This window comes from Scomber japonicus, chromosome 11 (assembly GCF_027409825.1).
Source record: "Scomber japonicus isolate fScoJap1 chromosome 11, fScoJap1.pri, whole genome shotgun sequence".
Lineage (NCBI taxonomy): Eukaryota > Metazoa > Chordata > Actinopteri > Scombriformes > Scombridae > Scomber > Scomber japonicus.
The window spans coordinates 27,006,138-27,150,316 of record NC_070588.1 but is presented as its reverse complement, the minus strand read 5'-3'; the positions used below and the strand labels follow the sequence as shown (position 1 = coordinate 27,150,316).

General features: G+C 39.6%; 9 protein-coding genes across 14 annotated transcripts in view; 2 read left to right on the top strand and 7 right to left on the bottom strand.

Annotated features, from left to right (window-relative positions):
• Positions 1-10,004, bottom strand: part of xpo4 (exportin 4) — a 64,386-nt gene extending 54,382 nt beyond the window's left edge. Inside the window, exons 1-4 of the mRNA XM_053328898.1 lie at positions 9,915-10,004; positions 4,824-4,929; positions 2,297-2,438; positions 1,602-1,740 (exon numbers count right to left, since the gene is read on the bottom strand). Of these exons, the coding sequence (XP_053184873.1) occupies positions 1,602-1,740; positions 2,297-2,438; positions 4,824-4,929; positions 9,915-10,004 (477 nt within the window). The remainder of the gene's footprint in view (positions 1-1,601; positions 1,741-2,296; positions 2,439-4,823; positions 4,930-9,914) is intronic.
• Positions 10,005-15,383: 5,379 nt separating this feature from the next.
• On the bottom strand, positions 15,384-34,420 carry lats2 (large tumor suppressor kinase 2). Its single transcript, XM_053328843.1, has 8 exons — positions 33,804-34,420; positions 22,814-22,946; positions 21,044-22,635; positions 19,336-19,563; positions 18,895-19,249; positions 18,459-18,641; positions 17,649-17,755; positions 15,384-16,962 (listed from the first exon to the last, which is right to left on the bottom strand). The coding sequence occupies exons 1-8, from the start codon at positions 34,167-34,169 to the stop codon at positions 16,405-16,407; spliced, it is 3,522 nt and encodes a 1,173-aa protein (XP_053184818.1). The 5' UTR covers positions 34,170-34,420; the 3' UTR covers positions 15,384-16,404.
• Positions 34,421-50,502: 16,082 nt separating this feature from the next.
• On the bottom strand, positions 50,503-56,655 carry ska3 (spindle and kinetochore associated complex subunit 3). The gene is made up of 11 exons (XM_053328899.1): positions 56,541-56,655; positions 56,376-56,437; positions 55,237-55,408; positions 54,556-54,985; positions 54,341-54,393; positions 53,891-54,090; positions 53,546-53,746; positions 52,558-52,740; positions 52,087-52,166; positions 51,415-51,554; positions 50,503-50,799 (listed from the first exon to the last, which is right to left on the bottom strand). The coding sequence occupies exons 1-11, from the start codon at positions 56,653-56,655 to the stop codon at positions 50,654-50,656; spliced, it is 1,782 nt and encodes a 593-aa protein (XP_053184874.1). The 3' UTR covers positions 50,503-50,653.
• Positions 56,656-81,144: 24,489 nt separating this feature from the next.
• On the top strand, positions 81,145-83,559 carry LOC128368074 (cytochrome c oxidase copper chaperone). 2 transcript variants are annotated; one of them, XM_053328810.1, is made up of 4 exons: positions 81,145-81,218; positions 81,961-82,091; positions 82,175-82,284; positions 83,345-83,559. In XM_053328810.1, the coding sequence occupies exons 2-3, from the start codon at positions 81,973-81,975 to the stop codon at positions 82,257-82,259; spliced, it is 204 nt and encodes a 67-aa protein (XP_053184785.1). In that variant the 5' UTR covers positions 81,145-81,218; positions 81,961-81,972; the 3' UTR covers positions 82,260-82,284; positions 83,345-83,559. The 2 variants fall into 2 exon arrangements, with proteins under 2 accessions (XP_053184785.1, XP_053184786.1); XM_053328811.1 differs by having other exon boundaries at positions 81,206-81,227.
• A 2,389-nt stretch (positions 83,560-85,948) lies between these two features.
• On the top strand, positions 85,949-91,894 carry popdc2 (popeye domain containing 2). Its single transcript, XM_053328693.1, has 3 exons — positions 85,949-86,442; positions 89,180-89,288; positions 91,343-91,894. Exons 1-3 carry the CDS (start codon positions 85,949-85,951, stop codon positions 91,880-91,882), a joined length of 1,143 nt encoding a protein of 380 aa, XP_053184668.1. The 3' UTR covers positions 91,883-91,894.
• Positions 91,895-97,598: 5,704 nt separating this feature from the next.
• Positions 97,599-111,869, bottom strand: pla1a (phospholipase A1 member A). Of its 2 annotated transcripts, none has more exons than XM_053328577.1 (11): positions 111,285-111,869; positions 110,282-110,498; positions 108,445-108,622; positions 107,076-107,184; positions 105,515-105,616; positions 104,353-104,445; positions 103,439-103,621; positions 101,471-101,560; positions 100,502-100,607; positions 99,311-99,466; positions 97,599-98,120 (listed from the first exon to the last, which is right to left on the bottom strand). In XM_053328577.1, exons 1-11 carry the CDS (start codon positions 111,349-111,351, stop codon positions 98,030-98,032), a joined length of 1,392 nt encoding a protein of 463 aa, XP_053184552.1. In that variant the 5' UTR covers positions 111,352-111,869; the 3' UTR covers positions 97,599-98,029. The 2 variants fall into 2 exon arrangements, with proteins under 2 accessions (XP_053184552.1, XP_053184553.1); XM_053328578.1 differs by having other exon boundaries at positions 103,439-103,603; positions 111,285-111,868.
• Positions 111,870-112,956: 1,087 nt separating this feature from the next.
• On the bottom strand, positions 112,957-115,088 carry hsd3b1 (hydroxy-delta-5-steroid dehydrogenase, 3 beta- and steroid delta-isomerase 1). The gene is made up of 3 exons (XM_053328296.1): positions 114,938-115,088; positions 114,460-114,624; positions 112,957-113,759 (listed from the first exon to the last, which is right to left on the bottom strand). The coding sequence occupies exons 1-3, from the start codon at positions 115,086-115,088 to the stop codon at positions 112,957-112,959; spliced, it is 1,119 nt and encodes a 372-aa protein (XP_053184271.1).
• A 1,524-nt stretch (positions 115,089-116,612) lies between these two features.
• On the bottom strand, positions 116,613-125,943 carry si:rp71-68n21.9 (kelch-like protein 9). The gene is made up of 11 exons (XM_053328007.1): positions 125,360-125,943; positions 123,693-123,746; positions 122,912-123,051; positions 122,469-122,647; positions 121,875-122,007; positions 121,461-121,657; positions 121,135-121,210; positions 120,364-120,921; positions 119,783-119,962; positions 119,445-119,558; positions 116,613-117,931 (listed from the first exon to the last, which is right to left on the bottom strand). The coding sequence occupies exons 2-11, from the start codon at positions 123,695-123,697 to the stop codon at positions 117,435-117,437; spliced, it is 2,079 nt and encodes a 692-aa protein (XP_053183982.1). The 5' UTR covers positions 123,698-123,746; positions 125,360-125,943; the 3' UTR covers positions 116,613-117,434.
• A 137-nt stretch (positions 125,944-126,080) lies between these two features.
• On the bottom strand, positions 126,081-139,062 carry hao2 (hydroxyacid oxidase 2 (long chain)). 4 transcript variants are annotated; one of them, XM_053328009.1, is made up of 9 exons: positions 138,968-139,062; positions 137,000-137,058; positions 133,017-133,169; positions 130,469-130,620; positions 129,921-130,210; positions 129,212-129,433; positions 128,023-128,181; positions 126,722-126,791; positions 126,081-126,596 (listed from the first exon to the last, which is right to left on the bottom strand). In XM_053328009.1, the coding sequence occupies exons 2-9, from the start codon at positions 137,014-137,016 to the stop codon at positions 126,541-126,543; spliced, it is 1,119 nt and encodes a 372-aa protein (XP_053183984.1). In that variant the 5' UTR covers positions 137,017-137,058; positions 138,968-139,062; the 3' UTR covers positions 126,081-126,540. The 4 variants fall into 4 exon arrangements, with proteins under 4 accessions (XP_053183984.1, XP_053183986.1, XP_053183985.1 ...); XM_053328011.1 differs by having other exon boundaries at positions 129,927-130,210; XM_053328010.1 differs by lacking the exon at positions 138,968-139,062 and having other exon boundaries at positions 137,000-137,077.
• Between the last annotated feature and the right edge of the window lie 5,117 nt (positions 139,063-144,179).

Sequence of the window (144,179 nt, the reverse complement as noted above, 5' to 3'; positions counted from 1 at the left end):
CTGGTTTGAGGTTTGGTTTGGGCAACAACCTAATGAAGTAGTGCCACCTACTGGATAAAGAAGAGAATTCCAATTTGTGTTATAATACAGGGGCAATATATTAATATATCAACATCATAATATGAGGCTAGATATCATCTTTTGGATTTTGGATATTATAATATCATGATGTCATAAGTGCTGTCTTTCCCTGGTTTTAAAGGATGCATTAAAGTAAAATGATGAAACTTTCTGAACTCACTAAAATGTTCTAACTCTCTAGTCTTCTGTCTTCTTAGTCATTATATCCTTATTACTGACGATTACTTATCAAAAATGTTATTGTGTAAATATGTTTGTGAAAGCACTGATAGTCATCCCTATAATATTATCCATATTATATGTTGATATTGAGGTATTTGGTCAAAAATAGTGATGTTTGATAGTGTGCATATCGCCTGGACCTACTTCATGTATATTCAGACTCACAGTTCACATCACCAGCTACTAAAAATATGTTATGCACTTTAACTCAATGTACTGAACACACAAAACTGATTTGAGTGCATCAGTATAGAAAAGAGCTGTGTTATACTTGATGCTTATTTGATATTTTCACACTGAGTTCTCTGTAATCTGAGCCAGACTCCAGAGCACAAATATGATAAAGACAGTAAAAGCTTTAACACTGTTTTTCATCAAGCATCATGCATCTCATGGTTTAAAAGTGTCTGGCATACACTGTACAGGCTCTGCCATTTATTTGCAACTGTCTGAGAAGAAGCCTGAGTAGACAATTTACTGTAATAGGGACAAACTGCATTTTTAATTTTAATATTGTTTATCATTTATTATTAGCTTACTTTTATTCTGCTTTTATCCTTATATGTTATGTTTGTGGGCACATCCTGTGTATGCTGCATACTTTGTAAATAAAACAGATTCAGATTCTAATTTTTTTTTTTTCTTTGTAATTTGTTCTTTCATCATTTTTATTCCTTTTCTTTGTGTTTTTTTGGTCTATACTTGTTCTGTCTTACTATAAATGTGTCAATCAATTGTGAAGCAGTGCTATATAAATGAAGTTTGATTAAGTGATCAATTAAAGTGTCACACTTCTAATAGTAATCTAATTGTATCACTCTCCACCTCTTTGAAGCTAAACTTACACGTGTGTTTGACACAACAGCAAACACTGATTATGGAAAGTAGAAAATAAATCTTATTTACTTCCTGATAATCTCACTATTCAGTCTGTATCACAAGACACACACCTTTTTTCAATCAATGTTATTATGTATCAATTAAAGGAATGCATGCAGGGATTTTAGCAACAGTGGATGTCAATTCATAGAGTGATGATTTCCTTTTGCAAAAGCTGGTTTGTTGAAGGTTATTTTGAATGCAAACACTCGAGTGATCATTGTGAAGTCAAAACTGAACAAACTGTCATTTGATTGTGTTGCCTTTTCATCTTAATGTAAGAACTACATATACAAAGATCCTGTGCTTTGACACTGTGGTCGATACTTTGATGATATAATATTTATTTACTGTAACTAACAATTAAAGGAAATGAAGACTAAAAAGCTACTACTAGAATTCAGATGTGACTTTCTCACCACTGTGGGGTTCCCGCTGCTGAGGAGCTGTCCCACCTCCAGAAAGATGCTTTTACAGTTGATGGATTTATCTAGAGAGCCCCGCTTCACGATGACCGCCACGGCCAACAGGATCTGCTCGCGGACATACTTCTGCAGGCTGGTGGAAACACAGGTTTGTCATTTAAAAATCCGATGCTTACAGCTGAGTGCAAAAGATATGAGCTTTGGATTCCTACTCAAGGACTCTGAATGCTGGCCAACACAGAGACTGAGAGCAGTAAGAAAAACAAAGTGAAATAGGAGTGTTGTGTCTGAGGGTGCGATCGCAGCTGCAGGGTGTTATCCTTGGCTTGTATCGCGTGGCAGAGGTCACTTTATTGCGTTTTTGTGTGTTTTGTTCACGCTGTAATCAAAAAGAAGTAAACAGAAATCCTTCCAGCTCGCCTGTTGAACGCAGTTTTTGTAACCTGTCGTTGCAGCGGGTCAGAGACTTTGGCTTTCTGTTACTTATAAAACCCACCACAGATCAGTGTGTGCTCTTCTTCTCTGCTGTTTATACCAGTAGACACATGAAGAAACAGCATAATGTGTAACATAGGAGAAGGATCTATTGATGCTCCTGTGAATCCAGCCACTCATACAGGTCATACATAATTAAATTAATACCTGTGTAAAGACTCACACAGGCTTTATTATCATTCATTCTTTCTTACTTTGGTCTCTGTAAGACGTAAGTGAGGAGGAATGCCCGAAGTGACTCGATGCTGGTCTTCTCCAACAAGATCCACTCCCGCACCACGGCCTCCATGATGGCTGTGGCTGCCTGGAACAGCACATAGTCCACCTTACTGGTCTCTGGAGAGGGAGAGGGAGAGGAGGAACATTAATGGAATAGTACAAAACTGTTCAAAAAGTTACCACAATGCAAAAGTGATCATTGGGGTGAGGATTCAGTTTAGTTTGTCTCGCTTGTCTACCAACATTCTCTTCATCTTATGTTTTTTTTCAAACAAAGTGAAGACTTGCTTAACTAACAGGATGTGTAAAAGCTCAATTTCTTGGCATATCAGTTGTAACAAGAAGGATGTGTTGCTGAGGTTTAAATATATTCCAGTTGTGGGCAAACAGTGAAGGAGCCGGGATCTTTTCAGTCCAGGCTCCTCAGACGTGGAAGTTGCTGCCTGAGCATCTCTGGCAAGCAAAATCTCTTCTAAAAGACTCACTTTATATACTGGTCTTATAGTTTTACTGAATGTATTCTTCATCCCCATCCCTTCTATATCCCCTCTTCTTTATTCTATATTTTATCTGTTTTATGGTCTTAATCTGCTTGTTTTGTCCTTGTCATAACTGTAACTTTTGCTCTTTCTATGTTTTATTATATGGAAAGCACTTTGCAATATTGTTTTGAAAAATGAAAAACAAAAAGAAATACAATTTTTATTATAAAATTTATAAAAGGGCCAAATCTGGCAAGTATTTTCCTCTTTTTAGATGACGTCAAATCATTTATGTTCCGCTTAAAATCTGCAGTAGATAACAATGTAAACACAAGGCTCATGCACATCCAAATATAAATCACCTCATAACAATAACTGTTATCTAATCGTTAACTAATGAGGTGTATTACACAGGTACATCACATCATTGGGACTATCCAACCAGAATAGATTTGTGTCAATAACAGCACATCAGCTGATATCACTTAAAGGGAATTATGACATCTTCCTTCAGATACTACACAAAAAAAAGGATGTATAAATAAAGTTTATTTTTAAATTAATTCAAAGTAATAATAAAAAAGAACATTAAAAATATGATTTCACATGCACAATGCCCCCCCCCCCTCCCAATAAACAGTGTCGAAATTTTTAAAAAGCCTGGACCATATTTGAACCTAGTTCTCTCACCACTAATGTTCTAACAATGTTCTTTTCTTCAGGACCTTTTAGGCACACGCACAAAATCACAACATTACGCAAAATCAAAAAGTGCCACTGTGAAATCCTAGAGAGAAATAAAATACTGCATCTGAGCTGTAATTAATGTAATTACATAGCGCATCCACAGTAAACATTTCAGCTACATTATTCAGTAGTCCACGCAGAGCAGATACGCTTCTATTTTAATCAGTGCAGCTGCCTGAGAAGCCCTCACATCAGCTCGCTGGCATTTCACTAATGCTTTACACACATAACCGTGACCTGACGGAGCACATCTTTACACCTCTAGTCTTTTTACTTCAGTTTAAGCACAAAAGTTCAGTCATTGTGTGTTGAGCTCTGAGTACTGCCAAAACAGCCAGAGAGCTGCTCTGTACTGTAAACTGAGACTGAAAGCATCCTGTGAAGAACGATGGAAGAATCCATTCATGTGATTGACAGTGTTGTTAAGGTATTCACATGATAGTTTTTAATAATCTGAATATGGCAATGTATTTATTTGTATATATAAATCACTGCTGAGGACTTATAATATTATTTTTTATTAAATCATTATTTAAATTTTAATATCTCACACTGCACTGTTTATCTGTCTTACTCTACTTTAACATTTCCAATTTAACACTTTAAATATATCTAAATATTTTTTTTCCCCATGTGTTGCTTTTGTATCCTGTCTTGACTTTATGTTTCATGTAAAGCACTCTGAGTATCTTATGTTGAAATGTGCTATACAAATACATTTGCCTCGCCTTGTGTCTGTCAGTTTGTGTTTTACATGAAAAAACAAACGGCATTAAATGAAAGCCTCAAAACATGCTTCAGCTTGGAGTTACAAGAGTGATGCACAAGCAGTGTTTCTTTGGCCAGTTTAGACGATTGCACTGGTTCAAATAGAAATGTATCTGATCTAGTATCTGCTATGATAGACTGACATAGCAGTTAAGAGGACTGTTATGTCAATTCACCTCAACTTAGTACTAGAAGCCTAATGAATATTAACATCTAATATTAGATTGTACACTGTCCATCTCCACTCCTAGAGTACAGACAATAACCAACAACCCACATGAAACATATATTCTGTCTGTACTCTTAACAGGAGAATGATTATGATCAGTGTCTGAAGCCTAGATTGGATAGAAACACTAGCAGGGAATGGAAGAAAAAAAAAGAAGACATTTTCTCTCATTGAAAAACTGCAAATGTGTCCCTGGGCAAACCTAATCTCTGCAGCTGCCAATTGGTTAAATCAAGGTTACAAAATGTTGAACAGGCTAAATATGCCAGTTGTTACCCAAGATGTGCTTGCAGATGGCAAAAGGGGATTTGGACTTCCTGAAGGAGAGGAATACGTGTTCAGCATGCTGCCTCTGTTCTGTGCTGACCATGGACGGCGGTGCCTGGAAAACAAACACACAAATATTACCATTTATACACAAGGATTTACAAAATACTGGAGGGCCAAAACTTCTGGATTCAAATTCAAGTTTGTATTTGTGATTTTAGAGATTTTCTGTGTTGGAATAGGCTACTTCAGTCACATGTTACCTCAGTGCTTTGAAATGTACAAACATATAATGAGAACGGTGTATGTATAAGGCATAGGTTTAGATTTTTTACATATGAAAAGGAAGTAATGCAAATTCATTTTTAATTTTTTCTTAATTTATTTTTTATTGACATTTAGAGTCAGACATTCCCAGCATATACATCGTGTGAGCATACTTCTTACATCTGTCGTCTGTCTTCAATGCGGAAATAATGCAAAAATCAAAAACTAACAACCATAATAACAACAACAACTAAATTAAATAAAAAACTCTGTACCGGTAGGGAGTGATCTTTCTCATACATTATAGCCACTGGTTTGTGAAAATAAAATCTAGCCTATGGGGCGTGACATATTTGACCCAGTTTTCCCAGTATGATGCAAATTCATTTTTACTCCTTATCTTTCCATTTCAAGAAATCTAAACAATACTGCTGCTGAACTGACACCAAAACATCCTGAGCACTGATTGGTAAATTGAAAGATCATGCAGCTGAATCACACGGGGAAAAAGGAGGATAAGTAACACTACGAGTGGTTTGCTAAAATTAGAGTGTGTACAGTATGTACAGTGAGTGTGCAGTGAACATTCAGTCAGAGGATAGAGTTCATTAAACCTGATAGGATCATCACTATCACGCACTGGGATGTTGTTTGTGCTTCACGGATGAAATACGAACAAGACGGTTAATGACAGGAACGCCTGGATAACGAGAGGCATTACGTATCCAAATATCCTACGAATAAAAAGTGGCGAAGCTCGACACGCACTCGCTGACTTTTATTGAGGAGTGTCGCCATGATACGGCTCAGCAGGAAAGTCACATTCCAGGCCTAATTGCAGTAAAAGCAGCTCTGCGGCTGAGAGCAGAGGAGGGAAGAAAGACCCTTCTATCTGAGAGGGCACGCACCCCCCCCCCAGACACACACACACACACACACACACACTACCATGATGGAGATGGCAGCCACACAACACACCAAGACCGGGTCATACTAGAATATCAGCCTGCAGGATTCAGATGTGAATAACAAATAACATTCAATGACAATGGCAATTATTTTCATATTAACAGTGTTTTGGGGGGGGGGGGGGGGGGCAGTTTATATAATGTGAAATTATATAATGTGAAATTAGACATTTTAAGTGCCGAACCCAGAAATAATGGTCTTCTATCTCTGTCTCTATGGAGAATTTATTAGCCCCGCTTATTACTGCTCAGGTTCAGTCTCATCACTCATATCTGACCCAGTGACAATATTCAGGTAAATTCACCACACACACACACACACACACACACACACACACACACACACACACACACACACACACACACACACACACACACACACACACACACACACACACACACACACACACACACACACACACACACACACACACACACACACACACACACACACACACACACACACACACACACACACACACACACACACACACACATTCTGCTTTTTGTGATTTTTTAAATGTATAAACTGTGATGATGTCTGATATTGTTGATAAACATGAATCAAAGTTCAAAAACTTGAGATGAATGTATCTAGAAATGCATTGTGAAAGTCAAAAGTCAGGGCTTCAGCATGCCCTAAATGCACCGTTTGCAACCTTTTTTTCTACCTTGCCAACAAGCTGATGTCAGCTCATCATGTAAACAGTTGTCATTTCTGTAGTCTTGGTTGTTCAGGTTGTTTTCCATGTGTTGTTTGTGTTGTACACTCTCATATTTCAGATTTCAGCTTAACCACGTATAGATGTATTTGAGAAGTCAACATTTTGAATAAGAAATAGGGATGGGAAATGACAAGATTTGATTGATATCAAGGTCATCATCGATTCCGCTTATCGATATGATTTATTCTCTCTGTGGAAAAAAGTTGGCCTACACAGGTTTTCATAAGTAGATAGATGGTCTGCAGCCAAAAGTGAACTGAATTAATTCATTTGAAAGCATCTTACAGTCTCCTGTCTGTATGAGAAGGGGGGGGGTTGTTCAGCCGGTCTCATTTTTTACTGCTGGAGTTCACTGCTCTGCTCTGCTAACGTTAACAATAGCTGACCACATAGAAAGTTCACAGTTAGTTATTTAGTCATTAAATCAAAACATGCTTGCAACCACTGCAGTTTGTGAAGATAAACGTAAAGATAGCTGAAGATAGCTTTAGTGTGTCGCACTGTGTAGACAGTCTGAAGGTGCACTGACCTCACAGATCAGTCCTCATTCTCCTTTCTGTTAACACCACACACCATCGATAAACTCGGAGGCATACAATTCCTGAGGTTTGGACAATTTGGAACCGGTTCTAAACAGGACCAAGTTCTCAATTCCCATCCCATCATAAAAAGCATCAAAATACCACTACTATAGTTTGTTTCACCAAGCAGCTTCTGGAAGCTGACCAATCAGAACAGAGTGGGCTCATTGAAGGTCCTTAAAGAGACAGGGGCTAAAACGGCGTGTTTCAGAAAGAGACTGACCTGAGGGTCTGCATAGAGAGCAGAAATGAGATAAATAAAAAGTTCTTTAGCTGTTAATCATGCAAAAATATGCCAGTAAAGCCCTAGAATTAAAATATAGACCTGAAACTGAACTGCTCTTCAGCCAAAAGCACAGCTCTGTGTCTGCTGGATGAGTTTATATGCTAATATGTTCATCATAACAAATTAACAGCTTGCTGCATTATCACCAACTGGGAAGAAAATTAATTAATCCTGGTTTAAGTAAAGGCTTAAATTAGGATTATTAATTCAGTCATTAACTGCCAACAGGAACAAGTATACACATGCAACAAGTAATGAGAAGAGAAAAACAGAAAGAAGCCACAAGATGATGAGATATCTTTGAGTGTGTGATGAATCCAGATGAACTCATCACTTCTACAGGCTACAATGCAACTGTATTATGATGGTGTACATACATCAACCCATTTGGAGATGATCATGAATTATCTATGAATTGTGAGTGTTGGTCTTTTCAGTATTACATCAGCACGATGTAATTGTCAGACTGTGAGCTGTAATAATCTCTGACTGAAACCTGCAGTACAGCTCTGTTACTACTTTTGGATAACTTGTTTTTTCACAGCACACACTCAACACACTTCCTAAAACTAATGTGGTGTAAACAACAGCCTTGCAGTATCTTACTTGTAGCGATGATTAGTCAATCAATAGAAAATGAATGGGCAACTATCTCAGTCATGGTTTTGGTCATTTTAAGTAAAAATAAACATTTGCTGGTTCCTGCTTCTCAAATATGGGATGATGCTTTTGTTTGTTGTACATTTGAAACTGAATATCTGTGAGAGAGTCTGTGACTGTTTGCCATTTTCTGACTTTTTACAGACAAAAGATTTCATTGATGTCCAGAATGAATACAGGCAATGGAACATACGATGGAAATAATCAGTAGGACTGGTTATCGTTAAAAGAATTATGATACCACTACTACTCCAAGTGCCCTTAAAGTGATACGGACCAGTTGAGTACTTCATTCAATACCCATCATGTGAACAGAAGCATTACATTGCATAATATTCCACCACTCCTCCACATCTAAATGATTTGATTTTTACACAAATGCATTTTGAAAGTCTTCAAATTATTAAGACTTTCAGATGTCTCATTAAATCAAAGAGCACTTGTGTTGATTATTTGTATGGACTTGCTCACAGCCAGTCTTATTTTCTAGCTCTGGGTGCAAAAAGGATTGATTGCAGGAATCGTATGACAGTAGACGTTTCGATACTAATAGGTATCAGTTAATTTCGGTCAATACCTTAAAAAGGTATTCAGTACTGATACCCACCCTAATAATCAGTAGATTAATTGGCAGTGAAAATAATAATTCAATTGCAACCCCAGTTAGTATGACTTCATGTTCATTTTAGAGGCTGTGGCTTATGTTGCTGTTCAACTGCATCACATTATAACAGTTACATCAATGAGGGTAGATTAAATATTAGAAACACGCCTCAGTGTAATGTAATACTATTCAACAGGACTTACACTCCATAGTATAACTACCTTTTAAAGTTTTTTTGTAGTGATAACCTGGATACCTGCAACAACATCCATTCAGAAGCTTGCTAACCAACATGTGTCCAGTCTGTACAGTACAGCACCTGTTGTGTCAGCAAAGAAGGGAACTCTGTCCACTATGTTTAGCTTCACTGTTAAACCATAATAATGGAAAGCAACATGGCAGAGAGTATGAGCAGGCTGTAGCTAACACATGAGTCCAGTACTAGAGTCATGACATGCACATGGTGGAGGAGCCACAGGGACAAACAGCAGATAGAAGCGAGTGTTTGGGGTGTTATAAGATAAGATAGAGCTTCAGTCAGAGTGAATAAACAGCGTATAAAGCAACAGAGCAGAGATAGTAGTACTGTTTACACGCGCTAATTCAAGTTAACGTGACGTCGGCGGCTGAACGTGCACAGACACGAGCCGCAGCCGTTACAGCAGCCTCGTTAGAAAGAGTGTGAAGCGCGAGACCTTGTATCAGGCCGCTAGTTCATGAGAGGAGGCACGTAAACAAAGCGAGGCTGACATGTTAGGGTGAGAGGAGGCTGACATGTTAGGCTGAGAGGAGGCTGACATGTTAGGGGTGATAGGAGGCTTTCTACGGGATGGAGAGACACAGGGCGCTGCGCCACGCATCGCTCACAGACAGCGTCTCTGGTAAAACCCCAACACATCAAACTACTAAACCAGCCAGAGTCTCCAGACTGCCAAACTCCAGTCGAGACACAGGTACGGTACATTTACCGACACCGCCGTGGCTAGAAAAAAAACGTTGAATTTCTCACCATTAAAACTTTGGCAGCGCTTTCCAGCTGTGCGATCACTTCTGGTGCACCGACCGCCGCCATCATCGTCCCTCTCCAATGACGCGCCATGCGCTCTGCATTATGGGACAGCGCTGCGACCCGCGGGGTTTACATCTGAGTGGTATCTATCGTTCCACATGCTTCATTAGCTCATATTATACCACCTAATATACATGTATTATACATGTATTATAATCAACACAAGTATTAGTGTAATATTATTATGTATTATAATATAATTATTAATAGAATTGTTATACATGGATTTATTAATAGTATTATATACATAATGTAATCAATACAATTATTATACATGGTTGTATTGCAATATCATGCATAATAATATAATTATTCGTATAATATAATTGTTATATATAATGTACTGCAGTATGTATTATATACTGTATTGTATATATATAATATGAATGTATAACAATAATAATTATGCATCCACAGTGGAGGCAGGCATCAGACCTAAATATTACATAATATTCACTGTTCTGTCAGACTTGTGTTTGAACTTCTGCTCACTTCAGCAAACTCCTAAAATATGAAACATAACACAAAAACAGCAACAGGACATTTCTAGTTAAGAACCACAGAATAACTTAGAGTTACAGTACATTTCTGTTTGTGTGTATATGGCCATACAGAAAACTTTTTTCCAATTATTCCTATATGTGGAACAAGTAACACAGGGAAATGTAAGTGAAGTGGAGATGGGAAACTACAAATCAAATGTCACGAAAAGGATTTACAAAAGCAGTGTAAATCACTGATTCCCCACTAGGGGTACTTGTACTCCAGGAAAAGATTCTGCTGGGTGTGTGGAAGGATTGAGTGGTAGTGTGAGTAATTTAATCAAAGTTAATACTAATATGTAGTATATAGTATAACACCTGAACACTATGAAATATGTATAGTATGAAAAATAGTGAGGAAATAAAAGCAGAGAAGAAAAGTAATAGAGTAATAAAAGTAATAGATGACTGGTTAACATAGCAAAATGGTTGAAATACTGTATGGATGTATGAATACTGTAACTATATGAAGTAGTGAAAAAAAGATAAATAAATGTAATGGATAAATGATTTAAATAGATAACAGTATGTTCTTAGCTAATTGGTAAATGATTGAAATAATAATGGATAAACAGTTGTTATAGTTAACTTTAAAGTAATGGTTGGATGCTTGAATTAGTCAAAAATAATGAATCAATGGTTGAAATGTCAAAGTAGTAGTAAGCAAACTCAACTAAACTGACCTAAACATAGACATTTTAATTGCACTAACATATCCACTTTCACATGCTTCATAGTTTGATAACATCCAGTTGAAGATATGTTCAAATGAACACATTGGTGTTGATGAAGTGGTATTTGAGTTCATCTGGCAGGGTTATGGGGGAAAGTCTGACAAACATGTTGTGAACATTTACTCTACTACTGTATAAGTATAGTTTTGAAGTACTTGAGTATTTACAAATTGATCTTTTGCTGTCTTTTAAACTTATTGTCTAAAACTTTAACAATTTATGAATTTTTCAAAATCTAATTTCCCACATTTAACAATACATTTAAGCACACCAGTGTTGAAGATTTTTTTTAGGTTTGCTCAATATTATTTAAAAAATCAAAACATAAATTAATCTTTATACATCTGGAATTATGTTCTTAAATTCTAATTTACTATGTACTTTTTTATTTAAAAGATGCAATAGTTTACATTACTTACTTTCTATGTACAGAATATAAACATAGCACACAAAGTAAGGACATTAGTGTCTGGTAGAGTGTTTCTTTGTTGTAACAATGCTTCTTGGCAATAAATCTTCTACCGTTAGAAAGCCGGTTTATTTCCCGTTTAAATGTAGCCACATTTCTAAGGAACATGTATTTGTGGGATGAGCAGCAGAGCTGAGTATGTGGGGTGTGCTCATGAAAAATTTGCCAAATCTTCTCTGCCAATGCCAAACAGCTGCTATTAATTCTTGTTTTGAGCTTCTGGTGCCCCAGACGCTGCCAATCAGGTACCAGTCTGGCACCCGTGAGCAGGTCAGTTGGTGTCTGTTACCCAAATATCTGATTTGATTAGATAGAGAAATTCAAATGCAATATGTGACCTTAATCTCAAGCTTTGGCAGGCCTAAAAATATGTTATAAATGATAATAAAACAATGACATCCTCTTCAGTTCATGCTTCAAATGTTACTGAAATAAAGCAAACGAGTCAAAGTTGGTTAATTTAATTTATACATACATTTTACACACAAACACCGTGACAGCATTTATACAAATTCTCAGTTCATACATAAATGTAAAAAAAGAGATAGCTGTCCACATTACATCATCTATAATACTGCGTAGACGTGGATGTTTGAACTTTAGCACGGGGGGGAGGGGGGGAGAGGGAGTTGAAAAAAAAAGATACAAAAAAATATGTATATCTGTATAAATATAAATTCAAGAGTAACAGAATTGTATCATACATTAAGGAGACAAGAAGAAGCTCCTTGGAGTAAAAATACAAAAATGAAAAGAATACACGAGCAAAGTCTCGTGAAGAAAAATCAGATGGGAGGACATCAAGTCAAAGATTGTCAGTCATCACTCCAATTAAAAAACAAACAAACAGAAAAAAAGAAAAAACACATCCAGGAAACACCTCACACACTTTGTGGCACTCACACACTCTGCAGAGAACTGCGACTCTCATTATAAAGCTTTTTTTTTTTTTTGCTTTTTTTTCTTCTTTTTAAAGGAGCAGTCCGTCCTGGTCGATGTGAATTGGCAATGCAATGGAGAAGAGGTGTTAGAAAAGTGGAAGGACGTCTTTTTTTTTAAAAAGATGTCTGGACCGGCTGACAGAAAAGTGGATGGGGATGAATGACAGAGCGACACCAGCCTGACTTAGCTAACGCAGATATGATGCCCTCGAGCAAGGCACTGGGCAGACTGGTTTAACTGAGCAGATCACAGGCATCACTGGCTGTGTTTACATACACAACGCTGGGTTTAGTCCAGTTTGTTGGCAAATAGCAAAATGGCAGATAAAAGTAGAGTCCTACCGATATATCTGGTAGCCGATATTATTGGCTGATATTGACCTTTCACAGATATATCAGTGTTGGTATGTGATTTTTTACTTCTTTTTAAAAATAAGTTATACAGGCAGCATTTAAGTATATTTGATCCATGTTGTTTTATTTGATTTCTTTTATTCATAATTAATTCTAATTATTTAATTCCCAGAGAAGTTTACTGTTTTAGTGCACTGCCATTTTACACAATAAACTTTATTGTTAAACTGTAAAATATCATTACATTTGAGGGATCATTGTAAAAAAAATTTATATTTATATATTCTGTACATATAATATTATCAGCCAATATGTCTATAAAGGAATTTTTTACCCTCTAATATCGGCCCCAAAAATCCAGTATCGGTCGGGCCCGGAAAAAAAAAGATTAATTTCACTTTTTTTTTTTTTGGTATCCATGAGATAAATCTGTCAATCTATGATAGGACATTTAAAATATAAATAATAATAAATGATCCGCTTCAACCTAATAATACCACATTCAAGCATGAGATACATTCCCATACAGAACGATAGTGACTGAAATAGTGCCTCCAACCTTGAGGGGAAAATCCATCTGGAGTCATCACATCCCCTCAATCTCTGACTCATCTACTGAAATTCCTGACTGTAATAATGTGAAGCTTGTCGGTGCATGTAAACACAGCCGGCGTGCTCTGTCAGCTTCCCTACACCGAGACTCAGAAAATACAACAGAGGTCTGTGAAGAAGAGAGGAGATAGAAGAAGATTGTGCTGCTCACCTTAGAACACAAGGCACATTTACAGTAAAAAAAAAAAACAACAACAAACTTTCAATAAATTGTCAAGCAAAAAAACAACAAAAAAACAACTTCTGTAACAAATCTGATCCACACATTATCATCCAGCCAGTTATGCATGAGAAGAAGAAAAGGCCTTCTGTAGCATTCCCAGTCTGATTCAGAATACTGTTGGAAGAGTTTGGTTTATAAAGTGACCAAACCGCTTAGTGAGACACAGTTTGCTGATTGTCAATAAGCGAGAAGATACTGAATGATGGTGCTGAGAGCTCCGACACAGAGCATGGCACGGGGGGTGGGGGAGGGGGGAGGTGGGGTGAGGGAGGGGTCTGTTGTAAAAGAACAGAGTTAAAAACAACACTCAAACTTGTGGTCGTTTCGGATAAATAAAAAGAAAGAAAAAAAAATGTACCAAACACAAACTCTTTGTTTTTTTTTTGTAAAATAGAGAAAGCTATTCGTTCTTTTTTTTTTTTCTCCTCAAACTACATTTCCTGAAACCAACCTGCCTGCCTGCCTGGCTCCTCTCCTGCGTCTAACCCCCCCCCCCCCCCCTTGTCTAACTCCCTTCTACCTCTCCTCTTTTCTACCTTTACAGCCCTCCTCCTCCATCCTGCGTTCAGGACCAGCCTGGCCGCAGCTAGAGAAGAAGAGTCTGCCAAAACACTGATCATCATCATCATCATCATCATCGTCGTCGTCTTCGTCATCTCTGTCGGCCCGTGACGACTTCACCCATACCCCCCCCTCCCCCCAACATTCGACAAAAAAAAAGGCACACAGCTCATTACTTTCAAAACAAAACAAAACAAACCCAAACACACTGGGCAATGAAGCTTCTTTAAGCCGCGATTGAAACACATGTCATAACAATCATAATAATAATGTAAATAATATTAAACACAATAATAAGCAGCATGTTGTAACTGAAAAGAGAAAAATATATATATATATATATAAACCAATATATTTGTACATGGCATGTTTCAGTACTACACGTTCAAAAAAAAAAAAAAAAAAAAGGATATTAAGTGTTTAGAAAACTATATATAATGTATTTTTTTTAAATCGTATTGCACTTAGTCATACTATCACATGTTTGGCTGTTGTGAGAACGTGTTGCTTTGTGTTTTTTTTATGACGAGCCTCCGGGAAAAAAAGAGAGAGAGAGAGAAATAGAGCGAGAGAGAGAGAGAAGGAGAGAGGAGGCTGGTTTAGTTACAATGCAACTGTGGGGCTGATCTTTGCAGGATAGCTGTGAAACTGTGCATCTTAGTGATCGTGTGTGTGTGTGTGTGTGTTATAGCGTCAATTCTCAGTCAGGAACCAACTCAGCCCTAATTTAAGCTATCAGAGGGGTTAAGGCTGGTCTTGAGGTGGGCTCAGAGGTTTTTATTCATAGAACAAACACAAGAACGTTTTTTTCCCCCTCGATGCAACTCAGTTGCTGCACTTCAGGCTCAGGGTGATATTCCTGGTTTTAATACATACTGCAGTGTTTCAGTCTTGAATTGGGCCTAAAACAGACACACACACCATTTGTGTCTTTGAAATGATCAGTGTGTAGAATCAGTATTTTATCAACATATTTGTAGCAGCAGCCTCTTGAGTGAAGATTTAAAACATTATGGCACAAAATCTAAATAAAAGGAGGCTGCTGTGAGTGTAGAAGATAAACCAATAGAAAATATTTTGTTGTGTCCATTCCAATTTTTTGAACTTTAATCTGCTGAAAATGCAGAAGATTGAAAATATATAGAAATGAACATATTTTAAAAAGGAATGCTTTCAGGGACACTTAACAGCTGTTTCTAAACCTTTGAGCCCAAAAACATCACTGAAATCTACCTGCAGATACCCACACCTTTCTTATAACCCCATGAGCCGTTACTGAGTAAATGTGTGTGAATGTGTGCATGTGCATGCATGTGTGTGTGTGTTTCTTTTTTCTTTTTTTTTGTAGCTTATTTTGCAGCAGCTGTGAAAGAGGCGTGTTGCTGATTCAGTCTCTGTCTCCTGCGCTCACAGATACGCTCCCATATCGCAGTGTAAAGCAGCTCCTGCGTCAGTCTCCTGTAAGACCGAGGGTGGAAGGAATGGGATACGAAGAAGAAACCGCTTTGGGAGGAACCAGAGGCAGTCCTCGAGTCTCAAAAAAAAAAAATCTTTGTTCGAACTTCCTCTGTGATCCAAACGTCCTCACGTTCCCGAAAGATTTTAACAATCTCCTTTCAGCCTGTGCAGTTTTTAGTTTTTTTTAAAGTCTCGCTCCTCCTAACCTCCTAACCTCCTAACCGTGTCCGTTTCACCCTCGATGCAGCCGCTCACGCACACAAGTGTTGTTTCTTGGTCCCAGGTGAGGGGGAGACTAGTGTTTGAAGTCATTGTGGACGCACAGTAGATTCCACAAGGGGGCGACGTTTATCTGTCCTGCTCCTGCAAACTTAACTATCACGCTCTGTGATATCACGCACACGCCAGATGCTGCGTAAACACACACACACACACACACACGCACCTGTGTGTCACGCACACCTCTACACACACACACACAAACAGAAGAAGAAGAGTCGTGAGCTGACAAGGATCGGTTTTGACGGTCTGCATCTCTAGACGTAGACCGGCTCGCACCCCTCCCCTTGCTCTCCCTCCTCTTCGTCATCTTCCTCCTCTTCCTCCTCCTCTTCCTGTTCGTCCTCCTCGTCCGGGCCCGTGCAGCTGGCTCCGGAGACGCTGGGAGGCCCCTCGCTGGCCTCCATAGGTTTCGGGTAGCGGAAGGGACACCCGTGGTCGTCGAAGAACCGGCGGAAGGTGAACTCGTAGAAGGCGTGCTCCGGGTGCTTCCCGTGGGGGGAGCAGAGCGCGTCCAGGGCCCGGGTGCTGTCCCCGCTGTCGCTCCACGCCCCGGGGCCGCCCTCCTCCTCCACGGGGTCGAAGTTGGACGTGTCCATGGGGTGGGCGATTTTAGGTCGGTAGGGGGCCGGTTGCTGCCGCAGGTTGCTGGAGAAGTCCATCTGGGTGAAGAAGGGGTGGGCTTTGATCTCACCAGCGCCGTTGGCTCCCAGACGGTCCTCCGCAGAACAGCAGAGGCGGGCGATGATGTCCACGGCCTCGGGGCTCAGTTTGACCTGCACAGGCACCTGTAGTGTGCTCTCCCAGTTAATGACCTGAGGAGGAGGAGGAGGAGGAAGAGACACAGAGGAGGAGAGTTAAAAGCTTAACTGTCTATATGTGTAGACACTACTGAGGGAAGGAGGGAAAAGTGCACTTCTTTGTTATTTGGGTGAAAGGTCACATAGAGATCATTTATTGGACAACGTTTTGGTAGCTTGTCATCAGGCCAGGTTCCTGTAAGTCTAGCTCAGTACAGTACAACGTCTACACAGGATTAAACTATTACAGTGATTCACTGAAAAGCCAGGCCAGTCAACTATTTGGATGATTGATTAATCATCAGGGTCATTTATCAAAGAAAATGCCAGAAACTCTGTTTTATATAATTATAGATTGAGTATCTGAGCTTTGGACTTTGGACAAGAAATTGTGATGAGATTTTTAAAACACATTTCTAACACTTTATGACCAAATGATTTATGACTAATTTATGACTAATGGACCAATAACACTTAACTTGTAAAGTATACTGGCAGACTGAATGAAAATAAGTGTTCATTTCAGTCCTGATAAGTACACACTGTTTGCTATAATTCAGATGATGGGAAGAGGGAAGATATTATCTCTGTTATTTATTTCTGTTCTTCTCATTGCCCTTCTGAGATAAAACTGACCCGAGTACACATCCATTCATTCATTTATTGGTCAATGTGTTTTCTTTTTCTTCTTCTTCACTGACCTTAATCTGGGTCTCGGTGGGAGTGGGGGCCAGGAAGGGTGGCTGTCCCACCAGCATTTCAAACAGGATCACTCCCACGCTCCACCAGTCGCACAGCTGGGTGTAACCTGCACACCAGACACAAACGTCACATGGATAAGTGATCTGACTCCAGAGACAAACAAACAGTACTCTAAGTATTATTTATGAAGTTCATATTTTGTATTGTGTCAACTCTGTAGTCCTGCACGTTAGATTTGAAATAAAACAATGACTGTTAGTGAAGTTGCTGACTCTCAGCTTTGAGGGTTCATATCACTGTGTTAACCCTAAATACTCAACATCAGCACTTAAACCCTCACAGTCACTGTTTCATTTCAAACTGTCTGTGCTGGTTAAAGAGCCAATGCAACAAAAAAAGATTGGTCACCATCAAAACACTTATGGACTCTACTGCATGTACAAAAAATGCAGTATGGCTAAGTTTTCTAGAGAATAGCAATATCCATTTTTATGCATGTTTTAGTTTCCAGTTATATTCCTTATGAAAGGAAACTTTGAATATTAGTGATGCAAAACATAATGTTGTAAGATACAAGTCAACTGGACCAAGTTTCAAATAAAATAGCACAGATTTGGCTCTTTAACATAGAAGAAAACTAGAGCCTGACCAATATATGAGCCAGCCCATATCAGCAGATATTAACCTATCACTGCAGAGCTGCTGTCAGTATCTGTGAATATGTTTTTTTTTAATCATTTTTATCATATAAGCAGCATTGTATGTATATTTGAGAAATGTGTCTTTGGTAGTATCTTCTTCTCACACACCTTTGCGGAGCAGCACCTCAGGTGCGATGTAGTTGGGTGTTCCCACCAGAGAGTGAGCCAGGCAGCGCTGGTGCTGCCGGTTGGCGTGCGACTCTAGCGTCATCAGCCGGTCGCCGCAGCGACAGTTAGACACGTCATCCCAGAAGTCACTGGGCTCCATGCTGTCCTGTCTGATGTGACTCCCTGGAGGACAGGAGGGGGGGAACAAGAAAACACACAGTGAGACTCTGCCTGCACCAGCTGAGAGGAGCGATCACAATCACATGTTCAATTCATTTTTGTCTTTTTTTAAATTAGTTTAGTAAGGTTCATTTTTACTACAGATGAGTAATAAGTATGTATGTGAAATAAGTGAAATGTGTATATGTAGATAAATACATACACACATATAACCCAGCCCAACATGCAACAGCAATAACTGATCAGAAATGTTCACCTTTCTGGTAATACTTGGAGTTGTGTGTCCAGCGGAAACCCGTGCACAGGCCGAAGTCCGTCAGCTTGATGTGTCCGTCCAGGTCGATGAGGATGTTGTCGGGCTTGATGTCGCGGTGGATGAAGCCCATCTTGTGGACGCTCTCAATGGCCAGCGTCAGCTCCGCCACGTAGAAGCGTGCCAGAGGTTCAGGGAAGACGCCCATTCGGATGAGGAGGCTCATCATGTCTCCTCCTGGGATGTAGTCCATGACGAAGTAGAGGCTGTCTCGGTCCTGGAAGGAGTAGTAGAGACGCACCACCCACTCGTTGTCTGCCTCTGCCAGGATGTCACGCTCTGCTTTCACGTGGGCCACCTGCACCAAAGACAGTCCTCATTTGAACACATCGTGGATATAAATAACAGCAATAATACCAATGAATGAAGTTCCAAAAAAATCACCTGGTTGCGGTTGAGGACGTCTTTCTTGCGTAGTGTTTTCATGGCATAAAGAGCACCAGTGTCCACCTTACGTGTCAAGCACACCTCACCAAAGGCTCCTATGCCTAGTGTCTTGATTTTGACAAACATGGACTTGTCCATTTTGGCACGGCGTAGCCTGTTGTAGTTCGATTCTTTCTGGTTCAGCATCTTCCTCATCTGTTCCTGCTCTGCTTCCGACAGACCCGCCTACGCAGGAAGGAAAGTGACAAAAGAGATGATGAGGAGGATAAAACAATTAGATGACTGAGCAAACCTTTAGGCGGTTTTCGTAATGCGTTTTTTAAAACGTTCATTTTTTAGTTAATAAGTTGAACCCAGCTGACCCTATTGTCAAAATTGACAGTCTGTCATCTAACTGTCTGAGGCTGAGTGGTATTTTTCCCCTCCTCTCAAAATGCCTTTCAAATCATTTTTAAAAGTAGGTCAAAAGGGGCAGAGGCCAAAGTCATGATTCACAAAAAGCTCATGCAAAGGCAAGTGTGAACTCACTGACTTCTCATTCCTAGACAAAGGTCTCGCTGTTTAAAATAAACCCCTGAGGGAGAATTCTCTGGATGATAACCTCTTGACCATCACGGCTCTGTGTAACCTAGTTTCATTTACATTCTTTTCAATTATTTGGAATTGAGTACAAGAAGTGTACCGGTGGTTTTAACAGCTGTTAATACAACATATTTACAGATTGCTCAACCACTTTCAAAACATGCTGTGTTACTTCCCTGACTGATTTCCAAACTAAAAGGCAGCTTCTATGAAAATGATAACTTCCAGAGACTTAAAGCCTGCGTGAGACAGTTAAATCTTCACATGGGTACACCTTTCTGCCAGCATTTCATTACTAAAAATGTCCTCAATTTATTAAAGCAGTGCAGGATGTTGGAACACGGATGGTTGTGAACTCTGCTTAGACTCAACATAGCACGAACGAATGACTGCTTCTATTAACATAAGAAGCTGTTGCTGCTTGTAAAAGGAGCACTGCCTAAATAAGGGGGGGTCAAACTCATTTTAGTTCAACGGCCACATACAGACAATTTTAAGTGCGCCAGACCAGTAAAACCACTGCACAATAACATACAGATAATATATAATATACATATCATCTATTATTGTATTATTTTGCACAGAAGCTACTGATTGACAACATTCTACACAATGTTTAATATTGGAATGACTTTTCTGCAATTTTCATAGTCTAATGGCCATGTTTTTTTTATTATGATGGATTTAAGAAAGGTTCAAGTCTCTTCAAGTTTTATTGAAATGTATAAAACTGAGTCTGCCTGGCATCAAAATCAGTCTGAAAACAAATGGTGTCTTTTGTTAAATGGTTTGCAGTAATGTCATGTATACATCATTTGTAGTCAATGGGATAAAACACTCTGACTTCTCCTTTAATTCCTATATGCAAAAGCTTTCCAGAGAAGCATAAGGTAATCATAAGTGTTTCTATAGTCAGTACTTTGCAGACCTTTAGTTAATGCTACTTTAGACTTACTGAGCATGCAGAGGTTATATGGCTTGCTGACAGTCACTCAAGATGCTCATTATAAGCCTTGCATGTTCTTTTTCAACCCTTCCATTTCACTTAACCTCAAGTTTGATGGTTTCTGCTTGGAGTTCAGCTGACTTGAATTTGTAACACAGAGCTGAGGTGTGGTCTTACCTTGGACATCTCTTGTTCCAGCTGAAACCTGCGGTTCAGTTTCTGCTGGTGGGTCTTCATCACGTTCTCTATGTGCTGCTCCATGTAGAATTTGAAAGCGAAAGGCGAGTAGGTCTTGATGCGGGATTCCCTCTTCTCCTCGTCGCGTCCGTTCTTTCTCACGGGGACAGGCGACGTCTGGATCTGCTTCTTGTCCTTCACCGTTTTCTCTCCTTTCCCCATCTTGGTCTTTTCTTTGACTTGATGGTTCTCCTCGCCCTTTCCGCTGCCTCCGCTGCCGCTGCGTGTGCTTCTGGAGGCAGAGCTGCTGTGGTCCTGACCTCCGCACATGGCCCCAGCTCCCTCCAGGGCCCCTGTGTCTCCAGGCGCCCCGGACATGAACAGATTTTTGGGGTAAGGTGGTGGCGGGCAGCGTAGGTCCTGAGCAGGCTCAAGGGTGTAGGTCTCCTCTGGCATATAGGCCAGAGGTTCCGCTGTGTCCGGGCCCTGGGCGGTCATCCAGCCGGGGTGGCATGGCCCCACAGCCGTCTTGGGCTCTGGCCTCATCACACGGATACTCTTGACCGGCTGTTGGATGGGCGGGGACGTCACAGCTGTGATGGTGTTTGGAGGGCCCAGGGAGGGATCCTGTTTCCCGGACGTAGGGGGTGCTGCCAACGTAGGCCGAACACCGCCAGGCCCTGCAGAGCGACTGTTGAAGGAGTTGGTTCTGCTGGGGACACGCACCTCACCCCTAAATGGGCCCTGGGGTTGGGGTTGCCTGGCTGGAGGGGCTCCTTCAGGGCCTGCAGGCCCTGCCCAGTGGTGCTCATACAGGTCCAGGTTGAGGCTGGCCCTAGATGGTGTCATCAAGCCCTGGGGAAGATCAGAGAAGTCTGGGCCCATGTTTGTGACCCCACCTGGAGAACGGGATATCATGTGGACCTGGTGGGAGGTGGGGCTGGCCTGGCGTGGGTGGGAGTGAGGGGGCAGGTACAGGTTGGCAGGATATCCTGCCCCTCCTGGCCCGTTCTGGCCCATGGGCCCTTTACCCTGCATGTTGACATAGTTGTCTTGGGGCGCCATGGGGGGCGGTGCCATCTTGTTCTGGAAGGAGGCGGTTCTCTTGACCCCGTAGCCTGAAGGCTCCATCATGTGAGGCCTGGCATGGCCATAGTCATAATGGGGGCCAGGCACAGGACCCCCTTGTGGCTGTTGCTGGAGCTGCAATGGCTGGCCGGGGACGTTGTAGCTCATCATGGGCCCGTGCTGCTCCATACTGCCAGGATAGCCCTTCTGCTGGGCCCCTGGAGGGTACATGGTGTTGGCTGGGTTGCTCTGGTTGGCCATCACCTGTGGATATGTGCCCATACTGGGAGGTCGACTCATTGGGTTTCCCATGGCAGGGCCCTGTGATGCTCCAGACGGGGCCATCATGTAGTTCATAACAGGAGGAGCACTCATGTAGGATCTGGCCATTTCACCCTCTGGGCCGTAGCCAACGCCCTCATACAGAGGGGCCCCCATTTGGTGGTACGGGGGCATGACACCTGCTTCCCCTGAAGCCTCCAGCGCAGGCCGGTGGTCCATTGAGTTTGGCATGCCAGCTTTTCCTGAAACACAACAAATAAGACCACTTGATTTACTGAGGAAATACTGCAGGGCTAGTTTTAAAGGTCAGTTCCCCTTAATAAAAACAAGGGTGTGTGATCGTGCCAGGGAGCAATAAGTACCATCTTTCTTTCACCAACAAGCCGAGTCAGTTTACTAGTAGAGGATGCAGTCACGTACCTGGTGAAGTCTGTTTGATGACACGGACGATGAGCTCGTTGCGAGGGTCGAGGTAACCCATTTTACTGATGTACTCCAAGGCCGCCTCGATGTTCCTGCTTCCTGTCTGCTTCAGCGCACGCACAGCCATCTCCTGTAGCGCAAAAACACAAAAACAATATTTAAAAAAAAAAAAAGGTTTTGGACACATTTTTCTTGAAACGTCCTTTTTTTATTCGCCGATCAAAAGTTAAAAGTCTCAAACACGGGTAGCTCTACAAATTGCTGAAATTTTTGAATAAAAATCAATAACTGTTGATCAAAGAATATGTGAACAACATTGTGTATTAAGAATCAGAACAGACATTCAATGCCAGCTTTGGATAATCTGTGTGCGCACGCACACACACACACACACACACACACACACACACACACACACACACACAATTACTGCAGGTATTAGCAATTAATCATACATACAGGTCCATGCATGCCTCTAACACATAAGCACTAATTAGGTTAATCGGCCATTAAGGGGTCCACCCAACACACCCAGCATTCAAAACGCACACACACACACACACACAATTGGCCCAGTAGGTGCCCAAACACCTGCATCCTCTCCACTTGGGGTCACATATGAGTGACTTCCTGCGCCTGTCACAACAACAACAACACCATCCACCACACAAAAAACCCCATAACCAGCTCAGACAGCAGGACTGAGTCAAACCACTGTTGGAAATGTTTACAGTAAGTTAAAGATTAGGAGGAACTCTTATGTAGGTCACTGGGAAAATACTTGTTAAAAAGCGGAAAAGAAATTGATAATGAGTCAGCGTTCAAAGAAAACTGAGTCAGTGAAATTTGCTTTACGGCCTCATGATCGTTTGTAATGGCTGCAATTATTTCATGAGAGTGATTCAGTCGTGGGAGCCTCACAGCAGGGTGTGGTCCTGTGTGGACTTCAGTGACACTGACAGACAATGAGTAAACGCTCCCCTTAATATACTGCTGTTATAAGTACGTCACTACTTTTTATTTTCTATAGCATGCTTTAATATTTTACATTTTTAATACATTGTTCTACTTTTTCTATTATCATACACTCAAAATGTGCTTGAGATTGGTAATCTACCACATTCACAATCTGTCACACAGTAAATGTCTCATTTTGCTCATGAAATTCAAAGCAAACACTGATCATTCTCGAGAAGGTCAGAAAATTAAAAAGGCAGAAGACGAGCGATAATCACACACGGACCTTAAGAAAAGGATCATGAGAATTTGGCAGAGTACTGAATCAAAAAGATTCCTGTTCAGCTGCCAACTCCCAAATCTTGGATACGGGAATTTCCTGTCATGACTAAAGCACCACCCAAATATTTAATATCTGGCTGATTTAGTTGCAAAATAAATTTTAACAAATACATCCTAATGTGTGTTTTAGTTTAATTAAAGTTTACTGTGCAAGTAAAGATCTATTGCATTTTCTTTTATGCTTTTTTTTTTTTAATTTGCTTGTTTGTCGTTTGGCTGGTTTCACCCTCCTCAATCATAGGCACAGGTGTGGCATGTGGAGCTCATCCCAGGCCTGCACACAGAGTCCAGCTCCAACAGGTGGGTCACTGGAAAAGTCCAGAGGTATGTAGGTCACCTATGTGAAAAATGCTGGTTAACCACTTTGGTATTTTTCTATTCATCAGCTGCTGTGCGTTTCACAAATGAAGAGTTAAGACAGCAGCAGCAAAAATGGAGGAAGAGAAGAAGGAAGAAGGAAACACGCAAGGCATTCCTTCAAGTTCTTTTTACGGCCTTTTATTAAACAATGCTTATCATTCCTCTTGGGCTCCTCTGGTATAACGTAAAGCCGGAGATCTTAAAAGCTTTAGATTTCAATGAGGGACTAGTTTAAACATCTTCAGATGCCTTGACGCACACATCACTGGCAGCTAATAATAACTAAAAAAAAAGGCAAACCGACAGATTCATGGACGTAAGTCAAGATAAACCGCCTGTTAGCAGAATAATTACTACAGTTGAGAACACTGCTGAGGTCTAATAGGGAATCATAGTAGAATGGCACAAGTAGTAACCTGTAACAACATGCTTCATCAGTTTCAGTTTATTCTGCATGTCTTCTCATGGAGCAGGAATTTATGGGCTTTTATGTAATACAGATTTATAGGAGAATCCCTTCCAGTATTAGATTTAACTCCTGAATATTAGGTGTAAGTAGATGTAGACATCTAGCTGACTTGACGCTGTCTGCAAATTCGCATTCCTTTAAAGTGATGTTTGGAGGGGAGGGAAGGGGATGGGAGGGGAGGGAAGGGGATGGGAGAGGAGGGTGGGGGTGTCTCTGTCTGACTGCCCCGACTTCCTGTCTTCTTCACAATAAGCAAACATGTAAACAAACAAACAGGACAGCAAAGAGTGGATGACAAAAAAAAAGTGTCTTTTCCTCCGCCGACCAGCCGAGCAGACCCACACCTACATGAGGAAATCCCCTCGAATGGCATATGACCTCACTGCAAAGACATTTCAACTCAGACCTCACCCCCCCAGCCATTCACACACCCCTGCTGGCCACGAGCTGTAACATCATAGACACGAATCAGAGTCTTCTGGCACATATTTGCACTACGCTGTCATGCAAAAGTGCAGTTTTATATTTGGAGGTGTTTAGTCTGTAGTGTGACTTAATCTTCAGCAGCATAATCACATATTTGTGGTTTTACATGATGAATAAAAAGGAGACTTCCTTTTATAGCATATTATAATTTATGGACTGCTCTTATCAGCGCTTCCTAAAAAGACAATCAAACACCTGCAGCACATTCAGACTGCTGCTCCCAGAGCCAGAACCAGGAAAACTGAGTACATTACTCAAGTCAAGTCAGGTCAGGTTTATTTTTATGCCCTCAATATCACAAATTTGCCTCAAGGGAGGGGGGCTTTACAAATCTGTACAGCAACACAACATCCTGTATCCTCACACTCTTGATTCAATAAAATAAATCAAAAAGACTTTAAGTGGGACGAAATGGGAGAAACGTCAAGCAGAAACAAACAGATAGACTTTGCAATAGATGCCGTTTGTACTCCTGTTCTTAAATCTTTACGACAGCCTCAAGATAATTTTAGAATAGATTTTTAAGAGCTTATAAATCACTTAACAGCCTGGGGCCAAAACATAAGTGTGATACGCTTGAAGAATATAAACCTAGTGGGTCCCCTTAGATCTTTAGAAAGCTGGAAGTGCCTCAAGTCAGAAGCAAACAAGCTGCTTTTAGCTGTCATGCTGCACACAGATGTAAGAAAATGTCTTAAATGCATTCCTTTAGATGTTTCTTCTGCTTTTGATGAAACTGATTACATTTTTTCTTCTTTATTTTGCTTTTAGGTAATGGTTCTTATCGTTTTATTTTCCCTATAAATCATCTGTGTGTCCTAATTTAGGCGGTGATTCAAATTCGTGGTCAGTGTTGACATAAGAGTGTGTCATTGTAGCAGCAACTGCAATGAGGACATTAAAAGGTGAGGTTTTCTGATGTTACATAACACAAAGGAGTATAATGTTATCTAATAACAGAAGCATCAAAAATATGTCTTTGACTTTAGAGTGACCTTCTGACCTTCTAGGTTTGCTTCTGATTATACACAATAGTGTTTTCTTCACTGGCCCTGGCCACAAGTTCCCGCTTGGCCAATAGACTTTACATTGTGATGACCTCTTGGCCAATAGACTTTACATTATGATGACCTCTTGGCCAATAGACTTTACATTATGATGACCTCTTGGCCCATAGACTTTACATTGTGGTGACCTCTTGGCCCATAGATTTTACATTGGGATGATCCATTAGCCAATAGACTTTACATTGTGGTGACCTCTTGGCCAATAGACTTTACATTGTGATGACCTCTTGGCCCACAGACTTTTCTTTGTGGTGACCTCTTGGCCCATAGACTTTTCTTTGTGATGACCTCTTGGCCCATAGACTTTTCTTTGTGATGACCTCTTGGCCCATAGACTTTTCTTTGTGATGACCTCTTGGCCCATAGACTTTTCTTTGTGATGACCTCTTGGCCCATAGACTTTTCTTTGTGATGACCTCTTGGCCCATAGACTTTACATTGGGAGGATCTATTAGCCATTAGACTTCACATTGTGATGACCTCTTGGCCCATAGACTTTACATTGCAATGATCTCTTGGCCTATAGACTTTACATTGGGAAAACACTGATTTTTAAATCGTTTTTCTTGGCGCAAAGAAAGCTTTACAAATATAAAAGCTCCATGGATAAAATACTTATAATAGAAAGAGTCATAATTGCTGCCAAGTCTGCTGTCAACTGTTTTACAGAGGTGTCTTTTACAATGGCGGTCTATGGGAGAAATGGTTTTTGCACCGTAGGTGGCTTTTTAGCTGCAATACAAAGAGTGACCACCAGGGAAAATTGGCTGATAGGCTGATATCCAGCTATTATAATACATCCATGAGTTGAAGATAATTTTATTCCTCTGCAGCCATTTTGTGCCCCTTCAGGCCCTCCAGACTGCCCACCTTTGTGTAATGGGAGGAAACCAAGTCTAACGTAAATGTTTCGTAAGTAGGATCAGGCAGCAGCTGTGGGCACAGTCATCTATCAAAGCCAGGAAATGCCAAGGCCACACACTTTCTATGTTGTCTATAGTGTGTGTGTGTGTGTGTATGTCTGCGTGTGTGTCCATCACAGTGCTTTTATATAGGTGTAAATATGCTGCAAATCACACAAAACACATTTAAACCCCCCTCCCAGAGTAAATACAATCCTCCTTATCTGTTAGTTCATGCACACACACATATCTCCACATCCCAAAGCACAAGACTGACCATCCACACACACACACACACACCACTGTTTATACTCTGTTTCCTGTGTGTGCTCGTATGTGTGTGTGTGTGTTGCATTCCTGTGTAGCCAGCGCCGCCCAGTAATGTCACATTATGTCCTCCTCTCACTCAGTACTTCTACCTCGTTCGTTTCCCTCCAGCTCTCTCTTTCAAGTTCAAATCTGCTTTAATGGTGCAACTATAATCCGTACACCAGTATCACCAATTAGTATATTGACTAACATATGTGAGTAGAGTTAAGCAGCATCCATTTATTTAGGTCTCTTTCAGCATTTATTAGATAGTTTAATGTACTGAAATGAGGAGGTAGGAAGATGGATGATGACTTGTATCAAATAAACATGACGAAACGAGAGTTAGAGTGTGTTTAACTATCACATCAATCAATCTGAATGTGTTACATAACCATGATGTTCTTTTAATTGCATTCTTGGATGTATAAGAGTCTCCCTCTGTGAGTTAAAAGAGCTTTCTGAGTGATAATGTCGAGAAACATAAAGGAGAAGAGTTTCCTGCCTCTGCTGTCATGAGCTTCTTCGACAGCAAATCTGAAAATATTTGGATTAAAAACATATTTGCAAATGTATAAGATGTAGTTAAAGAGTTTTATTGAACTATCAAAACATAGAAAACATAGTAATACGTGTTTGTCTCTTAGATTGTGTGTGTGTGTGTGTGTGTGTGTGTGTCGGGTGGAGGCGGGCCTGGTGACCTTGCTGTCATGGCGACAGATGTTCCTTGCGCACATTCCACAGGCCCAGGAAGCAGGAATTCAAGCTATTTGCAATCTGGATAGTCTCTCTCCCATCTCTCTCTCTCTCTCTTTCTCTCTCTCTCTCTGTCGAAAATATCCAGGCCACATTTGCACCCTTGTCATAATGGTCGTGGGCCGCAAGCCGCCGACTTCTCCCAAACACATAATCACGGGCCTACAAACTCAACTCACAAACTGACAGTGAAAGTGACAAAACGAGCAAAAACACACACATGCACTCAGCTCATGAGAAGTTTTAAGCTAAGGTTCTTTTTTTAAATATATATTAGTTGTATCTTTGACCTAATTTTGAAACACATTCCAGTGTGGGACCCTGCAAATCAAAGCCAGATGGATGGATGGACATGCCAGGAGGGACATCCATGCATCATCCCCACACACACACACACACACACACACACACACACACACACACACACACACACACAGGGTCATAAAAACTAGCAACCAGTTTTTTCCCCTCCTCTTCCTCCTCCTCTGTGGCTGTAACATGCTAAACACTAAATTCAGACCAAACAAGTGCATGACAGAGCTTAAGCGAGGTTACTCACTTGCAAATTATTACAGTGTGATTTGAGGGAAAGCCTCGTACATACAAACCGTGAAAACACACACACACACACACACATACTAAAAACGCTTCCAAGTCACGTCCTGTTGGCTTCATCATTGCATAAACACTGCCGCGTTCGCTTGCCCAAAATCTCCCCCGGCAGGCTTTCATATTGCTCTGCGTGCACCGGATTCCTGCCCGGGCCGCAATTTGTCCCGTAACATACAGTGGAAGGCCTGTGGGGGATTGGCTGAGAAATTTGGGGAGGGGGGGAAGTGGGGGATTGAGGTGAGGTGGGGCAACTCTCCTTCTCTTCACTTCCTTTCTTTTCCCCCTGTCATTTCGATGCGTGGCATGCCACCCCCGCCCTCGCTCCCCCTCCAAAACATTTCCTCCCTTAAAAAAAAAAAAAGAAGAAGAAGTGATTATGTAACGAGCCACAGCGCTCCGCAATTTGCAGCTGGAGAGGACGAAAGAGGAGAAGGAGGAGGAAGAGGAGGGAGGAGGGAGGGGGGGAGGGAGGGAGGAGGAGGAAGACGACGAGGCGAGCTGATAAGAAGGAGGAGAAGAAGACGACGAAGGGGAGAAAAAAAAACTGGTTCTTTGTTCTGAGAGGTCAGATTGAAATGTCAAGGCATTCGGGAATAACAGTCAACTAAATTTCCTTCTTTAAAGCAGGCTGGAATGTCATTTCAGAGCACTTGAAATACAGAAATACAACCTAAACCTTAAGTATTTCTTATTGGAGACAGCTTAAATCTTTAAGTAATGTGAAAAACCAGTAGAAACATGAGGTTATTAAGTCTGATTTAGTAAAGCAGACGTTAAATCAGATGTTCACTTTTTTCTTACACCCACTACAACTATGTCTACCTTTTGGCTACGGGTCAGTGACTAATACCGTTGGCAAGATGAGCAATTCAAAAATATCTTTAAAAAAATATGCCTTACAAAGCAGCATCAGGTTTGTTAATATGTACATGTTATATTTATGTTAGTTTTATGTCATTTGAAATGACATTTGCACCAGTTTTTACCCAAAGTAAGATATAATAATCCTGAAAATGTCTAATGGTGTTACTTCATTTGATTTAATTTAATATTTGGAACAATTGTATTCCATTAGCTTTATTTAATATAAAAGTTATAATGTAAGATCATGCCAAACTAGTTGATATGGTGTTTTGAGAATTTACTGTTTTAAAGCAAGTTGAATTATTTGATACAAAGTTTTTATGGTTACACCACTTAGACATCTTTGCCATAATCCTCTAATATATTCTCTCAAAATGGATTAAAAGCAGAAATGCTGGGTCCACAGAAAAAGAATGTGTGTGTTATTCAAATGTTTATTTTCACATTTTAACCCTTTAAATTTGACTAAACCACATGTCACTGACGTGAAATCCTCTGAACTCACCCATATTCTCTCATACATATTGATGAAGTTTTTATTGATTTTTAACAAAAAATATGAAACTGTGTCCTGTGCTCCTACATGGTGACATTTATTCTGGTCTAATGTGATTTAAACAAGACAACATCAAATATTGGATGATGTATTACTCCCATTTATATTGGTGTGTTAACAGTGAATTTACTTCAGTGAGTATTGATTGTCATCATTTGTTAAATCTAATTCATATAAATCAGCCTAAGCAATTATTATAAAGTGTGAATCCCTATTAATAATCACACACACACACACACACACACACACACACACACACACACACACACACACACACACACACACACACACACACACACACACACACACACACACACACACACACACACACACACACACACACACACACACACACACACACGGACAGGGACAGGGATTGAGCAGTGTGACAGACGGTGCAGACAGAGGAGGAGGACAGGCGACAGTCTGGGTGGTGACACGACTGCAGCAGCAAGCAGCAGAAGGAACTGGTCCACCCTGCTGCCATTGAATGTTGGCTTCCTGTTTGTACTGACTGAGCCAGCGCTGGTTTTGGTCCATTCACAATGGCGGCAGGCGCAGGCAGCAATGGAGGTCAAACTAGCCGGCGAAGTAGGCTGAGGAAATGGCTTCTATTGTGGGGCCTGCGAGGGTCACAGGAGGAGCATCAGCGTGCAAAAAATGGACGTTTAGGCTCTCTTGACTAAAAAAAATAGACAAAATAAAACAAACCTAGAGTTGTTTTTAAAGCAAAAAACATGTAAGGTTGTGTTTAAATCACTCGCTGGCCTACGTGTCGGGAGCAATTTGGGGTTTTGGCTTCCTGTCTAAGGACACGTCAACACTTGGAATCAAGGAGCTGAGGATGGAACCGTGTTATATTGATCATTATATCGTTATTTTGCTCTTCTCAACATGAATCCAGACAGTGGAGCAGCTGTTTGGACTCCACTGCTTCAACGTGCAGCCGATCGGCAATCAGTTTCTAGATGAGATTCAGAAATATGCTGATCAGACTCAGACCTTGGAATGTGTAACCTGCCTCTGCTCATGTGTTCCTAGGCAAAAAGCTGCATCATGTCCAAGGAAGAAACAAGACAAACAGCAAAGAGCTTGACAAACAGCGTGCTCTGTTAGGCTCCATGAGCTGAAATCAATTTGGCTTGGCTCCACAGTCTCTTTCCTTCTCTTTCTCTCTCTCTCTTTCTCTTTCTCTGGAGGATTTCTTCATAGCTCTGCTGTTGCTGCTGTTGCTGCTGTTGCTGCTGCTCATGAGCTCGAGAGCAGAGCATTCTTCACATGCCGAGCTCCATCACAGGCCTCGTCCTCGGGCCTGTTAACCACTGCTGTACCAAAATCATAAGCTGAGCCCCTTAAAAAACGGAGGGATTTCCCTGAACGCCTTTCAATAGCTCAAAAACAGAAAGACTGAATATTAGTGAAAAGAGGATAGGAGGAATGAGCCTGTATGTTTGTTTACTGTCAGTTTCTGATTTATATTTATTGGCTTTTTAAAATGTTGTTTATATTACTCTTAAGATGAATTGATTGAGGTTTCAGATTGAACTTTTTTCTCCTGTCCCAGAATAAACCCCTATGTGGTGTCTAAGCCTACAAACTGGATTTTTTTTTTGGGTTCATATTTGATCTTCTAAACACTACATTATGACTTATAACTGCTATTGTCAACACAAGCTCCCTCTCTTCACCCACAGCTCGCTAACAGGTGCAATAAAATATGTTTGTGGTTTGATGTCCACTCGCCAAAAAGTGTAGTGACCCCTGATTAACAGCATCCACATGACCGTTACTCAGTGATTTCTGGAGGCTGAACGTTGTGGTGTGAAACGGGCCCATCCTCCCCTCCGCTTCCTCCTCGCTCTTTTTTAACCTCTGCAGTTGTTTGACGGACTGCGCTCGCATTCCTCAAAGCGGGAGCAGAGGGGAGTTAAAAAAAACAAAAAAAAAAAACAGGCCCGGTTAGGAAATCCACCTAATATTTCAACATTTCCACGCTCAGGCCTGGTGTTACGTAACGTTCAGCACTGTACGCTTGGCAAAGGGAAGGGCTTATACTGTGTTGCATCTGAGAGCAGCGTATGGCACTTCACTTTGACTGCCTACTTTTTTTTAAAATTCCTGACTAAAGGGGGCAGAGCGGATACACTCGCATGGAAGGGAAGTGGCTTTCAAACAGTAATGGAGCAACAACTCAGTCAGACACACACACACACACACACACACACACACACACACACACACACAGAATTCCAGGAGAAATTGATGACAATAGTAAATCAACATAATCAGCTGTGACTCCCATTGAAATGCTCCTAATTTGTGTTTGTACTGACAGGTCAGTAAATCCATTCCAGATATAGAAAAGATTAAAAAGTGGGTTTTGAGGCCAACTGAGCGGTCTGAAACTAGATTCAGATGCTTTTTTTTTTTTTAAGTGTACAATCATGAACACTTTAGTTTAATTTACTCTTCAGTATTTCAGATTTATCGACATAAAGATTTGACTTTTTATTGCATTTTTTTAACAATATTTTCTTTTATTAGTCTAATTTAAAAGGTCTTTCCAGATCACATAACCAGATTGTTTTTGTTTGTTTAGTTTTTTTTGGATATTTTTTGCTATTTTTATTGGCCAGTCAGCAGCAGAGAGGACGACAGGAAACGAAGGGAGAGAGAAATGTAACAAAGGTCCCTTGCTCGACTCCAACCAAGAACGTTGCGGATATGTGGCATATTAGGCACCGCCCCCCCACCCCCACCCCCACCCCCTTTGTGTTATTATGCTATTATTTTATCATTATATCAGTGGTAGAAAATGATTCTTCAAATGACAAAAATATCATTTATCGCAAATATTTCTGAAGCAATAAATACTCCAATAATTCTTCATGGCACCACTCAGCTACGAGGCCGTTCCACCAGATTCTTTTTGTGGCAAATCCAGTGAAACAAATACCTGAAAATTCCGGGTAAAATCATCCCAGCGGAGAAAAATCATGTGTTTGGTCAAATAGATGACCAAATATGACCAAAAAACAGGCTCACTTTTCATTGTATTTTTCACAATATTTTCTTTTTTTAGTCCAATTTACTGTTCATGGAAAAAGTGTTTCTAGTAAAAATAACCAGATTGTTTTTGTGGAGAATTCCATGAAACAAATCGTCCCAGTGGGGGGGAGGAAAAAAAACTGACCACAGACGAGATTTGCAACTAGAGATATGAATGGGATAGTTGGGTTTACACCAAGCACAATGGAACACATGCACATACACTCTCTGTCTCTCTCTCTCTCTCTGTGTGTCTCACCTGATCACAGCCGGCGTTGACCAGCTCCTGCAGCATCTGTCTGTTAACCTCTCCGGCGCCGGCTGGGTGTCCCGACCCCGAGGACGGTCCCGACTCGTTGGCGAAGGGCATGAGCGACTTTCGGATCTCTCGCAGGGCATTCTGATAGTTGTTGAACTTCTGCGGGGGCCGGAGCTGCTGCTGCCTGCTGGCCGTGTCTTTCCCGCCCTTGCAGTCGGCCCCTCTGCTGCCCTCGGATCGGGAGCTGCCTCCGTGCAGGGCCTGGCTCACCAGCTTGGCCGGCTGCTTGAGACCCTCCTTGATCTCCTGGAGCCTCTGCCGTGTGTTGCCCACGTACGGGGCGGCCGGGAAAGTCTTTGGCCTCATGGCCTCAGTGCCCAGGGCAGGCACCTACTCGAAAAAGGGGAAATACACACACACACACACGAACACCCACACACACAATCTGGCACTCACACCCCTTCAAAATAAAAAAAAGATCCCTCCTAAAGCTGGCTGACCTAAATAGATAATGTCTCCAGCAGCAGATTGGAGGGACAGATTTGGTGGGAGTCCTCCTCTGTGTCCCTTGTTTTGTTTTCCACTTCTCTTTGTGTTTTTTACTCCCGCTGCTGATGCTGCTGGTGCTGGTGGTGGTGGTGGGGGGGGAAGTTTGGAGGAATGAAGGTGAAAGCGGGGTACTACAGGCGTTCCATGGTGTGGCTTTCAAGGCTCGGGTTCCAGCTTATTCCAGGAAATGCAGCCGGTCACGAGGGTACCGCCGAGCCAAACCATGATGCTGCAAATCTGTGCCTGCAAGAGAGGAGAGGAGGGGAGGGGGGGGATGGAGTTAGAGGGTGGAGGCTGTGGTCATGCATAGTGTCATAAGTTTGGTTTTTCCTTTTTCTTTTGTAGAATCAAAAGAAAGTGTCGGACAATTTACAGTCAGCATAATAACAAGTGTTGCTTTTAGCTAGAATGATAAAAATGTAGAAGTGGAGCAGAAATAGAAAGGGTACTGTAAGAGGGGGAAAATACATCTAGCAATATTTCTTTGAATGAGAAAGTGTGTCCAAACTTATGACTGATGCATACTGTATATTGATTGTCTGATACATTTCTGCTCTAATAAAAAAGGTAAGAACTGAAAGGTAACTCATCTCAGATAGGTATTAATTATAAATACTAACACAACAGGCATATGAGGCTTATAATAGTATGTAAACATCATAATTAATAGAGATTTTGAACTAACCCTGTCATAATTGGTATACAATGATCTTCAAATGACAATAATATTGTTTAACGTGATAGTTTCATCAAATAAAAAGGTAGTTATTGTGACAGGCCTAGTTTGAAGTGATGCTTGCCATCTTTAAATGTAGCTAACAAGCATTACAAGCAGCAGAAGAGACTACAAAAACTAACTTTTCCCTCCAGGAATGTTTTACTGTATAATCGGGTTAGAGGTGGATGACATCATCAGCTGTTACTATGTATCAATAAGAATATCAACACAGGCCTGATATCAGAATGACCCTAATTTGAAGAAAAATAATGATAATAATAATGATAATAAACTTTATTTATAGATCACCTTTCATACAAGGGATGTAGCTCAATGTGAATAACTAAAATATATAAAACAGCAAATGAATCAACAGAGTGTTCCATCATTTTGGAGCATATTTAAAGAATGCTGAGCTATCTATTTTCTTGTTTTGTGTGTATTGTGTGTATTGTGTGTATTGTGTGTATTGTGTGTATTTAAAAACCCAGCAGGAGACGATGTGAGAGTAGATATCCCAAACATCACGTGGGAGCAGATTGGGACAGGTATGAACTGGAAGTCAAGATTCTGTATCAGTTCCAGTAGTAACTTATTCATAATTCAGGAATGTTAAAGGGCCATAAAACTCCACCTACACCCCCTCTAAACTGCCCCCCACCAGCACCTCCCAGCACCCTATGGATGCATATCTGTGGTTGCACAAGTCACTGCATACTTCTCCTCAGCGGTCATTGGTAAACACCCCTGCTAGAGCGTTGGGGGGGGGGGGGGGTCAGAACGAGTCGGCGGCCCCTCCCTCCCTCCCTCCCTCTCTCCCTGCCCGTGATGCTCGCCTGCGATCAAACGTTTGACGCTCTTATCTGGACGAACATACTCCGCATTCTGCCACGGCGGCGTTACTCCTCCGGGGCAACATTTTTTGGGATGAGGTGCGGAGTAATAAATGCACGTGTTCCTTGTCGAGATGCTTCACGTGAGGACAGATGAGAAACATGACTGACATCAGGGGAGGAGGGTGGGGTGTTAGGAGACGCGAGGTGTTTGGGAGAGGATTCTCGATGCACGAAAGACATTGGCGGTAAACACCTACGGTCCTCTCTGAGAGCTGTGCTTGGCTAAAATTGGGAATCCAATGCAGTCTCCCACAGGAATGTACTCATGTCTGGGTGGAAAAGAACACCGTGCTTGGACACTCGAGTTCTCCACTGACATAGATCCTTTTAGAGGTAGACTAAGAGTAACTCCCTCATTCAGTCAGTCACTACTCCCTACAACTGTTTACTCTATAAATGCACAAGGAACTGAGCTTTGGGACACCTGTGACTAAACATCATTTGACGTCATCGTTAACAGATGTGGCGTTGCGTGACTACATGCTACAGCTAGTTTAGTATACTTTGATGTGGGATACAGTACAGTGCAAAAAGGTTTAGATTCTTATACATCAGAGAGAAATCCAAACATCCAACTAGAGTCATAAAGAACATAAAGATGTTCATCAACAAGAAGAACAAGGAGTCCTGCAGCAGATGTTACAGCCCTGATCTATCATCAAGGAGTCAGTCTGGGATTACATGAAGACACAGAAGCAGCTGAGACCCAGAATTCCACAGAAGAACAACTGTGGAAACTTCTCCAAGACACAGGAACAACCCAGCTACAGACCTGATGCTGTTTACTTTGCATTAACTGAAAAATAAAAACTATTCGTGGTTTTAGTTTTTGAAAGCATCCTTCCTTTAATTTGAGTGCCTAAACCTTTGCACAGTACTGTATATTAACTATTTTCTCTTTACCTAAAATATATACTAGAGCCCGACCGATACTGGATTTGTGGGGCTGATGCTGCTAACGATATTAAGGAGTATTGATATATTGGCCAATAATATTAGAATATATAGATAAACACACATTGTAAAACTCTATGAATAAAAAAACAAAAACAAAAAACAACATAGAGTAAATTGTGGTTTGATGGATTTGGTCACAATATAAAATACACAAATACAGGTATTAAATTAATCTGAACATGCTTGTCAAACTGAGACTTATCTCATATCATTGTACTTATTATTATTATTATTGTTACTATTAGGACAATACATCGCATTATTGAAATGTTATTATTGAATATTTGCATCTTTAACCTGGTAGCATAACACACACGGTTAAAAGGAGATGAAATGTGTCACTTTTGAGTATTAATTGTTGTGTTTCTTGTTTTTTTTGGTTGACAGATGACTCTAAAGATGAAGGCAGACTGGTTTCATGTCAAATATCCTCCTGGGCTTATAGAAGGGCTGGCTGGGTGTTGTCTGCTCTCCAGATGCCAATCTGGTTTGTTATTTACCAACATCGGAACACTTCCAGACACAATCGCTCACTGGCAGGTTTTGACTTGGTTGTGGTTGGAAAAACTTGTCTGCTATTCCGACAATTTTGTTAAGCAATCAAAATGTAATTGTCCTGGGTCTGATTGGCAGGTGGGTCAGTGAATTCACAAACCGCTACCAATCTGATTATGTGATCGATTCATTGTTATTGTGAGACGTGAAAGTGATGCATCAGTCAAAGTCGATCGAAGTCGCCAAGTATGTTATCTTCTGTATCACTAAACCCCCACACGTAAACCATCTTCTATAGTGTGTATAGTCAGTTTAAACTATAACTACATAAATAAACAGTAACTATAGAAAGCACCGCAAAAAATCACCTCAGTTATCCACCAAGGTTTGACATGAAATATGTGTGATGTGTTCTGTTATACACCTGAACTAACCCCTAAACCTGAACAACTAGTGTTTCCTGTCAAATATTTCAAAGGAAATTCAAAACCTACCTATTCATTCTGACTTTTCATTAAGTATGATTTATAGTCTTATTATCATTGTATATTTTATCATAGAGCCTAAATCTGTTCTTTGTTTGTTGTTCCTTCATCATTTTTCTTGTCACTTGTTCTGTCTTATTATCAGCTTGTCAATCAACATGTGAAGCACTTTGAACTACATTCACCTGTATGAAAGGTACTATGTACTATAAGGTTTGATTGATTGATAGATTGATATGGTATAGAGCAGACAATGAGGAGCCGTTGAATAGAGAAGTTAACATTTGCATTTTGGTGAGAAACACTCAACTGAGGTAACTAATGCTGATGAGGATAGAGATTACACTGTGTAGACAGATGATAAAACATTGCAGCTGTTGTCTGAACAATCAATCAATATATACTCCCACTCTGAAACTCTATAAAATATTCATTCATGTCTCCATAGAGAATACCTACTTTATAAATTATGTGTGTGTGTGTGTGTGTGTGTGTGTGTGTGTATATGTGTTCCATGGATAGAAAAGCAGACTGTGTGTCTCACCGCTGCCAGCCGGCACATTTTCAACACTATCATTTATCACATTTCAGTGGAATAGCATTGTGATGATATAACCATATTGTGTTATTGTTTTCCAATATTTGTGTGGAAACCAGCAGTTTAGTCCAAACTGACGACTCCAAGAAAACTTTGATTAAAACGGATCGAGTGACTCATTCAAGAGTTTTTGTTTGCCACATGAGAAAATGTTGCTTTTGCATAACGCCTCGCATAGACAAACTCATTTTCTCCTCCTTATTTTTCTTTACATACATCATACTGTGATATAAATATGTGTGACCAATCTTAATATCTAGATACCGATCTCAACCACATCACCCAGAGCTACTTTTCCATCAGATGAGCATGAGCGGGATCATGGCATTCACACCAGAGTGGCCAAACATAAGAAAGCCCTTGAACTCTCCACCCAAACCCACCACCGCCACCACCTCCTCCTCCTCTTCCTCTTCTCTGTCTGTCTCCATCCCTTTGGGGCCATTTCTGAGAAGGACACAGCCCTCACTGTTTGTACAGATAAAACTTTTGCCTGGACAAAAACATGTTTGTTGTTCTTGTTTTTTTTCCTTCTTCTCAGATTGGTGGGTGGTGGGTGGGTGGGGCAGCGAGACGAAATAGGGTGTCAAGCTGCGTAAATGTTGCCCCATCTCTGGGATCTCTCGCCTCCATTCCTGCGATGCTTTAGGCGCCACGTCCAACCAGCGAGCATTCCATTCCACAAGTAACTACAAGTAAACTCATACCACCGTTTGAATCATGGGACAGTCTATGCTGACCAAAAATAACCCCCCCCCCACCACCACCACCACCTACCACCAACACCACCCCACCCCACCTCTCCTAAAAAAAGTATATGACATGTTCTCTGTCTGGGAATAGGAATTAGGAGTGTGCAGGGGAGGTTGATGCTTCAACAATTACCAATAAAAGGTGTAAATTTGGCGCTCTGTTGCTAACCACGACCACAAATACCTCCATGCTGACACCTAACCTCCATCAATACATACCTGAACATGTCCTCTGCTTTAACCTGACCCTGAATTTTAACCTCTGACCCTGGACTGGCCAACACTCAAGACAAATCTCACAAAATATGTACACAACTGCAAATATTTCCACCCTGTTGTATCATTTAGTTTAATACCTTTGATCCCATTTCCATGTTGAAGCCAAATTGAGGTTCTGCAGTTCTGCTAATGACCACTAGATGGAAGAAAACACCAAACGCACTACAGTTCCCGACACCCCTTAGCTAGAAAAAGTTCAATCTAATGTGAGCTTGGTGAATAAGCACACGTGGACCCAAAAGTTATACCATGTATGTGTGTAGAAGGAGGTTGTTTTATTGTAGGTGTCAGAACAACTACTGATGGACAGGTCTCTCTTCTATCGCCACAGAAATCAGAAAGCGTTTTAAGACATGCTCGGCACCAATATCTGGTGGACATGCTCAATCTCAACCTTGTTGGATAACTATGATGGAATCTGTAGTCTAGTGTCACTCCTGTGTTTGTGGAAATTACTGGGAAGGTGAGAAAGACAGGATATCAGAGATGGCAACTGCATCGCCGGTTTAGCCTATTGGAGTGACAGATGATGGAGTGAGCGGTCATCCACCAACTGGAAGATTGACGGTTAGATTCCCGGCTCCTCCAGTCCACATGTCAATGTGTCCTTGGGCAAGATACTTAACCCCAAAATTGCTCCTGTTGCTGTGTCAACAATGTGTGAATGGTTAGTCTCCCTCCTGATGAGCAGGTTGAAACCCCTGTCATCAATGTATGAATGTGTGTGAATGGTTGAATGCGACATGTAGTGTAAAAGTGCTTTGAGTGGTCGAAAAGACTAGAAAAGCGCTATGTAAGTACAGTCCATTTACCATTTACCAAATGTCATGTGTGTACAAAGAGAAACAGTGAAGGGAAAGTTACAGCACTGAGTGTTTGACAGTAAGAGAGAAATCTAAGCTTGAAAGTGAAAAGGAAAGCTTGAGTGGTATGTAAGATGATTTCAATGTCTTTCAGTTTGTGATATGTGTAGAAAACTTGTAGAAACTGTGATCACAATGGAGGTTAACAGAGATGTCAAGTTCAAAATTAAAAACTTGTAGGCCTTTAAAGGGCCACCACCATCCTGATCTACAGTAACACACACATGCAATTTTAACCAAGCACAAACACTAGAACCAGAGAATTTACAACCAGTGGCTGCCTCATCCTAAAGCCTCTTCACTATTTTGCCACCCAGGATGTAGTTTTATTCTCAGTAGTGAGGCCTGCTTACCTGCTTCTGTACAATAAAGCACACAACAAAGCCTAAATGGACACAGCCAACATCTGTTTGTAGTCCGGTGGTGATTTCCCACATCCCTGTGGTTCTTCCCTGACAGATGCCTCCGCGCTGCCTGACAGAATTCAATCCAGCTGTGGACCTATACCTGACGACACACTGTTGCACCCACACAGCCACATAAGAATAAAGGGCCTAATTGTTGCAACAACAACAAAAAAGTGACCCCCCGCCGCCTTGGGGAACAAACGGGCAGGAACATAAAGTGTCTAAATAAAACTTGTGTTGTGTTGTGAATGGGTTTGCATAACTGGGACCTGCGGTTGTGCATGTAGAGGAGGGGATTTCCTCCTGCCAGGTGATTTCTTTACAAATCAAACACCTGAACTGATAAGACTAACAACCACTGGTACTTTAATGTAGTGAAAGCATGTGTCAGACAAAAAGTGTGTGTGTATGTGTGCGTGTGTGGAGTAGTAGTGGCACACCTGAATGAAACACATGGTTGCATCAGAGCCAAACTATGCAGGCCTTCAGCCTTACAATAGAGCCAAAATGGCAAATTCTAAACAAATCACTTTGCATTCATTCTGGGCAGTTATTCCTTATTTTGTACTCTTTTTTTGGATCCCAACAGACTGATGCTATTTCCACCTTTTGTTGTCTAAGGAGAAGTAAAAAACAACAACAATCCAATAACTTTGATGTTAATTGTGAGACCTTTGTGTGTCTTTACAGTGTGTTTTCAGCATATATCACAGCTATGTAGTTATTACAGAGCAGTGCATGCAGTCATTCTCTAGAAATGCCATTACAACATTGAAATTAACACTAATACTAACTTCTATATCCCCTTTATTGTAACTCAGTGGCCCCCAACATGGAGTTAGTGGTCCTTAGAGATCCCTGAGGGGGGTCCCGAGCAAAAACATCTCCAGCATAACTGCAATTATTTGAAATTAGCACAGGGAGATCAAGTATTAAAAAGGGACTATTTTGATTAGAAGTTTAACCAAAGTTTAACAAAATCGCGACAGTGTAGTTTCCATTCTCTGCCTGGGGCCCCCGGCCATGAAAAAGTTTGGAAACCCCTGTTCTAACGTCCTGTGGCCTTCTCAATGCATCCCAAGCAGGGGGCTTTGGGAAGGGGAGGAGGTGGGGGCTTACAGCAGCAACACAACCTTTCTATGCAAGGAAGAATTGACCATTGAAATGTTTAAAAAACGGTTTTAACACACACACCCGAAACGGAACTTTCCCCTCAGCAACAAGTCGTGGAAATAAGTTCCACCACCGCTCCCCTCCCCAAAAAAAGGAACTCTCAACTTACCATGTGAGAGAAGTAGCAAGAATAACTCAGGCTGGAAGAGTAAATCCCGTCAAGCGACAACTTTTAAAGTCCGTTTTAGCGGCAGTGGAGCGCGTTAATGGAGCTCAGGAGCTCAGTGTTAGACGGAGGAACTGGGTAAATATGATGAAATGAGCCTCCATTTTCTCCCCAGCCTCCAGGCAGACTCAGAAATGCAGCACAAAGTTGGACACTCGCTGCATTGTTAACATTCCTCAGGTCACGTGACGGACCGACGCACGTCAGCACGAGGCAAAGATCGTCTATCGCGAACAAGATTCACTCCACTGCTTTTTTTGGTTTGAGTGGAGAGGTAGATTTTGATTTGTGGTAGTAAAAAAAACCTAACTGGACAGTTAGTCATGTTGAAATTGATACCAGCACACAGGATTCGTAGATGATAAGCTACGTCGAGTGTGTCTATGGGGACGAGTTTTAAATATCTTTAAAATAAAATAAAATGTAATGTCAAACCTTTAAAATTCAGTGAATTATTGTTGTTGCGTAGGAACTTAAACTGTCTTAAGGTCGCTTAAATGATGAGCATTTCCACAGCATGCACTTCTCAAATTATTTCAATATGAAAACTGACTTATAGCCAAAAGGGACACTAAAAAAGTAGTTTTTTAAAAAAGTTGTCCACCTTTTCATTAAACGTAACTGGAAAAGAGTAAAATGTATAATCAGGACATAACTTACATTTACAAGAGGAAGCCCTGATTATAACACTCAAACCAAAAGTTGGAGTTTTTTGCAACTCTTCGAATAATTCTAATTAGCCTACATGTTTTTCAATGGTTTTCTTGATGATACCACTGGGAGGCGCCAAAGTTCGCAAATGACAAATGCTACACATAGGGGATTTAAATAGGAACAAGAGTGAGACTTCTTACTTTTCTCTACTCTTTGACCGCACATATTCTAGGCGGGGCTTCCTCCAATGCATTTCTCTCTTATAAATGAAAAAAATATCAGGGTATTACTCAGTCACTCCTCTCCAGTCCTGGACAGAATCTTTACAGATGAGCAATGAAAGCAAAGTATGAATCAGAGTAAAGGCAAATAAATGCCTTTACTCTATTATCACTACTCAAGTTGTCAAGTACACAGTCAAAACAAGGGACAACAAACAGACACACACACACACACACACACACACACACACACACACACACACACACAAGGAAACTTAAATACCTGTATGCAAAGTATTAAGGAAGCATCAAAAGACTGTTGCATTTCCCAAACTTTAATTTTTCAGTCACATAGGCAATAATGAAGACAAACTGAACAAAACAAATTGAAACCTTTATACATCATGGAAGCACATGCACACAGAACAATGAAAACATGACAAAAAAGAAGTGTACGTGGAGGTGTGACACATATCAGTTGGCTAGGCAACAAAAACCCATGGATCCATTGACCAGTTAAAGCTGAACCTAGAAGCTTATCAGATGTTTATAAAAAGTGAACCATCAATCGTCTTTTTGTGTAAACATCATCAGCTTCATTGTATTTTAGCTACACAATACAGATCCATACAGGACCAGCATTCATTTCTATTCTTAACACAGATAACTGACAGCTTTTACTTGGAATCCTTTCCTTCAGTACACAGGAAGTGTTGTGTTTAATGTTTTCAGAATCAGCATCAGTTCCTAGGAAAACACTGGTCCCACCTCCAAACTGGGGTTTAAAGCAGAAACTCAGCAGACTAAAAGGTTGGGGGGTTAGGGTGGTAGGTTTATGGTTATAGGGTAAGTGGTAAGGGTGGCAGGGTTATAGGCCTATAGGGTTAGGATTGTAGGGTTGTCGGGTTAGGGTGGTAGGTTTACAGAGTTTTAGGGTTAGGGTTAACAAAGTGGATCAATTCACAGTTATCAGCGTTGTAATTCAAAGCAATTGTATCTTAAGGGAAGCATGTCTGCTATCCAATAAAGAACAAGCACTCCTGAAGATAAAAACTACTGCAGGTCATTAATTATCTCTTTATAAATATTTCCATCAACCCAACGACACACTGGGTTGTTAACAGAGGCAGTAATAACCACCATGGTTGAATAAGAAGGAGAATGTTACCTCACCAGTAAAATATTAAAGAATAAAGAAAATATGTGCTTGAGGAACCCCAATGGCAGACATCATAACCTCATAAAAAACATAACCGGTCAAAAAAAGAAAGAAAGAAAAAAAAGACACACAGCCATGCATGAAAGTGGACATCCATGGGCCAGAGGAAAGAAGGCACATCCCACTTTGTGCTACCATAGCATGCCTGTCTGAACCCAACACTGCATACAAAAGCAACACCTTTTAAAGCTCGACACCAGAGCTGAGCCCGGTTAAGTCTCCGATTAGCAAGCTACTTTACATGCGGAAACCTCTAAGAAACAGGTTCACTATTAATTTCGGGCCCTGAGGCAACGCACAAGAACTGCCACAGTAATGTTTAATCCCACATGACTTCTGAGAATACGTGAAAATAAGTTATAATCGACGTATAATAACACCATTTGGAAATTTATACAGGTTAAATGCTAGAAGGGGAAATATTATAAAACATAAAAAAGGAGTAGGAACGTTTTTTTTTTTTACTGTATACACAGGTATGTGAATAATGCTGAGGAATAAAAACCTCAAATGAAAAGATGCTTCACACTAGAGTGTTAATTAGGTACACATACACATTTAGCCAAGTAGACCAACCACAGAAGGGTCTAAAGCATACAGTATGATGCAAAAATAAATATCTGTAGAAAAACGCAGGCTGATTTGTAACAGCAGTACCAGCTTTACAAACTAAGGCACCAGCAATGGAGGACAACCAAAGAGGCATTTCAAGAAAGCACAGTCTTGTTATGCTAATAAATCTGAAATAATCATGAGATCCTTTTTCTCCCTAAGACAGATATCAAAACAATTTTTTCAGGTTATTTGACAAACTATTAAAAACATTTTAAAAAATCATTTCTTTAGCGGAGTAACCTTAACGTCTTGAAAAAAGTAGCCTCTAGCCTCGAACTATAACAAACACAGATATCTGTTTGAGAATTCTAATCGATTAAAGCAAACACAGAACGCATTGAAGAGCCTAAAGGCAAAAGAGAATTCATTTGTCGCGAATTAAATGGGCACTCTGCTGAAGATGACATTGTGCTCAGCAGAACAAGGTGTTAATTAAACCTTGCCAAATAACACTGTGGAGAAAAGAAACTTGGAGGGAACACTGGTTGCCTTTGGGTGGTGAAAAAAATCCTCTCACAATTTCTCTTTCAACCACCTCTTTTGATAATTTGATTCAGTATGACTGTAAGGAACATATTTATTGAGCTGTATTTAATGAGTTTGCCCTGAAGAGCGATGGATACTTATGTAGAGTTGGGCTGGATACATGGGAAATAACTGTTTATCCTCCTCAACAAAACGATCTCTGAGAAATCTCAAGCTTTCTATTAAATTAGAAGACTTAAATGTTTGTTGAAATACTTTACTTCAATACTTTTAAAAATGTAACCTGCAAAACCTTAAACACTAGTGATGTAGTAAATATTGACATCATTTTGTATCATAGAGCTGAGGCTGGAACCACTGAGTGGTCAAGTGTTGGCCTGGTCTAACAGTCCTACACACTGTCTCCTAGATCACCCTGACCTGTCAGGAAAATATTTCTCTCTATTTGGTCCATTCCAGTTATTTGACCAACCAATAGTAGAAAGTCCATGAAGGGAAAGCTGTGCAATTTGTGTAAAAACCATCAATAGCAGTAGACATGTTAAAGTGGACCATTCCAAGAAAGAAAAGTATTGTCAAAAATCTTGGAAATGAACTGTTTCTCTATGAGGCCAGAGATCACGACAGATAAATAAATACTCGACTCGGGCACAAAAATTTAGTTGGCTGGCAAAATGTGTGCCAAAAAAAGGTTAGTTTTCACCCAGTAATCTATCACAACCCTCATTAACTAGGGCATGTTTGTATACCTGCATGTAAGCAGGACTCATATCTGAGAGCTGTATTACTGTGCAGGCTGTTCTTTTTGAAATTAAGGTATTGTTCTTGTTTTTCCATGTTACAAGCACAGAATAGGCAAACAGCTGGCTTCACCAACAAACCACCTCTATACAATAGAGGAAGGAATCAGTGATTCGTGGGATTTGTGGGAATGAAAAATGGGATTAGTGGGAACATTTTGCCCACATCACCCACACGGCATCTTTTATACCTCAGTATTTACAAATGGCTAACGACAATGAGGTTCAGGTAGGTTCTGTCCACGTTACTGTATTTCTAAACCCAAATACAAGACAAAAATCCTCAATTAGTTGAGTTGCATAACTTCATGACATCACTCTTTGCAGTGTGGTTTCTGGCTTTGGGAGACGTATTTGTCTGTCCTAAATAACAAGGAATTACATACACTGACTGAGAAAATCAAAGCCGATATAGTATGAAGCAATGTTCTGTAGTGAGACAAGGGTGTAGTGGGAGAACATGGAATAAGGTCCAAAGCAGTAAAGGGAACTTAAGTGCCTGACTAGCATTAAGGAAGACTAGGCATTTCTGTATGAATTACTCTAGTGGAGCAGCAGAGATGCACAGGTTGTTTAAGGCACAGGCAACTTGCACAATCTTATCAAAGGTTGAGAGGTTCGACGTGCGCTCAGAGGCCGTTGTAAAGGGGCTCTCCACAGGGCCTGTAAGCATGGCGTACCTCTGCTTCACCATGGAGATCACCCTCTCCACATGTGTCTGCACACTCAGTGTCTCAGAGGAAGCATTAGTCAGTGGTGAGCTCTCTGAGCTCCCATACACTTCTCCTTGGTAGCTGCCCGCGATTTTGAACAGGGCTCCTCGGGCAGCCACGGAATCGGCAATGTCAAGATCTCGATTCGCCAGGACGACATCACCCGGCAGAAGCTTGCACAGGAATCCGCAGCCCTCAGCCAGGCTCTTGTCGCTGACGTTCCCCAGCACGCCTCTTGAGACGAAGGTGACGACACCCTGCGGAGCCACACCGATCAGATACTTTAACACATTACAACTTGTCCCAACCACCTGCTGTTGCTGATGGTCGTTGCCCCGGGAAACTGGCTCCTCAAAAGGCACCATGAAACAGTCTATGATGACCGCGCAGTCAGGGTAGGAGGAACGCAGGGCCGCCGGCAGGTTTTTCCGCAGCTCTGCTCTGGAAGGCCAGAAGACAGCTGTGGGCACCAGAGTGGAGGACATGATGTTGACCATCCGGTGCACTGTTCTGGTTACTGTGCCGACTTTGACACCAAAGCGGTAGGCCAGGTCTTGGTTGCGGAGGTCCAGACGGAGTCGCATCAGTGTCAGCAGAAGCTGCTGGAACTTGGAGAGCTTCATGTTTTTGATACCATCCATATGAGGTGCCAGAAGCCACATGACTGTCTCTAAAACAAAATAGTTGGGTAAACCGGTGTAAAACTTCACCTTCTCTGCATCGTTCCTCAAGGAGTTCTCAGAGAGGGACATTTTCTCCACAGACTCCCTGAGAGTCTGGTTCTCCTTCTTCAACGCTTTTAGGATGTCATCAAAGTTAATCTGTGCATCTGACGTCTGCGCGAACTTTCCTTTCTTACTGTCACTCACAGATTCATCATCATCATCATCATCTTCATCAGTGCTAAGGGAAGAGGAGGCACTTTCCTCTACAATGGCCTCCTGTTCCCTCTGTGTGGGATGCTCAGCCTGACCCCGCTCTCCCCCCACCGACCTGCCCTGACCCTGCAGGAACAACAAGGCATTGGCTGCCTCCACTCGTGCTTCCTGCTTGTCCAGGATTTCTAAGGCACCTGGCTCCTTCATCTCTGGGGACAAGGGGGCTGTCGTGAACACAGAAGGGACATAATCTGGGGAACGGGGGTTCTTCACCTGTTTACCTGCATGTGGAAAGAGAAGATGTGGTAAAAAGAAAGGCAATGGGGGAAAAAAATAGACAAATTGATATTTCTGTGTGCAGCACTTTCATCAATGAAACACTACCTTGGTCAGTAGAGTTAATGAGACCAAATTGTACTGGGCAAGCAGCCATGTTTCTCCCCACCTAAGCTGGTACATTGTCACACCCAAAAAGAGCAAAGTGAGCGGTTTGATAAGAGCTGAAAGGGTAACTGACCCAAAACTACATTGCTGCTAAGCCAAAGTATATTCTTGACTAACAGGCAATTTCTTAATATTATGAATTACAGTACACTAACTTAGTATGTGACACTTAATGTACCAATCTGAGAAAAAAGCTGATGCTTGGACATGTAATGATTTAAATATTTGTCTTTTAAGGATAACTTTACATCTGCAATAGAATGTAAGCAATACTGAAAATATGCAGACACAAGAGAAATAGATGTAGAAATAACACAAGTCCTCTTATTTTATAGAAAAACAGAATTGGCACAATAGTCATAATAAACATATTATTATTGAAATGTGATAATAGCATGTGTAGACTAATTGAAAGAGATAATTGTTGTCTAACCAAAAAAATAGATTAATTGATAAGGATCTAACTATACAGGCCTAGTGATAGCACGAAAATTAAAGTGACGCCAAATATAACACTGGACTCACTAGCGTCAAATTTAATCAAACGACAAAAAGTGAAACTAAAGAAAACGCACTGCAACTCTCAAGGGATTTATCTCTCTGTATAATTCCAGCGACAGAAATACTGACTGCAAGAAAACTAACTGGTACTTTTTGCTGTAGTGAGTTGCACTGCATTCATACCTGAGATGAAGTGAGTACTACACAGGCGACTGCCGTCGTTGGGCACCCAGCCCTCCCGGTTCACAGCAGCTATCCAGCGCTGCTTCCTCTCAGGGTCCCGGGGGAAACGGTAAAACGATAAGGTGGTGCCGGGCGTTCTTCTATTCCTACAGCCGGCCACCACACATGTGTGCACCATAGTAAGGCCACGGAGAAGCGTGGAGGTGTGCGCTACTATTTGCTGGGTGTTTTGACTCCCAAAATGGTGGCCGACACAGCCAGTCGGTGAAAGGAAAAAAAGAAAAAAAAACGGTAGCACCGTCATCATCGGTCGTTTGCGTTCAACGATCTAATTGCACCAGCACGGCATGACGTCACTGACATTCGATCTCTCACTCACGCCGCCGCGCTGAAACAAAGCTAAAAGGTCTGAAATTATAGAAAAAAATCTGACCAAATATTGGGGGAATCGCAAAAAAATCATTTGCTTTATTAGTCGTCCACGATTCCTTCCCTTGATGCTGATACTCACTGACCAGCTCAGTGCGATCACATAGTGTGGTTGTTTAAAATGTCACCATGCTAGAGCGCCAGCTGTTTTTTAGCTGTTCTTTAGAAATAAATAATTGGGAAATATAACATCTGGCTTTCATTTAGTGCAGATAACTGATTCTGTCGGTCTTTACACCAGTGTAGTTCTCCTGATCCTGAACAAAAACTAAGCTTTGAAGATAATGGAGCGATGAATGTCATCGTTTTATTTATCATGTTCCCTTTCTGCAACCATATGCTCACATTAAAAAGACTACATCTGACTCACATTAAATGACCAAAAGTATGTGGACACCAGCTGTCTATAAACTTCTGTGTGCTTTTGGTCTTGGGTTGTTTTTCATGGCTTAGGACCCTAATTGCCAGTGGGGAAAAATCACAATAATGCACTACATCATAACAGTGGTCAACAAAACAATCTAAAAACATCCATTAAGTAGCTGTTCTGGAGCTTTTCTTCATATCATATGATCTTCCTTCCTTAGACGAATCTTCCTATTTTGTCATGACATTTTTTTTTTGCATAGTTCTATTACAAATACTTTCAGACATATACCACCTCATGTATAATGCAAGTTTTTCTTAGTGTGTTTTTGCTATTATTATATTGTGCCTGACTGTGTATATACTGTGCTAAGCTGAGCTGTGGCAGGGCTGGCTCATCTGCAGCTTCAAACTCTTGAAAGAATTTTTAATGCACACATCTGACGGCCAGCGTCCCCTCTAGTCACTGCAAGGCTTTTATTACATCTGAGCAATGGTGGGAATCTGGGACTACTGAGCTACAACAGGCTCTACTTTTTTTCTTTTTTTCCCCCTTAATTATTCAGGCTGTGGACTTGAGTTGAGATCATACACTTTGAGTTCATGTTTACCTATATTATCTTTTACCCATCATCAGCTTGACATTTTGTTATACTTTTGCTCTTAATGAAGAATAATGAAATCACAATAGTTTTCAGTGAGGCATGTTATACTGTATGTGTAGTAAAATATGCTGACTACAGGTCAGTTTGAATCCATAACAAATCTACAAAAGTGCAAATTACTTACCAGTCATGCATAAGAACTATTTACAGTCTAGACCATCTAGATGTCATCATCATTGGTGTGAATTTAATTAGCTGCAGTTCTCTTGTAGTGAAGTGTGAGAGATTGTCAGAGTCCACTGTCTCTATAGCTACAAGATGAAAGTACAAGCAGGTTTTTGTGAGTGGGGTTGAGACTAGATCTCAGTCACAGAAAGTGTGATGTATCCAGGACACCTTCAGTTGTGTAAGTTCAGTTTGTAGGCGGACTCTCCAATATGATCCAGCCTGTTGAGCTCTATAAGACAGAGGATGTATACAGGGGTCTTGGTTCCAACACTGGTGATCCTCTTCAGCTCCTCCATCTGAAACTCTGTTTTTCCCCCTGCAGAGGGCACCACAGCACAGACATAGATTGGATGCATTAGACAGCAGCTACAAGTCCAAACAGTTCTCAGTCTCTCACTCTGACATCCAACGAGAATTTTGGATGTATCCAATAGCAAATGAATGTATGAGAGGGTTTTTGACAATCCCGTGACCTTTACACATATAAATAAGATATATGAACAATATTTTGATTGATCAACTTGGATCATAAAGAGCTCTGTATACCAAAGAGAGGAAAATCTTAATCCCGATCATAGCTCATCTTTAATATTATTAGAGCATTTACTGATCAGCCTGTCAACAAAAATTAAAAATTGGCAACTGTGATGAAGCCTTTTTTTAAATGCCAAAAAAAGAATAAAACAAGAGTTCTTTGGTTGCAGCTTCTTCAATGTTAAGAGTTGCTAAAAACAGTTGATGACATGATGAGCAAGAAGGAATATTCATTTTCAACGGAAAACAATCGCTAACTGCAGCTTTAAATAATTCAACTATAAACTAATTCCTTACTTCACTCCAAGAGCCACTCACACTCTCAAGTATCAACCCCCCCCCCCCCCCCCCCCCCACTAAACCCCACAAGCTCCAGTCAAAATTCTTCATTACTGACCTCGACACTCTACCATAAATTTATTGATATTATGAACAGCCTGGTTGAGGTTGTGCAGAGTCATCTGCCTCAGGTAGCTCGGTAAACTCTGGAACTCGCCCTCTGACACCGGAGACACAGTCACAACTGTGGGCAGAGGACTAGATGGAAAGACAAATATGTTAAAAACAAAAAACAACAGGCACCACTATTATCAGGACAACATAAATAAAACAAAAAGCAACGAGGTAGAAAGAAGTGAATACATAAATCATCCAAACAGACGAGACAAATGTACTTCCCTCAACATCTTTAATTAATATTCTTTTCTACAACTCAGAAGCTGTTTACTGCTCTGTAACTTTAGGGGGAAGATTCTATTAAAATCTGGTTATACTTTACTCTAACTTCTCATATTTAACATGTATAAGCACATGAGCAACACTTGTCTGCAACACTTGCAGACATAAGGACATTTTATGCATTTATTATTCTACAGTATTTATTAACTATTAAAACTTCCATGTAGACATATTGTGTATTACTGCAACTGAGTTCTACTACATCGTCATTCATTCTGCTGAAACACCTCCCTCCACTTACGGGAACTCACAGGAGAAAATAAATATACTGACTATAAATGATTAATGAGGGGACTAAAAGGGAAAGGTGTTATTCTTGGAGTTAATTCACCTGTTTTTAGCTTTTTCTGGTTTGACAGGTGGATGCACAACCTCCATGGCAGCTTTCTTCAAATGAGCTTGGGACACAAGCTACAAAATAAAAGATAAATCATACGTTAAAAAGCAGATTATGAATAAACTTCATACTAACCCCTAATATATATGTAATGTAGTACAGAGGATGACAGAAATGTTGAATTTTAAAATGTTTAGAAATGTGTCTATGACATTCTGTATAAGAAGTAGTGTATGCTTAGATATCATTATTTTCAGTTTTTCATTCATTTTGAATTCAACACATTTTCACATATTAAAAAATAAAAGCCATTTGATTTCTGTGTCAAGTTTATTTGTCATGGCAAGAAAATTAGACCAAAGCCAGCTTGTAATGGCACGAAAAATACATTTAAACCTAAAAACTTATGGTCCAAAAGTCTTTTCAGTAGAAAGAAGTGCTACTCAATAGAAAAAGCAGACTTACTTTACAGATGTCCTGTGTAACAGAGCTGAGGTCAGGCCTCTCTGGCGTACTGGGCTCTAAGTAGTCCCCCCTGATGCGAGGTGTCCCCAAGATAAACTGCTGAGTGGGTCGGTCCAGCTCCAGATGGTTGACAGTGGGATCTTTGGCCACATTTTCATATTCGCTAAACTTTTTTGCACTTCTCTAGAAGCAAACAGGAAGACAACGAGGGCAAACAATTAGATCAGACCTGCAAAACAGTCTCTGTTGTAGAGGAGCAAACAGTAATAGTAAACCATCAAAGGATGTGTTCCTTGTTCTCCAGACATCTCAACTTAACCAGAGCCTTTTTCTAATGTCACCAAATGTGTACATCCACCAAAGGCTGCCATTGTTTGGCCTCAATTTGTGTTTTTCACTGTATAGAAGTCAACAACAATCATAATCATAAGCTTACTGACCCCTCATGACTGACCAGGTGTGGGACAACTATAATACAGTACGTTTTGTATAATTACCTTGTGATACATTTATTTATCAACTGGCACATAGAAATCCTGTTTGTGTGTAATTTAGTCATTTGCAATTCTGAGTTGCTGTTGTGTACGTTTTGTTGAACTGATTTCTTTCCAAAATGTGAAATATATCATTGATTTTTGCCATTTTAGGGCAATGTTTCCATCTATAGATTATTATAATCTATCTAAAAACAGAAAGCTAAGACAAATACAATAAGGTTTCAACACTGCTGGTGCTTAAAGTCCTAATCAACATTTATATTTGTAAACTCCATATGAGCAGGTGATTTGTTAGTCCATATTAAGGTGAGGAATTTTTATAACTCCTTGCCAAACTCTAGTGAACTTTTGGCAATCCATCTAATGGTTGTTGAGATATCTCAGTCTAATCTTAAGTAGTGGAATGTCGACTGGCAGCCTGACATGTCCATCCATACAGCCATGCTGCTAACAGGTCTAAAGTATAGTTCAATGGTGCTTTTCCTGCTTACAATTTGTAAAGAGTTTCCCAAAACAGACTCAAGATTAGGCATCTCCAGCATCTGCTTGTCCTCCACACCTAGGATGGAACACTCTGGGACATCGTATTCCCACTTGCGCTTGGAGCCGGCTGCTGTGTTATGAGTTGGAAGTTCAAAGGTGTGGCTGTCATCATCAACTTGCATTTTGATAGGCTCGAGCTGTCGTGCACTCTGTGATACATACGCAAAAAAGACAAAAACAATGAGCAAGTTTCAATGGAGAAGTGAAGAAATTTGGATCACAATGTTATTATGAAAAAAGAGGAATCTAAAAAAATACTGAAGTTAAACATTTCACACTCAAATGAGTTAGACCTTTTTGCTGCTGACCAGACGGTTAACGTATGGAGTTTTAAATGCCGGGACCTCCGGGGTGGTGGGCAGATTGCTCGGGCAACCAGGGGATTCTGGAGCAGCGTTCCCTTGCGCAGATGGGGTGCAGTGACCGTTTGGCTTTTTGATCTTGAACCCCGGGGTACAAAACACTGGCGGCTCTGGAGAGTTCAAGTTGTCTCCTAAAGGGAATGAGAACAATGTGGTGAGATCTACAGTGTGTGTAAGTAGCTCCTCATTTAAATCACAATTTTTCAGATTTAAAAAAAATTATGTTTACATCATTATTGAAAAATTTAGAAGTATACCCACTTCTATATATGACTCCAAAATTAATAGGTTTATAAAAATACTTTCCTATTACAGCTATTAGGGAAATGTTAAATTCAAGGATGACCTGTAAGAAACAAGGTATAAGAAACAGTTTCATACCATTTGCTTGCAAACTTTCTATCACTGGTGGTACTGGGAGGTCCTGTGGTGGTCTGTTGAGGATGGCAGAGGACATGAATACAGGAGCCAGAAGCAGTGACTAAAGACTCTAAAAACAGCTCTAGCAGTACTGTTGCAAATGGTGCATGTTGCCAACAGAGATCTATAAAGGTTGTATATACTGTACACATTAAGTGATGGTCATTATTCTGTACCGTTCAGGCTTCTTGACATTCTTCCTGAACAAGTCCATGGTGAAGTCATTGTTCAGACACATGGTGTGCTCAGAAATGCCAAAGTCATGCATCTGTGGTGTTTGCAGCTCATCCTCATCCATCCTCAGAGCACATTTGGGAGTTATGGGCATGGGTGGTGTCGGCAGCGTGTTGAGTGAGGGTTTTGGGAAGATCAGCTCAGGCATAGTTGGCACTTCGGAGCACCACTCTCCCCCAGCCAGGTTTCTCTTCAGCTGCATCTCAGACAGGCCGAAGTCAGAGAGCTGTGGAGTTCGCAGCAAGTCAGCAGGGGCTGGTGGTCCCGCAGAAGAATGGCTCGCTTCAGACTCCTCCTGGCTTTCCTCTTCTTCTCCTGCTGACTTGTTTTCATTCTCATCCGCTTCTTCGTCTTCCGCCTCCGACTCCTGATCTTTGGCTCCTGTGTAAGAAGCAGTTTTAATAAAAGAACAATTGGAATGCACCTTGTTTCCTTTAGTGAATAGATCAACAATACAGCAGACCCTTTGTACTGCAGTATGTCTCAAGTAAATACCAATGCACTAATAATAGAGTAGACAGTATGTACATAAATATAGCTATACAGAGAACTAACATGAAACAGATACACCAGTAAAAGTCCAGAGTGTTTGACTCCCAGAGATGAAGCTAGGTATTACTCACTGTCTGGTCTCTGGGTTTCTCTCGGAGCCTGGTAGCCGTATTTTTCCCAGTGTTCCTTAAGTCTCTGGATGTCGTCAGTGACCCTCTTCTCCATCACCCTGCAGGCCTTAATAAAGCTGCTCACCTCGTTCTCTTTTGCTTTCTGCTGAGCCAGCTGATCCTGCACCTGCGCCTGTATGAGGACCAGGCCAGTGTTGATGACAAGTACAGTCAATTTAATTAGATTAAATTAAATGTCACTGTAATCTGTTACTGAGGAAAAAATCTGTAACTAAATTACAGTTACTTATGAAAATGTTGCTGATTACTGTTACATCTGAAGTCAGACCTTTAAGATGTTGCTCAGGAGGGTTTTTCCCCTATTTTTTAAAAATATTTAACATGTTACTGAATACATATATTGCTGTTTTTAATTCTTTGAAAACATTTTTTTTTTAAATATTTTGTAAATAAATCATGACATGGGCTTATTTGGAACACACATGGGCTTATTTGGAACACACATGGGCTTAAATGCCCTCACAGTATCAATTAAGCACATGACAGACTTTTTACTTTTTCCATAAAATATCTTTATTTTATATTCCACTAATGAACTAATGAATACATTTTCAAATGAGAGATAAATCTTGCTTTATAAGAAATGATCTCCCTTATAAATCATGTCAGTATCCATGAAAAACACGTCAATCTAGATTTCTGTGGGCTTAATGGGTACATTTACCCTAACAGCTGAAAATATTAGTTCGAAGATTAGGAAAGTCATCAAATTACATTACTCTGATCGAAATGGTTACATTACCTACATTTTAAATGGGGTAACTAGTAATCTGTAACCTATTACATTTCCAAAGTAACCTTCCCAACACTGCAAATAACAAGCCTCTTAGTGTCAAATTAGTACTATATAAAGTGTCAATTGGTTGTTTCAAATTCATGAAAGCATTCAAATGTGTTTATATAAGCTAATAGGACATGACTTTTAGACTAAATATCAATATTTTGGAATTATTTTGCATTTGTCTAGGTAACGAGTTGATAAATTAGAATTTTAATAAACGATTACATTGACGGTAAGTTACTATATAATGCTATATAAGTATGTATTTTCTGGTTTGTGTGGCGTTTGGAAATCATACCTTGACATTCATGACGTCACAGTTCAGTTCATGATATGCTCGCATCGCTTTCGCCATTGTTTCTGAAACACGAACATTAAATTAATACAATGTTACAATTTAAATTGTTTATAGATGGTCTATCAGGGGTGAACAGCGGGGCTCGTTTATCGGTGTGTCACTCACCGCTGTCACCGTCGTTATTACGGTTTTCAAACGACTGCTGAAGCTTCCCGGTTTCTGTTTCCAGAGTCACCGCCAGCTTCCTCAGTTTGGTGAAGAACCGCGCTGTTGGGTCCATTTTCAAGAGCTGTATGCCAAAAATGCATCAAAATCCCGACTAATCTCTTCAATTGTGTTGCTGAATTGTTAGTTTATGTTCTTCTGTCGACCAGCAAAACGTTTTGTTTTTCGCGCCTCTTCCGGCTGGCTTATTTTTTTTCTCCCCACCCGCATTCGGCGGAGTACTAGCCTCTGATTGGCTAGGACTCGTTGTCTTCGTTGTTTAGATTGGTTCCATTTCGGCACGAGGGGTGAGGGGTAGAATAGATCATTAGAGTAAGCCAATCAGATGTAAAGTGGAGGCGGGTCTTCACAGAATGCGGGTAAGAGGGGAAAAAAATTCGCCTTCCGGCTCCACGTGGAACAACAAAACATATTTTTTTAAAATTGACAGGTGATGATGCACTAATTAAAACAACTTATGAATATTATATTTAATTTCTGTCTAGTCCGTTCAGCTAGATGTATAATCTTACTTAAAGATCCCCTCCAAGCATGTTTTAAGATATATATATAGGCTAAAATACTCTACTTTGATTAATAGCCTAATGTATGGTTTTTCCACACACAAAAGATCAATTGTTTAAATCCTAAAAAAAACAACTAATTGTGATGTCACAAATCCTGTTTATAGGCCTGCCCCTTTAAAACTGGACTTTCAAGGAACTGACAGAAACGTTCTGTCTTCAGTAGATGAGTGTGAAAAAAGTCTTTCAGTGTCAAAGTCTTCACATAGATCACTCTGCACAGTGAAGCTCAAACATCCAAAATTAGGAACAAGAATAAAAAACACATTTTTGAGTAGAGGACGACTTTAAGGAGTGAGGCTTTAGTTTAACTCCAGTTTGATGACATATAGCATTCCACAGTAATCATTTCGTCATGTGTATCGCTTTTTTGAATATGGGTGTCGTCACCCCACATGTCAGAGTAAAGGCTATAGATTGAGTCCCTGCTGCCAGAAGATGGAGCCGTTTTCTACCAAGCAACAGAGGTCAGGTATATTGACCTTGATTTTACAGACTGACTGCATCATTATGTCTTAAACTCCTATAAACAAAATGATGTGGAAATAAAACATGGACTGTAAATAAAAACCTCTCAACATTTTGAACAGTAAACCTATCTACAAATATACATCATTTTCCCATATTATACCCTTATCATGCTCTCAAGTTCAGATGCAGCTGTAGCTGTAGGTGTGCAGAACCCTTATCAGATATACTGGAGAGGGTATAAATATTGGGCAGACTGAAGGTCAGAACAAACCTGCACAGAGAGAACGATCAAGCTGAACTTCAAGTTTTGTCTGGTAAAGGAGCAGTGAATATACTTACACCGGTGTCAAACATTTCTAAACAATGGCAAATATTTGGGAGGTTAACTGTTCTCTTTCTCTACAGCTACTACAATTTGTCAGTACGCAGCTCTGCAGCCATGGCAATGTTTGGAAAAGTGTTGGAGCCAGTGGGCTACATGCAGACTGTGAGGTGAGTTCCCACTTTGAACATGTACAGCACGCCCTGCTCATCTTCAAAGTGAATAAGGAGTATTTGTGGTACTCAGGGTCCTGGTGCAGGGCATCTGCTCCTACCTGGGCGGCAGCGCCACAGCAGAGGAGACTGAACTGGCCAAGAAGAACCTGGACCATATCGATCAAGAGCTGGGAGCATCGGGCCATGGCCTACTGGACGACCAGGAGGTCCACAGGCTGGAGGACGACCTGGCTGTGGTCTACTACCAGCTGGGGACTGCGGTGAGAAAACCTTCTATGGCAATTATACTCAGTGGAGCTTGTTTCAGTATTTGAAGTTCATATCAGCATCATTAAAGATAAGAAATCTCAAAAAAGGCAGGATTGGAGTGTAGCTGCTTCTCTTCATTATATTATCACGGTTGGAACTACTTTAAAGGTGGAGCTGCTCAATAGTTACCACTGAAGATCAATTAAGCAATGATTCATCGTTAAAAGGAATCAATACGTTGAAAAAAACATTTTTACGTTAAACCTACCTTAATATGAGGATTTTCAACTTTTGTAATTGTTCAGGCAAAATTATTAAAACAATTACTTGATTAATAAAAAATGAATACCCCAGTTTTGATGTGGGATTCAGTCTATTTGCTCAACAACATAACAGGGCAGGAGTATATTATAGCAGTGGTAGAATTGCAGCTGGACAGTGTTGAGTGATCTGATTGCGGTTTTCTTCCTCAGGTCGATACAGCTGTCAATATTCAGTGCCTTTAACTGCGGCACTACATTTTTGGTAGCTTTATAAACATGAACAAGGGCTATTAAGGTTAATTAACCTTGAAGTAACAAACGCTCTGCCAATTTTCCTAAACTGATGCATGACTGTGACTAAATTCATCACACTAAGTGTATTATGTAAATCTAGATACAGTATGTGGCCAGATGTATGACTGAAACATCTGTTTAGTTCTATCAGAACTTAATAGGCTTATGTCATTTTATTTTCCCTTTAATTATTTCATAATAACAGAAGGATACCCACTAATAACAGTTTTTTCACTTATAACAGAGCATTTGAGTATTTGTAAGAACATTTCTTGAGTGTTCAGAGAGCACAGCTGCAATTTCACATCCCAACTTTTCCAGCATTTGAATAAGAGAGAGAACCACATTGCTGGACTAGTTTAGTGACTCCTGTTAAATCACCAGTGTGAGTTTCAACATGTGCCGAAATGTAGAAATTTGGTCAAACAGCAAAGATTAAATTGTAGCTAATTTTATGGATTTTTAAAAATATCACATTTAGTTTTTTCGCATCAAAAGTAGGTTTTGAGTATAAAACACCTTTGGTTCCTTTTAAAAGCTCTGGTCTATGATATGGAATTAAATTACACAACTGTACACAGGCAAGAGGAAACAAATATTGTGAGAGAAGTGGGGCGAGATAACAGATAAAACTAATAACTCAACTGTAATCATTATTTGATTAATTTATTTTAAAAGAAAACTCTCTGACACCTGCTTGTTTCAGGTGAGGGCCCAGACGGACTTCACCAAGAAGGAGACAGAGGTGTTCCTCCAGTATGTGCAGGACTACCGTCTGGAGAGGCAGCTGACTGCGCTCTACAACCGGCTGATGGGCATATCAGCACTGACCGACCAGCCCACACTGCTGGAGGAGCTCATACTTAACCGCAAGCCCAAACGCTGGGAGCTGAGGGAGTTCTGTGTCAAGGTTGGTGAAGGTGCACGGCACAGTTAGGAGGGGTGGCGGGAGGGGGGGGGGGGGGGGGGGGGTTCAGCATATCTCCCTACAGGGGTCATTAAAGTTTAATTTTCTCTTATTTTACAAGTCATTATACAGAGACACGCACCCCTGCTTAACTACAGCAGGAAGCCTGAGGTGACACGGCAATCTACCATCTGCACACACATGCTCACACACGCACACACACAGTCATGTTTCCACCTCTACAGAGGACATTACATTCACTTACAATAATTTATAGGGGACTTATCCTAATCTTAACCATAATCACCACATGCCTAATCCTTACCCTAACCTTAGCATAATCCTAAATTTACCTGAACTTTAAACCAAGCCTTCACCCTACATTTACTCATTTACATTAAGGAGACTTGCTTTTTGTCCCCATAAGTGAGGTGAGTCCCCATATACCTGTTCAAACTAATTTACGTCCCCACAACACACATGCACAACAGAAGATCTGCTGAAACAGCAGTAGGATCTGTATTGCAGCTGTTCTGTCTAATATGTTAATATATGTTTTCTATATCAAGTCATATTCAATAAGATGCTATTTCAGATGGCACTTCAACAAAATAATACAAATATACTCCATCTCCTTAAGTACAAGTTTATATGAAAAAAGCTTTGAGCACAGCTGTACAGGATTAAATATTCAGTTTCCAGACCAAAAAGATAAATGTAAAAGAAAAACATTTAGGTCCTGTGGGGAATGAAGCATGCAGCATCTATCTTCTTGGTATGAAAATAAACTGAATATTTAATTCTGCAGTGCGCTGACCTTCTGTTGTCTTCCTTGTAAGCTGAGTTGGCAAATTCCCTTTCGCCTACTCTGTTGGTGCAGGAACAAACGTTTTTTCCTTATTCATTAAAGGGAGCAAAAAAAAATAAAAAATAGAGTGTTTCAATGGGACTGCCTCTCAGGCTTTAAACTTCAAACAGGAATTGAAAGCCGCAGTACTGTATTCTCTGCAAAATTAAATGTTGCAGAAATGTCACATTTCAGCCATTTCACATAGGGTCACATAATAATAATAATAATAATAATAATAATAATAATAATTATTATTATTATAATAATTATTATTATTATTATTATAAAGTGCTCCACAGAGCACCGAAGAAAACATTGAAAACTTATATAACATGTACCATAAAACAAAACAAGGCTAATTAAACAAAATAGCAAAACCAATTACAATCCAAGCACACTAAATATTAAATCATGAAGAAGGGACTTGAAGGTTGATACTGAGATGATGAGCCAAAGTTCCTCTGGTAAGGGGGGCCTTGACAGCAAAGGCTCCGTCACCCCAAGATACCAACCCTAATCTAGAAACAGCCTTGCCAGAGGTCCCCAGAACAGCCTTGAACATAATTAGTAAAATGTTTGAAAATAATTCTAAAATCAACAGGTAGCCAATGAAGGAAAGCTAAGATAGGCGTGAAGTGATCACATTTCCTTGAATTAGTTAAAATCATTGTTGCTGCATCTTGGATGCAGATGGTAGTCCAACTTTGGAAATATAAAAGCATGGGTGATTTTCTCCAGGTCAGAAAATAATAAAAAATACCATATTATTTATTTAAAAGTGGTCGAATAATGGTGTATTTGAAATAAGAAGGAACACAACCAGTAGTCAGAGAATTGTTTATGAAGTGTGACACTTCACCTTCATAATTGTCTCCAGGACCTTCACAAAGCAGTGAAGTCCGGTTAAAGACATTCTGACTGTTTATTCAAGGTTGTCATTTTTTCCACATGGCCAACAATTCAATCCAACCTTGGATATGGTCTCATATTATCTCTTGGATTCTGCTAGCTATTTCCTGGATCCTTGCACCATGAAAACAGTACATTTTTGCCATCTTCACCGTGACTACAGGGTTTCCTATGATCATATTTATGAAGTGAAATAGCGTTGGAGTTGGTTGCTATGCCAAGAGATGGCAGGGATGAATGATGGAGGAGTGTGATTCGGCATTGGATCTGTTGGAGTAAACAACACCATAGAGTTTATTCGAAGAGCAGGGGTGAATACTAGGGGGAAGGCAGGCTTCCTTTTGGGGTGTCAGTCTGTTCACCCTTCGGTGTTTATAGTTGAGGGAGACCAGAGGCATCCTCTTAGCAGAGGAAAATCCTGCTCCTGGATATTCCAGGATGACAATATGGAACAGAACTCTTCTTGCTGTGCTTGCTCTTATGGATGTTGGTCCAGCCCAGGGCTCCATTTGATGGGGGGTAGAGCTAACTGGAGCCTTCAGTCTAGCACCTAGTTTGCTTGAGGGATCTTCAGCCTGGGAAGGAGCTGGTTCTCAGCATGTCTCAATAGAGTCAGGTTCCTAAGAGGGCAATAGAATATTCTGCAAAGACCTACCTTGCTCTGCCTCTGATTGGCTTGTACTTGCTGACCTCATTGGTTAGGTTTAAGCATGAGGAGTGAAATGGTTAAGTTTAGGGTAAGAATATCAGGGTCAGAGCCAATCAGAGGCAGATTAGGTGTGGGTCTTCGCAAAACATTCTGTCGCCATTCTAGGAAATGAAAACTAACAGCCCTGGTTAGCATAAGCGGGGCTGTGACCTGACCAGGAATTTGAAGAGCTCTTTGTCTTCCTTAATCCAATAAACAATGAATATTCTTCATTCCATTTGGCCAAGGTTCTGGCTAAGACAGTGACAGCTCCCACACCCATATGGAGATTTAAGTGGTGGTATGCCAGGCTCGCTAAACATGTTGTTTTTCAGTAAAATGTGAAGTGATGTGGAGCCTCTCCATCATGTCTCTTTTTTGTTTCTCGTAGAACTCTGTATACTATTTTTATGTACAAAAAATGCAACTAACTGAATGCCCACTTTTTAAATCAAAAGTCAAAAGTGTCCATTAGTCCATCTGTCATTCTGTAATACCTCTGAGCAAGACACACAGCCTGTTACTATGAGAAGCAATGGACCTAATACAAATCGCATCAGTCACAAAAATGTCAACTTATATAAAAGCAATAATGTTTAAACACATTTAAAGGCATGACCTAGGTCGGGAAAGCATCTGCCCATTATTACAGTGTATTTAAGACCATTTGAAGAACAGTATAAAGACTTTTGAACTTTTCAACTTTGGGGTGTTTGTCTATTCAGAACAGCTGCTGTTGTTAGTGCTGTAAGGATATGTTTTCATCCTAGAAACTCGTATCAGTCCAGAGTCCACTTATCAGGGGGTTTTAGGGTGTGACGGAGTCAGACTCAGTGGATTAGGCTTAATGCTGAAGCAATTTCTATGTGCAATTGGTGCTGAACAAGTGATTAGTTTATGACATGCTTTTTTCAAGGACTTGTTTACTTTATGACTTGATTTACATAAATGTATTAGTGAGTAAAGTGAAGCCCAGTGATTTCACTAAAGCGCAAAAATAATGCAGAACCAAATTTAACTTTAGTGTGTGTAATGACATAAGAATTTATAGTGCACAATAGGAGCACAAGGTTTTACTTTGACAGAAGGGCAGCAACAGCTATAACTAACTGTAGCGATCAAAGCCACCGCTGTAAATCATGTGTAAAGACTGGAGAACCTGACCTTGTAGTGTGAAGGTACCACAGTTTTATTTCTTTAACCTTGGAGAACTTATCATGTATAAACATGTAGGTGATAAGTTTATATGTCATGCTGGATTTCCTTTCCTGCTGGCACAAGAACACAGGCTCTTTTTTTATTATTATTATTATAGTAAATTAGATGCAATTTCAGTTCACATAAAATATGATGAAAATACAAAAATCTCCATATCTGTTCATCAATTTATCTTCACAGCCAATACCTTTATAACTTCAGAAGATCTGCATAGTGACGGGCTCTGTGTGTACTAACCTTGGATAACCGTGGATACTTCTCTTTACAAAAAGCCTTTGACATTTGCCCGCTTTATTTCAAGAAAAGGGGGGAGCTTGGACTGCTTCACTGGGCCATGGGCTCACTTCAGTTTAATAGAATGAGCCAAAGCAGTCGTAACCACCCTCTGTTCTGCTGTAATGATGAGATTTGGAAATGATTTAAAGGTCAGAATAGATCACAACAGTGGTGTACTGCTATAGACAGTTTCATGGACAGCTAATTACAGTTATTACAGACATAAATTTTAATATTGTTTCATTAGCTAAAATTAGAAAATGTGACTGCAACAAGAAGGGCATCCCATTGTCACTCTCTGAGAAACTAGGCATTTGTCCAAATTAAGTTATTTTTACAATCTATCCAGAGACAGGTGGACTAATAATTGGTCGTCTTTCCTCTGCCTTCTCCTCAGTGTGCTCAAGCATCATGGCCTAGCAGGGTTGGTAAAAAATAAATGTGCTGTGTGCAGTTCATTCAAGTCATATGATGACTCATGAACCCAGGAACTTACAAACTCCAGACAATTACCTGCAAATTCAAATACAGCAACCTGGTTCTACTTTCCTTTCCTGGGCCATAGTTCCTACCCAATTTTCCAAGAAAGTAATTTCCAATTAATTATTTGAAAAATATTATTGGCCTTTAGATGTGGTTGAAATGCAACCACTGTGCTAAAGGTGTTTTAGGTCCTTAGGACCCAATAAGGATTTCGGGGAACTTCACCAGCCCAGTTTTTATTGTTCCCAACACTTTTATAATATGATCAGTGTTGTGAAACATCCCATCTGGTACTCCCTGCAGAGTGAACTACATGTTCTAAACTCTTTCTGTTTGTAAGCTCTGACTTTCTCCTTCTCTTCGTCTTTCTCTCAACAGGTAAACTTTGTCTTGGGCACTGGTCTGCTGTGCCTCTTCACGCAGGCTTCTCTGACAGGCAGAGACCAGCCTCTACTGATGAAGACCTGGTCCGACCGAATGGGTGCCCTCTACAGGAAGATGAAGAACATGGGATGCCGCTGCTTAGGTTACTTTCTGGAGCAGGCGGAAGAGGATGTGCGGCAGCAGCTAAACGAGGCTGTGCAGAACCGCCAACCCCCTGAAGAGGCAGCATCAGGCATCCTGAAGACCCTGGAAAAGAACTACGATTGGCTGCGCTGGGCGGTGATGCTCCATCCTGCTCCAGGCCCAATGGAAGATGAGAAGGATGAAGGAACGCAAGATGAAAAGGATGAAAAGGATGAAAAGAATGAAAAGAATGAAAAGAATGAAAAGAATGAAAAGGAGGGAAATCCAGATGAACAGCCACGCAACAATTTCCTATCCGTCACGTCAGAAGCACCAATCCCCCATGTGATGGTGTGCTACCGTGACACACCCACCTCGCTGGACAAGAGCCGTATCCATCAACTCATTCAGGACCTGGAGTGGAAGATCCCGAACCCGCCGCCGGAGGTGTACGCTGCCATTGAGGAAGACCCGGGCAGGGCACGACGCTACCTGGCCTCCCGCATGTTGCTGAAGCTTCAAGAGGGGCTGGGGTCTGCTGTGGCCGTCCATGTGGTGCCAGGCAGGATGGAGATGAAGTGCAATTTCCCTCCAGCCTCATACTACCTCTATGAGTACAAACACCGACTGGCCTCAGGCACTGTGTGTGTATTTGGATAGAAGAGAGAGGGAGAAAGATTTCGGAGAAGCCATCTGCTGTTATTGCTTTATTTGCTTTCAAAGAGGCATTAACGTGTCTTGTGTAATATTTCTTCCAAATAACAAATAAATGTCATTTTAGAGAAAACGAAAAATGACAAAGTACTTCTGAGGGTTTTTTTTTTTTACCTTCCTTTAAAAAAAAGGTATATTACAGCTTGGGTTTTTATTTATGCAGCTTGGCTATTATTTTTGTCATTTATGATATTACCTAATACAGTAATTTGTGAGATTTGGGAACGTAGCAACACATTGCAACAGCAAAGTCCAATAGTGCCAAAAACATGCGATCAAACAGATCATAAATAAACCATTACAAACAGTATATCCATATCATCTGAAACACACATCTGGCTGCAGAAAGCAAATTGAGCTCGCCGGGGTTCAAACAAGGCCTTCAACCAAAGCATTCAGTATATGTTTTGGCCTTTTAACAGCTGGTGTTGCCATAAGGCTTGGGTGTAATTTATCTTACCAGTGAACCTGTTCTGTGAGTTTATAACGGGTCACTTTGGGTTATAATTTTTCAGTTTGACTTTGTTTAATTTTTATCCAACAAACCCCCATGAAATGCTTGTGATTGCTTGTGTTTTTTGAACCATCTGACTGTTTAGCAATGATGCTGTGTTCCCAAATCTCAGTAGCTTAATTAACCTGATGAGTAACTTGTTGTTATTGATAGGAACAATGACCAAAACTACTCAAATAAAACCAAAGTTGTATGAAGACCTGCCAAATCCTCTTTCATTTGGTCACATAAATATACATTACTTGTGCAGACATAACTGCTAAACTGCAACACTTACAAGGAAGCAGAGATGAAATGTTGGACCTCTTTACTGTTGAGGTCTTAGTTTATTGCTGATAACTGATGGATTAGAAGAGAGAATAATTCCCGGTCAGCTGTCTATCTCATCAGAGTCCAACTTCTGTCCGCATGTGGAATCATCCACAGTCTTACTGTCCATCACATAAAATCTGTAGCTCCTGTCCTTTTCACTCAGTAAAACAAAAGTCCAGGCAGTGTTTTCAGTCTTATACATGTCCGCCTTCAAAGTGGAGCAGAATCATTTTTGCTACATCCTTTTTGACTTCTGGGAAGCCCTGCAGCGCATCATGAAAGTCGTCCCAGGAGAGAGAGAAGCACTGGCAGTCGGTCAGCGCCTTCACTGTGGCCAGATGTTTGCCTTTGGTCAGCACACATGTCTCTGTTGAACACACAGAGGGAGTCACAAGAGCATGGTTAATGACCGAGTAAACCCTAATGACGGGGATGAGACCTGACAATTAATCCTAAATTAAATAACCAGACTTCGGGAAGCCTGCTTAGCTCCAAATGCTGCTGAGGTTTGCTGCCAAAAAGATTAGGACCCGATCCCACTTAAAACTGGAGAATTAAACAAATCCCCCAATTGGAAAAGATAGATTTATTCGCTTTGGTTTGCCAGTGATTAAAAAAAATGCTTCTTGCTTACTTATGCAAACAAACATAGACTTGCATTTGTATGCTGTGTGTGTGCGAGGTGATAAAAATGCACTTCCTGGAATGGCCACTCCAAAAGCGAGTCAATCCCATTCCCAATAGGGCATTGTGTTAAAACTATACAGCAGATATAAGCATATTTTATATTGCCCACTACAAAAATAGTTTTGGTCTCTAGAGCTAATCTCCCTTTTCATGATAACTGTACAGGATTTTTTTTTAATATATTTCACCCATTTAAATTTCAGTATGGCTTAAAGTTATGCATAATTAAAGGGATCGCTGCTTTGAGGTGGGTGCTGTCACAGGCAAGTTGCTACCACAAAGATGTTGTTTACATAACTAAACCATGGCATAACCCCAGATCCACAGAGTATAGATGTAGCCCAAGCCGCTGCTATTTCAGTCCTAATTGTAACAAAGTCTTGTTCAGTGTCTGGTTGTGCTAAAAGACCCTATAAGTAGTTTGAATGGTTTTAAGCTTGTTTTTCAATAGTGAAAATAAGCATTTGCATTTCCACAGTTAACCATAGACCTAAACTGTACACCTCCAAAAATTCAAAATGATGACCTTCAAAATGTGAACTTGAGGCTTCAAAATGGGAGTCCACACAACAATGGGTGCTGTCAAGGTGGCTACGCCCATCATTTTTTACAGTCTGTGATACTGAGCAATAAAAAAGTGAAACTTTAAAAATCACACTAGACTCACACTAAAGCCACCAGAAGGGAACAACTCACTACTTCCACTTCATAGTAGTAATATTAATAGGTGTATCGAGCCATTTACACAGTTATATATATAGATAGATTTAAAATATGACAGGAAACAACTCATCTCAGAAACATTATCCCTGTTACTATGGATAATCCACAGAACATGTGGTCGACCATTTTCAGGCTCGTAGTTCATGGTGTGGTCTGTGGATTATCCGCAGTGTTTCATGAGACAAATAACTGAATGATTTTTAAAATGGATTTTGCCATGATGTCCTTAAAGGGGTAGCCACAAACAACACTGGAACCCAATAGCCCTGCAATATAACTTTGTTGACACCTCTCTGACACACTTTTAGCTTGGATTACTACTCTTATTTGTAGTTATGTTGCAGGGCTTTTGAAAAGCTTACTTACAGCATGTTCTGTGGATTATCAGGGACACTCTTTCTGCAGAAACACATCGCTGCTGATATTTTCTTATGTAATTATCCAGTGCTATGAGTAACACAAATTGCATTTCATTCACCTTTTTATCTTATCAGTCTAAAATCTGGACAAATAAAGTAAAAACTATCCTCATTATTAGATACCACCAAGGGGTAAGTGAGAAAATAAGTGTTTTTGTGTCACCCTTTAAGATTATTTTGCCATAGATTAAAACAAAGGTTTGAAAAACTGGTATTGGACCTTTTCTTTCCTTTCTTTATCAAGGTCAAAGGTGATCTAATCTCATGTGGCATGTCAGCACTTTTTATTGTTTCTGTTCTATGTTCATTATGTAATACTAGTGCAGCATTGTTATGTACTTATTGTGCTTTTGCTTTAGGTAATCCAGATGTTTTAAAACTGTGTCCTTGATATAAAATTAATCAACTCAACTAGGATTTAAGAATGCATTAAGTCTTAGTTTGTATTTTACTAGAGCAAAATAATATAGTTTCCAGTCAAATGGGCTAACAACTGTGTGAAATATGTGTGTTAATTCCTTTAATGTGACCCATTTATGAACATTTCTGATGTTCCTCCATTCCTTATTCCTCTTTCACTTCATATTCCCTGGCTTTCTCTGTCTCTTAATCACTTATCAAATTACTGAATATTTTACATGATGTTCCAAATATTCCATTATCAGAATAAATCCAACCAACCTCCAAAAAAGTCTCCGTCACACAGCTCCTTCTCGTAGGAATCGGTCTCCATAAGGACCTGGCCGTGATCGATGAAGAACATGCGGTCTCCCGGGACATGCTGTCGCACAATGACGTCTCCCTCCTGGAAAACATCGTAATCCAATTTCTGGAGGATGGCGTTGATGAAGTTTTCATCTCTATTCTGAAAAATTGGCACTTTTCTCAGCAGCCGGCTGCACATCACCTCCAGGATTTGCTGACAAAATGCAACAAACAAAAGTATTATGTTACATGGAAAATACAGGACTATTATAAGACACTGTGTGGAAAAAAAACTATAAGATGACCAAAGACACAAAGAAAAAGACTGAGGGACAACAAAGCATAGGTATCACATAACAAACATACATACACAACCAATAATGAGTTTATCTTAAAGTACAATATATGAATGTGAGGGACAATAATGTTGATGATCTAGAGATTAATCTAGAAAGTAATCAAAACATTAATTGATAAAGAAAATTATTAGTAGTTGCAGCTCTTACTGCCACTTAACACTAGTATCAATATGAGGTACATCCTACAGTATGAGCCTTCTTTCAAACAAATGCAGCAGTTCAGTGATGAGTATGAAGTTCTAAGCTGTACCTCTTTGAGTGATGAAGACACCGTGTCCATGACGTCTTTCTCATCAAACCATTTCCCTCCGTAGCGGGCCTGGTAGTAGTTGCTGATACGAAGCTGCAGCTCTGGTGGGAGCTTCATAAAGGTCATATAGTGCTCCAAACGGCTCATCTGTGGAGAGTCACAGTGTTTTAAGGCAGGAGGCACCACTTTCCATGACACACAGAGCATACTTCAAAAATATACTCATTGCTTAAAGACTGTGTAAAGTGAATTCAGACATTTTCTTCTAAACATATTAAATAGGTTATAAATGTATTTCTAAAAAAGGTGTAAAAAGCATTTCAATCATTTAGATTTGAATTGTGGAGCTAGGCTTCACAAACTGTGTTTCAAGATTTCTGTGTTCAGGATTTAACGCAGCGGTGATTGGCATAAACCCGCCCCTGCTGCTGTAGAGGTACAAATACATTCAGCGCACACTACTACTATTACAGTCTACAGTTAGCCAGTTAGCCGAGTTAGCTGCCAAGCTAGCAGCTGAGTTAGCAGCAGAAAGCTCTCAGACGTCCATGATTCTAGTAGAGGTGGTGACTTTGATTGACAGGTGACACTTTGTAGGGGGCGGGGTTTCAGCGGACTCGGCGGGCACTCCCACAGTGTTTGGTAGCAGAGAAAGATGCAGATTTTTACACAACTTTGAAGTCTAATTTCATATATTTGGTGTTTTTTTAATCATTCAAATTTGGCAGGGTGGTTAACAACACACTTTTCTGTGGTATGTCAAACTCAGAACACATATTTATTCTTACTTTACACAGACTTTAATTATTAATTATTATGTATTTGTTGATGAGGGAGGACCTTGCTCTTGTACTCCTTTGCTGCTGGATCAGTGTTGGCTATCATGGTTGTAGCGTTGGCCACAAGGACGGTATACATCAGACAGCCTGACACCATGCTGACCATGACGATCCACATTTCAACATAATCTGTGGAACACGACACCGACACAGGAGCTTGTTTAGTGTGAAATGGTGGGTATTTATAGCAGAGAGAGAATATGATACACCTGCATTGTGTTAGTGCTGGACATAAACAATCAATAATTCTAACTTGTTGGAGCATCCATGGAGCCATAGGAGAGAGCGATCATCTGGGAGAGAGCGCGGAAAACTCCCCAAGAATACTTCACGATCACTGTGGCGTTCTGGAAGAAAAGTGTTTAATCTTTAGGGATATTTTAGGGATATTTTTTGTAGGTCTGAAGCTTCACAACAACAACAGTTTTACACTGCTAGAATGCTGTATGCATTTTTCATATATTGTACATTTCCAAAAACAGTACCATGTGACAGTAGCATACTTTATTTTGTATAAATAACCAACACAATTTTCTATTCAATACATTTCCTGAACAATATTAAACTATTATTTTTTTCTTGGAGCATCAGCTTTAACCCAATTTCTCTTTATAGCTTTTTTATCTTTTTCCAGATTTTACATTTTTGCATGTTACTGTTTTTTACCCTGGGCCAATCTGAAGGCGGAAGCTGGAACTAAAGAACGTGTTGTACTTTTGCTTGAAAAATTACTTGAGTTAAGAAAACAGTCTCTCAGATAGAGATTAAGACCGTAAATCCTAGACTATAGACAAGATTCTGTGGAAGTATCCATTGAGAAACAATTCTGGGAAATCTGCCCATGGACTTTAAAGGAAAGTGGACACATTAATCAAGTCAGTCAAAACACCTCACCTACAACTATCATCCTTCATTCTGTCTAAAGAAAGTTTTATGAAATTAGTTTTACCATCAGGTTTTCTTTCCGGACCCAGCAGTCAGAGGGAAACTCTTCCAACATGGGCACAAAGTACTGGATGCAGCCGTTCCAGTGACACAGCAGGAAAATCATCATGAATAGAGATAAGATGCGGAAGAACAGACGGACCACCTCCAAGTTTGCATTTGACACCTATCGAAGGACATGACATAAGCCAAATTACATACTGGCAAAATGGTAATATCAACAGCATAAGAATATATCATTTTTAGACAGAAAGCTATTATATTTGTTCACTGGCAAAGTTACAACAACTCCTGCTTTTTTGAAAAAAGAGGAAAGAAAGAGAAAAAACATGGCACAAAAGGAGCAGAATATTGCCAGTTCCAGGGTATCCAGGGTGCAGATTTGACACAGTTTTTCACTTCAAAGGATAATTCTGCTATATACAACTTTGGTCTTCTTTTCAGATCAAATTTTTATGGATTATTTCAGTTCTTTCTGTTATGATAACATTTTAGTAGTGTTACTACTGACAAAGTAAAAGCTGACATCTGGACATGACTAAAGACAGGTGAAACAGGTAATCGACACGAGCAGTCAGATGATCAGATAGATTGTAAACAAACTCTTTAGCCACATTACCTAAACCACTTTATTTGGAGCTAAAACTGAAAGTCAGTGTGGCCAAAATATTTGTATTACTCCTTTAATTGCACAGGAAATCTGTGCACACGATTACAAAAAGTCTGATAGGTCACAGCTGAAGTAAGATGTTGGTCTGTAACGTGTGATAAATGTTTACAATGCAAGGTTTGGGTCAAATGTTTGGCAGTACAATGTAATCATGAATGTACCTGATATGGAAAAAACTATCAATACGATTAATAAATGATGGTGTAAAAAAAAAAAGTCAAAGTGAGAGGTCTCTGTAACAACACCACAGTAACAGAATACACACCAGAATTTTTTTCAAGCACATACAACATACATTATGCATTACTGAGATCAGAGCCAAGACATATTATCTTTCATTATTGGATTAATAATAAACATAAACATGATACGTTTCAGGTATCCTATCCCCTTAGATTTTTCCTAACCTCTGTTGTATGAGCCAAGTAGAAACAGTAAAATGCTAAAAATCATAGCTTTAATACAAGCCAACAGTCGATTTAGGAGCAATATGTCAGGTCATGTTTAACAACCAGCATTCTAAGAAGTCAAAATCAGAGCTAGGTCTGCTAAGGTAAAGGTTGATTGGATTTCAAAGTTGAGCTTTGAAGGCTGGCCCGGCCATTTGAAACTTACTTTCTCCACCTCATTGAAGAACCTCACCAGTCTGGACACTCGGGCGAGCCTGATCAAGCTGAGGATCCGCACAAACATCAGTATCCTCATCATTTTGTTGGTCTTGGAGGGGTTGTCATCATTGTGGTACTGTAAGTCCTGGAGTGATAAAATACAGACACTCAATTCATGCTTAAAAATAGAATACACCATTAAAAAAATAACCTATTGTATTGAATTGGATTTTAGCATCACAATTTTAGGTACTCTCCTTCTGTTGCATAAGCTTATTATTACAAATCATCAAACAAATCATGTAAAGTTAAGTGCATAATTGTATTTTGAACTGGAAATATACAGCTGGTTCATTATTACCGCAAACAGCAGTATGTAGCCGATTGGGAAAGCAGCTATAACATCCGGTATGAACCATGTCCTCAGGTAACACACTCGGATTCGCTTAATATCCAGAATAGCTTCCTGTGAAAGAGAACAGCAGATTGAGCAGATGGATGAAGATGCTCAGCAGCATGTGCAATGTATAATTTAATACTTGAACTGAACCAATATTTTGGGAATTAGTCCAAAATTAAGGGAGACAGAGGGGTCAGCTGAGTTTAACAATGCGCTCCGAGGAAATCGGCATTAACATGACAGCGCTGTCGAATTGTTGCCGAAGCTCGTACATGAATATTTTAAACTGGCTTGATAGAGACGGAAACCGACTGAGAATAAATCTGGCAAAAACCAGATGCTCGCGTGGTTCAGAACAAACACAACAGGAAGAAGAAAAAAAACACCACAGATGGGCCATTTGTGATTGGCAAGATAAGAGTCAGAAAGCACAAGCAGATGAAAACAAGCAGGATACAGTCAACTTAATACTAAATTGGAAATGTTATACTTCTCATGTATCCCATACATCATGATCCCTGTTACAAAATCAAACAGCAGGTACCAATATCGCCCATTTCCAGGAGCTAAAGGGAAGGAGGGGGCTGAGGGGTATTTGTTAATCTAGCCTTTCGTGTATCAAGTAGATTACAGATGGGGCAGAGATGGATTGTATGTGCTTGTCTGTACAGGGATTATAGTCCTCCAGATTGTATCTGAAAATAGAGTACAGCCACTCTCACCTCGCCGTCCTCCGCTATGATGCCCATTCGGAAATTCAGAGCCACATCTATCAGGAACAGCGTGTCTGAAAACACGTTAAAACCTTCCCATGCCATTCCACTGTTTCCATCCAGGAAGGCTATCTCCATGGGAATCCCAATCAGGTTCAGAAATGTGATGGCCATCATGACCATAATGTAGTAACTCCTGCAAAAAAAAAGGAGCAGAAATCATATGCGTGAGTTTGGACTAACCCTTAGATCTTGTTTTCCACATATGGTTTAAAGTGGAAAGTCTCAGTTCATTTGCCATGAAGGACTCATTAGAGTCCCACAGCAGTCGGTAAGGCAAGCTGATTTATGCACACTAAATACTTTGATACTGTAACTGCACATCTCCTCAGCCGGGGTTCAATTTCCAGGCTCAAATAACTCTGCTCCGTGATCCCAATTGTTTCATTCCTTCTCTGTTTTCACCCCATCTGATCATGTTACACACTAATAATAACAATATTGCAGGGATAATGTGACTCCAGCTGTTTGGGAACACATGTTTTCACAGACACTCCACGTTTTCCCCCTCTAATCCTCCAGCCTCATCTTTGAAATCACCTTGTGATTTTTCAAGTCTCCCATATTGATGTTTAACCTTTGGATGATCATTTTCTTACTTTTACTCATTTTGCTTCTTTGCTCTTTACAATTGAATGCTAATTAAATCTTCCTCTCTGTTGTTTGTTTCCTCCTTTGCAGATGGTTTTTTAACTGTGCCTTCAGATTGGCACTTAAAAACATGATTGTTTCATCAATGCAGAATTATAATTAAATGACTGCACTGTTGTATATTTGATTAATAATAGATACTGGTTAGTGATGCAAAACAGAGAGAAAACTATTAAGATAAGATGAATCTGGGTGAATCTGGGAGAAAAATGCACTAAATATTTAATTACAGAAACTACACAACTTTTAAAGAAACTCAAAGTGGATGTTGTGGCTCATTACAGGACTGGCCTGAATCTATCAGATACATTAAATACCTCATGAGGCTGAACGGGTGAATGACAAAGACTCCGCTCTGCAGCTGCCGCTTGCACTCCATCTCCACGGCCACCTCGCTGCCGTACATGTACAGGGATTGTCTGTTGAGCTGTGGGAGCAGCAGGGCTCTCCATCCACAGGTGGCTGTGGTGCATCCCACGGCGGGACCTTTTACTTTCTCCATGGTCGACCTCTGGTCCCCTCTGATCATCCGTACGCTCAGGTCATCCTCACTCTCTCTCTCTCTCTCTCTCTTCGCTCTGCTTCCTCTTCTCCTCGGGACGAGCGGAGTCTGACTTTGTTCTCCTCAACCAGTCCTAACCTCCCCTTTTGGTCACAAGGTAATTTTCCATCAAGGCTCCCAACCTCTGGGCTTGTTGAAGCTGTGTGGAGCAGAGCGAGTGGGTACCCGTCTTTCTGCTCCCTCCCTCCTCTCCCTCATCTCTGTCTCTCTCTCTCTCGCTCTCTCTCTCTGTCTCTCTGTCTCTCTCTCTCTCCATCTGCCTCTCTCTATTTCTGCCCCCACCCCACCCCTCCACTTCTTTTCTTTTTCTCCCAGCTCATCAACTATTCAGTATCTGTGTCTCATCCCCACATGAATCAAGCCGTGTCAGGAGGGGAAGGTCCAGCTCACATTAATACTGAAGACAATGGATGTGTGTATGTGCGTGCATGTGTGCGTGTGGATGTGTGGCAGGAGAGGATGGGAGGGGGGGGGGGGGGGGCATCATTATTATTGTCATCTGAATTAGACATGTGGTAGCGTGTGCAGGGACATGTTCAGTCTGGGCCATCTCTACCACTGTATGTAATTAAACACTGTCCTGTGTTACCTGATGCTGTACATATACTATACTATACTCACAGCTATGAGCCAGCTCCTGCGTATTGTTTGTTTACACATTTCACATCAGTACCCAAACAAAAACAGAGACTGAGATATTTCATTTCCAGGATTACAGAGTAGCAGATTGGGAGTTTATCCAGCTGGATCGTTTTCATTTTTCTCGGTCGGACGTGCGATTCGATGCGAGCAAAGTTTGAGAAATGAAAAACAGAGATGACATTAAAGGAGTAGCACGTTGAGATTAACTGAGTGGGTCATGCTCAGTGACGGTAGGTAAATTACGGGCAGCTTAGTGCATCAGATGTGTCTAATAATATGAAAGGCATTTTATGAGATTACTGGGATTTTTTTGGTGCTTTTTTAGAATATTTTTAGACATTTCAGTCTGTGTTAGATTGCATGCAATAGGAATATACACAGAAACATTAGTATGTCTTAGCCTTGTCACCTGTGACAGACTGCCAATCTGTCCAGGTGCACTCATGCTGCAGCCCTTGTGACCCTGAGCAGGATAAGTGGTTTAGTAAAATTGTCGAATGTCAAAACTACTATAGCTTTTGTTTTATTAGCTTGTAACGGTAAAGCATTACATATAAACTGCATTTTTCATCTTTGTTCAATCTTGTTCTCTGGCAACTAGATCTGGATCAAACAGAGCATGTCAGTGTGTGCTGTAGAAAGGCTGAGTGAGACTATGTGTTCAACTACAACTGCTTAACCCTTTTGCCTCACAAAGGACATTTTTAGCTTTTCTTTTTTCTTTTCTTGATCATTTTGGGCTGTGATCATGCTCATGGCAGCAAGGATTTTATATAGAAAAACATGCTGCACCAACATTCTTAGGGACAAATATGCCCCCATTTAAAACCCATTCAAATTACATTTTTTGATCCCCCTGCCAAAATATGACTCATTCATTTTACCCCACCAGATAACTGTTTAGCTGTATTTTGCCCATAGGAGAATACAGTCCTGCTTGTCCTGTATTATGAAGCACAGCAGACCAGTGAAAAATGTGATTGCATCCAAAATGACCTGGATCTGTTGGTATGGGTGTCAGAGTGTGTAATGTGTGTATTGAAAAATTAATGTGTGTGTGTGAGAGTGTGTATACATAAATGTGTGTATGTGCAGCTACAAATGGAGAATTTGTCTTGCCTTCAGGTCTATATTTATAGCATTATGTCTGTCTCTCTCTCTCTCCCTCTCTGTCTCTGTCTCTCTTTCTCTCTCACACACACACACATACACACACATACATACACACACACGCAATCACGATCACTCATGCATCCAATCACACACACATGCATGTGCACGCGTAGGTTGTCAAAATCAATAGAATAAAATATATAACACTTCAAACGTGCAGTATAATTACTGTATAAGTTACAGTAGGTTATTAAGCTTTGAGTATTAAAAACAGTTGTATTAGGAAAACAAACTGGCATTTAAAGGGTTAAAATCCTGAAAATGAATTAATATTTGATGTTATTATCAGGACTGATGTTGATTAAAAAAATAATTAATTGAAAGTGGGAAATGATTTCAATTTATAATATTTTTATGGCAGTCTTTTGATGCAAACCATTTTGTCCCTGCAGAGCCAAGTGTAACATTTTCTACAATGAGGCACAAGGGTTAAAAACAGCATTTTCTGTTGGGAGGAGACAGTATATGAACCATGATCTTTGGTCAGACAAGCCAAACCATTCACCCTGACCTCCTCCCTGAGAGTCACATTTTCTATCCAGCAAAATAGCAAAAAACAAAAGCTGTTGTGGATGTACTCTTTATGTAACTTGTTTAAAAAACACTGCAATCCCTCATCAGATGATGTTACACTGTAATTAATAAAAGATGTTGAGTTTTTTTCTGGCTCACTGCCTTGATTTCTTCACTGTGTTGATATGTGACAACGTCTATGTTCCAACAAAGTTCATTGTAATATACATGGGAGAATATTTGTTTGCTGCTGATTAAATAAAGACAAACAAACAGTGCTTACATTTCTTGCAGACAGGAAGAAGGAGTGACAGACGGTGGCTCTACACCTCTCCTCCTTCAGGGTGCAGATTTCTAGAAAAAAGGCACCAAAATAGAGACAGACTTCAGATAAAACTGGAAGTAACTTGAAAGGTATTTCGCTTCTCCTTCTTGTAAATTTTTCAGTAGTGGGTGTTAAGTGCCACGCTATAAGGTCTGTTCTACTGTGAAAAGCAGCATAGTCTGCAGCAGAGCTTGTTTGAAATAAGGTACATATCTATCATACTGACCAGAGCCAATGAATAATATGCTTACCTGCTCATTTATCTAGCACACAGCTGGCCCTCAAACTAGAATAAGTGAGTCAGTGCTTCTGCTTACGCACTGCTTTGCTGTGGTGACGCACAGGACACCCAGTAGACATGAAAACACATATATCTATCCTATTGTAGGTCCGAAAATGAACATTTTTCATATAACAAACCCCCCCGAGCCACTGTTGTTGTATGTTCTACCCACCAGCATCAATATCCTACAGCACAGGATATGATATCTGCCAAAGAGTACAGATAAAAACATCAGTGATTACACAAACACTGCTTTATTTTTTGAATTATTAAAGCGAAGAATAAAAACAGCATTTTGAGATTTTACAGAAACACAAAACAACAAAAAAGCTGATTGATTAGTTGATAAAAAAAGAACAATAAGCAACAACTAGTAGTACTCAATTAACTGTTTTAATAATTAATGAAGTGAAAATGGAAAACATTATCTGGTTCCAGCCTCACAAATGGGAGGATGTGCTGCTTTTCCCTTTTTTAATTATCCAATTTGAACTTTATGATAATTTTCCATTTTATAGACTATATAATTAATTTGAAAATCAGGTTAGCCAATTATGCAGACAGTACTATGTTTTCACTACCACAATGATTATTATTGACCTATGTTAGATCCAATTAAAAAATAATACAAATGCACAATATTGCTGTGATACAATGTGAAGACCTCTCCAAAGCATAATATGAATGAAAGCACAAAATAGCTTTGTACTTCAATTGTCACACGTGTACATTATGAAACAATGACACATCATATTTACATGACTTCTCCACTGAGTAACTGACTAACAGAGATGTTATCTAACACAGTTTTAACAACACACCTCCGTTGAAGCCTCAGGTCCAAGTTGTTTTCTGGAAGCACTTGTCCTCTTCCACATGAGCTGCCATGCTGGATGAAGAATATACAGTTCTCCAGGCTGTGCCAGCAGATAACACAGCACAGGAAAACGGCTGTTAGAATATTATGATGTTGATGACAATGGTAAACATATTTTTGATAATATCGCCAGAGAATGTTGCAATTTTCTACAAAACAGGAAGGAATAGAAAAAAAAGAGGATTCATGTAGGTCATTTTTACCTCACACAATACTAAGCATGTCAAGTTTAAGTTTGTATGCATAGTTTATACAAATGCAAGTTAATACAAATACTGATTAATGAAACAAAGGTAGGTTATAAGAGCAGATTGGTAGGAAGAGTAATGATCAGGATACACATGCATTACTTTAGGAGGATGTTAAAATGAATTAGTTAGCAAGTTAGCATTGGTGTTTTCAGTTAGGCTGCTCCATGCATTAAGTGCTCAAATGCTGAATCTGTTGGTTTCTAACTTTCCCACTTACTGTACATGCTGCCTGCATACACATGATCGAAGGCCATAAATTAGTCCATCCTGTTTTTACTTCATTCACTCCTCCACATGGCTGCATGAGTCTTGTAGTCAGGATGGCTAAAATGAAGGCCATCAGAAAACATAAGTAATAAGTAATAATGAAACACCAGATGAAATGATAGAACTCCTGTGATGCTGTGTCCCCTCCTTGATGACGTTTCGATGGATCCATAATAACCAAATTCATCAGCGTCTCCTTCAGATTATCACCTGATGCATTCTGTAAGTTTCAGAGACAGTTGATGACTCCACAGCAGATAGATTTCTCTTGCTCCTGGGTCTTTTCTGAGGTTAGTTATATAGCAGTTTAAGAAAGGTTTATCTGAATTTTAATATTATGAATACATGAATAATGGCGCAGTAGCAGCAACTTCATCAGTTTTGAGCAGCAGAATGATTAATTTTCATTATATTAATATTTCATTGGTCGGGGCAATTTTGTAGCAGTGTGTGAGTGTGTATGGAGTGTGTAGAAGGGGGACTTCACAGTGGGAAAGATGTATTAATCATGTCTTCAAACATTTCTTCTTCATCTTACGCAGATGAAATGTAACATGTAGCTAGCATCATTATTAAGAGCCTGCTATCCATATTTCTTTTATGAATCTTGCACTTTTACTTTAATGAATGATGAAATTATATCTATCAGTTTTTTATGTTTTAATAGCTACATTTTATATTCTTATACTGTTTAGTAAATTGTCCTTAATTTCTGATGATTTTTCTTGGATGAATGATTATAAAAACCTGAGCTGTTTTCAGGCAAGGGATTTTTTATGTGGCTTATTTTATTTGTAGAGCTCAGTACAGTGTTGCAATGTAATGTGAGGAGTTTCCTTTTTATCTGTGTTTGACATATGTCACCACTGCAGCTGTATTTTGGCATCTTGTAAGTCCAAGTGGGCTGGGCAACTGACTGACCATTCAAAAACATCAATTCTTGTTTGCTGAACCTAAAGAACCTAGACCTACTGCCTGGGTCTGTTGAGGTTTCTTCTTGTTAAAGGTGAGTTTTTCCTTGCTGCTGTCTAGAATGTTGTGTTTCTGTAAAAAAATAATTGAATAATTTAACTTAATGATGTCTCTTGCACTCTGCAAGCTGTCCTGATGTACAGAAATTACTTATGTAAACCCTGAATATACTGTATGGTTTGTTTTTTAAATCTTCATTGTCATTTTTTGTTTACTTTATGTTTATTGACTTCAATATTTTTTAAACCACGTATTTAAAACTTTATTTTGTTTTGTGTTATGTGTTTGGCTGCAATTCTTTAGTAATTCCTGGTATAGTTATATAGCTAATTATGCACTCAAACTTCCATATACTATAAATGACAACTATTTTTATGGAAAAATATTCCCTTATAGATTTTGCTTCATACTATAAAACACATGTGGACGGTAAATACATGTGCACTTTTGCATGATTTTGTTATTTTTGAATAAGATATCAGTAGGATAAATAGGCCTACGTGTTTTTCTTTCTTCTTTTTCAGCCTGTATTTTGATAATGATAATGATAATATTAACTGATAATCGAAAATGCTCACCAAAAAGGCCCAATTTGGAAACATGCAAAAATAGACACGAAAAAATAAATCAGCTACAAAAGCTTATGATGCACCATCACCACCACCACCACCACTCAGTAATGATTTAAAAATGCAGAGAAAAGGAAAAGGGTTAGATAATAACATACATGCTTCACTTTCTTAGGATAAACATCATAATATATGCATGTAACAAGCTTCTTACTGTACATTCACTCATGTTCTGCTGTGTGTTAGCCGTGTTTTCATGCACAGCGGCTATCTGCCAGAAGTCTCCTTGTAGTTATTCAATTGTTACAAAATACTACATATCCCAGAAGTCTCTGTTGTGACCCTTGTAATCACGTGAGTTTGTATAAAAGCCAACACGTGAGCTTGTTCCCCGTGCGAGTTCATTCTTGAAGGTGAAGCGTCGTTCTCCTCCATTCAAGTAAGTTATGTAAGACTGCAGCAGCGGTTATTAAAAGTATTAAATAGTTAACTTCATCGTGTCTTTGGTGTGCTGTGTGAACACTGCTAGTTAACCCGTTCTCTTGTATAATGTTATAGCATCACTGCTAGCTTCTGTTAGCTAACTTTAGCAGCCATTGGCGTTATGTAGCGTGTCCGGAGAGTTGGGTAATGATAACGTTACTCAACCACAACGAAGCAAAACTAATGCTTCTTTCACAAGACAAAGCCTAGTAATTAAAAATCATGTTAAGTGTGTGTGGGTGGGTGTGTCAACCAGTATGCTCTTCATCAGTTATGTAAGCAACCCTCTTCAGTGTCATTGAATGGATTTAATGACACTAAATATGGCTGCAACTAGTTTCCTTGTCATGAGTAAAAACTATCACCTTATGTGTTTAAAAAAAAAACTCCTATATAACTCACTGATTTTTTTTTTTTTTAATTGCTTGTGTGTTTCTTAAATTGAATAAAGAAACTTTAATCTACTAGATTCAGCAGTAACAACAAGCTGTCTCTACTTGTATAAACAGGACACTAAAACTTTCTCCAACATTCAGGTGTTTGCAATTGTAGGTAATTAGTCATCTGCACAAAGGCTCAACTGGTTGATTATGTTTAACACTTCTACATCTGAGTCTGTTGGCTCTACAGAGTTTCCTGATGCAATAATCCCTGCTATTGCAGTCACTAATATTGCTCATTGCTCTTTATTTCTCCAGTTCACACAGAAGATGTCAACCCTGTCTGCTGCCAGTGTGGAAGCTGCTGCTGTGCCTGACAGCACAGAGCAGAAGAAACCACTAAAGCCATGCTGTGCTTGTCCTGAAACAAAGAAAGTCAGGGATGCATGGTAAGCACTTAGCTGGAGGCTGAAACCCTTTCCTTGTTGTTGGAAGTAAACAGGTAAACTGATATCATATTTTTTCTGTTTAGCATCATTGAGAAGGGAGAGGAAAACTGCACAGCACTCATTGATGCACACAAAGACTGCATGAGACAGCTTGGATTCAAGATTTAATAACTCCATTTTGTGTGTATGCGTGGTAAGTAAAACATCTGAACATCACAGGCTTGTACGCACTCTCACAAGTAACATTAGTGTCCTGTCAGCTTGTTTGCAACTGTAATTTTCTCATTCTGGGTCATTTGTGCCCTTTAGCTGTTACTGATTCATCCAATGTTGGATACAAACTTGACTGCTAGACTACAACACCAGTGCACCAGCATGTATTCTAATTTGCAGTGTATAGCAAAACGGAAATATTTCTGCTGACATTTCAAACTAGGTTACATGTCGGTCTTTAAACTCGCTGCGACGTGTGAGCCTTATTATTCAGGGATTCTGTGCAAACGGCATAAATGTCAGGAAAGGTGGTTAAAAATGTAGTGGTGAGAATGCTTGTTACAGTACTCTAAATAGAAACCTTTCCCTGCTGTTTCCTCCCATATATTGGGATTCTAAGCTGTTTCCTGGCAGCTGCACTTTTAATTAACATGAAGTTGACCTTACCTGACTTCCTCTAGACAGCTTTAAGCACCCACTGTACACACAGATGCAGTCGGCTTGCAATTGCAAATGCTGCTTTTGAGTTACCATTTTAAACTTTTATATCTTTGGTAATCACCATTCAAACTGTAGCTGAAGCTGCACTCGGTTTGCATGTAGCGGTGACACTGCTGAGTTGACAACCCCAGTGCCAAACCCATTCTGACAACTTAAGTCCAACTTGAATTGAGTCAGTCTGGTGTGTAAATGGGCGCCTGGCCTTTCTGTGAACCATGCAAATGCCTTTTGTATTTTACTTCACCCCTAGATATTTGCAGCAATTGAGGTTCAGTTCATGTTTCAGCAGTTTAACTGGCCTGGCTGTCTGCCCTCACTCCTGTTTTCACTCACACTCGTGTAAATGAGATTCCCGTCTAGTCAATTGACTGGAGGAAATGTGTACCAATGCGTAGTAGGTTGCACTCTGATGCGGTATGCAGCTAAAGCACTTGACATGTTCACTTTAACTGACTGAGCTGCTTCTCTTCTGTTATGGTTTCTGTCACAATGTACTACTAGAAACATGAAATACTCATGTGTATTTCTCTCTCCTGCAGTGTGCTGTATGATTGGAAGATGACCCTGGATATTCCTTTCTTCTCTCCCCTATTTATACCTCAGCTTGAAGGGAAATGTGATAATGATGCACTCTGGCTCTGATGGGTGGCTGTCCTTCTGTGTGAATTGTTTCTTTTTTTTTTTTTTAAGTCTGCAGAATTTGATAAATGTGACTCTAAAATGTCTGAAATTGAATAAAAGTCCTATGCAATAAGCCTGTCTTGTATGTAATACATTTATATCATATTTAGAATTATTGATGGTAATATGATTTTAACAAGTTCTGAAGGTCCTTTCCTGTGAACAGTTGCTTGCCACAGTTGCTGTCCCTGGTATGCACTTAGGCTTAAAAATAACTCCTGCCCCTGCTGAAGTCAATGCGTCACAATCTGCATTCTTCTATAGCACGCCTGGCAATGCACACCTATTTCACACATTCAGAAAACTCCAGCAAAAGAGAATTAAATTATCAGTTTGGTCCTTGCTCATATTTTCAAGATGGGGTTTGTAGTAAAATGTTTACATGAAGGTCCAGCAATGAGCTATATATACTTTACACCATATTCAAGTGGTGTACATGGAGGTTCTCAGAGCAGTCACTGATCTTTCACACCTCACAATCTGCACCTGGTTCTACTATTTGCTGCTGTATGAACACAAGTGTAAAAGCAATTTAAAAAAAATTCCAAGTTTCAGCATTAAATTTTGGAGTTTGCAAAATGGAACAAAAGTAACCATCCATCTCTTCACAGTAGCAACATCAATCTATGCAGCTTAACACAATATGCATTTTGTAGGCCTTGGAGACTGGTATGTATGTGGGAATCTGCACTCAGCGACCAACTGACAAGTTGGGCCAAATGTGACCACCTGTTTGCAGCAAGGTTGATGTATGCGATGATGCAAATCTATGGAGTGTAAATTGTAAAACACTTCCTGCAGTTAGGTGCCATTTCAGGTCTCCTGTATTGCTTCAACTAAGTTTTATATTTTCTGGATTTGACACATTTTTCAAATAGGCCCAGGCAGTATGAGTTTACATGACAAATCTAATTTTAAAAAATGGAGCCCATTTGTTTTCAAATGACTGTTCAAACCCACCCCAAAATACATAACTTTATCTGATTTCCATAACCCTCTTGTCAGAAAAACATCCTAATCAAGCATGCAATCATAACCTAAAAGTTAAGATACATTCTTTGTATGCATGCATACTTAAATAATTTCAACTTCTACAAGATCAGCAACAAATGAAGAAATTATACTTTAAAGTAATTGCAATATCTACAATATAGATATAGTTAATACAAAGGAAATGGGACTCACATTTAATTTCCTCCAGTGGATAAAGCTCAGTCTATTTCCGTCTAATATTTTCTTTCTAATCTCACATAAAAATCAAAGTTTTATTGCAGAGTTTATTGCAGATATGATGGATTTGTTTTAATGTTTATGGTGCATTGCAATCCAAAAATAGGCTAGAGAATTACAATATATTTATATATATTCTAAGTTTGTGATAAATATGTGCATATCTACCAACCTCAATAGGTGTATAAGGAATACAATACATGTTATTAATTGTACAACTATAGATTTTTGGCTTGACAGTATGCATTTTATTATTTTATTCTTTGTTTTTGCACTAATAAGAAAAGGAAAGCAAACGAGACGGGAAACATTCAATGAGATGAGCTCGTCTCTGCTGGCTGTGAATTTTGACCTGATTGGTAGGACAGTTGGATATGTGAGTCGGTGGTGTTTGTGCTGGGTGTTTATACCTGAAATCTGACCTGCACTGTCATCTCACGTATGTCAGTGCCTCTAAATATGTACTGGTGGGGCTGCTCTCTTGCAAGTAAACTGGACTCATGAACTTTGGGTCAAAGAACAGCTGAGTTGAGGCTTTGGAGGAACTCTCTTTTTCAACAAAAAAAAAAAAAAGTGTGTGACACTTAAAGCACAATCTCTTCAATATATTTGTCATGGTCCCTTTTCTCCCTCCCATTTCCTGCCTCACTCTCTCTTTCTGTTATGTTAAGTAGAAGGCCTGCTTTCTGTCCGCCACTCTTTCCTCCTTGGGTTTCAATTCCAAACATGGTTATCCTTCTAGGGCTCTATCAACGCCCCCCTCCCTTGTCCCTTCTCTTCCAGCTGTTAGTTCCACAGTGCAGGCCAATGGGTGAGAGAAATAGACAAAATCAGTGCAGCAATAGAGACGACAGGAAGACACACTGAAGGGACAGACGGGGCCAGAAGCCAGAGGAGCGAGAGAGAGGAAGGGACACATAATGAGAGGAGAAGAAGAACAAACCCATTCCAGCTGTGTTTCTATAACAAACAGAGCCGTGAGAACTTCTTCACATTGAAGAATTTTCCACTGCACGCCAAGGGAACAAACATTTACTTGTGACATTTTTTGGACAGTATCAGCTGTTTATTGTTTTGATCAAACTGTGATTCAAACCAAAACATTTACTTGTAATAGCTGATTTGACAGAAATACATTTCTGTGGACAAGAAGTCTTTACGGTTCCTTTTGACTTTGTTTGTTTTGTGCACCAGAAGCCTCTCTCCAACCTGTCATTTGAGAAGTTTCCAACATGAGTGGAGAAAACTCGACTCTGCTGGACAGCTTGTTCTTCGGCCCGATGTGCGATGGCTGGACCAACAACACAGAGGGAGCCATCTACCATTTGGGCAACAGCATCCTGTTCCTGGGCTACATGGGAGGTAGCGGGACGTATGGTTGCCTCTTTATCTTTGGCTTTCTCACGCCATCCTTTGTGTGCCTGACCTTATGGGGATGGCTAACGATGTGTGGCCTGGATGTCTTCACCTGGAACGTTCTTCTGCTGAGTGCCTGCTTGATTCAGATCTGCCACCTGCTTTACCGGCTGCACCAGGAGGGCCTGCCCAAAGGGGAGCTGTCCGCCCTCTATCAGGCCGTGTACCTGCCGTTGGGCGTACCTGTCCAGGTGTTCAAGGAGATTGCAAGAGCCTTTGAGAACAAGGTGGTGGAGTTGAAGGCAGGGCAGACATACGCTGTGGAGGGCAAGACGCCCATCGACCAGCTCTCCTTTATGCTGTCTGGGAGGTGGGGCACGTGTGTGTGTGTGTGTGTGTGTGTGTGTGTGTGTGTGTGTGTGTGTGTGTGTGTGTGTGTGTGTGTGTGTGTGTATGTACATCTATACACCTGTACAACATAATGCAATCCACCACTACTAACTGTCTCCACTGGCCAGAACCAACGCACTCGTATTACCATAATATAAAAATACAGTCCTGCATTCAAAATTTAGCTTAAACCGACACTCATTGATTTTTTTGGCCACTTGGGGGCACCAGAAACAAACTGTAAACAAACAGTGACATCACCTTTTATATTGGTTTGGCTATCATGTTAGCTACGGTTGTTTATTTACACATTCAGCAGACACAGAGCAACATTAGTATTTGTTTGGAGTCATATTCCTGGCCACTCGGCTAATGCTAAGAATATTCTCTCTCTTTTCATTTTTTTTTTTTTTTTGGTCTCCACTGACTCCTGCGGAATATTTCTGGCTCTTTAGTTGCAAATTACTCCACTATGTTCAGGTAGCTAGTTGCTAACGTCGTCTGTTGTTTGTTACTGGGCAGCTAGTTTACAGTGGTTTTAGTCACTTTTTCCTTAAAATAGTTGGTACTGTTTCAGTTGGAGAGTGGTGACACTGACCCAAAATAGTAAAGATGCGGGCTGTAAAACCAAAACAATGAGCTGAAAGGCAGAAAGACTTTCACTTACCACGTCAATCATCAATAAAAAATTGATTATAGTTGCTTTAAGTGAAAGCACATAAGCATAATTTACACAAAGAGTAACAGTGTGGTTTGTTGCACCTGTAATGAATAGTGATATCACAGTGTACTTATAGTACAACTCAACATCACTTAGGCAGGTTGAGAAGTGAAACTACTGAATGCACTTTACTCAAGTACAGTAAAAACTATTTTAGCTGCTGTTAAGTAACAACAGAAAAGCCCCCTTTACTTTGTATACTGTTGCATAGTTGAGTCAATAGTTTGGGGTTTTTTTTTTTGGCAGTGGTGGGGCATATTTTAAGAATTCATTACAGACAATAGAGAGATGACAAGAAGTACTATATGTACTCTTTACTTTCTACCACTGACCAATATCATCTCAATAAAACATACAAACTTATTAAAGTCATATTTATTTCAGGACTTTTATTCTACACACGTTTGTGTTGTTATTTCCACTTGCTGTATGCATGTGCACCACCTTTGTGGTTTGGGAGGTTTGTGACCCAGCAGTTTATGCAGTTTACGTATAACAAGACTTTTCACTTTTTCGTTTATATAGCATTTCATTTATTCGACACACTTTATTAGGTTGAAGTATCACTGAATTCAAGAGAAAACAATCACTCAATTTTACCAAATGCACTATTAGGGTGTTATAGTGAAAAACTAACTAGTGAAAACTAACAACAACAAATATCATCTTTAAACTTCCTATTTTTGATTCTTTCATGCTGTTGACAGTGTGTAACCAGCACAGGAAATGTATCCTCTTCATCAAAACATCCCCAAAGTAGAGCTGCATTAGACCTCACAGTCTTGGAGTCTACACAAGAGAAATGTTGTAAACAGAGTATTTTTGTCTGTGACTCACCACTCTGCCGTCCCTTTGCAAAGTGCCAACTGGTTAAACGATATCTTTGTACTTGGGACAGGAGTAGACGAGGACTGTTCCTCTTCTCTTGAATTTGATGTTAGCTGACAGCTCTGAGTGCACACGCCAAATTTGGAAATGTTAAAGTTCAAGTGGTGCCTTAATGAATTTTGTTTGTCATTTTACATTATTGTTTAACCTTATTAACCTTTTCCTCAGATCTAAGGTTTGGCACGGTATGACCAAATTTACACAGACAATTGAACATGTGATTATTGGAGCATCTAATTCTAAGACCATTAATCTCCTGCTGTAACAGCCTCCTCTCTTTTGCGAAGGCAGTTTTGCAACTTGGCTGCAGGGATTTACTCTCATTCAGCCACATTTGTGCTGTGACATTAAGAAATATGTATGTGGTACAAAGCACAGTACAAGTAGTGCAGGGGTAGTTTTCCATGGGACCTGCAGTGGAAAACCCTAGCTCTGTGTGTTTAAGTGTCCCACAGGGTAATTAACTACAACACACAGCAAAATAGCCATTCATTAACACCCATTGTTGTAAAGGGTCTAAATGAAGACATCTAGTAGTTTTAAATCACCATGGAGATAGGCTCTATTGAGTGCATATTTATGACTGCTCATGATTGACATTTCTAACTATATTCTTTTTATTTGCTCTATTTAACAGTTTAAGTTATGTAACTGTAACTATGAGACCTACCTAGGCACACAAAGACTTAGATGAAAGACTTATTTCCTGTAACAGACTTCCATTTCTGTCTGTGGATGTCAGGTGATTGATATGAAGAACATTCAACTCACATTTAGATAAGAGTAAAACAGAAACTTTGATGTCATCTAATGAAGACTTAATATTTAGTGCTCTGCTCAGTCTTTATAGTGTTCAGTCTATCCATAGCTGGCCCAGCAGGGATAATTATGCTAATATGTACTCTACTTCCAAGGTCTTTAGACTGGCCCTGCAATGTGACCTCCAGCTCACTCTGTGCTCTCATTATCACTTTCTAATCCCTGTCTCCCTTTATAACCTTGTATCTCTCTCTCTTTCGCTCTCTCTCTCTCTCTCTCTCTCTCTCTCTCTCTCTCTCTCTCTCTCTCTCTCTCTCTCTCTCTCTCTCTGTCTCTCCTTCTCTCTCAGGATCAATGTATCTTTAGAGGGCCAGTTCCTGCATTACATCTACCGCCACCAGTTCCTCGATTCTCCAGAGTGGGAGTCTCTCAGGCCAAATGAGGAAGGAAAGTTTCAGGTACATGACTCGACACGCAGTTCACTTCAGGACATGCAGATCTAGCTTTTGTTCATGTTTTATAAAAACACATTTTAAACCAGCAGATGTGTGGCAGCAGGAAGTCTAAAGTATGGTCATAAATTGTGAAGTGAACCTGAAGTACTGTCATTGTAGGATTTAGAGCAAGAAACCAGACTTGGATATCATTTTAACTTCTGCCTTCTATCTGAATTAGTATCTGATTGATGAGCTGAATGAGGGGAAGTAGTGGTCCACTTGTCTTGCTGCTTTAGATTAGTTCAGTTAAAGTCGAAAAAAGAAAAACATTCACAGTTGCAACATGCTAGAGAACTGTCTAGGGAAAAATCATTGACAGAAATTTGGTACAAGTACAGTATATGTCAATATTTGTAAATTTGACGATAGTGTCTTAGAATGTTCACAGTCTAGGTTTTAGGCCACCTTTGGGTGTCCCACAAATTGTAAATAATACATAACTTCTATTTTGAATAATAGCATCCTAAAAAGGACAGAATATAGATTTTAAATGAGAAGCATTCATACACAAAGACATCTGATACTTTTAAATGTTCTCCAGCAAAGATATGAGCAGTTAAGGGAACAGCTTCATTTTTGTGATTGAAAAACTGTGCTGCTATTTTGTGCTGCTAGGGCAACCATCTTTATTAATAGATACCAGCCTAAACTATTCACCACAATAAAGACCACCTCAGACTGGCCTACATGAGCTTTAGTACCCAAATATATGACAAAAACAGTTATATATTACTCATCACTTTGTGTCAAGTGGGCAATTACCAACTAAATTACCATCTTTGTGATCATATCTGTTCTGAAAATCACTTGGGGGGGAATTAATTATTTTTTAAAATTGGCTGATGGTGCACCCCAGTTATGCATTAATTGGACTGATTACTTATCTGGCTATGCAGGTGGAGATTTAATTTGATTAAAGCTAAGCAAATCTGGAATAAAGTGATAACATTCTATCATAGGGAGAGCAGATGGTCACACTAAACCTCATAGTATCCTGATACACAGCACAAGAGCCACAGACTCTGAACAACAACCCACTTTAGGTTTTCTGCTAGTTACCTTCTTATGTAACATACAAAACAAACACGCATTGTCCTGCACCTTAGCTTGTTGAACAAGCCACCAAACAAAAATTAATTGGGGAACAGTGCACCATTAAGGTCCATTTCTAGGCAACATAACTAATTAGCTGCTTAGCTGCATAGCATACATAAACATCAATGCAAATGTCATTTTGGTTTGTTTTGATGCTGGTGTAATCCTTACTCTTCAAAAACCCTAACGCTGTCACTGTCTCCCAATTACTTGTAGATGCACTGCATGTTTGTTCACTTTGTCTCACCACTCTGTCTGCTGCATGGAGCTACTAAGAGCAGGCAGGAACTTAGCTTAACATAAAGACTGGAATCTGGGGAGATAAACAAGATATAATATACTAGTTTGTAAACTGTTTCCCACGACTCACCATCTCTATGCTAAGCCAAGCAAATTACTGGTTGATGCATAATTAACAGACCGATGAGTGATATCGATTTTCTCATCTAACTCTCAGTAAATAGTCAATGGTAAATGGACTGTACTTATATAGAGTTTTTTGACCACTCAAAGTGCTTTTACGCTACATGTCACATTCACCTATTCACACACATTCATACACTGATGATGGGCTACCATACAGGGTGCCAATGTGCTCATCAGAGGGAAAATTACCATTCACACACATTCACACACAGCTGGGGCAACTATAGGGAGCAATTTGGTGTGAAGTATCTTGCCCAAGGACACATTGACATGTGGACTGGATGTTCCAGGAATCGCACCACCGATCTTCTGATTGGTGGATGACCACTCTATCTCCTTAACCACAGTGTAGAAAGCGAAGTGTATTTCCCAAAATGCAGAACAATTCCTTTAACGTCACATTATTGAGAACTAATGTGTATTTGGATAAACCAGGAAATGTGTCTCTGTGGTAGTTAAAATTAACATGTAGGTATTCACCTTTTTTTTTTCAGGTGACCTTGACAGCAGAGGAAGACTGCCGCTACATCTCATGGCGTCGCCGCCGCCTCTACATGTTGATATCAAAGGAGCGCTACATCGCCCGTCTGTTTTCTGTCATGTTGGGCTATGACATCGCTGAGAAGCTCTACAATCTCAACAACAAGCTCTTCATCAAGAGTGGCATGCTCTTGGACATCCGCCTGCCCAGCCTTTACCATGTGCTGGTCCCCTCTTCTCACGGCAGTGAGGGCGGCAGCGGCAGTGATGGTGGTGCAGCAAAGGAACCACAAACTCAACAAGAGGTCGAAGACCAAACTCCAGCCCACCAGAAGTCTGATCCAGATCTGTCTCAACCCTTCCAACCACAATTGCAAGGACCAATGAAGACCACCCTGAATGAACCCCAGGCCCCCCTGCATGACCGCTATCACCATCCATGGGCGTCAGACCCGGACCTGCCCTCTGGTGAGGACTCCACTAGCCTGGTCCTGGAGGACTTTGCTGATGTGGCAGGCTCCTTAATGGATTATGGCAGTGAATATTTGAGGTAGAGGGGCAGGGTACTGGAGCTAACACACTGGGTCACCACTTAAGCTACATGTAAGTACCTCACCTGGGCGGAGAGTGGCGTTGGGGCGGTGTGATTGCATGTATGGCTTGCAGTGCACAGTTCTTACTAATCCAGCTTTGTAGTGAGATGTAGTGCTGGGCGATGAAACTGAAATCATTATAATATAAACAGTGGTGAAAGCAGTACTCAGATCCTTTACTCAAGTAAAAGTCTTGAGGTGTTCTCAGTTATTCTCAAACTATCAAAACATTACATTATAAATACTGATGCAACAATGTGCAAGCAGCATTTTACTGTTGTAGCTAGTCAAAGTGGAGCTAGTTTTTACTACTATATACAGTACATGTAAATCCAGTGGTTCCCAAGCTGGGGATTGAATCTCTTCAAAGGGTCACAAGATGAATACTAGGGGTTGTGAGATGATGTATTGGGTTTTGTTACACAATGCCATATTCATTGTTTGGACAAGTGTCTAATCTGCGCTTTTTTGTGAAATAATGAAGAGTTTAACCTCTCTAAGTCTAAAACATCTTTAGTGGGGAAATCTCTTTTTGGTTGACCTCATGAAAGATGACGAAGCTGCTTTTGTCAAAAAGGTTGGGATCCACTGATTTAATCTTTAACAATGCAATGTATTTTATAAGCTTATCAGCTGTTTTAATTTTTTATTCTATTCTAAATTCTAATCTGAAAAGACCAAATAAAACATATTTATTTGACAGCTATCTTTCAAGCAAAAACTTGACCATGGAACCAGCAGAAGGTCCATTTAACGGCTGTTCTGGAGCTTTTGATCATATTACAGGATCTTCATCATCATATAGACCTTAAATCCTTAAAGTACCCATAAAGAAAACCTACAAAAATCTACAATTCTATGACAACTTTCCATTTGCTGATGAAGCTCATGTGATCATATCAAAAGCTTTATGAACTGCTACTTAATGGACCTTCTGGTGACTTTGCTCTCTCACCTGTGGTCCATGTGGAAAACAAAAAAGTCAGTTCCTAATTCTTTATATAGCTTTTAATTACAGTTGGCTTGCATCTAATTATCTTTGAAGAGATATGATCCATATACAATATGACGGAATTATCGCCCAGCTCTAATAAGCTATCCTCAGCTGTGAGATGAAGTCTTTGCTGTGGAATATCGTCAGATTAATAGAGTTTTTTGGTTTTCTGGCAGCTTTGCACTTCATTTGTCTTCTGAGGATCTGATGCTTGAGTTTCATTTGTAATAATACTTTGATTGGATTGTTTTTATAGAACCACCAAACTATTCAGTATAGTACATCAGCATAGAATGGCAACCAGCACTCTTCCCAGCTGCCCTTCTCAACTCTGGATTTCTGGATTATTATCCTATTTTCAAACCATACTTTGAGATTAAAATTCCCTCCCAGCCAGCTGCTCTGCATTAGTCTTTGCTTTGGCTCTGACACTCATAAGCTTACAGCCATCTTTGGTACAGTAGCAGAGTTAAATTTGTTCCATCAGAAGCTTCTACAGATGCTCAGTTAAAACAGTTTAGCAGTAAGAGTAATCAGGTCTGGTGTGTGCTTGTAAGTGTATGTGTGTACTGTATGTGTGTATGTGCATATGTGTGTGTGGTAAATAAGGGGTTTTTAAACTGTGACTGATGTGAGAGAGCAGCGGTGAGGTCAGCTGGGCAACAGCTGTGTTCTTATCTGATAAGGATTATAGATGGGAAATTTAGGGGATGTCCAAAAAATTTGGTGCCAAGGGGCGGGTACACTGGATTAACACAGTGTACCCACCACTTGTGTATCTGTCTGCTTGTCTGTTCACCCACCCACCCGACCCCTATCTCACCCCTGACTGCCTTCCTAGCATCCCATCCCAAAAGCAGCCTTTGCCCAATCAAAGGTGGAGGATCACATTTCATAGCTGGACAGGAGGGTTGGCGTTGGGTGTGGGCTGCAGGGCGGCTGTGTAGCAGTACATTAAATCTGTCAGACAATAGCAATAGTTTAGATTTAGTAGATAGGCAATCATGCATACACTTAATAAGGAATCTAATAATCTTGGATATTGTAAGAAAAATGCTCTGAAACACTGTAACAGATACTTTTTGCATTACATTTCTTGGTCCATGTGTATGGCTGACCAGCAAAATGAGGAGTGTGAATGTTCAGTCGGCCAACTCATGTGACTTATGGCTTCTGTCAAATAGACAAGGCGAGTCAGTTTATTTATAGAGCACATTTAAAAACAACAAATATTGGCAGAAGTGCTTTACAGAGAAATGATAATGACAATCAAATAAAATCACAGACATAATATTGAAGATAAAAATAAATACATGTATTCGATTTATTCTAGAATTTTAGAAAATAAATCATAAAAACACAGCAGCATTGCACAGAGAACAAATAAATAATTAAACCAGAGTGTGACCAGTCATGTCTTCATAATGGCTTTTAAAAGGCTAAATAAAAGAGATTGAGGGGGAGGACTTCATAATGAGAGGCAAACTTTGACAGTTTGGGGCTAACAATGGATAATGTCCGATCACCTCTGGATTTGAACTGGGAACGTGGTAGGACGAGCACTGATTGGTCAGCAGATCAGAGTGGGCTGGTGGTAGAATAGGGGGATGAGAAAATATTTTACTGGTAACCAATGAAGAGAGGCCAGCCCATGAGATATGTGGCCTCTCTTTTTTCGGTACCAGTGAGGAGTCTTGACCGACTTGATTCCCACATGGACAGAATAACTCCATATCCTTAACAGGCAGAAATGATCTGAGATGGAAGAACCTGAGATTTTTTTTTAATGGAAGTATACATTCAGTTTTAGAAGCACAAGGGTTTTAACTGTGGTGTTTGAAAATGAGCAAGGCCAAAGAACAGGACTCAGGTTTATACTGGTTTAGCTACATGAAGCTTTTGCCAGCCAGGATTTTATATCCTCAATGCAGCTCAGCAGGGAGTTAAAAATAGAGTATGTAAAGTTGATTTGATATGTGGTGTGTAGGGTGTGAATGTATTAAATGCCTGTCATAGGGAAAATATACTAACAGGGCTAACAGGTGTTCTGCAGAGGGTCTCAAAAGCAGATCTGTGCTCTGCTAATGCTCTTTCACTGATGTGTTACTGTATAAAGATGAAAGGTATGCTGGGAAATTTGTAGGAAATCACTATTCAGAGCTGAATACACAAGGCAGGAAAAGAGAAAGTAGTTACAATCAAACTGAAACTGTATTAAGATGCTGGCCACTACAGACTATATCACTGTTAAAAAGGATTATAAGTGGATATTTAGCTGATGAGACAGTGGTTTTATGTGATATTGCGTTTCAGTGTAGTTTGATGTCACAGTTGTCGTGTTATCAGGATGTCAGATGTAGGAAAAAAAAGATGTCTCACTCCTAACAGAGGTTTTAATATTTCACTTCACAGGAGGTGATAGTGACGGAAATCTACCGCCTCGATTCCAGAGGGGCAGAGCGCCGCTGGCTCCCACCGACACTCCCAAACTGTGAGAACAGTCTATCCAGGAAACACTATATAATTTACAGTATTAGCAGTATGAAAGTGTCACATGCTACTTGTTATGACAATTTCTCCTCCCTCGCTCTCCCTGCTTGTTCTCACCTTAGCTCACATCTTCAGTCTGAGCATGTGCAGCATGTGCTCTTCCTTCTCTCTATCTAAATTACAGTTTGAATGATATGAAGGCCAATATTGACACATTTTTGTTATAAATAATTGGCACCATATCTACTTTATATCAGGCTTTTAACTATATATTCTTATGCCCTAAATTAGTATCATTCATTTATAGTAAATTATGCATTTGGTCTTGCCCACAGACCTCTGAAGCAACCTTGAGGCAGATGTATTTATGTAAGTGAAACATCTGGACATTTTGGCATTCAAATTAATATATCATTCACAAAATTATGTAATTTAACAACTGAGAGAAGCAATGAATGCCATGTTTTTCTGTAGGTGTCATCAGAGAAATCTTTCTATTCAAAATGGACATATTTAATTGCAGGTACTATATCCAACATGTAATAATCTGTCAATAACCTTCAAAGCTTAATTATCCATCATTTAACTGGCACTGGAACACGGGGAAAGAGGGGCAACAGTATTCTCAGATTCACTTTGTAACTTACCAGCACAATAAATGTCTGAAATGTTCTTTATGTTATAAAAAATGGATTCAATGATACTGAAACAGGTGAATTTGTCTTTCATCTCACGCATATTCGAAGTTGGAAGTGTAATTGTTTGATTTGGATTTGTCTTCACGTGATTTAATGTTAAATTTGACTTGTTTGTTTCACAGATCACTTATACTCAGTGTTAGAAGTTAGTGAGGGTTATTTACACATTTTCTGGATCTGACTCAGCACTCAGTATAAAAAATATCACATTATAGGACCTGATATAGATTGAAAATAAAGTTAAATGGGCAGGTTTAAAGTAACGCATATTTTGGGCATGTTTAGTTTGTGTTTCTGAATGCATCATGATTTGCTTCGGTTCAGTGTCAGAAATGTATGAAATGTGAGCTTGTCGTACTGATTTTTTCAGAGCATGATGCCAAATTCATCTGGAGGACAATGTATCACTTCTTCTTTGGCGATATATTGGATGCCTGCGCATTACGTTTCTGTTTTTTCTATTTTTGTAACTAGCTGAGTATTTAATACACACTTGTGTACTGTGAACTGTGTTATTTGTCTGTTTCTGACTTCTGAAATTGAGAGATGGGACTAATATAAAGTTATGACGAATGTTTTTAAAAAGTATTCTCATGGGGCCAAGATTTCTCCATAAAGCTCTTTGTTGTGTGCGGTGAAAATGTAGTTTGTTTTCTCTAAATGTCTAATTCCTGGCATATGTGTCACATGACCACATTTATTATTACAGTATACTAGATCAAAGTCAGTGTAAAGTAAGAATAAATATGTGTTCTGAGTTTGACATACCACAGAAAAGTGTGTTGTTAACCACCCTGCCAAATTTGAATGATTAAAAAAATCAAAAAATATATGAAATTAGGCTTCAAAGGTGTGTAAAAATCAGCCTTTTTCTCTGCTACCAAATGCTGTGGGAGTGCCTGCTGAAACCCCGCCCCCTACCAAGTGTCACCTGTCAATCAAAGTCTCTACCCGAAACATGGACGCTACGTCTGAGAGCTTTCTAACTCAGCTGCTAGCCCGGCGTCTAACTCAGCTAACTGGCTAACTGTAGACTGTAGTAGTAATAGTGTGTGCTGAATGTATTTATACCTCTATAGCAGCAGAGGCGGGTTTATGCTAATCACCGCCGTGTGATTTTCAGACCGGCCCACTAAATCCTGAGCACAGAAATCTTGAAACACAGTTTGTGAAGCCTAGCTCCACAATTCAAATCTAAATGGTTGAAATGCTTTTTACACCTTTTTTAGAAATACATTTATGACCTATTTAATGTGTTCAGAAGAAAATGTCTGAATTCACTTTACACTGTCTTTAACATTATATATAATATTAATATACTATAGGTTTTTCAGTTGAGTTTGTTCCATTTTGTTCTGGACAAGCAGCAGCTTTGATGTTGCATTGTTGTACACATGCTGAATTATATTGAGTATTGCATTCGATGTTTAATATCCAGTACCCAACACACAGCTGTAATTGTTTCATTTCCAATCATGCACACAGAAAGCCAAAGCATGGTCACCAGTTTATTTCTTGGCTTTAACGGACAAAGTGAATTCAGCAGCACTCAGCTACACTAAAACTACATATAAGATACATGAAACTGGTCACCATGAACATCTAAACCTAAAATCAGACCACAGAAGAAAGTTTCAATCTATAAACAACAGGCAGGAATAAACTGGGATAACACAAAAATTGGGATGACAAAAGACATAAAGATGTAAAAATGTACAACACATCCTTTTCACTGTTTCATGATCATAACAGGTATAATGTTTGAAGATCAGGTTAGCAAACCTTAGTATAACTACACAACATTGTCTACAATGTCTTTGGCTCCACCCACTGAGGTGGAGATCTTTAAAAAAAAAAAGATGGCTTAAAATGTGAAACTGACTCCACCCCTCGGTGACTTCAGTCCTTTTGAGAAGATCTCTTTCTTCAGAAGAAGTTACACACCTGTACAAAGTCATGTGACCACAGAGCTCCTCGTCTGATATTGATGTTGTTCACGCAGAGTGGCTGCTCACGCCTGAAACAAAAACACGTATTATTCAAATATTTCTATATCAAAGATGTACTTGTGGTGACAAACTCAGTTCTATAGTCTCCCTCAGTTCTGTGGAGTGTTTTAGCGTCTTTCAGCTCATCGTTTTGGTTTTCAGCCTCACTGCTATCATTCAAATTAGTGACTAAGTGGTGGATTTTTCATGTAGTGACTGCAAAACCAGATATTTGCCTCAGTAGGTGGTGGAGACCAAAACAGACCTTAAAGGAGACAATGAACTTACTTATGTCAGGTGGAAACAAACATGTTGCGACATATCTGCTAGACGTTAGGGCTGGGCAATGTATTGAAATTATATCGATACCGTGATATGAGACTAAATATCATCTTAGATTTTGGATATGAACAGATTGTTCTAGCTGTTCTTTTATGTACCTTTTACCCACTTTGTCATTATATTCACATTACTGATGATTATTTATCCAACATTTTATAGTGTACATATTTTGTTAAAGCATCAACAACCATCTCTATAATATTGTTGCAATATCGATATCAAGGTGTTTGGTCTAAAATATTATGATATTTGATTTTGTCCATATCGCCCAGCCCTACTAGACGTATAAATAGGCGACAAATGCCATTACAACCTTTTATGGTTATAATATGCCTATGTTTTGTCTACACCCCCTCTCCACTACCCCCTCCAAAATACTGAATGACTGACCACCAATAGCTACCACTGTATCACAGCAGTTAACTGTGCTGGATATGATCAGAAGCTGTGTGTTACCATGTTTAGTGGATAACATTAATATTTGGAACATACTGAGAATATAAATGGACAGTGGAAAGGTTGCTTATGATCGGACAGGTCTATCAACCGTCTTCCATGAAGAAGCTACCAACTTTTCAGACACAAATGGTGTATATTCGATGCTCAAAAATGTATGTTTTTGGTGGGTTATCCATGTCAGCTGTATAGACAACAACTAAAATGAGGGACTGTTCGTGATGTACTGCTTGTATATTTATATACAGTATCTCCATATGTGGCAGCCCAACATAAAACAGGCATGGAAGCTGTTTGGTTTCCAGATCCTGTAAATGATGTACAGTGTACAGAAACTCTGCCAGGAAGAGGTGTGCGAGCTTCAGTGGCACAGTACGAGTGTGTGTGTGTGCATGCTGTGTCCTTGTGGGTCTCTACATACCTCAGAAAGGGGATCTCGGACAGACAGACAGACTTCACGTGGACCTCTCCCTGTCTGTAGAAGCGGGCTCCAATGTTCTTCAACTGAATGGAGTGGATCTCACACAGAGCTGCAGGGTGAGACACCACCGTCCTGTACACTGTTGTATCTGTCTGACTGAAATATACACAGTGTGCATGTTATTAATGTTGTCATAACCAAGATGAGACAGATGCAAACATTCATCACTGCGGACAGTTATTGCCTTCTGTATTTATTACTTACAATTAACAGAACTACAACAAACTGACTGTGACATCTTCCACTGCCTCACTTTGTATTCAACAAGGAAGACCATTTCTTTGGTTGGTTGGTTTTATTTTGTTTTTATTAATACAAAAATGATTTCACTATCACAAGAATATAAGTAGAAACATATTTCAAGCAACTAGAAAATGGAAAGAGTCATCCTGAACTAATGCAGAGGCACATTTCTTCTCTTGACACTTCTGCCACTACATCCTGCACCTGGCTGGGCCTTTACAATTAAATAGACCATAAATAGAAATTGGCCGCTCATCATTTCTTAGGGGAAAAGAAGTTACAGTACAAACTTTGGGATGAGTGGAATTGTATTGCAGCCTGTGCAGTCAGAGTTAAATATAAGGAAGCCACAAGATTGTTGCTCTACATATACTTATTTATTATACTTTTAATGATTGGTATCCACATGTTGGAGCCAAAAGCAATGACAGCGTGCCACTTAGTGTGTAGATGCATCAGATGAATTCTTTACTTTTGAATGTGTGATTTTAGATTTCGCAATATGGATTTGAAGTTTAATAAGAATTAAGGACTAAATTAACCATAATTGCTCTGTATTTATTCTCTAATTATTCTTTAATAACAGGACCAATATTTCAGTATCTCCAGTTTCTACATACTAAACTAAACTAAACTAAACTAAACATCTCCTAAAAAAACTGCAAGAACCTTTTTTATTATACTGAGCCATGGTATACTTATTAATATGTTGTTAGACACTAACATTGTTTGATAAAGGTAACGGTAAAGGTACTTTATTTGTCACACAGACAGTTGTACATTGAAATCTATACCAGTGCCTTCATCATCATGGGCACTGACAGGAGAATTAACCGATAATACATGTTTTTTTAGGTTCATGTTAAATGTTAGAGGTGCGGTACCTACAGCCTGAGCCTGTGTTCTGTTCCCAGGTTCTCTGTCCTCAGTGTCACTTCCACATCTGCGCTTTTATCCAGGACAGAAACCTCCAGCACCAGCAGGATGTGATGAGCTGAGCGGAGGAACAGAGACATGTGTATACAGACTTGTGATTGATGGCATGAAAGTAGGACGCAATATGAAACATTAACACACTAGTTAGCTATTTAGACACCTTCACTGTCAAAATACCAACATTTTAGAGAAGGCAATGATAAGTGTTTTTGAATTATTTAGTCCACTGAAACTGTGGTTTACTGACTAGCAGTTCAAATTCAAGGACAAGCAAAGGAGCTTCTGATAGGGCGACAAGGGAAGTGAAACTTGAGATGCTGAGAGTCAAACAGCACTGCAGTGGGCCAAAAGTAAGTTAGTATGGAGGACTATAGGTCAAACAGTACAGATTTGGTCATTGGTGTTAATAAATGATGTAATGGATAAGACTTTATAGACACATGTTGGGGACTTTAATGCAAATCAGCATTGCCTTTGAATGGAGAGACGATGACGTGTGCTTTCTCTCTCCACAAGTTAACAACTGCAATGTCCAGACAACTTGAACAGCAGACTATTGAACATTTATATAAAGCAACGGAGTCTTTTAATTATATTTTTTTAGCTGTACATTCGTGGTCCCCCTGAGGATGAACTGTAATCACTCTGATGACCCTCTGACTTTCCCTCTAGTGCCAACATCAGGTCAAATTTTTAATTGGTCCGATATGCAAAAATAATGACAGCCGCAGTCAAAGCAGTGAGGGAATTAAAAGGTCTTTTCTTTCACTTTTATTCTGATTAAAAACAGCTCTCTCTCTCTCTCTCTCTCTCTCTCTCTCTCTCTCTCTCTCTCTCTCTCTCTCTCTCTCTCCCTCTCTCACACACACACACACACACATATACACACAAGCATGCACGCACACACACCACAGCACTCACCACAAAAAGGTGCCGAAGAAGTCGTGAGGAGGAATAGCTTCTGCTCTTTGGGAACCGGTGATACGGTTATCCCGCTGTTTTCTGATAAACCTGAAACACACACACACACACACACACACACACACACACACACATACACACAGTGCATGAGGGTCACACTGTAGGCCCTCTGTACGTCACAAATCAAAAGAACTGCCATGTACATTAACTGTGTCATTGTATCAGCGTGCGCTGGCATATCAGGGGGTGAAAAGATAAGAAGCTGCCAAATGCTGCCTTGTGACGAGACCAGAGGCGCTGTCTGAGTGCAGCCTGATGCCATATCTCCAAGTGATACTGAGACTACACGGAGAACAAAACAGGCTGCCCAATTCATGTTTTTCATTCTTTTATAGACTGGTGTCTGTCATTCTGCATGATAATAAAATCCTTTAGTGCTACTGTTCTTTTATGTCTTTTATGTTTTCCATTTGTGATTGTGCAGGTCTTTTAAATTATGAAAAATCAATGCATTAGTCTGCTAAAAAATATACCTCAGTCTAGTCACTGTGGCTTCAGCAGTAAAGCATACAAAACACCTTGAATCTAAAACAAAATCTTGCTATCTATTTTTCACTTTACATAATGCAATAAATTAATATAATATATATGCCAACTGGTTATTGAACCCAGTCATGATTTTCAAGAATCAAATCTGAATAAATCACTATTGTTATTGATTGCCACCTTTTACTTTGGTAGCTCAGCAGAGAAGTGATCTACCTATAATAGTGATGGATGAAATGTTGCAATATTTTACTAAAGTTAAAGTGTCATTCTGGCACCATGAAAATTCAACATGTTAGAGTTGGTAACAGCTCAAAATATCATCATCAAAATGTACTTAACGTTATTGGATCATTATCACTGAAACAGTACTTTAATATTGTAGCTGGCTGAAGTGGAGCTAATTTGAACTACTTTATATACAGCGAGTTAGTTTAATTCATGCCTCATGCATCATATTCATTACATAACTATATACTTTGCACAAAAATGAATTTATAGAATGATCAGTAACTTTAAGTGTACACATAAAGAGAGTACAAAAAGAACAATATTTGATTATATTTGAAATGTAGTTTAAAGTATAAAGTACCTTCAATGGAAGTACTCAAGTAAAATGTGCTCATAATTGTACATAAATACAGTACTTGATTAAACTGTAGAAGTTGCATTAGCAGTAATAAGAACATTATAAATAGGAGTAGCAATACTAGCAGCAGCAAGAGTAGTATCAGCATTGAAAGCAGTACAATAGCAATAGTAATGAAAAGTTGTAGCAACAGCAACATTTGTACTAACAATGTAGCAGCAGCATTAACCGCAATAGTGGCACAAAATATGTACTCTTTAAATTACAGGTGACTTTAGAACACCTGAACAACATCTCTCTACTGCCAAAATAGTCACTTGGGTTCATAATAACAAATAATACAGAAAGTAATATCAGTCTGATTAAAGCTAAGTTAGAGATGTACAGGTGTACTCTAAACTTTAAATTAACCATAAATAGCTTAATAACAAATATATAGCACGTTGTGTAGAGAGTCTACAATCATGAACAAAAAAGGTTTTAATAACAAATAGTTAAATAAATATTTTGTAAAGCAATGGTTTCCATGTTAAAGACCCCTAAACTGACACAAATTAAACCACTGACCTTCATTTGATATCACTTTCTTTTTTGCTTATAGATGTTTTATTACAGAAAGTGTATGAAACCAAAATGGTGATAAATTCTGTCATCATGTTACTTATGGATGGAATTATATTGTAAATAAATGATTCCCTTTTTGCTGGGGAACCCCTGGAGCCCCTTGAAGGACCCATTTCGAGCAGTAATGTTGTACTATTTTCCAAAGTAATAGCAATGAATCCTGACTATTCACTCCATATGAGTTATGTATATGGGTTATGTACTCTCACCTATAACTGGACATCTCCCCTTGAAGACATCACAGTCCAAGCAGTTTCCCTTCAAGAAGTCCTCATAGCTGGAGCACGGGATGCCAATCAAAGGGCACGAGCCGTTCAGCGCGCTCATGTAAACGTGCAGCGCCCTCATGTGGTCACATATCACGTAGCCATACACTGGAAAATACACAAGAACTAACAAACACAGATACACTAAGGGAGCCAACTGAGTGGAGACTGTAGTTTATTAGTAGAATATTAGTCAGTTAAAGCCATAAAAAAAGAAAGGTAAATAATATATATATATTCAAGAAGCTATTCCTCAAGATTTAAGATTTTTATTGTTACTCCAGTTATACAAGTACAATTATGTGAAGTGCTTTTCTTACTTTCTGGAAGGCTCCATTACAGTAACAGTAACAGTAAATAAATATATACAGATTCCCAATGGGAAAGTGTGAGAAAGTCCCTTTTCCCTTTCCCATTTGGAACCTACTGTATAAAAATATAATAACAAAATACTAATAAAAAGCAATAAATAGTATATATCTGCTTAAAAAAAATTTAATATATAAAAAGACAGAATCAGTAAATCATAATTCTATAGAAAGTTATTACACAGATGGCAGTTATTGCACAAAAGGTTGAAAAGGCACAAAACAGTTGCATTTAGTATCATTGGTCTAGAATATTACAACAATGTTAGATTAGTGTGTGTGTGTGTGTGTGTGTGTGTGTGTGTGTGTGTGTGTGTGTGTGTGTGTGTGTGTGTGTGTATGTGTGTGTATCTGTGTGTGGTCTGCGTGTGATCTGCGTGTGTTTCTTATGAAAAAGTAGTAGTATACCATGGAGGATACATCAGTAACTCAAAGAGAACGAATGAAGCTGCAGCTCTCTTGTTACTATTTCAGTAAATATGAACTCACTTGAGGCAAACCGGGAGCGTGCACATCCAGTCTGGTCTTTGCCTCCGTTCAGAAAGAAGTCCACATGACCCACGGGGATGGAGATGCCAAAATCTGATGCAGGAGAAACATACCTCATTAATATTGTCACTATTCATATTTGTCACTGCAGTGCTGCTTTTTACTCCTTACACTGTTTAATCACTGTAAACTCAAATCTAAGGTTTTAATGGAAAATTAAAAACTAAAACAATATTCTAATAAGTTTGGAACAGTTCAGTCAGTGTCTATAAGCTTAGATACTTTTGTTTGTTAGTGCTATATGTCCAATCATCATTACATGCTCACTCCAACCCCAATATGGAAACCTCAGTTTAACTACTGAAGTGCAGCCTTTTCAAAATATTTGCATCCGTGATGAGATAAAATCATGTTGAACAGTCTCATTGTCATTAAAAGTTAAAATTGGTATCAAAGGCCACCAGCAGATGGCAGAATTTGACCTGTCGCATGCTAGGACTATGACAACGACAATGACAATGATCTATCTTATCTCAGCTGTAGGAAATGGTTTGCCATCCAATAGGCAGTCAATAAGAGAACTCACAGATTATATAATATAGTATAAATATGGACTTCAGGATAATTGCTAATTTAATTTCCTTACTTTTCCAGATTCTCTTGTGTTAGCTGCTTAAAGCCTTCATCATTATGTGGCCTGACTAGAAGCTAACATTAGCCATCATAAGCTGCTGGTAACATCAGACCAAATAAGGCTGTAGCTACAAAAACGCACTGCAATAAACTGAGCAGTGTTGCATTTCTGATGAAATCAACTTTTCATTTTAAGAGAGAAAGTTTTTTTTATTCCTTCTTTCAAAAGTTACATATAGTTTCACTTTCATTAAATTTAGGCAATTAGTGTTGTTTGTGAAACATATCTGTATTTATCTCTCCTAAAAATTACTGTTCTACCATCGGTTTTAAAACCCCCCCAAATATATTGTGTAGTAATAAGAATGCACTTTAATCTGTTTAATTTGTCATATTGTAACACATACTGTCAGTCATACTAACTGTCCTCTGTCATAGACAACAATACACAACATTTAGTTTCAGTCTCTGGTATTATGGTGCAAATCGAAAAGAATCAGCGTCATTTAAGGTTTTAAAGGAGTCTCACAGTCAGAGTCTGTGTGTATGGCGTCAACAAACTGAGCATCAGAGGGGTCGAGCCGGTCGAAGGTGTCAGCTCCTTTAAACATGGGTCCAGCAGGGTCGAGACCTGGGTAACAAGAAGGGAAACAATACAACAGATTATTAGGAATAGAGTTCACCTCATTAGAAAATAATAGAGATTTTTTTCTTTAAGTTCTCTGATAATGAAAGTTAAAAAGAAGATGAATAACAGTTCAGAATCTAAAGGTTATTTTTATTTTAACTTGAATTGTGGCCTTAAAATGGACACTGATGTGTAGTGGTGTACTACATGTTTATTAGGGGGCCAAAATCTACAGCTCTTTCTCCACCACATCATCTTACTCCCATCCATGAGAACATCAGCAACATTTTTATTAAAGCAGCTTGGTTTCCGTTTTTGGTCACTAAGTCACAAGTTGCACCCTAAACGAAGTACCTGTGGTTTAGCAACACTTGCTGATGTGCAACACCCAATGAGAACTTCTTTTTAGTATTGCTGATCTGAACATTGCTTCATGAGAATAAAAGACAGCAATAGCTGAAATATACAGCAGTAGATAGAGGACACAAAAAGCAAACTGTGAATGAACAACGGATGGATTTGATTTGATTTGAGTTTTCCTCAATTCAATTATGTTTGCTCTCCAATACTGATGCAAAAATAACAATTACACATAGTATTGAGTACAAACTGCAAAACAACAGCTTCAACTTCTTGTTTCTGCATGTATTACACAAGTCTCATTGCATGCTGAACTTATACTGACATTTGACTCTAGCTATTTTAGTTTTTTTTTTCTTAATCATCAAGGATATCTTGTAATTCTAAAACTTGTAAAGTCTGAACTTAACTGACCTCTACTAGCAACTGAGAGGACTCACTTTAGAAAGATGGTGATGGTCTGTTATTGACTGATAAACTTTTCCGATATTTTATTATTACCATTTACCATTTTAGCATTTTAAAAATATGTGTTCTAGTAAATTCCAAAATTTGGGTCAGCATCTGTGGCGCCTCTGAATTTTATATTCAAACATGCACCAGCCTCTCCACTCAGACAAAAAGAATATAAACAAGTGAACAGTGGTGCATTGTGTTGAATGCTGTGTTCTGGGATGAGGGGACTGTGCCTCTCCACACAGCTTTAGAGTGGCTCTTATCAAAGTGCCGTTGTTCTTTGAAGGATCCTGCTAATCTTGCTAGGTCACACTGACGCGCATTCACAGACAAGAGGCTCTGTGAGAGACCTTCATAGTCTTACCCATTGTTACTCTCTTTTTTCTCTAGGCATTGCAGAATAATAATCATAGCTGGTGCCTTATTTTTCCCTTCCACCAACAGTATTGCTGCTTTTTGAAATTCCTTGTCATGTTACATTAGGACTGAGGCTGATTATTTAAAGGTTTTAACAAAAAAAATAGCATTTCCTAACACAAAACATCCTAAATCTGCCATAAGATATGAATAGCGTTTCAGTTCAAAACTTCTGCTTTCCTTAAAGGTCTCCTGAAATGTCAGATTGAAGTGTTCTCACTGGACTCACCTGTGATTCTTGCAATCTTCCCTTCAAAAAGAGTCCCAACGAAACCAGCAACGTGAGCCCCAAGACTGACCCCAATGAAGTGGAAGGAATCAAGTTTGCATCCATGTTCCTGTTAAAGACAATAAACTCAACTTATATGCAATAATCAGTAGTAGTGATGGAAGTACTGTATATTTACTGTATGAATGTCCTCTTTTAAAACAGAGTTTTACACTTCTCTTCTGAAAGAAAGGCCACTGTGTTCATCAGCTAGTCACTAACTTGGTGTGTCCACTGCCGGTGGTGGGTTTCATTAAAGTGTGACTAATAGTGAGACTGACCCAAAACATTAAAGTTATGCTCCATAAAACCAAGAGTCTGGTGATAATGAGAGATCTTTTGGTCTTTTGTCAATGTAGAATTATTAATATCTTAATCAAATAAGGTTAAAGTTAAGTTGTGGCAAACACACAAACAAACAAAAAAACCAACAGTGGATTCGTGTCGTTGGGGGCCCTTGCAGTATCTGAAGCCTACAGTTGCCCAAAAGTAACACCTGTGCTAATCCTTAAATTAACAAATAAAACTTCTTTATTCATCTCTATCTTTACATTTTTAGTCAAAGTAGATTTTAAAGGGGCAAGCCCCCCGATAATTAAGTTGGAAATATTGAACAAAACCTTTAATCATCAACTCAAGTTACTACATTAAGATATTCTAAATGCCACTTGTTTTATATATGTTGAACTAATTGTCTATGGGTCAGTGACAAATAAGGGTTGGCAAGTTGATTCAAAAATATCTTAAAAACAGTTTTAAAGGCGAGGTACATTTTGTATTTTTGTTGGTTTTGTGTCATTTGAAATGACATTTGCACAGTTTTTTGAAACCAAAAGTAAGACTGAATGCTCCTGAAAATGTCAAATGGTGTAACCACAAAAATATAAATACTAAATATTTTATCCACCTACAGTGTATCTAAGTGGACTTATAATTTCATTAAAAAAAGAAATGGTTCCTGATTGACACTATTCCCCATATTAAATTCAATATTTAGATCAATTATATTCCATTACCTTTACATAATATAAAACGTTATAATGTAAGATCATGCCAAACAGTTGATATGGTGTTTTATTGAAAATATAATGTATTTAAGCAAGTTGAATTATTGGGTACAAAGTTTTTATGGTTACACCACTTAGACATTTTTAGCATAATCCTCTAATATATTCTCTCAAAATGGATTTATAGCAGAAATTTGATGGTGGGTCCACAAAAAAGAATGTCCTAATTGATTCCCATAATATTACTAATTTGCGAATAAATCATCCAAAAGAAAATGTGCCAGTAAGAATAAATCCTAAATCCTCTGTAGCATCTTTTTCACCTGCAGCTGGTTGATGAGGACAGAGATCTGCACAGCCACCTCCTTGTAATTCTCCACCACCAGGTTGTAGGCGAAGGAGGCACCATAGACCCAATCCACCACCAGGACATTCACATCCTGGACTCTAAGGAGGGCCTGCGCCAACTCTTTCACCCAAGTAGGCTTACTGCCCAAGGCCCTGCAGGGGTGGAGTTGAGTAGTTGAGAGGATGTAGAAAAGGGCAGAGAGACACATAGGGAGGAATGGAGGAAAGTTTGTTTGAGTTCATTTCCCTTTTCATAATGAAGTGTTGCTCATGACCGCTGTCACTTTGTGCATTACTGTTGAGTGTACACTTGCTTATTAACAGGAAACACAAAGTACAGCTAAGGCTGAAGGGAGTGTCATTTGCTTTGCAGATATTTGATCATAAACTATTGCAAATTGCTACTTCAAACTACCAGCTGTCAGACTGACATTCTTACATCCCTTCTCTGGTGTTTAATACTTCTATTGTATGGGTTTTTTGTCCTACACATGTACGTGACTAGGGTTGGATATGCACACTAATAAAATAGGTTATTTACTTTATTAGTTTCTATGTTGTTATTAGTTTGGCCAAGTCTTTGTGTGACTGAAACATGACCTACTTCTTGAGTTAATCCTTTATCCTGTTATTTGTTGTGTATGAAAGAGCACACATTATGCTCATTTCCAGCTCTGTATTTTCATAATGGGACTCCATTAGGGTAGCTTTGCATGATTCACAATTCAAAAAACTCCTTATTTATCTTACAGCTTTATACTTATCCTGTCTCCTTATGCCCCCCCCCCTCCCCTTAATGCGCCCACTTTGTGCTGATTGGCCAACTTTCCAGGGACAGCACTTGTCAGAGTCGTGTTAAGTTACCGCTGATGCAAACCCAACATTTCTTGCTTTATTGCTTCATATTAAACACTTTTCAATAATAAAATAATGGGAACCTTTTATTGTGAAGACTGGATGAAACACGTTCCTCACTAAAAATGGAGATAGATAGAGTCACATAATGAAGATATTTGATGAGGAGCTGCAGACAACCAACACACCTCCGACAAGTAAACAGCTTATTTTAGTTTGCTGTTCTGTGTAATGGAAAAACACTAAGAGTGTGCCAGCTCATCTTGAGTCATGACTTGGTATGACTACCCCCAAAACAATGGAAAAAAGAAATAATGTTAGCAGACCATATAAAGAAATTGTGTCATGAGCTGACATCGGCTTGGGCTGAATTAGAAAAAACAGCAGGAAACTGAGTGTCCAGGCTGACATTTAATATGACATTGTTACACTTTATATGTGACTGAAATTTCAAAAAGCATTATGTTCTAGTTAGTGAAGAGTAAATGAAAGAAAGGCGAGGGTTAAAATGATCCTTAAACTATGATAGATCTACACTGTTTATTAGATTATTTCTATTAACCCACTGAACTCAGAGTGAAGGCTAAGATGTGAGAGCAGAAATCATTAAAGAATAAAATAAAGATAAATCTAGGATAAATTATTGCATAACAGATTTTGAATGTTGATAGTATGTTGTTAGATGTATGTCAATATATTGTATTATTTTTGACAAAAAATGTTTTATGGTACATATAGTACAACAATTTATCATATATATTTTAAGGTGTCAGTCTTTTAATTTATACTTTAAAAGCTCTATAGGCATATTCTTGGAGATTACATCATGACTGGTGTGACTGGACTTGATTGCAGTACATATCCTCTCATTTGTATTTGACTGCCTGTGTTTGTTGATCTCTAACTCCTTACGCAAGCAGACACACATATGCATGCTTTTAAAGGTCTACTCCTCACCTGTACCCATGGATGATGACTTTGGTTGGACGGGAGATGTTGAAGTAGGAAGCCTGTTGTGTGAGAGACTCTTGGTTGAACATGTGTGCACAGTCCATGTTTCTCCTTGTCAGTAGCAGGTACTTAACCTCCAGCTTGTCGCTTTGCTGTCGGTACTCCTTCCATGTGGTGTTGTGGACGTCGGCACACTCATCATGTCTCCGCATTTCCTCTACACCTGGTGGTAAATTAGAAAGATGCGTAATTTCACAATGTCCATATTGTGTTTTAGTCTTGTGTTGATTTGAAGGGGTTAATAAACAAGATCTTCTTCCTATCTGTAACACATGACACCATATTATTAACCCTTACATACTGTGTTGGTCAAATTTGACCCATTTTGACATTTGACAGCTGTAAAAACACCACAAATGTCTTTTACTCTGAAATGTGATGACTTTTCATAATGTGGCCCAAAATGCACAAATATGATCTCTGAAAAATTAATCAAGGTTTAATCACTCATATCAGTCAGATTGACTATTGATGCTTTCTAAACACATCTGTGGTTCAGAAATTTGGTATAGACGCTTTTTATGAGGGGCTTCTTAGACCAGGTCAAATTGACCGAGAACACAATGCGAGGATGTAGAATATGAACAGTATGTTAATACATGCCAAATAAAATCAAATCAGAGCTGAATGGCTGATATGTTATGATCACATTTTGTTTTCAGGGTGGAAATAAATGATTGACGTACGTTTTTTTGCAATATCAATATTGTTTCTTAAAAACAGAATGTAGCTTTGTAATCAAAATCGTGTATTATTTTTTTGTTGACAGTTGAATTGTTTCGTAATGCTGTAAGTAGTCATACAGTGTTAAATGATCACAGTATTTCATAAGTTTTACTCAAAGCTAAATCCTTTTTTTCCTCACACTTATACAGCTGGAGCTATTTAACAAAAAATAACCAAAAAGTAGTGTAGAATAAAATGTCTTCTTAATGGCCAGTCCACTTACCTACCACCAGTGATAAGATGTAGATCGCCAAACCACAGAGAAGGACTGTTTTGTGTCCCCAAGGCATTTCTGCAGTAACAGAGCTGAATGGAGAAAGAAGCTGCCTGGGAACTTTAAGTTAGTGCTTAACGGTGCTCAGCTGCTCCGTTTAGACCCAGATTGGTAGATGGAGATCAGCTCTTGGTTTGAGAAAATCCCAGCTCTGTGCAGTGCTGTAACTCAACGCCTTCAACGCCTACTCAGCTTTTAACTGGCAAACATCAAGTAGGAAACAAGGCAGGAATCCATATGAAGCAATCCAAAAAGAGGGCTGTAAGAATGGTTCTAATGATCATAAAAGACTTGACTGTGTTCCTTTTCTTGAAGCTCCACTTTAAGCCTGAACGTATCCACAACTAATTTTCTCTCTTTCTGTCCTGTTCTTTCTACTCACTCAATACATTTGTTAGTGGGTGATTGTTTTTTTTTTTCCCCCTCCCAGACTCGTACTGGGATTGTTTTTCTCCCAGACTTGTACTGGGCCGACAAGTGGTTGAAGCTCTTTGCCTGGTGGTAAATCCATGACCTCATTGGTGTTCAATGGCTGTTTGTTTAAAATGCTGGACTCTGGCCTGGCTGCCCACTGGTTTGCATGTGTACAAGCTTGAAAGTGTGTGTGTGTGTGTGTGTGTGTGTGTGTGTGTGTGTGTGTGTGTGTGTGTGTGTGTATGAGAGAGAGAGAGAGAGAGAGAGAGAGGATGGGTCAGTCTGTTGTGTCTGAGGGAAAATCAATCGTCAGCTGATTGTTTTTTCCACTATCAATGCTCTATTATGCAATCTATGCTCTTTGTTAATATATTGAAAACCTATGATTACATAGTAAATTTGACTGGATGTTACCCTTTGTTTGTAATTAAACACAAAAGAGCTAAATGGGTCAACAGTAGTTGCAGTTGGCAGTGAATTTGTTTGTCTCAGTGTTAGTCACACAGTGATTTAGAACATGATTATACTTGAGGCTTCAGTTGACAAAAAGACACATTTTGACTATTTATAGTAATAGTATAATACTGTTATATTCCATTGTTGACAATGAAGTTAAGGGTAAAGATAAAGCTTGTGAGCACAAAGTAAATAGAAATATAAACAAAACATAATGAGAATGACATTTTTCACATAGACTTTAATTACATAGAAATCACATTTCCATATTGAACATTAATGTGTCAAAGCAACAAGATCAATGTCCTATCACTCTGATAGTGAAGTTCGTACTGATGACTGCCTCACATCTTCAACCATTTCTTTTTAGGCATTTGAAAGTCCAAAAGCACGGACGAAAGAAAGAGTGAATGCAACTATCTAAAATTAAAGCCCCTACGTGTAGGGTTTGAAAATCTCTCACTTTGGCGACTCCTAGTGGTAACATCAGAAATCAAAGAAAAACCTTTGCTAAATTCATCTGAATTACTTGAAAGATGCTATAATTAGACACAGGTTCCAGACATAGTTCATTTAAAGAAACTTTACTATTACTCTACTTTTACTACTGCTTTTTGTTGCTGCAGGACAATGGTGTTACTGATGCATGAGAACGATATTATGATATTTAGCACTTTTTCAGGAAAAAAATACATTGCGGTTTTAGTATAATGATAATCAACAGCAGTTATTTACCCCTCATTTTTTAATATTATTTTTTTCTTTCCCTCTCCTGTGGCAACTGGGAGGCAAGCCATTCCATGGTGCTTTTGCGTGCTTCCTCCCAGGTGTATCTGGGGATGTATCCCAGGTCCCTCTTAGCTTTTTGATAGGAGAAGGTGAACGGTGTGTTCAACATGGTGAGGAGCTGCCGGTTCAGAGGTGGAGCGATGTGTATAAAAGGGCGGAGAATCGCACACATGATCTCCAAAAAGAAGCAGAACATGTAGAACAGGCCGAGCGGCATCGGGAGTTTCTCTTGAATGCGGAAGCCCAGAGGTGACATCACGACGTGGTTGAAGTCCGAATAACTCACGGGTGGTGTATCATCTGAAATGAAGTAAAACTTTCCTCCGATTGCATTTCTTTTTGGTGGATCTTTGAGGCTGCGGGCTGCCTGGATGTGAGCCACAGCCACGTTACCCACATAGACAGGATTCACACGGGCTTCTGGTAAAGACATTCGGAACAGCTTATCCTTGTTTCGTATCCCATCACCCATGTGGCCCAGGAGGAAGCGACAACCCTCTCCAAAGATGTACATGGGTCTGAGGGCACAGGTGGCCAGTCGGCCTCCGTTTTTGAGCATCTCGCCGTGGGCCCGGAGGGTTCTCTGCTCAGCCTCCTTTTTGGTTTTGCTGTAGGCAAACTTCAGGGAGGAGTTGTAAAATGTGTCCTCATTGCCGTTGATTATAGGTTCACCTTTGGCATTTGGGCCCATTACCTCAATGGTGCTGGTGTAGATGAAGGACACCACGTTCTCTTGAATACACGCTTCTAGGAGCAGCTGTGTTCCTAGAAAGGAAAGATGGTTTTGATTTCATACACAATGAAGGACTCAAAATGTGTCAGGAAGAGTATAAACCTTTCTTATGTTGTCAAATCAAGATGAAAATACACATTCTAGGTTAGGTTATTTTAATATTAGAGCCAAGGACTGTATTAGAAAACTAGAAAAAGCTGTGTAGTAGGAATAGTTGGAGTTTAACACTAAAAGTAGTTGAAGTAGCAGTTTAAATGGAAGCACTGGTAGGTGTTTAAGGAAAAGTGCAAAAACTCAAAAGTCTGTTAAAGCCAAAGTACTAAAAGAATTTCGAATCTAAGATGAAGTGAGAGTGAGAGTGTTAAAGGGAACTGTGTAAATAGTGTGTAAATGTCAGCATGAAGTGTAACTACTGAAAAACAAGTTGATATGTCAGCTGATGTGTAAGTGGAGAAAGATTTGACTGTCTTTAAGTACATAACGCTGATCAACTGGAGGCAGTGGAAGAACTTAATGTCAATTGATGTGTTATTTAAAGCAGCTGAAGCATAGAAGTTATGAAAGCAGTTTTAATTGGTAATTGATGCAGAAACACTATGAGCCAATTGACGTGTAAACTCTGTGTGAAGTTGAAGTGTCAGTTAGAGTTCTGAGTTCATTTTGAAAATTCAAGCCTGGAAATGAAAACAGTTTGAGGTTTCCCAGTAGAATGTGTTAAAGAGACTGTCTTACCTTTGACATTGACCCCATACATCTCGCTGTCCTCCACTGATCCAGTCAGGTCAATGATGGATGCGATGTGGAAGACGATCGATGCGCCTCGGCAGGCTTTTTGTAGGAAATCTCCATCCCTGATGTCCCCCTCAAAAACACTCACCTTTGTGTCACCTCTACAGTCTGACACAGCAAATCAATAATTAACACAATGTAAAGCATAGTTATTTGATTTATTAAATGGCAATTTATGGTATTCTTTTATGTATTCTATCCTTAAATAAATGTAGGCTACTACTGATATTACATGAAAAGCTTTAAAGTAGACAGCAGTAATATAAAACAACCTTAGAATGGACTTTTCCATGCTTTAAGTTTATCAATAAATTCATAAACTCATTAGTTGCAGAATTTATCTCATCCCAAGCTGGGAAAATCAATAATGAATCATTTTGTAGTGCTAAACAGTGAGGAACAGTGATGAATCAATTTTTACCCTCCAGAATCTGTACAAGTTGGGGGGGTACACGTTTGTCCAGCAGTCGAACCTCAGCAATTTTCTCTTCCTCCAGCAGCAGCCGGACCAGTCTTTTCCCCAGGAATCCAGAAGCTCCAGTCACCACACACACATCCCCTCTCAGAGACATTGCAGGTTTATTCTCTCAAAAACAAAATCCTGCAAACTTCACTTCTAAAGCTGCTCTCTTTAGTGACCTCTCGGCAAGCCTGCGGGTCTTAAAAGAAGTGGCTCAAAGAAGAAGAATGCAACTTTTGTGTTCTTGGATGTTTCGGATTCTGTCTCTAGGAGAGTGAAGGCACCTTCTGCACACTCAGCCTCAGCCCATCCACTTTTTGTAAGCCCAGAAAATGTTCAAGAGAAAACTAATTATTTGCACCAAGGCAGTGTGAAAAAAGGGGATGGGCCCTGCCACTTCAGGGTGGGATGCTTTTTGGAGCTAGACAAAATAAAGACTGGAATGTTTTATATGCCAAGGATAGCTGCTTATTTGATGGGGAACAGCACTCCTCTTTTAAGGGGGTGGGCTGACTCAGCGTGCTTTTTTTAAATTTTTTTACAAAGCCTTTACAAGCCTTTCAAAGCATACTTTCACAAAATGATCTCCCAATAAAAAGTGACTGATTTGGACTGTTTTTTGATCATATAAATCATTTGCTATCATATAAATGACAGCAATGGTAGTGTTTTTTTTGTGTGTCATGCCAAGCTCATTTTAAACACTTGCAGAATAAAAGTGCTAACAGAAAACATTTTTTAACCATTTAGTTCCTTCTGCAGCAGTTAGTCTCTAATTGTTTTAAGTATGCAAAACTTTATGCAAGACTTCTGATTCCTTTTTATGAACATCCTGTATCGTTTAAATCTTTGTCTTCAAGTCTAGTGATGTTGCTCTACAATGTCCCCTATGAATGCTTTGTTTAGAAAATCAGAGGAACATTTTTACGAGGCTCCTTTAAAAGGAAAGACGAGTAGATCAGATCTGTACTCAAGTACATTAATTAAAACCCTAAATGCTTTCCACTCCAAGGTACAAGGCCAGATCAGCCAAATAAATCAAGATGGGATGTTTCAAGGTTACACGTTCTGCCAGATGGTCAAATATGTTTTCCCTTACTCAGTGATGAATTGAAGTTGGCCATGGTTTGCTCAGTAAATGGTACAATGGGTCATATGTTGGTGATGGAAAGTGTGAGTGTTGCAGGGTTTTTACGTATTGGCCATGAGCTTTGTTTATCATACTCTTCAGTTTTTAAGCAGCAGCATTGTTGTCTTGGTGTTGCGTGATTTGCTTTATCTGAATTATGCAATGGAGAAAAATTTAATTAGGATGTGTCTAAAATATTGTTGTATAGTAAAAAGTGCTGCAAGCTTTGGGCATCTTCTTTTCAGACACAGGTTGTGTAACTTCAATAATATTTGATTCTGCTGAATCTGCTTTTCTGTATTTGTTGTCCTTGGCAGTGCAGTCATTGATAACACAGCTGTCTGCCGTCTTATCTGGAGGTGAAGGATGAAGTCCCAAGGGTAGTTTCATCGTCACTCATGCACAGAGGCGTGCATGGTCGGTCATATGTGTGTAAATATGCTTCTAGACATGTAGCTGTTGATATTTATTTCAAGACACTTAAGATAAAGATCACACATATTTTATTTGTACCTTAAAATACAGCATAGTGATATAAATATACAAAACTTAACAAATCCAACATTAATCCATCAATTTTGCTGCTATGGAAGTAGCTGAATAGCTGCATTCTGGAAATATGGTACATCTATTAAAGTCTTCTCATTGGACAGTGTATGTCTCCTTTTACTTACAGATAAGATGGTATGAATGAAACAGTAACAGCTCAACATTTTCTTCGTTTACACATTATTACTGAACATGGAAGCAAGGCACTGCAGTCCAAAAAACAGGTCACTGCTATCTTAATGCACCTGTAAGGGATACAGTTGGCGTTATTGTTTCTTTTGATTTCTGTTAAACAAAATCTAAGACAAACAAAAGCCACAACCTAATACATGGCTTTCTTATATGTTTTAATAGTTTAATACTGAAAAACATCATACAGGCCTTCAGTCAGTTAAAACTCCCCAGAGACACGAGACACACATGATGGAAACTTGTTGTGTGAGCTAACCATGATAAAGGTCACTTAGAACAGTCTTGCACACTGTCTGTGCACCTGTACCTACTAAGCAGAGCAGAATGGATGCTGCATGGCAGATAGTAAATGCGAGGACAGGAAATTACACTAAAGAAGTAGGATTTGACAGAAAGGTGTTTTTTTTGTTTTTTTTACTGTAGAACACTAATGAGAGCTAGCTAGCCATACTTACACCTGCCGCTTATGCTTGAAACCCACACTATTTCCTGTTTTGCCTTCTTCTTGACAGAGCATGCAGTTTACTTTCGTTTCGACAATTCTGGTCAGACTGTGGTGGAAGTCGGAAACCCCTGCTTACTGTCAGATCAGCTCTTAGCCGTAGGCAGCGGACACTCCTGTAACTGAGCCTCATCCACTGACCCCTCTGGCAGATGAACTGTCATTGTACAGGCACGTATCCCTCCCAAAGGCTCTAAGACATTGAAGACCCTGTCCCACACATCCTGCTCTGGATCATAGCGTTGCACAACATCTACCATGCACCTGCTGTTCCAGGAATAACCCCCCACCACATAGATCTGCCCGTTAAACACCGTCACGCCAACGTCACTCTGGCCTCGTGGCATGGGTGCCACCACAGTCCACTGGTCCGTCTCGGGGCTGTAGTATTCACAGCCCAGGACGTCGTCATAGTCGCTGCTGCCTCTGAAGTGATTACCGCCCATGACGAAGAGTTTGTCTCCTACAGTGCACATGCAGTGCAGACCGCGGAGCTCCGTCATGTCAGCCCGCCGACTCCATGCGTCAGTGTCAGGATTGTAACACCAAAGCTCTTTCTGGAATGTGTCACGGGTAATACCGCCTGTGCAACACAAGACAATGCAACAGTTATGACATGAAACATCTGGCCATATCAAATTTAAAGCTACTAAATTGTGTGTATGGAAAGGCTGCCTTAGTACCCCCACGGGCCCCTGGGCACTGTAGCTCATGTCCCCCAAACAACTTTTATTTTATTCTGATTGCATAATACTGATGTTGGCTGGAAACTCATACTCACATTTAACTCACATGTTGTGTGAGTTAAATGTGTTGTATTTCTGTAGAGCCTGACAAAAAAACTAAATATGGGCCTTTTTATCTCTCCCATCATTGAGGGCCTCTTTTTGCTCAAGGGCCCCTGGGCAGATTGTCCATATGGTAGATATGGCCATGGTGTATATAACAGGCAGGTATAGGAAAATGGGAAAAATATACACTTATGAACATTTGGTAAATGTAAAAACATTACTACTGTTTATTCCAAAGATGTTTTGGATTAATAAATCAAATGTATCTTCCATAAAATATCAAAATTAACAAGATATCAGACTCCAAAGTAATATCATCAAGCTAACTTAATATCTGAAAGTCAAGAAAAAAAAGATGCACAATACATCACTTCTATTCATATAGATATGCAAAAGATGCTTTTCTAAATAAACTTTCCTGTGCTATTAAACATTTTTATTATTCTGAACTTTGGATGTTTGATTTAGTCTATACTGTGCCTGAGTTGCAACTCAAAAAGTGGTATTTAAACAAAATGAACCAAGGGTTTTAATCTTGTTGAAACATTGTGACCCACTAAAACCACAAGTCCCTTGTTCACAGTCCTTCGTGTGAAACTTCTGTTTCGGCTTTCATAACAAGAAACCATTTTCCTGTCCAAGGTTGCTTAGAAACTACCTGAGTTTAGACAGAGCAGCTCAGATGTGTGTCTGCTACTCAACAGGATGTGGTTTCATATAGGTCAGCCAAGCAAACCTTGCAAAGTATAACTCATCTTGTCAAAACGGAACCTTTTGTTATCTGCAGTCCACATACACCTGCCAATGGTGCTGCTTTACCTCTTACATATGCATGAACTTGGATGATCTGATTGCATAATTATAACACGGTCAGTGATAAGTTGTGATGGTGTGAATGATAACTGCCTTTTCTCACCAGCAAAGGGAGAGGTTGTTTGGCATTGATACAGCTGCACAAAGCCTTAGGGAGGAAGAAAGGCTGTACAAAGCATGTGACATCAGCCTGTGAACTGTCAGTGTTACCACAAAGGCAAACTTCCCCTAACTTCAACCATGACCATTATCTTGAACTATTTGTTGAACCTTATCAGGCCTTACAGGAGTCTCCCATCACAAAATGGTTGATGAGTCATTTTTGGTCACCATACAGTTCTTCACCTGCCCCTTTCACAAAACGGTGAACTTTCCAGTCACCCTTGCTTCCAAAAAGCAGCATATTAAGTTTACTTGTCACTGCTTTATCACTGTGTCACAAAAACTAGAACGCTAAACAAAACACTGACGGCGTGAACAGCGTTGTCTTACCTGAAACATACATGAGGTCACCATGAACTGTTCCAGCATGTCCATAGTGAGGTTCCACCATGTTGGCTGCAAATGTCCACTCATTTTTTTTCAGGTTGTAGCACTCCACCGTATCTGAGGAAATGTTTGGGGTTAAATTTTACTGAAGCTTTGACTTGACTAACTTTGAAAGAGGAACAGAATAATGCTGATTGATTTATGTATTTGTGTCCTTGTAGCTTTAGTCGTAATAACATATTAAGCAATAGTATTAGAATCAGTCAGAATGGCACCAGAAGGAGAAGTACTATAAAAAACTTGAACAAACAGCAGAAATAGAACAAGTGGTAGCAGCTTACCAATCTCCCCTGAGGCATTCCTTCCACCGACTGCAAACAGCTTCCCCCTCAGAGCACTGAGGTGGAAGAAGGTCCTCTTCTCGTTGAGTGAAGCAATTTGAAGCCACTTGTCGAAGCGCGGGTCGTAACGGTAGGCGCTGTCTATGGCCGTCTTACCCTTGGTGTCATAAGTGCTCTGGCCTGAGAAGCCAAAAGAATCAGTGTTGGAGTAGTAAATAACATAAATAATGAATTACAAGTCCTTTCAGTCTCTTCTATAGTGTTATTTTATGCTTCTTGAAAACAACATGTAACCTCATATCATTTAGTTACACCTTGTTTACGGACTTGATTGTTGTGTTTCATTTGTATCTGTTCACAGAGATTATTTATCTACATGCAGAAAAGAGCTTGTGGTGGGTTATGTTATGCGGATGTACAGTACATGTGATGTAATGCCCCTTTTAAGTTTCATTTTCCGGTGTCACTATGCAATCTGTCTCTGTTATTGTGTTTGTCTACAAATACCTAAAGTACACTAACTGAACTGCTTGTCAGAGTGAATAATGCAATGAGAATGTGTGAATTGTTGGTGCTCTGACCTCCAACAATGAAGAGGAAGCCACCCTGTAGAGCCACACCATGCTGGTAGCGTGGCGCCTCCATGGGCTTCAGGGCTCTCCAATAGCCGGTCTTTTCATCGTACAACCTCAACTCCCGGCTCACCACCAGCTGCTGTCGCATCACCCCGCCCAATGCCAGAATGTGTGTGGAATCTGAGCGAATCTGTGTCCGCTCAGTCTGTAGGGCGGGCTGCATGAAAGGCATCATCTGGTAGTTGCTGGCCTCCAGCAGGAGACTCACACAGGCTGTCTCAGAGCGCATCAGAGAGTCGGCTCCCTCTTCGTTATCCTGGGAGATCTGAATCAGCTCACTGGGGGTCATCAGTGGGAAACGAATTTTACGCATCAAGGCATAAACAGAGGAACGACGGTTGGGAGGGTCGTGGTTCAACCATCCTCTGGCGATGTTATAAAGCTCCAGTTCAGTGATATTGTTCAGGGAGTTGCTGCCTAGAGCGCTGGCGATGCTGGTCTCAGAGAGCTGAAGGTAGCGACCAGACTGCACCAACTCTGAGAGGTTCTGGCTCACAAACTGAGCTAGGTTTGATACAATAAAGAGAATAAACAGTGTTAAAAAGCAGTATTAATTTCCCCCCAAGTTCCTTAACGTATACTTTTGGAACTAAACGGCTACCTGGGGCATTCATTTTTGTTGTTGCTATGTTTTAATAATGATTTGTTACATCCACTTCATCTGTACAGATGTAAACAAGTTTGTGCCTCTGTTTCTGTGCACTTCACATCACTTACCTATATTTAGCTGAACGTCCTCCAGAAGCAAGTCTATGGCAATACGCTCCACCTCCACACAGTTATCAATAGTGATCTGCATCAGAAAGGAGATCAATTAAATTAGCATGATTTCAGTAGTAAGAAAGTCAGTAGGTTTATTTATATATCACATTTCGTACACAGACAATTCAGATTTGCATTACTTTAATTATTCTGCTATCTCTAAGAACATCACATGCAAGGTTCTCTCAAAACATTATGTATTCTGTATTGTGTAATAAACTAGGCCTCCTATGCTGCTGAATATAATGACCTGCCATTATACTGAAACAAACCCCTCTCACCTCACTGCTCAGAAGCTGATTGCAGAAGCTCAGAACAGGCATGACCTGTAAGAAATTTGCAGCCTCTAGTGTGTCCTGGAGATTACCCATGTCAAGGTTGACTTTGGATGTGTAGATGAAGTCTATGATGTTCTTTAAACCTGATTTAGTGACTCCATGCAGCTTGATCTCTCTCATCTCCTGCTCCCTCATGCCTCCTGATCAATGGAGAACAAGTACAAAAAGACAAAGAGACAAAGGCAAGGTGAATAAATGGTTTTGCATGGTTTAAGGAGATTAGTCATAGTAAAGAGTGTTGTTGCTCCGTGACGTTGTATTGCACTGTTGTGCATTAATCAATTTCTGTATTTCATTTTGTCTTGAACTCAAAAGCCCATTTTTCTTGTCTTGTCGGCCTTTAATTGAATGACTCACCTGTGAACATTGCCTTGAAGTAGTCGCTGGATGAAGCCATGATGACTCTGTGAACTGGGAAAGTTTCTTTACTGTCTCCAGGAACCAAGACGACATCACAGAGAACGTCACTAGCCCGAAAAGCATCAAAGCCCTTTGGTGGGGGAGGGGGGGAGAGGGGTGAAACAACAATACGTGGCGTGAATATTTTGGCTTAATGGATTTTAACATCAATAAATCACTTTCATAATCATTTTGAGACATGGCTGAGGGGAATGGTGGCTTCCAGTAGATTCTTCTTTTCTGACTCTTTATTGTGGTTTTTGTGGGTGAAATGCCATATGCACAGGGGAACTCTTCTCTTCCTATGAAAGTGCTGAGGGCAAAACTGTTGAAAATTATTCAGCTGAGCATAAGAAAAAATGTTTTAAATGAAGAAAATAACCTCTAGTTGATGACAAGAAGTTACATGTTGTACAATGGTTTTAAGGGTCCTTAAGTTAATTGTGGTACCAAAGTTAATTTAAAAAAGATGAAATGAAAAAAAACTACATTTAGTAGTACTCCACCACCACCATAAATATAACCCTGAGTCAATCAGTCACAAACATATACCTGCAACACAGCTGCTCCGTGTTCAGTGCTGCTGAACGCCCTGGACAGTGGCCGAGGAGGAAGTTTGGGTTTTGTGGCTTTGTCGGGGCGTTTAGGTGGTGTTTCCATCCGTGGGGGGAGAGGAGCTGGTGCTGGTGCTGGTGCTTGAACAGGAGGTGGAGCAAGAGCTGGTGGAGCATCTACCATACCCAAACGAAGAAGATATATTAAAAGACAAGGACAGTCATTATACTGTTATGTAATTCTTATGCAACGATCACTTTGCTATTCAGCTTTTTTTTCAACTCATTCATTGTGATTGTTCAATTTTTGTTTACATGGAACACTTTAGACACACATATCAACCATTTTTGAATTCCTTCTCTCTAGAATGACATTGTATCAGACAGTATGAACAGTTACAGTAAGAATTAAAGGTACAGAGAGGCAGGGAGCACACACACCTTGTTGCACAGGCCTGTCAGGTGGTGCAGGAGGTATGTCTGGCTGAGCTGGGGGTCTCTGTTCCCTGGACTGATGCCGACTGCCCAGGCGAGACAATCGGCGACTCAGCCTCCCCGGCCCACTGTCATCCCCATTTCCCCTGTAGAGAAGGTGACACAGCATTTAATAGGAGCAGGTTGAGTTTCACTGCATCATTTATCATCAATAGAAAACTCGAGAATCTGGACCCAAACTCCATCCTTGGCTCAAACCTTGAGTTTAATCATATCTAACCTTAAACATTTGATTAATTGAGTTTATTGCATGGAACAAACCCAGCCCCCCTCAACGTTGCTCATCTATTCCCTTATCTCTTCTCTATCTTGTATACCATGGCCTGAAAAAGAGGAACCAGTTAATTATTTTAACGACTTCTGTTTAAATAAGATTGCTGGCCAGCATCTGTGATCCAAATGTGAACAAATGTTGAAAAGTGCACATTGTGTGTTTAAGGTTCTTTGTTGCATTAAATGTAAATCAAACTTGTAGGGAGGCAAAAATGCAGAATGGTGCAAAACAATGTTAGACAGTAGCTCAGAAATGCAGAAATCAAGCAGCTTTATCTGTTACAATCTTGTTTTGATTCTTCCGACAATTGCTAACCTCAAGACTTATCTCTACTAAGAATTCACCCTTAACTTATTTATATCAGAGTATACAAGCATGTTGAAATAATAATTACTTTGCAACATCAAAAAGGAAGGTGCTCAAATATAAGAAGAAAAGCCAAAAAAACCTTACCCCATTTCATTGGCCTCTTGGGGTCGGGGACTGTTGTTACGCTGGTGAGGTTTCCTAAGTGGAGACAAAAGAAACGTTTTTATGTGAAGAAATATATTTTCTTTGCAATACTGGATTGTTTGGCACAATAAAGTGTGTTCTTTTGACCCCAGTGCAAGAAATGCACAGGAAATGTTTTCCAACCAACGTCTGATCACAATCGACTTTAGCTTTTGTGCATTTTTCACAAATTACTCAGAAATGTGTCATATAAATCCTCTATATGACACTCAACCTGTGTTTTTGTTATCTTTTTCATGTCAAACTTTGATAAATTCGGTATGCTTGATGTGGAAGACAATGCATTCCTCATTTCAGAGCTATTCAAATAACCTCCTACTAAAACTGACACCAAAAAAAGCTCTGATAATACATATGTTGAGTTTAGTGGACACTGACAAAACGTTGAGGTTTGCAAGTTGACATTTGCAGTCAACAGTGAGCGTTCATCACCCACATCCTCTACACCGCAGTCTAAAACTGGTCCTGTCAGCGTATCAGTGAATACAATCAACCAGGTCAGGGACTCTGTGGTTGTTGGATTTTTTTTTTAGTGTTTTATAGTGTGAGAACTATCAGCTCACTCAAAACTTAGTAGCACTTGTAGAAATATAAGTCAAAGTCAGGGTAGAATTGACTCTCATTCTCTCCATATATGTTCAATACTTATATGGGGGAACAAAAATGTGTTCCTTCAGTGCTACTGTGTACACAATAGGAATAAATCTCCATCAAATAGATGGCATCATTACCAATGATGACTTCTTTATACTGCATGCATAAACCACATGGTTTCCAGCATGTCAAGTCATATTTATCCAGTTTCATTATTACTTGCTCATTTTACTTTTACTTCTGTATAGTTGTTCATGACCAATATCCTGTTGTAATCGTTAGTTTATTGCTATTAAAAAAGCACCTGTTTCTGATGACAGTCTGACAGTTTTAAACATCAGATCATTTAGAGACTGAGTGTGAGAGCACAGAGAGTGCTAGAGTCTTTTGCCATAAAATGGTGGCGCTTACTTGCTGTCTCCCACAAATGAATGCATGGCTAAATGTTTTAATGATTATACATACGTTCACAATAACAATCTACTGATGTTTTATTGCTTTTAACTGAACTTTGACATCTGTCATTTTCACTTCCTACTACAGCGAATCAACGACTTTTATCGAACATTATATAAAGTCTTTTATCTTGACATCATGTTATACCAAAAAGTAGAGTCCAAATCATTAGGTGACTTATTAGTATTTAAAAAGGGTAAAGTTTGCCAGTAATACTGCATTAAGAAAGTGTAGGCCACCAATCTTCAGTTCACCTTAATTTACCTCTTGCATAAAACAACCTGACAGCTAGTAACCACAAACTCGAGCTCTTTCTCAACTGGCAAGTGCAATAATGAAGACATGCAGTACCTTAGTGTCACAAGTAGTTACAAAAAAACAGCTGAAATGAGTGAAGTGATATGCAGAAAGTCTAAATTTACCTTCCTGTACAGCTGGAAGAGAACTGATATGAAAATGCACAGATGAAATTGTGGCACTGGTGTCATGTGCTGTGCCTGCAGGTGCCTGATACGGAGCCACATCTAAAGACATGAACTAAAAAGGAACACCCTTACCTGGAAGAAATCCTCCTCAGCAGACCGGACCCCAGGCCTCTATCCAGCCTGATCCTGTAATCAACCAGAACCCTGAGAGGAACAAGGAGCAGAAAATGTCTGCTGCACAGCACCCAGCTGGTTTGAGAGAGGTTAGAACATTTGAGAAAGCATCACCGTTCTGTGCCTTAACCAAGACCTCAGTCACTTCCTGTGCTACTTCTCTTTCTCAGTGTGTGTGCCTTTCCGCATCTTGGCGCTCACTAGTGTGTCACATATGTGATGCTGTTGGTGGTATAAGCAGGTTTCACAAATGTTTTTAAGGGTACTGAATTAAGTATGGTTTGCCTATGAAAGACAAGCAAGGAATCTATTGTGTGAAATTGTTTATTATTCATTCTTACATCTTTATGCTTTTTTCATGTCTTTTGCCAGATGAAAGCTGAATACATGTAACATGTTTGACTAAATCCCATGCAGAGACAATAAGCAAAATGATCTTTTATAGTTCTCTCTTTTCTTGATGCTGTTGGGTTGTTGTAGTTTTTTTACCTTGTTCATTGAGATAATCACTATTGATTATGTTTGAATGGATTCTCTTAGATATTGAAACAGCTGTATTTTCACATTTTAAAAAAAAAGTGGTGTGGTACCTTCACTCTCAGGCTATTGATAAATACTGTACCTGTGTTAAGACTGAATGTTACTGCCTGCTTATAATAGATCCAAAATTAAATAGCAGTTCTTCATCACCTCAACAGGCATTTATTAACCACAAGCACTGGTAGCATCTCAAACTGTAGAGTACGTCAGTATGTCATTATTCATTACAGTAAAACCAAGAGAAGTTTGTTAGTTCAATGTAGTGTCTCCATCCCTTCCAGTCCAAAAGCAAAAATCATCACGACTTGCTAAATCTGATGCCTTATCTTTCCCCAAGACCCACTCCTACACTCTTGCATGAATAAATTTTGGATGCTGTTTCCAAATTGTGGAAGCTTTTTAGTCTGAGTGCATGTATCGTGTTCTCCTGACATGATAAAGGTATGAATTCTGTTCTGACATCATCGAACATCTTTCAGTCTTTTTTTCTCCCCATGATGGAGTCTCGAGCTCTTTGTCAACACAGTGGTTTTGGTTCAGTGGTGAATCCTGTTCAGTGGATGCCGTAATCGTCCTCAGTGCTGCCATCTGCTGGTAGGTTAGAGTTTAGAGAATTGGATGAGGTTCCTGTTGATTTCAGCTACGTTCCGGCAACCTGGACGAGGTAGATATAAGAATGTGATGTACAGATATACTTCTTTTGGCTCAGACATATATTAGCATGCTTACACTGTGATCTTTATCCAGTTAAAGTGATTTGATTTAACATCTGTGACTCACCCGATAGAGCCATGGACAGACGGAACTCATCATTTAGGATTTGAAGCACTTCCCTCACTCCCTCTTCACCCTGAAAGTTCACACAAGGCCAATAGTCATTATCAAAGACCAAATACCATCTGTAATATCAATACACTACAGCTGTAGTTTTAAGATACACGTCTGAAAACATTTCATGTCATTAGTATTATATTTCACTGCCAAAGACAAATGTCAGTCCCTTCAGAGTTTTTTTGTGATTGTTGAGATAAAATAAGCTTCTCTTTGAAGTGGCTTTTCTCAGAAATTGTGATGCAATTTGTGAAGTTTTACATAAGCGTTCGTGGTTTTGCAAGTTGAGGAAAAACAGAGCTAAGTTCATTGTGTAAATTCACCTGAATGCATGAGGCAATGACGTGCCATGTTTGTTGTTTTGATTAGACTGATGTAGGGAATTCTCCTAATACTCATGATAAGACCAAATTTCCCATCAATCCCATCTCCCCATTTTTTCGTGTCAACTGGCCTGGGCCCTGTTTTGATGATGAGAGGAAAGGTTGAAGACTAACTGTAAAATGAGGAATCGCTTTGCTGGTGAAGCAAGTTTTGTTTGGAAAGGCTAACTTTGTGCCGTAATGCCTTCAGCAGAACTCCTGTGAATCCAACCCAGTTTCATACAACATCAATACAAAATAGAGGATATTGATGGACTTGCTGCACTTTCATTCTGATCACAAGGTATGAACAGTACATTTACAATGTCAAAATCTTCCTACTGTAGTAGCACTTTTAATACAGAGAAATGGCTGGAATCTTTCAAAATTGCAACCCCCTGCAAATACTGTAGAGATAAGTTGTATTTGCTTCAGTTATTGCAATCATGATTTCATGATGGGTCTGAAATATAAGTTTCTTTCAGTAGACTCTGATTCTACATCAAATGTTTTTTGTTCTTTCCGATTCACTGCATCAAAACTGGCTTTCATCGCTTTGAGACAGCATAACATCTACAAATGTCTCACTGCTGAAGGCAAAAACAATTAAAACCATGTCAACCTTACAACGAAACCCTTGTTTAAAGAATGTAAATGACTTTCAAGGCAAATCTTTAGCTGCCAAGGACACTGGATTTGTATGTATTTGGATTTTGTGAATGTGTAGAAGCTGAGCAGGAGAGAAAACATGTCCAGGTAGCCAGTGAAGCAAAACACCTTGATGTGATCAGAATCTCTGTCAACCTTTAAAATCAATGCTGCTTTTCAACCTCAGATTGATGTTTAGTATGCCACACACACACATACTCAGGGTGACTGCTGTTGTACCTTGTATGCAAGGCCCCACACTGCTGGTCGGCCAATGAACACACACTTGGCTCCCAAGGCAAGCGCTTTCAGTACATCACTTCCTGTCCTGATTCCACCGTCCAGGTAGACCTCGATCCTACCCTGCACCGTGTCCACGATCTCTGACAGTGCGTCAATCTGTTAGTTAGAGATGAAGATACAGAAAAGCCAGTATACTTTATAGCAACAGTGCACAATCTGATAAGTGTATGGCACTTCACCCTGAGTTGAACCATCTTATCACATACTAAGCAACATTTCACACTTGTATTTCGAAAGAGGGTGACTAAAGCCCGGATGTTAACAAACAGTCACTACCTCAAACCAATGACATGCTGATATTATCAGCAAGGTTTATCAGTGTCAAATGCTAATGTTACGACAAGCACTACTGCTAATTTTAAAGAAATTGTTTTACAGTTTGAGAAATATGCTTTATTTGCTTTCTTGCTGAGTGTAAAATGAGAAAAATCGCAACCACTCTTATACCTGCTTGTTAACTATAAAGCTAGAGCAAGGAGATGTTTAGCTTAGTTTAGCTACAGCTAGCCTGAAAAAAGAACTGGTAATGGATCATGCGCTGTTCTGACATCATCAGAACCGAGAGCAGTGACTTCCTGGTGTTTCAGCTAGTTGCCTGGAAATCTCACAATGATGTCAATGATTCAGAAAATCACTGTTCCTGGAAAAGAAGTAGTCCCGCACATAACCCTGCATTAAAACTGTAGTGTCAGTTTTAGATCAGCTTTTCTCTCAGCAACAAAGCAAACATGAATATCTCCCAAAATGTTGAAATTATACCTTTAATTTTACAACTATTTATTTTGTTGCTTCTAAAATTGCAACAGCTTGCACTAATCCTGCTACTATACATAGTGCTTGTAGGGGAGGGCTATTGATACTACTGTGCAGTAATGTCACTGATACCGATCTGGCTGCTACACCACCTCTGTATTAATAACTACTACTGTAGTTATCATATATATATATATATATATATATATATATATACACATCATATTCTATTACCACGACTACTGACTTTACTTCTACATTTACAACTGCTGTAACAACGCTATGTCATTGCTACTGTATACCTTTGCACCCCATTCTAGAAACACAACACAAGAAACAAAATGCTTTTATGATAGATATGGACAATAAGTACCGAAGCTGGGCCTCCGTCCAGCTGTCTCCCCCCATGGTTTGATACAATGATTCCCTGGACACCATGCTCCACGGCCAGCTCAGCGTCCTCCTTGGTTAGGATGCCCTTGATAATAATAGGCAGACGGGTGATGGACTGCAGCCAGTACACGTCCTTCCAGCTGATGGACGGGTCCAAGGTGTTGGCTGGGATCCCATATTCCTCTGGGCCCGCAGCCTCCGGCTTATAGTGCACATAATATATGTACAACTGCTTTAAGCATTTGACATACCATACCATTGTACTACAACAGTCACTTGTACTATTAGGCTATTGATAATGCCTAAACTTTTGTGTTGGGGCAACTTTGACACCTTTACAGCACAACATGGAGTTTGAATATGTTGTATACTGTCTCTCTAATGTAACATATTAAAAGGATGTCAAATGTTCAAACACTGAATATCACTTGAACTGTCTCAAGCTATATGCCAATTCTGTATATGGTAAGCATTTAGCAGTTATACCGGTCAATTATATGTCAGGGAAATATGCATAAAATAATGAATAGACATCTAAAATGTTACATCTGGTATAACATAATAAATGATGCCTTTGGTATCAAGGTTTTACTTAGTATAGACATGAAATAATACATCAGTGCACAGTGAATCAAGCAGAATAAATTTTCTTGTGTCTGAATTTTTGAGAGTATGCTGAAAACACGTACTGTTACCTGGAAGACACCATCAAAGTTCTTGACCTTGAGGTGTGGTGGCAGCTTGAACTGGTTGCGGATGTCGTTGCGACGCTTTCCAGTGTAGGGGACGTCGACAGTGAGGACAAGGGCCTTGTAGCCGAGGGCCTCTACGCGGTGCACAATATGTTCCGACAGCTTCCTGTCCCGGTACACGTACAGTTGGAACCAGCGGTAGCCGTTGGGAGCCGCTGCCACAATCTCCTCCACTGAGCAGGTGGAGTAGGTGCTGGTGATGTAGCAGGTGTTTAGTGCCTCTGTGGCTGTGTGGTGGAAGGTGATAAATGATTACTGTGGTTATTGTCAGCTCATTGGTGGAAATGTCACTGGTTTTATAAGCCATGACGTACATTTACATTTAAACATGAAATCTTCAGACCTGTACCAAAGCCTTTAAACAAACAGAAAGTAATTCAAATTCAGTAGTATAATATTTTTGTTGGTAGTTCTCATGTCTACCAGGTGACTCTATCAGCTTTACTGAAATGCAGTGACACCACTCACTGACCCACAGTCCTCACCCCGAGCTGTGGCCATCTCTCCTTCATGCCAGGCCAGGCAATGAAAGGCAGTAGGCGCGATGCCAACTGGAAAGCTGATTTCTGTTCCCTGCACTGTGGTCCGAGTGTCGCTTACTGACACATCCCGCAGGATACGAGGTCTCAGACGGATTCTGAATGTAAAGTAAAGACAGTATTAATATGTAAACATTTGGGGGGGGGGGGGGTTAGTTTGTCTGAGAGTGCTCACACAATTTTAAAGATTTGCATGATTTATTTTCACCTGAAAAAATATAAAAAACTATGTTTAAAATAATAGATCTTCAGATATAGGAATCTGTCATCAAGTTATATGAGAACAGAGCTGAGCAGTTCGATACCACTCTTATATCTGGAGCCAGCAGCTCTATGAAAGCAGCCAGCAGCTCCCACATAAAAACAGATGTGTAAAAAAGACATGCTGTGGTGTTATGGGGTCAGCTCTATGTTTCCCACATTTCTCACTTTTTTTTCAAAATTAGGCCCTATGTTCCTACAGGGTTAGTGTTAGGGTCAGGGTTATATTTTACAGCTACATCCATTACATTCACCCCCCCAAATTTTCCCCCACACTCGTCCAGGTGTATGGCATCCAGTGTCATATGTGAATCTTTTCAGCCCAAGTGGGAAACAAACCCCAGTCTCCAGCATGATAGTCAGGCATCAGCAGATTGGATAGAACTTCAACATTTAAATGTTTTAAATTTGTGAAATTTGAAAATTCGGCTCCATAAGTTCCTGGTTATACCAATGCTCATGGATTGGTCAACCCAATGAGGAGAAAAGCCTGGTCTACCTGATCTTGCGAGCACAAAATACGGCCCAATCAGGACAGCATTGTGCCCGCCCCAGTGCTTCATTTGTAACTGATTGCTCATGAGGGACTTTCACTCGTGGCCTCACAGAGGTACCAGGACACCCCACATGTCTGTGGGACGGAGGGATGTGGGAACATAGGGTAATTTCCTCGAAATGTAGGAACAGAGGTGTTGTGGGAACGTAGAGCAGTGGGAATATAGAGCTGTAGGAACATAGGTCTGTAGGAACATTGTTGCTGTGGGAACTTAAACACGCTCCCGTTGCATGTGCAGGGCTATTTCTGTTCTGGGTGCAGGGATTTTCTGGACTTTCTGTTATAAAGAAAACGAGTGAGCTTCAGATCAGATTAGTCACCTTTGAACAGACCAGTCTTCCCCCCATTCTAGTGTTTGTGCTATTCTAAGCTAAGCTAACTGGTTCTTGATGGTTGCTTCATATTGTGATGGGAATTGAACTTCTCATACATTTGAATTTTGTATTTGTATTTATGTACTTGATTGTTCTCTTTAATTATTGGTGTACTAATCTGGACATGTAATGTAGACTAATGTAGGGACTGCACAAGTGAACTGTGTGTCTTGATCTTTTAATTCACATTGGGAGTCTCACATGATTGGCCTCCAGCCAGGCTCTTGCACTCACGGGGGTTTAAGTGTGCTTTAGCGGAGGCATGGGCAGGCTGAACCACAAGCCCAATGCGACATGCCTCCTGACAAAAGGCAACATTCTCCTTGTGGTATTTAACACAACGTCTTTTGTGCTATTCAGACTGATGGTCCCTCCTGTGTATATAAAAAACTCTAAAAAAAGTTGCTCTCTGTGAAATCCATTTTTCCTTGGCAATATTTACTGTATCAGACATGAGAGTGGTATCTGTGTTTTCATATAGCTCTCGGCAAGAAAGGGTATTTCAAAATAAAGTTGAATTTGTCCTTTACTTTATTGTAGCTTTATTTCCTTAATTCTTAACCTAATCATGAAATCAAACGGTCCTGTTGACATTTCAACGCAAAATCGGCATCTGACCCCAAACACATCAGCAAACAAAGCCCTAGATACAAGCTTGTTGCAATATATTTATGTACATATATGTATGAACTGTGTTTTTATGGATAAGGAAAGCATCAGTCTCCATTAAGGCTATCAGTCTTTATGGAGACGTTAGGAAAGCTGAGAAAAATGCGTAAGGAGACACATGAGGAAAAACATCATGACCCTGTATTCTTGACCCATTAGTAATGCATATTTGGAAACAGTTCCTTATTCACTATAGGGGGTTGGAAGAACAGTGCAGCTTCGGCAGTGATGTGTTGAATAAAAATGTGGGTAAAATGTAACCTTCTGTTAGTGATTATAGGCATCACAACCAGACATACTGTATACAGACATCAGTCACAGTGGCCCAAAGTCCAAAAAAGCTGAAATTTATGGCCTTCGCTCTGTGTCCTCGAATGATCTGCTGTTTAACATTAACTGTTTTTGTTGGCACATTGACGTGTGCATCTGAGCTGGGTTTACTCTGTGCTGTGTCGCTGCATGTTGAACAATGACTGCATGTCCATGGTGATAAATGTCATGAAAAACATTGTGTCCTTTGTGTTGTATATAGACAAGTACTGTCACTGTCACACTTTGCTACCAAGATGCTTAAATTGTGTATCTGTTATGTGCTTGAATGTCTGGGTAGACGTTATTTCTTTCCGTGCTGTACCTTTTGTAAGCCAGTAGATTGTCATCCCTGGTGCAGCATTCATCTGCTCCGGCTGCATAATAATCCCAGGTGGCTTTTGACAGATGTTCCTTGGCATACTCCTCAAAATCTGTCAGGCATACCATAGCCATCTCTGCACAGCGACCTCTCTCTCTGTGTGAGAACAAAGCTCATCAGTTGGCTAACTGATATCATAAACACCCAACAATACTAATTGATCTAACAATCAGTATATTTCAAGTTAAAGCATTTCAACAAACACACACACCAACAGTTAATAAATGTCCAGCATTTAAAACATCTCTTTACGCAATATTGGATACGTCTGACTTTTTTAAAAACATAATTGGTCACTTATTTCCAGTGTTTACCACAACCAGTCAGTTCTCATATTTTATCCAGTGTCATCTGGAAATGGGATTTGTTTCTTTGCATGTGAGACAAATAGCTGCAGGCACCAACAGCACCAACAAACAGGCACTTCACGTCCAGAGCGAAAAACTACATTTACATGCAACAAGTTACAGCTTCAAGACTTACCACAAATGATTGATTTTTCATAAACAAAAAAACAAAAAACCCCTCTCACTCTCACATGACACAGCCTCCGCAGAGGACTGAGGTTGCAACATCGCTGGTCTGACTGAAACTCCCCTCATATCAGCAAATGCTGTGCAAAGCAAGCTGTCAACAACTCACCAGTCAAGCTTCTGCACTTTGACATCTGAGCAATTAAAATGAACGTTTTACTTTTTAGTTTTTCTATTTTCTTATAAAAACAGGTTGAAATCCTTGTGTCTGTGACGATCCTTGCGTCCACAGCTTTGCTTTTGTGTCGATCAGAATCAAATTTTCATAGAGCTACTTTGAAAGCCACTGACTGACAGTATATGTGACCTGATTGCGACCCCTGCTCTTATTGTGTTTACACAAGCTGGAAATGTGCTGATGGTGACTCCAACTATAGTGAGGACAAGAGGCGTCTGACACAGTGCTCTGTGGTCCAGATGGTATGTACAGTAAAACATATGCTGTGTACATGCCTACATGCTAGCACATACATACCCTGCATACTGATGTCATGTGATCACCTTGAAACTCTCCTGTTACAAATCTTCACATTTGTAACAGTTTAAAAAATGGGATTTAAAAAAAATCTCTTACAAAACAATGACTTCATGCTAATTGAAGAATTATTTTTTTAGATTTATTATTAACAACAGATTGTCTTATGCAGACCCTGAAATAGCTGTTCACACAATGCCTGGAGAATAATTGGTCAGGACTACATAGACCTGGAAGAAGTGTATTGTAGTATATGGAAGAAAAACCTTGCAATACCTCAATGTAAAAATACTACATGCAAAAGTCCTACATGCAAAATTCTACTTAAGAACATTATAGTTTTAATGAATATTTAGGTGTTCAAAGCAGAATTAAGTAATTCTACTACTGTGTACAGTTGGGTATGAGGCATTCTTTTATATATAGTATAACAAATTCTGTAGAAGCCAATAATGTTTGCTACACATCTGGTACACATCTGGTAAATGCTCCCTGTGATATAGTTAAATCTAGTAGAATCATGAATTAGCATTACAAGGAAATACCTGAATACAGTAGGTGATAGTAACTAAATAACAATAATAATAATAATAATAATAATAATAATAATGTTAATTATTATTATTATTATTATTATTATTATTATTATTATTATTATTATTATCATTATTAATCCAGAAATATTGTCTTTTTTATTACAAGCGTTTTTCATCCTTGGCAATAATTACAGTAATTGTTGGTGTTCATATGACATCTTTTAGACTGTTAAAACTTGTGTTAAAGGTAATGTAAGGTGTTCTTGGGACTGGCCTCTGTTGCAATATGCATGATTTAGAATTCATGTTCTCTTTTACATTTTTGTATAATTTTTTTGTTATCTACTCTTAGTTTCTAAGCCAACAAGTCCTCCAAATTAAACGACCCCATAGGTTGTTTGACTAAGAACGACCCATAGGAGCGTTTTCTAATATGATGCTTCTATAGCCAGTGATCGACATGACAACATCATTTGTATGAGCTTTCCAAAGCTGTTAAAATACAGTATAATGCAGTATAATGATGTGACGATGCTGTGGTTAAAGGCTTGTTAGATGCTTTGGGTTAAAATGATTGCTTGAAACGTGGCGTTAAAGTTAGACAACCTTGTTTCGCCATGGCAACAGTTAATACCACAACAATCAAAGTCACGTTCTTTTAAAAACTGTTCTGACTTGCGGTTAAAAACAGGAAGCGTGCAGCAGTCTCAGGCTAGACAGTTCACCTTTCATAGGTTATATAGAGGTCTGTCACTCACAAGTAACTATAGTTCTTATTAACTATAGTCGTATAGTGGGGGTCATTTTTTTGGGAGGAAAGGCTTGTCTAACATGGTGTTGACATGCAAAATCAACCACAACCACAACCTCTCTTCACAAAAGCCTTGCAACACTGGGTCAGGACTTTATGCAATATGCATTGAATGAATGTATTTCACACAAATACACACAACTGTCCAAACTGAAAACTACTATCAAGCTTAAAAATGAATATAGACTTAGTAAATATTAGTCCTGATTAAATACCTGATCTGTTTGTTTTCTGAGATCCCTGGTGCTATCCATCAGTCCATAATTAGTTCTATTTTTTCCAATTGGGAAGAAATAACAACTCCTTAAGAACAATAGAACCTTTTCCTAGCAGACATTTTGACTTGTCAAAGCAGGAAAAACACAGGTGTAATCAATAACATTCATTATGGCTGCATTACATTCAGGTGAGCCAGTTCCAGCTCTCAGGTATTGTGCATGCTCGCTCACTGACATGGTTTACTGGGACGATGCCCAGCGTTAATTTAGTTAATTTAGTATGTTTAAGTAGAACTCAATGTTTCACTTTTCCAACTTGAATCCAACTGAAAACCCATACTATTGGTGGGTTAGTGTTAGGAGTGGATTTGAACACATTTCTGACCACTGCTGTAGATTCTAACATAGGTAAGATTCATTATCATATTGATTTTATGACAGACTGGTGTGGATGGAGCCTCTTTTTCTAGTCCTCAAACAAAACAAACAAACAAGAGCAACAAAAACTACATATATCAGACATACTAACTTACTGAAAATACATTTACATTTTGAACTCACTGATTAAAATCAACCAAAGTCTATAGTTTGTAAGATTTGGAGTTTCTTGCATGTTGTGGAGCTCAAATACTGAATTAATCATCTGACAGAAAATGAACTGACATAGCATTTTGGTAAGGCTGTCACACCCTGGGATACATATTTTGCAGCTTTTTCGCAATAAAAACTGATTGCCAGTCAAAACAATAAATAGCTGCTGGCCTGATGATCCAGACATAGTGTTGTTTTTACCTATATACTCTCCAAAAAAAAAAACGTTACAGAAGATTTGCTGATGGAGCACCTTCTTTTTGTTGAATGGCACTAGACACTACATAAGCAACAAACATGGTGCTTTACAACAATAAGAGACAGTACATGTTTACCACCCTCTACCACTTGTTATTTGTGATGTGTGTCATGTGTTTGCTATAAAGACAGCAGTAAAAATATGGGAGAATAAATTTGTAAAACCTTAAAAGTTGGATTTTGATATCAAATTATAATGATAAACACTTATTCGTTAAGAATCTAGTGTTTATTAAAGGCTTATGAATATAATATTTTGAAGCCATTTATGGTTTAATTTCAGACTTGTGAAATGTTTCTACCTCCCCTTTTTCTATTTCCCCCAATATTAGAGCATGTTAAGATATTGTATATAACATGATGCATATTAAACAATGAAAGCAGTGCATCTTATACGGGTAGGATGTTATAAAAGCTTTTAGTATTTTCTCTCTGAGCGTTCAGACAGTCCAGTGTATTATAAGTCATCTTCTGTAATCCTTTACCTCCATGCAGTTTACTCACCGATTGCACATATTCATTGTTGCTCAGTTGACCTCCCTCTCTCTTGACTGATTCATAACCTGTAAACAGACCAGATGAATCAAACAGAGAGCAATATTATACTGCTAAAGACACCAATACTACTACTACTACTGCTACTGCTACTACTACTAGTACTACTACTACTACTACTACTACTACTACTACTACTACTACTACTACTACTGCTACTACTACCACTACCAGTACTACTACTACTACTAATACTATTATACTGAAGCTGCTATTGTGTTGCTTTTCAATTCACTCCAATTCACATCAGTTTGTACAACTTTGTTTATCCCTGCAGGGGGAATCTCACACATCGGCATGCCACCTGTTGGCCAAGGCAGACAGATGGCATGCAGCAGTGCTATACAAATAAATAAATATATCTGTATCAATAACACACAATAAATAGCACTACTTTCAGTACATTGATATTCAAATAACAATAACAACTGCTAATACTGCCACTGGAATAACTACTGCTGTTCTATCCTATTATACAATAATATTATATTACATCCTATTAAATAAATTCCACATATATGTTATTACCATATCATCTTTACTCTCTTGATGTCAACTATCACAGTAGATAGAAGTGTTGCATGTTACTGTCATATATAGTATGTTACAGTTCAACTAAACTAAAAAAAACTATAAAGAAACTAATGGTATCACAGTTAAAACTACTACAGCTAATAGCAATAATACACATGTGATAATATAAAGTTGTATCCTGGAAACTGCAAATAAAGCTTAAATAAAGCTGAACTGAGTCCTATTACATCCTGGTAAGTAACATGTTTCTTTAAAAAAAAGAAAACGTATTAAAGTAGGACTACATCCAGTCTCCATTCAGTCTTCTTCTACTATGGATTCTGTAGTATAAGCTTTCAGTTATGAACACTTGAGGGCAGTGCAATACTGAATGAAAGTTCATTCTTAAAGCTTCATTCAACATCTGTAAAGCAGATAAACACAGACTTTCCCTCTCCTTGTGTGTGTGTGTGTGTGTGTGTGTGTGTGTTTGTGTGTGTGTGTGTGTTTTTATGCCGGTGGCGCACTCTCTACACACTCTCCGTAGCGTCTCTATACAATAACTTTAAGTGACCTCTGATGTCATGCTTGTTAGTGTTGTAAACATACGACGCTACGCAACTGTGTAAACCTGCTTCCTGATTTCTGTAGGCTTTGTAAGGTTAAACTAGAATATACAGCCGTGGTAACATATAGTTTTCAGTTGTGTATTTTTTTAAGGAATACTTGTTAAACACAGCTCATGAAAGTGCTTAAAAATAAGTGCAAAACAACAACTTTATATATGTATATATGAATATATAGTTTAATTAGCTTTAGTTGCTTAATACATTTACCACAGCAGACAAGCTTTTTTTCCTTTCACTTTCAAAGTAAAACCTTTCACTTTTATGCAAAATATAACAACTATATATTTATTTTACCTCCGCTAAGCATTGCTACATTTATTATCTTTTAACCAGGATTTCTATGTTTTACTGAAGGTTTTTCAGGGTGGCTGGTTATGTGATGAATGAGCCTCTGTCCTCTGTAAGCTATGAAAGATATCAGGCATTTCCACCCACTGAATAGTTGCTGAGAGCACATTGTCCCAGGTGAATTTCTGGTGAATACCTGCTATTTTGGTATTTATAGTGTTAATGCTAAACAAGGTGAAGATTGAACCAGAGTAGAGACTATCTATACTGTATTTGTCACAAAGGCCTGCTGACTCTCAGACTGCTGTTCATCACCAGCAGATAATCACATCCTGACATCTTGCTGTTATTAATCCCCCCCCCCCTCCTCTCCTCTGCTATAAAACCACTAGGTGTCTACATTGAAGTACAAGCTAAACACAATAAAGCAAAATCCAACAAGTGTAAATAAACAGAGCTTCAGAAGTGGATGAAATCAGTCTCTTACCTTAACCTGAGCTGTTTGGCAGGCCTACAGTAGGTGTCGATTCCCCCTCTCATGTGACAGGGTCGTGTCAGAGGGCAGTCCGGCCCCCCCAAAACCGCGTCCATGCCCACCCCCCTCCACACACGTCCCATGTCCCCACGTCCCCACGTCCCCTGCCCCCCCCCCCACCCCGAACACATCCACCTCCCCTTGCTCTCACAGTGCGATTGCTCCGCCCACAGTGGCTCAACACCAGCTATGCCTCTCTGTCAGCACTCTGAGCCATGGCCTCTCTTTGTGCCAAAAAAACACCAAAAGCTCTCTCAGGTCAGTTGTTTTGTAGGAGTAATAAACGCTTCCTGTTTTCCTTTTCTCCTTTCTTCCTTCCTTTTAACTCTTCCTCATCTTCTTTCCTTCCTTACTGACTTCCCTCATTCGGTCTATCCTTCCTTCTCTTGCTTCATCCTCCCTCCTATTCCCCTACGATTCCTCTCCTCTCCTCTCCTCTTCCTTCCTGTCCTTTCTCTTCCTTTCCTCCTACATCCCTTCCATCCTTCCTCTTTTGAAATCATCACCCCTTCTCTCTTTCTCTTTCTCCATTTGTTATGCATTACTTCTAGATATGTTTGCTTGTGTGTTTCCATGAGTTTAACCAAGCTGGTCAATCAGTGTCAGTCTGTTTGTGCTTTTGTTGTTGCACACAGTTAAATGAATGACTCTTCCCTGTTAATATTTAATCTTCACTTCACAAGCAAACTAAAGAAAAAACAATCAAAGCTGAATAAACCTCAGCCTTGTAACTACGAGGCCTCTACCGTACATTTATATTTTGGGTTGTCACTCACAGATGAGCGTATTAGGGAGTGTAAAAGCAATACACTTAATCCAAAACCGATCAAACATACGAAACAAAGGCCGGAAAACCAAACAAAAAAACCTCTGGGAGCTAACCCTGAACGCTCTCTGGATATGTCAAACTTGTCAAAACCCGAGTGTGGACTTTGACAGGTGTTTTGAAGGTCTTTACATATAAAACACAGATGTCCCTTTTGATATCATGAGCCTGTTATGTTAGGGTCCCCTCCCCGTAAAGTGATGGATCGATGGCAGGATGTGAGAGAGAGAGAGAGAGAGAGAAAAAAGCTGCTATGAATGCCACAGTGTGTCTCAGCTCACCGCCGACGAAACAAAACGCCCCGAGAAGTTGTCGAAGCATTTGAAAACAGCAGATGTTTAAATTAGATTCTCTCGCTCTTATTTCATTACGGCTTTAGAATTGAATTGACTCTTTGTAAATGTAATATCTTTGGTAACAAAACCTGGCTTCTTGAGAGATGTCTGTCTTTTTCTACGTGTGTGTGTGTGTGTGTGTGTGTGTGTGTGTGTGTGTGTTTTATTTTTGCTTCAACATAAAGGCTGTGAAGGTGGAGCCAAAGGCTAAATCTGAAGCTGAGGAGTGGGACCTCCACGAGGAGGTGTGGGGTGTTACCTGCACCGAGAGGAGGTGCAAATTGTGTTAATCCACAGCTGGCCTCGATGCCTAACGCCGCAGAGTCAGATCTGGCTCTGAGGCTGCCGTATTGGAGGTTTTCTGGACATTCAGCTGAGTGGAAAACCTCTTCCACATGCTGGTAGAGGCTCTTGCCCCGAGGCTACGGCCCAGCACGCCGCGCCACATGTGTGTTGAATTGTCAAGGTGTTATCATGCCCTGGCGAGGCTCCGAGCTCCTCCACCTCTGTCTCTCCCAGGTTTATTATCAGACTAAATACAGCCCAGTCCACAGACACCGGGTCGCAAAAAAACCCCAGTGCACAGCCTTTCATTTGAATGTGCTGCGAGGCCTAAACATGTGCTGTCTGTCCATCATGGTTTCAATGTTTTTCCACACAGGCCAGAGAAAGAGCAGCTGATATTTATTCGTTTATGTGTTTATTTGGTGGAAAAACAGCAAAGTAAATCAGTTTATCAGTCATTACCTGCTGCGGGTCGGGTTCAGTTAGACTGGGTTCTTCTGCAGGTTTTACGGCTTTCTCACACAGTAAGGACAAAGGAGCAACCAACAATATCATTTTAGCAATAAAAGCAACATACAATTAAAATAATAGACAGCTAAATGGGCCAAGGATGAGACCCTCCTTCCATAGAGCCTTTATTATCTGAACTGAGGATAGAGGCTGTTCTGACAAATGTGTGGTTTGGGGCAATTAAAATGAAACTGACTCTACTTGATAAAAGGGTTAAGTAGGAAATGGAAACTATTAAAAAGATCAACACTTAAACAAAAATATAGAACGCTTTCAATTATTTTTATGTGGGACTGACTGCTTTGGTCACATGCTGTGAATCTGTTAAATGAGAGTTTAATAAGAGTCAAATGTTTTCTACAGAGGATATTTAGTGTAACTGTCAAACTTAAAGTTAATAACTACAATTTCAGTGTAATAGATGCAGTTTTCCTTGGGTTTTTTATGTTCATCTGAATAGGAAACAATGTCTAACATAATCAAACCACTGCACATTTTTTCAGTTTTTTAGAAAAATACATTTTCATTAACTCAAAATATATTTTGAACTTTAAAGCACAATGTCTCAAAATGTTCCCGAAGTCAGAATAAACCTAATTGTAAGGTCAATATAGTTTTATTTTTTAAATGTTTCCCCTTATTTACATTTTTGTGTGACATTAACTGCTTCTCAGTCCACATTACAGCTCCTCTTAAATATTGTGAGTATAGTATCAAAGGCTGCACGGAGCCGTACCATCCTCACGAAAGCTGTGTTATAATGCTGGAACTGATCATGTAAAGCAGAAAGGCTTTTTTTTTCACCTCATAACTCATACAGCATTGTTGATGTTGGCATTTCATCCAGAATAAAACCTGTAAATGTAGAAATACGCTCAAATAGTTACATTATTCTATATTGTAGTTTAAAAATGTTGGAGTTTTAGTGAAGAATACTGAAAAAATGTAAACTTTGTAATTTAATTTGTAGTTATTTTAAGTCTTTTTATTTTTTTTAATTTTTTTTTAGAGGAGTTGACTCTCTCTCTCTCTCTCTCTCTCTCTCTCTCTCTCTCTCTCTCTCTCTCTCTCTCTCTCTCTCGCTCTCTCTCTCTCTCTCTCTCTCTCTTTGGGTTTTCAGCAGTGTGTGCTGTATATCTGTGTGTCAGTAGAAGCCATTGTGCAGAGCGTGAGCCAAAGCAAAGGCAAAAGGAGTGAACACATCAGTGGCTGTAAATGTCATGTAGAGGCTGAGTGATGGATGTCCAGAGCATTTGATGTCTGGGAGAGATCTGAGCATAACTCACAGTTCACAGTCACGCCATTTCAGACTCTTATGATTCAATCCATGCACACAGGCAGCGACTGATTTGCTCACATCTACCAACAGGCCGTGATGTTGTGTGAAAGTATTATGTGTGCTCTATTTTTTCTTTTTTTCCCCCCCCCCTTCCCTCCGTGCATGAGGGAGGTGCATGTCTTTCCTTGTGTTAGCAATTCATTCCTCGCTGAAGCTCGCTCGGAGCTATGAAAAGTGGATTGTGACTGACGATAGTGAACTCCTCTGCGGGCGCATTAATACGCTGACTTTCATTTTAAAGGTTCTTCATGCAGCACATAAACGCCAATTCCACCTAGCTTAACTTGAGCTTTTTTGTGTTGAAAGGCCCGATCGTGTACATTAGCGTACATCCATCCAGTGCTGCGGGGGTGCTATCAGTGGGTGACATCGATTAACTATAACTCAAAAGCTATACTGTAGACATCTACAGCGGGACTGCTGTTAACTCCTTATGTGAAGTATAAATCCAGCTTTAGCCACACTCTTAACCCTGACCTCACTGACTAAACTTATTTTAGTTGCTTAAATATGATTGGTTGCTAATCTTTTCTGTATTAGAGCATCAGGTCAGCTGACTCTGTGACTGCCTTTAACCTTTATACACTGTACCAGGTTAAATTTGAGAGCAGTAAAAACACCATATACACATTTCTTTAAACTGGACATTCCCTAATGTGACTCACAGCATACAAAATGGAAATGAAATGCACCTTTTTTTTAAATGTTTGTGCAGCTGATACACATTTTTATATATGCAAATGTACAAATTTGACATGTGTTTATTAAAAAACAAAAACATTTAAACATGTTGTTGTATTCTTCATAATCTATAAAATATTCTCCTAGGTTATAAAATAGTGATTGTGTCTTTTCCCCCATAAATAAATAGAATACACCTGTGTTTATTAAAATAATCATATAAATCATAATAAAAAATTCCCCATTCAAACACCTTGTTGTATTTATCATATTGTATAAAATGTTCTCCTGGAGCATTAAGCAGTGATTATGAATGTCTTTTTTTCCACAAGATAAATCAAACAAACATGAATGTGAATTGATGTACACACTAATTATGAGTCAGAATATGAACAGTATGTACGGATTAAATCTTTTTAAAGAAATGTATTTCTATAGAATTGGCTGGTAGACATTTGTGTGGTCATCAGCTGTTGGCTCAGCTGATTTCTTATTATAGGCATTCCTTTCATTGACAGTTTTATCTCTGTATGTGTTTATGTGTGTGTATATATGTACTTATTTATGTGTATGTTTCATTTATTACTGCTTTATTTATGGGTTTTTAATGCTGTCTATAAATAAAGATATAATAATTATTATTAGTAGTAGTTAGTTTTATTCACTGTGATAGATAAAGGATGAATCTGCTTAGAGCTGCATTAAATTTTAAAAAATGGCACTGGCAGTTTCTTAATGGGTGATGTCTTCAATTCGCTTGTTTTTTCTAACAGTCCAAATCCTTAAAATATTTAATTCATTTAAGGAAGCTGGAAGTATAAATTATAGGCAATTTAGCTGTTTAGCAACTAATTGATTCATTGATTACTCATTATAGCTTTAATCTGCTACAAAGTAGTCTTTACTGCTCTACCCATCAACCCATTAAGTGGCATTATACCAAATGAGCTGACATCCTCTGTGGAAAATCTCAAACTGAGATTAAGAATCTCATCACACATCCTGCATGTCATCAGAGTGTTTAGCTGCGGTTTCATAAAGAGGAGCAGAGTTGTGACGGTTCGCTATCTAGATTAGAAATCTGCAGCTACAGACAAAATCCAGACAGTTGTTGCGGCTGCTCTCTCTGTTTACTGTCATCTCTTATTAACAGTGAATAATAAGCAGTTATAAGTGTCAATTTTAATG

What these genes read in the sequence shown, in the direction of transcription:
- lats2 (XM_053328843.1), bottom strand. Translation starts at nt 34,169, where the DNA reads ATGAGGCCAAAGACTTTCCCGGCCGCCCCGTACGTGGGCAACACACGG. An exon ending in TCAACGCCGGCTGTGATCAG is followed by an intron (nt 22,947 to 33,803) that starts GTGAGACACACA and finishes TTTGCGCTACAG; the next exon opens with GAGATGGCTGTGCGTGCGCT. An exon ending in CCACCGAGACCCAGATTAAG is followed by an intron (nt 16,963 to 17,648) that starts GTCAGTGAAGAA and finishes CCTCCTCCTCAG; the next exon opens with GTCATTAACTGGGAGAGCAC.
- ska3 (XM_053328899.1), bottom strand. Translation starts at nt 56,655, where the DNA reads ATGGACCCAACAGCGCGGTTCTTCACCAAACTGAGGAAGCTGGCGGTG. An exon ending in GTGACGTCATGAATGTCAAG is followed by an intron (nt 55,409 to 56,375) that starts GTATGATTTCCA and finishes GTCCTCATACAG; the next exon opens with GCGCAGGTGCAGGATCAGCT. An exon ending in TTACACAGGACATCTGTAAA is followed by an intron (nt 52,167 to 52,557) that starts GTAAGTCTGCTT and finishes TTTATTTTGTAG; the next exon opens with CTTGTGTCCCAAGCTCATTT.
- LOC128368074 (XM_053328810.1), top strand. Translation starts at nt 81,973, where the DNA reads ATGTCAACCCTGTCTGCTGCCAGTGTGGAAGCTGCTGCTGTGCCTGAC. An exon ending in AAGAAAGTCAGGGATGCATG is followed by an intron (nt 82,092 to 82,174) that starts GTAAGCACTTAG and finishes TTTTCTGTTTAG; the next exon opens with CATCATTGAGAAGGGAGAGG.
- popdc2 (XM_053328693.1), top strand. Translation starts at nt 85,949, where the DNA reads ATGAGTGGAGAAAACTCGACTCTGCTGGACAGCTTGTTCTTCGGCCCG. An exon ending in TCCTTTATGCTGTCTGGGAG is followed by an intron (nt 86,443 to 89,179) that starts GTGGGGCACGTG and finishes CTTCTCTCTCAG; the next exon opens with GATCAATGTATCTTTAGAGG. An exon ending in ATGAGGAAGGAAAGTTTCAG is followed by an intron (nt 89,289 to 91,342) that starts GTACATGACTCG and finishes TTTTTTTTTCAG; the next exon opens with GTGACCTTGACAGCAGAGGA.
- pla1a (XM_053328577.1), bottom strand. Translation starts at nt 111,351, where the DNA reads ATGCCTTGGGGACACAAAACAGTCCTTCTCTGTGGTTTGGCGATCTAC. An exon ending in GTCATCATCCATGGGTACAG is followed by an intron (nt 108,623 to 110,281) that starts GTGAGGAGTAGA and finishes CCACCCCTGCAG; the next exon opens with GGCCTTGGGCAGTAAGCCTA. An exon ending in GGGGAGATGTCCAGTTATAG is followed by an intron (nt 101,561 to 103,438) that starts GTGAGAGTACAT and finishes TGTGTGTTTCAG; the next exon opens with GTTTATCAGAAAACAGCGGG.
- hsd3b1 (XM_053328296.1), bottom strand. Translation starts at nt 115,088, where the DNA reads ATGTCTCTGAGAGGGGATGTGTGTGTGGTGACTGGAGCTTCTGGATTC. An exon ending in ACTTGTACAGATTCTGGAGG is followed by an intron (nt 114,625 to 114,937) that starts GTAAAAATTGAT and finishes TTGCTGTGTCAG; the next exon opens with ACTGTAGAGGTGACACAAAG. An exon ending in GTATGGGGTCAATGTCAAAG is followed by an intron (nt 113,760 to 114,459) that starts GTAAGACAGTCT and finishes TTTCCTTTCTAG; the next exon opens with GAACACAGCTGCTCCTAGAA.
- si:rp71-68n21.9 (XM_053328007.1), bottom strand. An exon ending in TGACAGGCCTGTGCAACAAG is followed by an intron (nt 122,648 to 122,911) that starts GTGTGTGTGCTC and finishes TGGGTATGGTAG; the next exon opens with ATGCTCCACCAGCTCTTGCT. An exon ending in GGACGTTCAGCTAAATATAG is followed by an intron (nt 120,922 to 121,134) that starts GTAAGTGATGTG and finishes TATCAAACCTAG; the next exon opens with CTCAGTTTGTGAGCCAGAAC.
- hao2 (XM_053328009.1), bottom strand. An exon ending in AATCTACTGGCTTACAAAAG is followed by an intron (nt 130,621 to 133,016) that starts GTACAGCACGGA and finishes CTTTACATTCAG; the next exon opens with AATCCGTCTGAGACCTCGTA. An exon ending in TGGACGGAGGCCCAGCTTCG is followed by an intron (nt 128,182 to 129,211) that starts GTACTTATTGTC and finishes TCTAACTAACAG; the next exon opens with ATTGACGCACTGTCAGAGAT.